At 38.0% G+C, this 144179-nt stretch overlaps 2 long non-coding RNA genes across 4 annotated transcripts; both read left to right on the forward strand.

Moving 5' to 3' along the window:
• Window positions 1–19080: 19080 nt before the first annotated feature.
• LOC126876633 (uncharacterized) lies at window positions 19081–23202 on the forward strand. The gene is made up of 4 exons (XR_007694392.1): window positions 19081–20443; window positions 20517–20919; window positions 22533–22873; window positions 23126–23202. It is a non-coding gene; the product is annotated as an uncharacterized LOC126876633 (long non-coding RNA).
• A 10158-nt stretch (window positions 23203–33360) lies between these two features.
• On the forward strand, window positions 33361–76184 carry LOC126876632 (uncharacterized). 3 transcript variants are annotated; one of them, XR_007694391.1, is made up of 3 exons: window positions 33361–33475; window positions 62714–63532; window positions 63785–63861. It is a non-coding gene; the product is annotated as an uncharacterized LOC126876632 (long non-coding RNA). The 3 variants fall into 3 exon arrangements; XR_007694390.1 differs by lacking the exons at window positions 33361–33475; window positions 63785–63861 and adding exons at window positions 60107–61098; window positions 76108–76184 and having other exon boundaries at window positions 61172–63532; XR_007694389.1 differs by lacking the exon at window positions 33361–33475 and adding an exon at window positions 60107–61098 and having other exon boundaries at window positions 61172–63532.
• Window positions 76185–144179: the final 67995 nt, after the last annotated feature.

A 144179-nucleotide genomic window follows, 5' to 3' on the forward strand; every position in this document is an offset into this window, starting at 1 on the left:
ATCTCGCAAATCGCGAAGATTTCGAAAATTTTAGCGAAAAATAGCCGTCATTTCCTTCCCGTTGGAGATATTTCGACGTTTAAGCACTCGTTGAACTCCATTTCACAGTGCTAATGCAATGCACAACGTTTAAGCGTCGAAACAATCAAAATATCTCGCAAATCGCGAAGATTTCGAAAATTTTAGCGAAAAATAGCCGTCATTTCCTTCCCGTTGGAGATATTTCGACGTTTAAGCACTCGTTGAACTCCATTTCACAGTGCTAACGCAATGCACAACAATTTAAGCGTCGAAACAATCAAAATATCTCGCAAATCGCGTAGATTTCGAAAATTTTAGCGAAAAATAGCCGTCATTTCCTTCCCGTTGTAGATATTTCGACGTTTAAGCACTCGTTGAACTCCATTTCACAGTGCTAATGCAATGCACAACCATTTAAGCGTCGAAACAATCAAAATATCTCGCAAATCGCGAAGATTTCGAAAATTTTAGCGAAAAATAGCCGTCATTTCCTTCCCGTTGGAGATATTTCGACGTTTAAGCACTCGTTGAACTCCATTTCACAGTGCTAATGCAATGCACAATCATTTAAGCGTCGAAACAATCAAAATATCTCGCAAATCGCGAAGATTTCGAAAATTTTAGCGAAAAATAGCCGTCATTTCCTTCCCGTTGGAGATATTTCGACGTTTAAGCACTCGTTGAACTCCATTTCACAGTGCTAATGCAATGCACAACGTTTAAGCGTCGAAACAATCAAAATATCTCGCAAATCGCGAAGATTTCGAAAATTTTAGCGAAAAATAGCCGTCATTTCCTTCCCGTTGGAGATATTTCGACGTTTAAGCACTCGTGGAACTCCATTTCACAGTGCTAATGCAATGCACAACCATTGAAGCGTCGAAACAATCAAAATATCTCGCTAATCGCGAAGATTTCGAAAATTTTAGCGAAAAATAGCCGTCATTTCCTTCCCGTTGGAGATATTTCGACGTTTAAGTACTCGTTGAACTCCATTTCACAGTGCTAATGCAATGCACAACCATTTAAGCGTCGAAACAATCAAAATATCTCGCAAATCGCGAAGATTTCGAAAATTTTAGCGAAAAATAGCCGTCATTTCCTTCCCGTTGGAGATATTTCGACGTTTAAGCACTCGTTGAACTCCATTTCACAGTGCTAATGCAATGCACAACCATTTAAGCGTCGAAACAATCAAAATATCTCGCAAATCGCGAAGATTTCGAAAATTTTAGCCAAAAATAGCCGTCATTTCCTTCCCGTTGGAGATATTTCGACGTTTAAGCACTCGTCGAACTCCATTTCACAGTGCTAATGCAATGCACAACCATTTAAGCGTCGAAACAATCAAAATATCTCGCAAATCGCGAAGATTTCGAAAATTTTAGCGAAAAATAGCCGTCATTTCCTTCCCGTTTTAGATATTTCGACGTTTAAGCACTCGTTGAACTCCATTTCACAGTGCTAATGCAATGCACAGCGTTTGAGCGTCGAAACAATCAAAATATCTCGCAAATCGCGAAGATTTCGAAAATTTTGAGGAAAAATAGCCGTCATTTCCTTCCCGTTGGAGATATTTCGACGTTTAAGCACTCGTTGAACTCCATTTCACAGTGCTAATGCAATGCACAGCGTTCAAGCGTCGAAACAATCAAAATATCTCGCAAATCGCGAAGATTTCGAAAATTTTAGCGAAAAATAGCCGTCATTTCCTTCCCGTTGGAGATATTTCGACGTTTAAGCACTCGTTGAACTCCATTTGACAGTGCTAATGCAATGCACAACCATTTAAGCGTCGAAACAATCAAAATATCTCGCAAATCGCGAAGATTTCGAAAATTTTAGCGAAAAATAGCCGTCATTTCCTTCCCGTTGGAGATATTTCGACGTTTTAGCACTTGTTGAACTCCATTTCACAGTGCTAATGCAATGCACAACGTTTAAGCGTCGAAACAATCAAAATATCTCGCAAATCGCGAAGATTTCGAAAATTTTAGCGAAAAATAGCCGTCATTTCCTTCCCGTTGGAGATATTTCGACGTTTAAGCACTCGTTGAACTCCATTTCACAGTGCTAACGCAATGCACAACAATTTAAGCGTCGAAACAATCAAAATATCTCGCAAATCGCGTAGATTTCGAAAATTTTAGCGAAAAATAGCCGTCATTTCCTTCCCGTTGTAGATATTTCGACGTTTAAGCACTCGTTGAACTCCATTTCACAGTGCTAATGCAATGCACAACCATTTAAGCGTCGAAACAATCAAAATATCTCGCAAATCGCGAAGATTTCGAAAATTTTAGCGAAAAATAGCCGTCATTTCCTTCCCGTTGGAGATATTTCGACGTTTAAGCACTCGTTGAACTCCATTTCACAGTGCTAATGCAATGCACAATCATTTAAGCGTCGAAACAATCAAAATATCTCGCAAATCGCGAAGATTTCGAAAATTTTAGCGAAAAATAGCCGTCATTTCCTTCCCGTTGGAGATATTTCGACGTTTAAGCACTCGTTGAACTCCATTTCACAGTGCTAATGCAATGCACAACGTTTAAGCGTCGAAACAATCAAAATATCTCGCAAATCGCGAAGATTTCGAAAATTTTAGCGAAAAATAGCCGTCATTTCCTTCCCGTTGGAGATATTTCGACGTTTAAGCACTCGTGGAACTCCATTTCACAGTGCTAATGCAATGCACAACCATTGAAGCGTCGAAACAATCAAAATATCTCGCTAATCGCGAAGATTTCGAAAATTTTAGCGAAAAATAGCCGTCATTTCCTTCCCGTTGGAGATATTTCGACGTTTAAGTACTCGTTGAACTCCATTTCACAGTGCTAATGCAATGCACAACCATTTAAGCGTCGAAACAATCAAAATATCTCGCAAATCGCGAAGATTTCGAAAATTTTAGCGAAAAATAGCCGTCATTTCCTTCCCGTTGGAGATATTTCGACGTTTAAGCACTCGTTGAACTCCATTTCACAGTGCTAATGCAATGCACAACCATTTAAGCGTCGAAACAATCAAAATATCTCGCAAATCGCGAAGATTTCGAAAATTTTAGCCAAAAATAGCCGTCATTTCCTTCCCGTTGGAGATATTTCGACGTTTAAGCACTCGTCGAACTCCATTTCACAGTGCTAATGCAATGCACAACCATTTAAGCGTCGAAACAATCAAAATATCTCGCAAATCGCGAAGATTTCGAAAATTTTAGCGAAAAATAGCCGTCATTTCCTTCCCGTTTTAGATATTTCGACGTTTAAGCACTCGTTGAACTCCATTTCACAGTGCTAATGCAATGCACAGCGTTTGAGCGTCGAAACAATCAAAATATCTCGCAAATCGCGAAGATTTCGAAAATTTTGAGGAAAAATAGCCGTCATTTCCTTCCCGTTGGAGATATTTCGACGTTTAAGCACTCGTTGAACTCCATTTCACAGTGCTAATGCAATGCACAGCGTTCAAGCGTCGAAACAATCAAAATATCTCGCAAATCGCGAAGATTTCGAAAATTTTAGCGAAAAATAGCCGTCATTTCCTTCCCGTTGGAGATATTTCGACGTTTAAGCACTCGTTGAACTCCATTTGACAGTGCTAATGCAATGCACAACCATTTAAGCGTCGAAACAATCAAAATATCTCGCAAATCGCGAAGATTTCGAAAATTTTAGCGAAAAATAGCCGTCATTTCCTTCCCGTTGGAGATATTTCGACGTTTTAGCACTTGTTGAACTCCATTTCACAGTGCTAATGCAATGCACAACGTTTAAGCGTCGAAACAATCAAAATATCTCGCAAATCGCGAAGATTTCGAAAATTTTAGCGAAAAATAGCCGTCATTTCCTTCCCGTTGGAGATATTTCGACGTTTAAGCACTCGTTGAACTCCATTTCACAGTGCTAATGCAATGCACAACCATTTAAGCGTCGAAACAATCAAAATATCTCGCAAATCGCGAAGATTTCGAAAATTTTAGCGAAAAATAGCCGTCATTTCCCTCCCGTTGGAGATATTTCGACGTTTAAGTACTCGTTGAACTCCATTTCACAGTGCTAATGCAATGCATAACCATTTAAGCGTCGAAACAATCAAAATATCTCGCAAATCGCGAAGATTTCGAAAATTTTAGCGAAAAATAGCCGTCATTTCCTTCCCGTTGGAGATATTCCGACGTTTAAGCACTCGTTGAACTCCATTTCACAGTGCTAATGCAATGCACAGCGTTTAAGGGACGAAACAATCAAAATATCTCGCAAATCGCGAAGATTTCGAAAATTTTAGCGAACAATAGCCGTCATTTCCTTCCCGTTGGAGATATTTCGACGTTTAAGCACTCGTTGAACTCCATTTCACAGTGCTAATGCAATGCACAACCATTTAAGCGTCGAAACAATCAAAATATCTCGCAAATCGCGAAGATTTCGAAAATTTTAGCGAAAAATAGCCGTCATTTCCTTCCCGTTGGAGATATTTCGACGTTTAAGCACTCGTTGAACTCCATTTCACAGTGCTAATGCAATGCACAACCATTTAAGCGTCGAAACAATCAAAATATCTCGCAAATCGCGAAGATTTCGAAAATTTTGATGAAAAATAGCCGTCATTTCCTTCCCGTTGTAGATATTTCGACGTTCAAGCACTCGTTGAACTCCATTTCACAGTGCTAATGCAATGCACAACCATTTAAGCGTCGGAACAATCAAAATATCTCGCAAATCGCGAAGATTTCGAAAATTTTAGCGAAAAATAGCCGTCATTTCCTTCCCGTTGGAGATATTTCGACGTTTAAGCACTCGTTGAACTCCATTTCACAGTGCTAATGCAATGCACAACCATTTAAGCGTCGAAACAATCAAAATATCTCGCAAATCGCGAAGATTTCGAAAATTTTAGCGAAAAATAGCCGTCATTTCCTTCCCGTTGGAGATATTTCGACGTTCAAGCACTCGTTGAACTCCATTTCACAGTGCTAATGCAATGCACAACCATTTAAGCGTCGGAACAATCAAAATATCTCGCAAATCGCGAAGATTTCGAAAATTTTAGCGAAAAATAGCCGTCATTTCCTTCCCGTTGGAGATATTTCGACGTTTAAGCACTCGTTGAACTCCATTTCACAGTGCTAATGCAATGCACAACCATTTAAGCGTCGAAACAATCAAAATATCTCGCAAATCGCGAAGATTTCGAAAATTTTAGCCAAAAATAGCCGTCATTTCCTTCCCGTTGGAGATATTTCGACGTTTAAGCACTCGTCGAACTCCATTTCACAGTGCTAATGCAATGCACAGCGTTTAAGCGACGAAACAATCAAAATATCTCGCAAATCGCGAAGATTTCGAAAATTTTAGCGAAAAATAGCCGTCATTTCCTTCCCGTTGGAGATATTTCGACGTTTAAGCACTCGTTGAACTCCATTTCACAGTGCTAATGCAATGCACAACCATTTAAGCGTCGAAACAATCAAAATATCTCGCAAATCGCTAAGATTTCGAAAATTTTGATGAAAAATAGCCGTCATTTCCTTCCCGTTGGAGATATTTCGACGTTTAAGCACTCGTTGAACTCCATTTCACAGTGCTAATGCAATGCACAACGTTTAAGCGTCGAAACAATCAAAATATCTCGCAAATCGCGAAGATTTCGAAAATTTTAGCGAAAAATAGCCGTCATTTCCTTCCCGTTGGAGATATTTCGACGTTTAAGCACTCGTTGAACTCCATTTCACAGTGCTAATGCAATGCACAACCATTTAAGCGTCGAAACAATCAAAATATCTCGCAAATCGCGAAGATTTCGAAAATTTTAGCGAAAAATAGCCGTCATTTCCTTCCCGTTGGAGATATTTCCACGTTTAAGCACTCGTTGAACTCCATTTCTCAGTGCTAATGCAATGCACAACCATTTAAGCGTCGAAACAATCAAAATATCTCGCAAATCGCGAAGATTTCGAAAATTTTGATGAAAAATAGCCGTCATTTCCTTCCCGTTGTAGATATTTCGATGTTCAAGCACTCGTTGAACTCCATTTCACAGTGCTAATGCAATGCACAACCATTTAAGCGTCGGAACAATCAAAATATCTCGCAAATCGCGAAGATTTCGAAAATTTTAGCGAAAAATAGCCGTCATTTCCTTCCCGTTGGAGATATTTCGACGTCTAAGCACTCGTTGAACGCCATTTCACAGTGCTAATGCAATGCACAACCATTTAAGCGTCGAAACAATCAAAATATCTCGCAAATCGCGAAGATTTCGAAAATTTTAGCGAAAAATAGCCGTCATTTCCTTCCCGTTGGAGATATTTCGACGTTTAAGCACTCGTTGAACTCCATTTCACAGTGCTAATGTAATGCACAACCATTTAAGCGTCGAAACAATCAAAATATCTCGCAAATCGCGAAGATTTCGGAAATTTTAGCGAAATAGAGCCGTCATTTCCTTCCCGTTGGAGATTTTTCGACGTTTAAGCACTCGTTGAACTCCATTTCACAGTGCTAATGCAATGCACGGCGCTTAAGCGTCGAAACAATCAAAATATCTCGCAAATCGCGAAGATTTCGAAAATTTTGAGGAAAAATAGCCGTCATTTCCTTCCCGTTGGAGATATTTCGACGTTTAAGCACTCGTTGAACTCCATTTCACAGTGCTAATGCAATGCACAACCATTTAAGTGTCGAAACAATCAAAATATCTCGCAAATCGCGAAGATTTCGGAAATTTTAGCGAAATAGAGCCGTCATTTCCTTCCCGTTGGAGATATTTCGACGTTTAAGCACTCGTTGAACTCCATTTCACAGTGCTAATGCAATGCACAGCCCCTTAAGCGTCGAAACAATCAAAATATCTCGCAAATCGCTAAGATTTCGAAAATTTTGATGAAAAATAGCCGTCATTTCCTTCCCGTTGGAGATATTTCGACGTTTAAGCACTCGTTGAACTCCATTTCACAGTGCTAATGCAATGCACAACCATTTAAGCGTCGAAACAATCAAAATATCTCGCAAATCGCGAAGATTTCGAAAATTTTGATGAAAAATAGCCGTCTTTTCCTTCCCGTTGGAGGTATTTCGACGTTTAAGCACTCGTTGCACTCCATTTCACAGTGCTAATGCAATGCACAACCCTTTAAGCGTCGAAACAATCAAAATATCTCGCAAATCGCGAAGATTTCGAAAATTTTAGCGAAAAATAGCCGTCATTTCCTTCCCGTTGGAGATATTTCGACGTTTAAGCATTCGTTGAACTCCATTTCACAGTGCTAATGCAATCCTCAACCATTTAAGCGTCGAAACAATCAAAATATCTCGCAAATCGCGAAGATTTCGAAAATTTTGATGAAAAATAGCCGCCATTTCCTTCCCGTTGGAGATATTTCGACGTTTAAGCACTCGTTGAACTCCATTTCACAGTGCTAATGCAATGCACAACCATATAAGCGTCGAAACAATCAAAATATCTCGCAAATCGCGAAGATTTCGAAAATTTTAGCGAAAAATAGCCGTCATTTCCATCCTGTTGGAGATATTTCGACGTTTAAGCACTCGTTGAACTCCATTTCACAGTGCTAATGCAATGCACAACCATTTAAGCGTCGAAACAATCAAAATATCTCGCAAATCGCGAAGATTTCGAAAATTTCAGAGAAAAATAGCCGTCATTTCCTTCCCGTTGGAGATGTTTCGACGTTTAAGCACTCGTTGAACTCCATTTCACAGTGCTAATGCAATGCACAGCGTTTAAGCGTCGAAACTATCAAAATATCTCGCAAATCGCGAAGATTTCGAAAATTTTGAGGAAAAACAGCCGTCATTTCCTTCCCGTTGGAGATATTTCGACGTTTAAGCACTCGTTGAACTCCATTTCACAGTGCTAATGCAATGCACAACCATTTAAGCGTCGAAACAATCAAAATATCTCGCAAATCGCGAAGATTTCGAAAATTTTAGCGAAAAATAGCCGTCATTTCCTTCCCGTTGGAGATATTTCGACGTTTAAGCACTCGTTGAACTCCATTTCACAGTGCTAATGCAATGCACAACAATTTAAGCGTCGAAACAATCAAAATATCTCGCAAATCGCGAAGATTTCGAAAATTTTAGCGAAAAATAGACGTCATTTCCTTCCCGTTGGAGATATTTCGACGTTTAAGCACTCGTTGAACTCCATTTCACAGTGCTAATGCAATGCACAACCATTTAAGCGTCGAAACAATCAAAATATCTCGCAAATCGCGTAGATTTCGAAAATTTTAGCGAAAAATAGCCGTCATTTCCTTCCCGTTGTAGATATTTCGACGTTTAAGCACTCGTTGAACTCCATTTCACAGTGCTAATGCACTGCACAACCATTTAAGCGTCGAAACAATCAAAATATCTCGCAAATCGCGAAGATTTCGAAAATTTTAGCGAAAAATAGCCGTCATTTCCTTCCCGTTGGAGATATTTCGACGTTTAAGCACTCGTTGAACTCCATTTCACAGTGCTAATGCAATGCACAACGTTTAAGCGTCGAAACAATCAAAATATCTCGCAAATCGCGAAGATTTCGAAAATTTTAGCGAAAAATAGCCGTCATTTCCTTCCCGTTGGAGATATTTCGACGTTTAAGCACTCGTTGAACTCCATTTCACAGTGCTAATGCAATGCACAAAAATTTAAGCGTCGAAACAATCAAAATATCTCGCAAATCGCGAAGATTTCGAAAATTTTTGCGAAAAATAGCCGTCATTTCCTTCCCGTTGGAGATATTTCGACGTTTAAGCACTCGTTGAACTCCATTTCACAGTGCAAATGCAATGCACAACCATTTAAGCGTCGAAACAATCAAAATATCTCGCAAATCGCGAAGATTTCGAAAATTTTAGCGAAAAATAGCCGTCATTTCCTTCCCGTTGGAGATATTTCGACGTTTAAGCACTCGTTGAACTCCATTTCACAGTGCTAATGCAATGCACAACCATTTAAGCGTCGAAACAATCAAAATATCTCGCAAATCGCGAAGATTTCGAAAATTTTAGCGAAAAATAGCCGTCATTTCCTTCCCGTTGGAGATATTTCGACGTTTAAGTACTCGTTGAACTCCATTTCACAGTGCTAATGCAATGCACAACCATTTAAGCGTCGAAACAATCAAAATATCTCGCAAATCGCGAAGATTTCGAAAATTTTAGCCAAAAATAGCCGTCATTTCCTTCCCGTTGGAGATATTTCGACGTTTAAGCACTCGTCGAACTCCATTTCACAGTGCTAATGCAATGCACAGCGTTTAAGCGACGAAACAATCAAAATATCTCGCAAATCGCGAAGATTTCGAAAATTTTAGCGAAAAATAGCCGTCATTTCCTTCCCGTTGGAGATATTTCGACGTTTAAGCACTCGTTGAACTCCATTTCACAGTGCTAATGCAATGCACAACCATTTAAGCGTCGAAACAATCAAAATATCTCGCAAATCGCTAAGATTTCGAAAATTTTGATGAAAAATAGCCGTCATTTCCTTCCCGTTGGAGATATTTCGACGTTTAAGCACTCGTTGAACTCCATTTCACAGTGCTAATGCAATGCACAACGTTTGAGCGTCGAAACAATCAAAATATCTCGCAAATCGCGAAGATTTCGAAAATTTTAGCGAAAAATAGCCGTCATTTCCTTCCCGTTGGAGATATTTCGACGTTTAAGCACTCGTTGAACTCCATTTCACAGTGCTAATGCAATGCACAGCGTTCAAGCGTCGAAACAATCAAAATATCTCGCAAATCGCGAAGATTTCGAAAATTTTAGCGAAAAATAGCCGTCATTTCCTTCCCGTTGGAGATATTTCGACGTTTAAGCACTCGTTGAACTCCATTTGACAGTGCTAATGCAATGCACAACCATTTAAGCGTCGAAACAATCAAAATATCTCGCAAATCGCGAAGATTTCGAAAATTTTAGCGAAAAATAGCCGTCATTTCCTTCCCGTCGGAGATATTTCGACGTTTAAGCACTTGTTGAACTCCATTTCACAGTGCTAATGCAATGCACAACGTTTAAGCGTCGAAACAATCAAAATATCTCGCAAATCGCGAAGATTTCGAAAATTTTAGCGAAATAGAGCCGTCATTTCCTTCCCGTTGGAGATATTTCGACGTTTAAGCACTCGTTGAACTCCATTTCACAGTGCTAATGCAATGCACAACCATTTAAGCGTCGAAACAATCAAAATATCTCGCAAATCGCGAAGATTTCGAAAATTTTGATGAAAAATAGCCGTCATTTCCTTCCCGTTGGAGATATTTCGACGTTTAAGCACTCGTTGAACTCCATTTCACAGTGCTAATGCAATGCACAACCATTTAAGCGTCGAAACAATCAAAATGTCTCGCAAATCGCGAAGATTTCGAAAATTTTAGCGAAAAATAGCCGTCATTTCCTTCCCGTTGGAGATATTTCGACGTTTAAGCACTCGTTGAACTCCATTTCACAGTGCTAATGCAATGCACAACCATTTAAGCGTCGAAACAATCAAAATATCTCGCAAATCGCGAAGATTTCGAAAATTTTAGCGAAAAAATAGCCGTCATTTCCTTCCCGTTGGAGATATTTCGACGTTTAAGCACTCGTTGAACTCCATTTCACAGTGCTAATGCAATGCACAACCATTTAAGCGTCGAAACAATCAAAATATCTCGCAAATCGCGAAGATTTCGAAAATTTTAGCGAAAAATAGCCGTCATTTCCTTCCCGTTGGAGATATTTCGACGTTTAAGCACTCGTTGAACTCCATTTCACAGTGCTAATGCAATGCACAACCATTTAAGCGTCGAAACAATCAAAATATCTCGCAAATCGCGAAGATTTCGAAAATTTTGATGAAAAATAGCCGTCATTTCCTTCCCGTTGTAGATATTTCGACGTTCAAGCACTCGTTGAACTCCATTTCACAGTGCTAATGCAATGCACAACCATTTAAGCGTCGGAACAATCAAAATATCTCGCAAATCGCGAAGATTTCGAAAATTTTAGCGAAAAATAGCCGTCATTTCCTTCCCGTTGGAGATATTTCGACGTTTAAGCACTCGTTGAACTCCATTTCACAGTGCTAATGCAATGCACAACCATTTAAGCGTCGAAACAATCAAAATATCTCGCAAATCGCGAAGATTTCGAAAATTTTAGCGAAAAATAGCCGTCATTTCCTTCCCGTTGGAGATATTTCGACGTTTAAGCACTCGTTGAACTCCATTTGACAGTGCTAATGCAATGCACAACCATTTAAGCGTCGAAACAATCAAAATATCTCGCAAATCGCGAAGATTTCGAAAATTTTAGCGAAAAATAGCCGTCATTTCCTTCCCGTCGGAGATATTTCGACGTTTAAGCACTTGTTGAACTCCATTTCACAGTGCTAATGCAATGCACAACGTTTAAGCGTCGAAACAATCAAAATATCTCGCAAATCGCGAAGATTTCGAAAATTTTAGCGAAAAATAGCCGTCATTTCCTTCCCGTTGGAGATATTTCGACGTTTAAGCACTCGCTGAACTCCATTTCACAGTGCTAATGCAATGCACAGCGTTTAAGCGTCGAAACAATCAAAATATCTCGCAAATCGCGAATATTTCGAAAATTTTGACGAAAAATAGCCGTCATTTCCTTCCCATTGGAGATATTTCGACGTTTAAGCACTCGTTGAACTCCATTTCACAGTGCTAATGCAATGCACAAACAATTAAGCGTCGAAACAATCAAAATATCTCGCAAATCGCGAAGATTTCGAAAATTTTGAGGAAAAACAACCGTCATATCCTTCCCGTTGGAGATATTTCGACGTTTAAGCACTCGTTGAACTCCATTTCACAGTGCTAATCCAATGCACAACAATTTAGGCGTCGAAAGAATCAAAATATCTCGCAAATCGCGAAGATTTCGAAAATTTTAGCGAAAAATAGCCGTCATTTCCATCCTGTTGGAGATATTTCGACGTTTAAGCACTCGTTGAACTCCATTTCACAGTGCTAATGCAATGCACAACCATTTAAGCGTCGAAACAATCAAAATATCTCGCAAATCGCGAAGATTTCGAAAATTTTAGCGAAAAATAGCCGTCATTTCCTTCCCGTTGGAGATATTTCGACGTTTAAGCACTCGTTGAACTCCATTTCACAGTGCTAATGCAATCCTCAACCATTTAAGCGTCGAAACAATCAAAATATCTCGCAAATCGCGAAGATTTCGAAAATTTTGATGAAAAATAGCCGTCATTTCCTTCCCGTTGGAGATATTTCGACGTTTAAGCACTCGTTGAACTCCATTTCACAGTGCTAATGCAATGCACAGAGTTTAAGCGTCGAAACTATCAAAATATCTCGCAAATCGCGAATATTTCAAAAATTTTGAGGAAAAACAACCGTCATATCCTTCCCGTTGGAGATATTTCGACGTTTATGCACTCGTTGAACTCCATTTCACAGTGCTAATGCAATGCACAGCGTTTAAGCGTCGAAACAATCAAAATATCTCGCAAATCGCGAAGATTTCGAAAATTTTGAGGAAAAACAACCGTCATATCCTTCCCGTTGGAGATATTTCGACGTTTAAGCACTCGTTGAACTCCATTTCACAGTGCTAATGCAATGCACAACGTTTAAGCGTCGAAACAATCAAAATATCTCGCAAATCGCGAAGATTTCGAAAATTTTGATGAAAAATAGCCGTCATTTCCTTCCCGTTGGAGATATTTCGACGTTTAAGCACTCGTTGAACTCCATTTCACAGTGCTAATGCAATGCACAACCATTTAAGCGTCGAAACAATCAAAATATCTCGCAAATCGCGAAGATTTCGAAAATTTTAGCGAAAAATAGCCGTCATTTCCTTCCCGTTGGAGATATTTCGACGTTTAAGCACTCGTTGAACTCCATTTCACAGTGCTAATGCAATGCACAACCATTTAAGCGTCGAAACAATCAAAATATCTCGCAAATCGCGAAGATTTCGAAAATTTTAGCGAAAAATAGCCGTCATTTCCTTCCCGTTGGAGATATTTCGACGTTTAAGCACTCGTTGAACTCCATTTCACAGTGCTAATGCAATGCACAGCGTTTAAGCGTCGAAACTAGCAAAATATCTCGCAAATCGCGAATATTTCGAAAATTTTGACGGAAAATAGCCGTCATTTCCTTCCCATTGGAGATATTTCGACGTTTAAAGCACTCGTTGAACTCCATTTCACAGTGCTAATGCAATGCACAAACAATTAAGCGTCGAAACAATCAAAATATCTCGCAAATCGCGAAGATTTCGAAAATATTAGCGAAAAATAGCCGTCATTTCCTTCCCGTTGGAGATATTTCGACGTTTAAGCACTCGTTGAACTCCATTTCACAGTGCTAATGCAATGCACAGCGTTTAAGCGTCGAAACTATCAAAATATCTCGCAAATCGCGAAGTTTTCGAAAATTTTGAGGAAAAACAACCGTCATATCCTTCCCGTTGGAGATATTTCGACGTTTAAGCACTCGTTGAACTCCATTTCACAGTGCTAATGCAATGCACAGCGTTTAAGCGTCGAAACAATCAAAATATCTCGCAAATCGCGAAGATTTCGAAAATTTTGAGGAAAAACAACCGTCATATCCTTCCCGTTGGAGATATTTCGACGTTTAAGCACTCGTTGAACTCCATTTCACAGTGCTAATCCAATGCACAACAATTTAGGCGTCGAAAGAATCAAAATATCTCGCAAATCGCGAAGATTTCGAAAATTTTAGCGAAAAATAGCCGTCATTTCCTTCCCGTTGGAGATATTTCGACGTTTAAGCACTCGTTGAACTCCATTTCACAGTGCTAATGCAATGCACAACCATTTAAGCGTCGAAACAATCAAAATATCTCGCAAATCGCTAAGATTTCGAAAATTTTGACGAAAAATAGCCGTCATTTCCTGCCCGTTGGAGATATTTCGACGTTTAAGCACTCGTTGAACTCCATTTCACAGTGCTAATGCAATGCACAACCATTTAAGCGTCGAAACAATCAAAATATCTCGCAAATCGCGAAGATTTCGAAAATTTTAGCGAAAAATAGCCGTCATTTCCTTCCCGTTGGAGATATTTCGACGTTTAAGCACTCGTTGAACTCCATTTCACAGTGCTAATGCAATGCACAGCGTTTAAGCGTCGAAACTATCAAAATATCTCGCAAATCGCGAAGATTTCGAAAATTTTGAGGAAAAACAACCGTCATATCCTTCCCGTTGGAGATATTTCGACGTTTAAGCACTCGTTGAACTCCATTTCACAGTGCTAATCCAATGCACAACAATTTAGGCGTCGAAAGAATCAAAATATCTCGCAAATCGCGAAGATTTCGAAAATTTTAGCGAAAAATAGCCGTCATTTCCATCCTGTTGGAGATATTTCGACGTTTAAGCACTCGTTGAACTCCATTTCACAGTGCTAATGCAATGCACAACCATTTAAGCGTCGAAACAATCAAACTATCTCGCAAATCGCGAAGATTTCGAAAATTTTAGCGAAAAATAGCCGTCATTTCCTTCCCGTTGGAGATATTTCGACGTTTAAGCACTCGTTGAACTCCATTTCACAGTGCTAATGCAATGCACAGCGTTTAAGCGTCGAAACTAGCAAAATATCTCGCAAATCGCGAATATTTCGAAAATTTTGACGGAAAATAGCCGTCATTTCCTTCCCATTGGAGATATTTCGACGTTTAAGCACTCGTTGAACTCCATTTCACAGTGCTAATGCAATGCACAAACAATTAAGCTTCGAAACAATCAAAATATCTCGCAAATCGCGAAGATTTCGAAAATTTTAGCGAAAAATAGCCGTCATTTCCTTCCCGTTGGAGATATTTCGACGTTTAAGCACTCGTTGAACTCCATTTCACAGTGCTAATGCAATGCACAGCGTTTAAGCGTCGAAACTATCAAAATATCTCGCAAATCGCGAAGATTTCGAAAATTTTGAGGAAAAACAACCGTCATATCCTTCCCGTTGGAGATATTTCGACGTTTAAGCACTCGTTGAACTCCATTTCACAGTGCTAATCCAATGCACAACAATTTAGGCGTCGAAAGAATCAAAATATCTCGCAAATCGCGAAGATTTCGAAAATTTTAGCGAAAAATAGCCGTCATTTCCATCCTGTTGGAGATATTTCGACGTTTAAGCACTCGTTGAACTCCATTTCACAGTGCTAATGCAATGCACAACCATTTAAGCGTCGAAACAATCAAAATATCTCGCAAATCGCTAAGATTTCGAAAATTTTGACGAGAAATAGCCGTCATTTCCTGCCCGTTGGAGATATTTCGACGTTTAAGCACTCGTTGAACTCCATTTCACAGTGCTAATGCAATGCACAGCGTTTAAGCGTCGAAACAATCAAAATATCTCGCAAATCGCGAAGATTTCGAAAATTTTGAGGAAAAACAACCGTCATATCCATCCTGTTGGAGATATTTCGACGTTTAAGCACTCGTTGAACTCCATTTCACAGTGCTAATGCAATGCACAACCATTTAAGCGTCGAAACAATCAAAATATCTCGCAAATCGCGAAGATTTCGAAAATTTTAGCGAAAAATAGCCGTCATTTCCTTCCCGTTGGAGATATTTCGACGTTTAAGCACTCGTTGAACTCCATTTCACAGTGCTAATGCAATCCTCAACCATTTAAGCGTCGAAACAATCAAAATATCTCGCAAATCGCGAAGATTTCGAAAATTTTGATGAAAAATAGCCGTCATTTCCTTCCCGTTGGAGATATTTCGACGTTTAAGCACTCGTTGAACTCCATTTCACAGTGCTAATGCAATGCACAGCGTTTAAGCGTCGAAACAATCAAAATATCTCGCAAATCGCGAATATTTCGAAAATTTTGACGAAAAATAGCCGAAATTTCCTTCCCATTGGAGATATTTCGACGTTTAAGCACTCGTTGAACTCCATTTCACAGTGCTAATGCAATGCACAAACAATTAAGCGTCGAAACAATCAAAATATCTCGCAAATCGCGAAGATTTCGAAAATTTTAGCGAAAAATAGCCGTCATTTCCATCCTGTTGGAGATATTTCGACGTTTAAGCACTCGTTGAACTCCATTTCACAGTGCTAATGCAATGCACAACCATTTAAGCGTCGAAACAATCAAAATATCTCGCAAATCGCGAAGATTTCGAAAATTTTAGCGAAAAATAGCCGTCATTTCCTTCCCGTTGGAGATATTTCGACGTTTAAGCACTCGTTGAACTCCATTTCACAGTGCTAATGCAATCCTCAACCATTTAAGCGTCGAAACAATCAAAATATCTCGCAAATCGCGAAGATTTCGAAAATTTTGATGAAAAATAGCCGTCATTTCCTTCCCGTTGGAGATATTTCGACGCTTAAGCACTCGTTGAACTCCATTTCACAGTGCTAATGCAATGCACAGCGTTTAAGCGTCGAAACAATCAAAATATCTCGCAAATCGCGAATATTTCGAAAATTTTGACGAAAAATAGCCGTCATTTCCTTCCCATTGGAGATATTTCGACGTTTAAGCACTCGTTGAACTCCATTTCACAGTGCTAATGCAATGCACAAACAATTAAGCGTCGAAACAATCAAAATATCTCGCAAATCGCGAAGATTTCGAAAATTTTAGCGAAAAATAGCCGTCATTTCCTTCCCGTTGGAGATATTTCGACGTTTAAGCACTCGTTGAACTCCATTTCACAGTGCTAATGCAATGCACAGCGTTTAAGCGTCGAAACTATCAAAATATCTCGCAAATCGCGAAGATTTCGAAAATTTTGAGGAAAAACAACCGTCATATCCTTCCCGTTGGAGATATTTCGACGTTTAAGCACTCGTTGAACTCCATTTCACAGTGCTAATGCAATGCACAGCGTTTAAGCGTCGAAACAATCAAAATATCTCGCAAATCGCGAAGATTTCGAAAATTTTGACGAAAAATAGCCGTCATTTCCTTCCCGTTGGAGATATTTCGACGTTTAAGCACTCGTTGAACTCCATTTCACAGTGCTAATGCAATGCACAACCATTTAAGCGTCGAAACAATCAAAATATCTCGCAAATCGCGAAGATTTCGAAAATTTTAGCGAAAAATAGCCGTCATTTCCTTCCCGTTGGAGATATTTCGACGTTTAAGCACTCGTTGAACTCCATTTCACAGTGCTAATGCAATCCTCAACCATTTAAGCGTCGAAACAATCAAAATATCTCGCAAATCGCGAAGATTTCGAAAATTTTGATGAAAAATAGCCGTCATTTCCTTCCCGTTGGAGATATTTCGACGTTTAAGCACTCGTTGAACTCCATTTCACAGTGCTAATGCAATGCACAGCGTTTAAGCGTCGAAACAATCAAAATATCTCGCAAATCGCGAATATTTCGAAAATTTTGACGAAAAATAGCCGAAATTTCCTTCCCATTGGAGATATTTCGACGTTTAAGCACTCGTTGAACTCCATTTCACAGTGCTAATGCAATGCACAAACAATTAAGCGTCGAAACAATCAAAATATCTCGCAAATCGCGAAGATTTCGAAAATTTTAGCGAAAAATAGCCGTCATTTCCATCCTGTTGGAGATATTTCGACGTTTAAGCACTCGTTGAACTCCATTTCACAGTGCTAATGCAATGCACAACCATTTAAGCGTCGAAACAATCAAAATATCTCGCAAATCGCGAAGATTTCGAAAATTTTAGCGAAAAATAGCCGTCATTTCCTTCCCGTTGGAGATATTTCGACGTTTAAGCACTCGTTGAACTCCATTTCACAGTGCTAATGCAATCCTCAACCATTTAAGCGTCGAAACAATCAAAATATCTCGCAAATCGCGAAGATTTCGAAAATTTTGATGAAAAATAGCCGTCATTTCCTTCCCGTTGGAGATATTTCGACGCTTAAGCACTCGTTGAACTCCATTTCACAGTGCTAATGCAATGCACAGCGTTTAAGCGTCGAAACAATCAAAATATCTCGCAAATCGCGAATATTTCGAAAATTTTGACGAAAAATAGCCGTCATTTCCTTCCCATTGGAGATATTTCGACGTTTAAGCACTCGTTGAACTCCATTTCACAGTGCTAATGCAATGCACAAACAATTAAGCGTCGAAACAATCAAAATATCTCGCAAATCGCGAAGATTTCGAAAATTTTAGCGAAAAATAGCCGTCATTTCCTTCCCGTTGGAGATATTTCGACGTTTAAGCACTCGTTGAACTCCATTTCACAGTGCTAATGCAATGCACAGCGTTTAAGCGTCGAAACTATCAAAATATCTCGCAAATCGCGAAGATTTCGAAAATTTTGAGGAAAAACAACCGTCATATCCTTCCCGTTGGAGATATTTCGACGTTTAAGCACTCGTTGAACTCCATTTCACAGTGCTAATGCAATGCACAGCGTTTAAGCGTCGAAACAATCAAAATATCTCGCAAATCGCGAAGATTTCGAAAATTTTGACGAAAAATAGCCGTCATTTCCTTCCCGTTGGAGATATTTCGACGTTTAAGCACTCGTTGAACTCCATTTCACAGTGCTAATGCAATGCACAACCATTTAAGCGTCGAAACAAACAAAATATCTCGCAAATCGCGAAGATTTCGTAAATTTTGACGAAAAATAGCCGTCATTTCCTTCCCGTTGGAGATATTTCGACGTTTAAGCACTCGTTGAACTCCATTTCACAGTGCTAATGCAATGCACAACCATTTAAGCGTCGAAACAATCAAAATATCTCGCAAATCGCGAAGATTTCGAAAATTTTAGCGAAAAATAGCCGTCATTTCCTTCCCGTTGGAGATATTTCGACGTTTAAGCACTCGTTGAACTCCATTTCACAGTGCTAATGCAATGCGCAACCGTTTAAGCGTCGAAACAAGCAAAATATCTCGCAAGTCGCGAAGATTTCGTCGATTTTGACGAAAAATAGCCGTCATTTCCTTCCCGTTGGAGATATTTCGACGTTTAAGCACTCGTTGAACTCCATTTCACAGTGCTAATGCAATGCACTACCGTTTAGGCGTCGAAACAAGCAAATATTACGTATTAATTTGTTTGTTTAAATCGATCAAATATAAAGTTAAATTTTACTGAAAAAAATTTTTTTTTATAGTTTGAGTTTTGAATTTAATCGGAAGGGAAATAAATTGAAATGATATTATTGTGTATTTAATACTGATTTAGATTTCTAATTAATACGGTAGTTGCTGCCACCAGATGTAGTCTAAGGACTATTTCAAAATATTTTATTTTTATTATTTTCTTTTACGTTTAATGGGTAGCGTTAACTGACGCCTAATGCAACTGGTAAACGAATTCCATTTTTCGGCTAACCTGCTATGCGCAGGGATGCTAGCACGGGAGAGGATTAAAGCTGGGTACAATAAATATTTTTCCTCGTTGAACAGATTTTCTATTTGAATGTAAAATTGCTTAGGTTATTATATATATATATTTTATTAGCTGGATATATATATTTTAGTGTTGCTGGATTAGATAGGGATGTGAGATTTTTGTTGTTTTATATAAATTTATCTTTACGTTTGTTTAAAGTTAAACAATGATTCTATTCTCAAAACCCTTCACGGAAATAAGACGAGATTGATGATAGGAAGTTCTGGTTTGATTCTCGAAATTATCAGAGAAGACGAAATTTTAAAAAATTTATTTTCTTACCTTGAGGAGAAGGTGCTGTCGGGTGCCATTACTCCAGCTGCTCAGGTGATCGTCGAAGTTTGTTGGGTTTATTATTTAATCTCGAATATAGTTTTCTATCAACCTTTACTTTATTTAGCTATTTCGATACAGATTGAATAACTCGCTAACTGAATTAATACAGCAATGGGGACTTAAAATTCTTCTTTTATTTAATCGCGACTCTCTTGTCTTTACCGAAAAAACTAAAAGACCCCGAAACGCAAAATACTTATACAAATCTTTGAATGCAATAATGAGCGAACGGCAATAACAATGATCACTATAATGATGAACCAAGATTAAAGCCCACGCTCTATGTTGCTACGCTTATTTATAATGCCATCCCCACGGGATGGTGGTCCACTGGGGGTATGCTTCCGTGGGAATCAGGATGTTGCAGTTTGAATTTCTTGAAATCGTACGTGAGAGAATGCGGGTTCCATGCGTCGACTTAGTTCCTATCAGTCCTGTGCTTCTGCTGAGCTAGCATCTAGGAGGCTCGAAGCATTCCATGCTGATCTAGTCCTTCCCGCGAGAATCTTCCACGTGCTGTACCGTGGGAATTATCTGTGTTTCTTCGGTGCGTGCAAGGGTTGGCGGCCGCAGCATCATTATCACTTCGATGCTCGCTCGGGCAACACGCGCGACATCCGCTGCTCTCCCGCTACAAGGACCTCCTTCTTTGAGTTATTTTTGCGTAAGTTTGGATATTCGCATATTATGGTTGTTTTTGAGATTTTAATGTTTTTCCCCTTTTGTTGTTCCTCTAGGCTTTGGTGATCGACGTTCGGACAATGTTTGCGGAGGCATTTCCATCAGAGGTTTCTTATTATATTATTTTTAGATGTATTTTGTTTTTATGTACGAAATATATATATATATATATATATTTCTATGTATCTATTATACGTTTGTTAAATATATTTAATTTTATATTTCCCCCTTTTTAATTAATTATATATATTTTTACATTTGCATTTGACAGTGTAGTCGCTCATAGAGTCTATTAAAGAAAATTGTTAACAATATGCTTTCATGATTTGTTTCTCGCGCCTGTTTTCCATTAATCCCTAATATTCCTGTCGCCATGATGCGTGTAAATCCAACATGGCTGCTCATAAATGTCATCAGTAAAGTTTTAGTAACGGGTCTTTAGTTTTGTTTGATATCGAAGTAATTTTTCGTCTGTCGCTCGTTTTTCCTTATTCTACCGCAATTAGATCATTTATTTATTAATATTGTTTTAAAGTGACAATAGTATAGCTCGTGTGAATATACGTATATACATATATGTTTATGTTGTGTGTTACTTCAATATGGTTAATGTTTTGTAATTCTTCGATTGCGCTATTTATTGTTTTGAGTAGTTTATTTTATAGAGTATTCGATAATATAAAACATATGTACTCACACATACATACATATATATATATATATACGTATTTATATGTATATTTCTCTCGCCCGTGTAGTGTGCATACGAAATGAAATGTTAATTATTTATTTTATATTAATTTCTTTTAATAAGATAGAACACGCACACGCACACATATATATGTATATATTTCTGGCAAGGTGATTTTCATTTAGATTCTTTAGTGATATAGTGTTGTGTACTTGAGGTTATGTGTCAATCATTTGATTTCATATATATATATATATATCTTGTATTGTGACAACATAGTATTGAAGGTTTTGTTTCTAGATTATTGTGCGTTTAATGTGTGTTTACATATTTGTGTTTGATGGTAGAATTTCTGTACCCAATTCCTCAAGTCGTTGCGCTGTTAATTGTTTTGAGCGTTTGGGCTATCGACAGGTTGTCGCTTAGTCCCAAGTGTTGCGTTGTATGTTCTATAGTAGTTTTAGTTTAGAAAATAGATTATTTATATGTTTATGTAGAGACATGCATGTTTCGTAATGTAGTTCTTATTTTATAATTCTTTACCGGAATGCAGGCTAGTTTTAAGTATGTATCTTAGATTATCGATTTGAATCAATAATGTAGAAAGAGCATACATTAATAGTAGTTTAGTTTAGAATATAATTTATATATTTATATATAGACATGCATGCTTCGTAATGTAGTTCTTATTTTATAATTCTTTACCGGAATGTAGACTAGTTTTAAGTATGTATCTGTTTGATAGAATGAGCACACATATATATATGTTTAATACAATATTGTATGTTTTATGTATTCGTTAGACTATTAGTTTTTGACTTCGTATATACTTATATTTCATAAATTATTAATATAGTATTGGAAGCACTGTCTCTAATATTTACTAGTTTATTACATGTCTAGCATATATGTTTATACTTATATGTAACTCTCCAAGTTGATTGATTAAAATATATTTATATATACATGTATTTCTGGCGTTTCAATTATTTCCCCTTTTGTAGTTATTCTTATTTCCCGGTTTATTTGTTTGGTTCGTAACTCGTTCAATCCATTAGCTGGTTTTATCTATTTTATTTTATACTGGTTGGATTTATTAGTCGCCCTCGTTTTGTTAATCCTTCCTTTAGTTTCGTAGCGCCGTGTGTTCGTTCGTGCATTCAAATCCTTATTCGCGCGTTTTGTATAGAATAGTTTACTTGTTCATGTTACGGCGCGTGCGGAGCACGGGACGTGACACCCCCACCCTTGGAGTTCAAATTTACAAAGGAAATTTGACTGATGGCGTCACTGAGTTCGCTCAAGGCGGATGTAGATGTCGTTGGTTGATGAGTGACTACCGGTGTTATGGTCCATCATCCCAGGATGTTTACTGTTCCAGGGACGATTGTTTTTCCTGTCGCTCCTCTGGCCAATGTGTTTAAGACTGCAATATTTCTGCCGGGAACATGACGTGGTCCCGTAGTGCGTCCAGGTCCTCTTGGGTATATATTCCGCTCATGGTCACCGACGATGGTGCTGAATATCGCCACGTTTGGCGCACGTCCGGGCGGAATTTGTGTGGTGCGATTCCCTTGCCAAACGGATAGCTCCGAGTAGCATTTTGTTGTATGTCGTACTTTTACTTGTACCGGAATGTATTTGACTATATGGACCGCTTCTCCTGCGATCAAATCCATGTGTCCTGGGTTTTGGTTATGGTGTATGCAAATTCGTCGGGCGGTAAGTTTGCCAAGCTTAAAGCGTTCTCTATTAGTTTCTTCTGTGTGGTGTATCTTTGTGTCAGTGTATCATGGTATAATGTTTTCGTTTCTCGAGTTTATCAGAAATAGGAATAACCTTTTATAGAAAAAGAAAATTTTATATTTATATATATTATATTTTTTTTCTTTCCTTTTTTTTTCTTCTTTTTTTTTCTTCTTCCCCCTTTTTTTGTTTTTTTTTTTTATTGTTAAAACCTTTGTTTTATTTTAGGTTTTACGTACTTGTTATCAGTGAAAATAAATATTATGAATACTACTTGGATTGTAACTATATACATATATGCGTACAAAATCCACTTCTACATGTTAGATATAATAATATAACAATACTACGTAGATTAATACACAATAAAATATCCTTTTACTCCGGTTATATTTATTACTAACTCTCAATTAATCTATCTTAATTATTTTCTAACCACTTTCTATATTTATCAGCTATTTTATTTCTTTTTGTTAATCTGCGAAATCCATGCATGTACACTTCCTTGTATGGTGATTGATTGTTCACGAGGTAAGTTGCACTTTCACTGTTTTCGTTATTCGTTGAACTAACACGTTTTACATTCAAACAGTAATTGGAACACTCGTAATAAACTTCTTTTCTTTTTCCAAGTTTCCGCTATCTGTGTCATTCGACGAACACTGCCACGCCTCCACAGCACCGTTATAACATTTAGCGATGCTGCTCTTTGCATTGAGGCAATTGAAGTTAATTCGTTCGTTTATTTTCAGCTGGTACATGGTGTCCCGCAAGCAGGGAGCCATATCATATTTTGCATGTAGACCTTCTTGTTTGATGATTACTTGTTTACAAGGTAACTTTCACTTCCCCTCTTTTAATTATTTATTGAATCGACACGTTGTATATTCAAACAATAATTGGAGTACACATAATAATTTTCCCTTTTTCTTTTTAGGTTTTCGCTATCTGTATTATTCGACGGACAGTGTTACACCTCCTTTTGATTTATCCATAATATAGTTATAACATTTAGTAACCTTGTATTTTGCACTGAGACAATTGAAACTAATTTATTCACTTATTTTAGGTAGCTGTCATACATTGTGTTCCACGAACAACGATCCATAACCTATACTTGCACGTACACTTTCTTGTATGTTGATCACTTGTTCACAAGGTAACTTTCACTTTCACTAGTTAATTGTTCATTAAGTTAACACGTTTTATATTTAAGCAATAATTGAAACACGTATAATAATTTTCCTTTTTCCTTTTAGGTGTTCGATATCTGTATTATTCGACGAACAGCACTATAACATATACTACCGCACTACGTTGCCCACTGAAATCGCTTTATTCATTGCTTATTTCGATTATGCGCTAGTTTTAACTTGTTTAAATGCACCGTTCGCGGAATCCCTTTTACTTCGATCTTGACGTTTTGGTTCTGCAAGATTTCTAGCACTTTGTATGGTCCAGTATATTGATCGGAGAATTTTCCTTTACTGGGTTCTTTTAGTAAATATATCGAATCTCCTATTTTAAAATCTTGGGGGTTGATTCGTCGGTCGTAATATTCTTTTGATCTTAGTTTGGATTTTATCAAATTTTCTCTCGCCATTCGTTGTACGGTGTTAATTTTATCGAACAGATCTTCGAGATATTCTGCGTAAGTTGGTTCCATGTTCTCTTCGATTATTACTTCACCAGTAGGTTCTCTGGCTAGATGTCCAAAAACTAATTCGTGCGGGGAGAATTTCGTTCCTTCGTGTACAGAGGTATTATAGGAAAACATAGCTAATTCTACCCATTCGTCCCAATTTTTGGAATTTTCAATGTATAATTTGAGATATTCTATCAGCACGTGGTGAGATCTTTCGATTGAACCGTTACTTTGTGGATAATATGCCGTCGTGGTATATTGTTTGATGCGGAATCTCTTTGCTACTTTCTTCATTAGTGAGGATGTAAAGTTCGTTCCTTGATCAGTGAGAATAGCTCTCGGTGACCCGAAACGACAAATAAATCGCTTTACAAAAACGTCCGCTAAGATAGGCCGAGAGGCTGAAGAGATTCCTCCTAGTGGAATCCCAATTGAGTATTTTGTTAATAAGTCTTGGATAGTTAATATATATTCGTTTCCCTTTTGGGTTTTTGGTAATGGACCTATAATATCCATACTAACCTTATCGAACGCTTTACCTGGTGTGTCTGTAAGTACCATTGGTTGCTTTGCTTTTATTCTTGTGAGTTTCTTCAATTGACATTCCTTACATGTTCTTACGTAATCTTGAATTTCCTTTTTCATATTTTCCCAATAGTAATGTTGTCGTATTCTTTGATAAGTTTTTGTTATTCCTTTGTGTCCTGCTACGCTTGATTCATGTTTTTCTCGTATTATGTTGTTCCGCGCTTCCACAGATGGGGTAATTACTTCCCCAGTGCAAATGGTGATGGTTAAGGTTTTTTCCATAAATATTTCCTTTAATTTTCTGATTGTATATCGCCAGGGTATTGTTTCTCATTTACTGCGTCTAATAGAGATCTTAGCGAGTTTAATAAATTTTCTGGTGTTATTGGAATATTTCTATTTTCCTTTATCGGTAGGAATACAATGTATTTTCCAGAATCGTAATTCAATCTTGCTTTTTCTAACATTAAATCTTCATAACGAGGTAACTTTCCCGTTTCCTTCATTTCTAAGGCTCCTTTATCTATCGGATTGCCATGTATATCTATAAATACTACTTTATGGTCATTTACTCTCGCAATTGAGTCTCGGGTTTCTGAAATTCTTAGTTCCGCAATTATCGTAGGTCTCGTGTCCTTTTCTCGTTGTTGAATTAATTCTGGAATTACAGTGGAGGTCTCTTTTTCGCTTGTTGTATCCGTGCCTTCTTTTTCTCGATTGGTTATTTCTCTATCTGTACTTACATCGATTTCTGCTAATGCTTGGTCTAAATATTTTATGGGGGTTTCTTCTATTGTAAAATGTTTTCGGGTAAAACCCTTTCCTTGATTTTTAGAATCACTGGATTGAGGCAAGACGTGTGGTTTAGCTTCGAATATGGGAGAGTCTTCGGTTGACGTATCTATTTCGAATCTTTTTGAGACAGGATAGCGAATCGGTGAGACTTCCTCTCTCTTTCTGATTGGTAAACAAACTTCCGGAGGTTTCCTAGATAATGCGTCTGCGTTTCCGTTCGCCCTGCCTTCTTTGTATACAATATCAAATTCGAAGTCCGATAACTTTAATTTCCATTTCCAAATTCTTGAAGTAGGATCTTTGATAGAATGCATCCACGCTAAAGGTTTATGATCGGTTACGATGGTAAACTTTCTTCCGTAAAGATACGGTCGGAAGTGCATTGCGCTGTAAACAATTGCCAGACACTCCTTTTCTATGGTAGAGTAGTTTCGTTCGGCGGGATTTAATAGCCTTGAGGCATACGCAATCGGCAAATCCTTTCCGATTGGCCCTTGACTCAGTACACCGCTTATTGCATATCCTGATGCGTCTGTAGTAAGGTTAAAGGGTTTAGAAAAGTCTGGATATTGCAGGATGGGTTTCGTCACTAACGCTGTCTTTAAATTATTGAATGCGTTTTCTTGATTTTCTGTCCATTTAAAGGGAGTATCTTTCTTTAATAGTTGTGTCAATGGTTTCGCGACCTTGGGGAAATCGGGTATAAATCTTCTGTAATATCCTGCTAGTCACAGAAATCGTTTGATATTTTTCGCCCTCTTTGGTCGTGGAAATTTTGATACGGCTTCGACTTTCTTTGGGTCGGGTTTCACGCCATCCTCACTAATTATATGTCCTAAATAATTCACCTCGTGTCGTAAAAATTCGCACTTATCAGGTTGTAATCGTAATTTAGCTTTCCTCAGTCTTTCCATTAATTTATTAAATTTAATTTCGCGTTCTTGGAGAGACGTGGAATAAATCACTATGTCATCCAGATAGACGAATAGTTCTATTCCTTGCAGACCAGATAATATTGAATTCATCAAACGTTGAAATGTTGCTGGGGCATCTTTTAATCCAAAGGGCATTCTTTTGAATTGAAAATGCCCGTATGGTGTCGAAAATGCAGTTTTGTGGGCATCTTCCTGTGACATACGGATCTGGTGAAAGCCCGATGCCAAGTCAAACGTGGAAAAATATTTTGCACTTCCTAATTGATCCAATATTTCTGTAATGTTGGGTAGTGGGAAGGCATCGCCAATCGTTTTATCGTTCAATTTTCTATAATCGATGACTAATCTCCAGCGCTTATTTCCTTGCGAATCGGGTTTTTGAGCACAATCCATAACGGGGAGTTATATGGAGATATTGATGGTTCCACTACGTCCGTATCTAGTAGTTCTTGGACCTGTCGATTTATTTCTTCTCGATGTATTGGTGGATATCGATACTGTTTAGTATTGATGGGTATATTATCCGTTGTAATTATCCTATGTTCCAGAACTTCGGTTGCTTCCAATGTATCTCCTGGAATATGAAACCTATCTTGATTATTACGAATCAATTTTTTAGCATTTTCCTTTTCTTCTTCGTTCAAATGTTCGAGTCGTAGTAACTCATTTATTTTATCGTATCTACTTTCCTCCGATCTTAGAACTGTATTGCACGCTGTCCTAGGAAGCGGGGTGGGGGGCGGGGGGGATTTTCAAATTCTTTAATTACCATCGTTGGTGTTGTAAATACGTAATCTCTCGAAGTAGTATTTATTACTCTTATGTAACCTTTTCCTTTATGATTCCTCACAACTGCATTACCAAAATAGATTCCCTTGTTCGGCTCGATTCTTGGAATAAATCCCTCTTTTATCTCTGGATTAGCGATATTAACTGAACACGTTATTGAACTTCGCTTCGGTATAATTATTTTTTCTTTACTATCGAAGGGAATATAAATATTTCCCCATCTGATATGTTTTCCCTCGTAATCTAAACGAGCCTTACAACCTGCAAAAAATTCGGATCCTAGGATTCCGTCTTGATCGATTAGCAATGAATCATCGACTATGATGAAAACCAACCGGATGGCCCGCAACCTGTATTACCGTCTGCCCTAGGGAGACCAGGCTCGTTGCCGTAATTCCTCGCACTTCGATTGATTCCTTTTCGTCGATGATGGCTGAATCGAGTAAAGCAGGTTTCTTGATAATGTTGATTTCCGATCCAGAGTCTAATAATAAACTCGTCTTAGTCTTTAGATCTGGGGAAACTATTCGTGCAGTTGGGTTCGTTGGGGAATCGTTAAATTTTATTGAAATAATTCGGAGAGGTCGCCTTCCGAATCTGAATTCAACTCCTGATGATTTTCCTTCGCCGGTTGCTTGTGCTTCACTCTTTTCCTTTTGCCTTGAGATTCTGGATTCTCTGTCTGTGACCTCGTTTGGTTGTGGGATGACTCCCCCACAATATTTAGTGGTTGTTCGTTCGATCTTATGGTCGGCATTGCGTTCGCTCTGTCTCTCGTTATGGGTGGTGGAGTCGATCTCGCGGGGGTGGCTGTCCTCGTTCTGTTTGTTGCCGTCGGCGCCGGTCGCCTGGTTGCCGCCTGTACTCTTGGGCGATTCGGCGTATCGTTCCTTCGTGGCTCGCCCCATTCTCCCGAAGGACGTGTTTGGTTTCCCGATGGTCTCGAAGCATAGGGTACGATTAATCCGGCATCTACTCGGGCTTTAAATTTGTAACAGTCTTTCACTAGATGCCCGGGTTTTTTGCAATAGTTACACGTGATATTTTGTCTTGTAGAATTCAAAAAATTCTGCGATGGAGGTAGCGATCTTCGATCTTGGCGGTTGTTCCTGATATTGTTGTTAGTGTTCGAAGGATGTGCGTTGTCGCGTCTATAATAGTTCGAGGGTGTCGGTCGTTGGGGTCGCGTTCTATCGGTTATTTGTTTCAATTCGTGTGTTGCTTTGTCGGCTTGACGATACGCATCTTCTAAAGTATGGTACCCTGCTATTTTTACTCGCACATATACCTCGTTCGGAAGTCCTTTAACGAAAGCTTCTTTCGTTTCCCAATCTATAGTATCTTGGATATCGGGGGATATGATGCCGTAGTCGCCTCTTTCTCCGTCCATTATTGCCAATCTAAGATTTCTAACGCGATCCATATAATCTAATATGTCTTCCCCGGGTCGTTGAAATATCGTTCCTAATTCCCCTTTATATTCGTTAAGAGATTTCTTTGGGCCGAATAGATCCTTCAATTTGTTTCCGAAATCGTTTAGACTCGTTAATTCTGTGTCTTCGATGGCGAGGAGCGCGTGTCCACGGAGCTTATTTACTAACAATTTTACCAATTGAGGTTCTTGATATCTGGAAATCATATTTCGCGCGCGCTCACAAGCTCTTAAAAAGTGGAATACCGATGGTCGATATCCGTCAAACACTGGCACCGATTCGATCGCATCTTTTAGCTTAATTGGCTGGGTATGTCCACTCGGCTGGACCGTCTCTTGTTGCGTTGTCGGCGGCGATACGGGTGTTTTAGGTTCTTGTTTTGTTTTAAGTTCGAATAAGCCGCTTTGTAATTCGGCGAGTTTTGCACTCATATCGCGAAAGTTCGCATCCCATGCTTTAAGCTTTTCCGACAATGTCAAAACCATTTCTTCGTCCAACGATTCCACTACACTCGCCATTGTTTCTTAAATATTTGTTAAATATATATATTAATCAAGATAGACTAACTAAATATTAACGACAAGACATAACTGACCTCGGTGCGAAGGAATAAAGTTATGCTACACGAAATAACTGGTAACACAATACACAAAACATTAACTAAATTAAACGAGACTTACATAAATGCAAGTCACGTATAATCAAAACAATGACTATTGAAATTCGGTAACAATACAATCCATGCTATCACATTAAAGTAGCACACGGTATTGACACACAAAATATCATGAAACACAAAACAATATTACAAAACACTACTGAATAAAATTATAGTGATTAACAATTAATTAGTTATTTCAACAACACGTTACTGTTGACATTAAACCAACGCCATACCAAAGAGACACGCGAGCGACCATGTTGAAAAATTTGTCGCGCGCACATACAAATAACAGCCAATGCAATACAATACAGCATCATAATAGGAATGTTAGGTACTAATAAAAAAAAAAAAAAAAAAAAACAAGGAAAAGGGGGAGAGAGTTAAGGAAAATATATATAATAAATAACAACTAACATAATTATAACATATTATATATATTATATTATATACAGGGATACAGTATTCGTACAAAGGAACAGATCCAAACGAAAATTATATATATAAAAAAAAATAAATAATATATATATGTAATATCGTGATATAATATATTTACAAGGAATGGATGATACAGATGTTAATCGGACAGAAAAAGACGATTGTTGTTCAACCTGAACTATTCACACCAAACGTACAGAAAACAGCACAACTAAATAATTAGATAACGACTCGACTTTCACAAAATGCAATCAACACTCTCTCGGCAACGCCACTCGCAAACTCTGTTTGTTGATTCCTTTTCTCCCGTCCCTTGGCAACCGCTCGTGGCCAAGATCACGTAGGTCTCCTCTTTCCAAAACTACGCGATCAAAAACAAACGCCTCGGCTCTCGCGACATTCCACGCGGATCACCCGCCAACTCCCAGGCCTCTCACTCACGATACTACATATATACATTAACTATTTTTATATGTGTGTACAGAACTGATGGCGAACTCATCAACCATTTTCTGAACGACGGATGGAACAACATGAATAGCAATTCACACAGTGGAACTGTAAAGTATTTGTACGAAACCAAATACTGATGCTATCCACCTGTAAACAAACAATATTTATAACTATGCATATAATTTTCACTTATGTTCACCACTATATATATATATATATATATATATATATATATATATATATATATATATATATATATATATATATATATATATATATATATATATATATATATACTCGAAGACAAGGTACATTTGTGATATTTATTCCTATTGATGATATATACTTATATATTTATAACAATAAAACAAATCTCATTTATACTACTTACCAATACGTACGCATATATGTATGTCGGATCACGATTCGAATTTTGGGCGCGCGACGACTCTTCGTGTGGACTAGCCATCGTTTCACAAAGCCGAGATTTTATTTACACGTATATACAGGTCTATCACTAAGCTTAACAAATAATAAGTACAACTAATAATCAGTCTAACAAACACTAAGCCTAATGAATAATACGATCTACGAATAATTAAATTAAATAATACTATTAGCAATGTTTGAGTTCAAACGAATCCACGGTCACCGGGATAACTCCTTACTAAGCGAAACTAACTTAGACGCAAATGCGATCGTCGAAAATGCTCGATGTATCACTCTCCAAGGCAATCGCAAGAATGCCAGCCTCGTGGTGATTTTTCTCCCTGTACGATTGCATTTTGTTTTCTATACCCGTTTGGAAGCATCGAGAAGGTTCCAAACGCCGTTGCTAGGCACACTCGTTGGAAGCATCGAGAAAGTTCCAAACGCCGTTGCTAGGCAGTTTCTGCCTGGAGTTTTGATTACTAATACAATGTATGTCCCATTGCATCGGCACCTCCGAGGCAACATCACACGTGGCTAGGCCCGCTCTCGAGGCCGCATGCCGCCACAACCACATTTCTCGGAAAACACATACAACCACTCCAGACCTCCGTTAGATAAAACATCCATCCCGTGACCGTGGCTACGTTCAGCGACCGATTGTCACCTCGAACCCAATCTCGCTTATTACAAATCTTAAGCAATTACAACTATAATAAAATCTAGGCTAAGGTACTAGAGGATGTTCCCAAAATTTCCAAGGAAAGGCTTCGGCTTTCCTTTCATCTCCGACATGTATATAATTACAAGCCAAGTAGTATTCATAATATTTATTTTCACTGATAACAAGTACGTAAAACCTAAAATAAATCAAAGGTTTTAACAATAAAAAAAAACAAAAAAAAAAAGAAAGAAAAAGGGGAAGAAGAAAAATAAAGAAGAAAAAAAAGGAAAGAAAAAAAATATAATATTGTTAGGGAAGTGATACATTTACACTGTACATGAGAGTGTGTGTGTAAGGGCCAGAGGGCGTCAAGGCTTAGTGGAGACAAAAGACTGTTGCCAGATGTTAGCAGAATTTAGGATAGTCGGTTGGCGACCAGCGTGCGTGCAAGACGTTCTTCAGAGAGTAATATAGATGTATAACTGTTGTGTGGGAAATATAGGCAATAATTTGTATTCCCAAATCCTCGAATTTCCTTAACAAATATATATAAATATAAAATTTTCTTTTTCTATAAAAGGTTATTACTATTTCTGATAAACTCGAGAAATGAAAACATTATACCATGATACACTGACACAAAGATACACCACACAGAAGAAACTAACAGAGAACGCTTTAAGCTTGGCAAACTTACCGCCCGACGAATTTGCATACACCATAACCAAAACCCAGGACACATGGCTCTGATCGCAGGAGAAGCGATCCATATAGTCAAATGCATTCCGGTACAAGTAAAGGTACGACATACAACAAAATGCTACTCGGAACTACCCGTTTGGCAAAGGAATCGCACCACAGGAACTCCACCCGGACGTGCGCCAAACGTGGCGATATTCAGCACCATCGTCGTTGGCCACGAGCGGAAGCCACGTCATGTTCCCGGCAGAAAATCTGCAGTCTCGAACGCATTAGCGAGAGGAGCAACAGGAAAAACAATCGTCCCTGGAACAGTAAACATCCTGGGAATGATGGACAAAACACATTAACGACAATAGCGAAAAATACCGTATCAAGCTTATGGACTGGTTTTATGGAATTTGGAACTGTCAGTGCAGCAATATTTGGAATACTCGCAATATTTAAACTAATCAAAACAATAATAGATATAGCCGCACACGGATACCAGTTACGTGAAACTTACGAATGTGGAATCGCCCTATTAGGAGCAATATGCGGCTCAGTCACCCACCCGCTACGATACCTCAAAAGAAGACGAAATATCGATGATCAAACAGCACAACCTCAAGGGATATCGATAACACCGGTAGTCACTCAACTACCAACGACATCTACGTCCGCCTTGAGCGAACTCAGAGATACCATCAGTCAAATTTCCTTTGGAAATTTGAACTTCAAGGGCGGGGGTGTCACGTCCCGCGCTCCGCACACGCCGTAACAAGAACAAGAAAACCATTCTATACAAAACACGCGAATAAGGATTTGAATGCACAAACGAACACACGGCACTACGAAACGAAAGGAAGGATTAACAAAACGAGGGCGATTAACGGATCCAACCAATAAACAAAATACATATACACACAATTCAAAATAAACCAGGAAATAAGAATAACTACAAAAGGGGAAAATAATTGAAACGCCAGGAATATATATATATATATATATATATATTAAACTATTAGTTAAACTGTTAGTTTTTGACTTCATGTATACTTTTATTTCATAAATTGATAATATTGTATTTATTGCATAGTATTGGAAGCACTGTCTCTAATATTTACTAGGTTATTACATGTTCGGCATATATGTTTATACTTATATGTAACTGTCCAAATTGATTGATTGAAATATATTTATATATATATATATGCGTCTAAAAAATTTATTGTAGCTGTGTATGTGGACGACATCCTCGTGTTTGGGACGAATGAGTGGATTGAGATATTCAAAACTAGGATTAAGGACAAATTAGATGTTAGAATGCTAGGCGTAGACACTCAATTTCTGTCCATCCACCTGAGTAAGCCAAACAGCACCACTGTAGTATTCGATCAATCTGTACAGATAGGTCAAATGCTGGATCTGTTTGACATTACTCGTGAGGTTGGGGTGGTGGGAGTGTCGACACCGCTAGCTAGAGAATGCGAGGCTGGTTTTGATATTGAACGTGATGAGCCTCTCGACAGTAAATTATATGAACAAGCTGTGGGGCACATAATGTATGTAGCTACTGTAAGTCGTCCTGATGTTGCGTGTGCAATAGGGAAACTAAGCCAAAGATGCGCGAATCCGACTGTATCCGATTGGAAAGCAGCGAAGCGGGTATTCAGATATTTACTAAAGACCAAAGACTTGAAGTTAGTATACCAAAGGACCGGGCAACCTCTGAAGGTGTTTTGCGACTCGGATTTTGCGGGTTGTACGGTAGACAGGAAATCCAGGAGCGGGTATATGTTCATACTCGCTGGTGGTGCGATATCCTGGCTATCCAAAAAACAACCGATTATAGCTCAATCGACGTGCGAAGCGGAATTTGTGGCAATGCAGGAAGCAGCAAGGGAAACAGTGTGGATTTCTTTACTGTTAAAGGAATTGGGTCAACTGTCATATTGCCATCGCCCCTGCAAGATATTCTGCGATAATATCGGAGCTATTTCATGGTCAAAGGACGAAATAGTTGCTGAGAGTTCTAAGCACGTCCAAGTGCGCTACTTTTACGTTAAGAACTGCGTATCGAGGGGGATACTAGATTATACTTATGTACCTAGTCCTGAGAATGTGGCTGACATTCTCACCAAAGGCCTAACTAGGATTAAGACCCAGCAATTTACCAAAGCTATGGGGCTTGTAGAAACTAGCGATCAAAGGGGAGTGTTGAGAAATGTTAAGTTGGTATGATCGCTGCTTACTACAAGCTAAGTTGGTACGACTTCTAACGACGCTCTTTTGTCTTAGAAGTCGACCACGTTGTTCTATTGACTTGGAGATTCCTGTGTGGTAAGACGTGTTATAAGACTGAAATATATTGGAGAAAACGAATCTAAGTGAATCGTTATTTTATAAACCCAAAACCTTATTAAATAACAATCAAAGCCATGTGTCCTGGGTTTTGGTTATGGTGTATGCAAATTCGTCGGGCGGTAAGTTTGCCAAGCTTAAAGCGTTCTCTATTAGTTTCTTCTGTGTGGTGTATCTTTGTGTCAGTGTATCATGGTATAATGTTTTCGTTTCTCGAGTTTATCAGAAATAGGAATAACCTTTTATAGAAAAAGAAAATTTTATATTTATATATATTATATTTTTTTTCTTTCCTTTTTTTTCTTCTTTTTTTTTCTTCTTCCCCCTTTTTTTTGTTTTTTTTTTATTGTTAAAAACTTTGTTTTATTTTAGGTTTTACGTACTTGTTATCAGTGAAAATAAATATTATGAATACTACTTGGATTGTAACTATATACATATATGCGTACAAAATCCACTTCTACATGTTAGATATAATAATATAACAATACTACGTAGATTAATACACAATAAAATATCCTTTTACTCCGGTTATATTTATTACTAACTCTCAATTAATCTATCTTAATTATTTTCTAACCACTTTCTATATTTATCAGCTATTTTATTTCTTTTTGTTAATCTGCGAAATCCATGCATGTACACTTCCTTGTATGGTGATTGATTGTTCACGAGGTAAGTTGCACTTTCACTGTTTTCGTTATTCGTTGAACTAACACGTTTTACATTCAAACAGTAATTGGAACACTCGTAATAAACTTCTTTTCTTTTTCCAAGTTTCCGCTATCTGTGTCATTCGACGAACACTGCCACGCCTCCACAGCACCGTTATAACATTTAGCGATGCTGCTCTTTGCATTAAGGCAATTGAAGTTAATTCGTTCGTTTATTTTCAGCTGGTACATGGTGTCCCGCAAGCAGGGAGCCATATCATATTTTGCATGTAGACCTTCTTGTTTGATGATTACTTGTTTACAAGGTAACTTTCACTTCCCCTCTTTTAATTATTTATTGAATCGACACGTTGTATATTCAAACAATAATTGGAGTACACATAATAATTTTCCCTTTTTCTTTTTAGGTTTTCGCTATCTGTATTATTTGACGGACAGTGTTACACCTCCTTTTGATTTATCCATAATATAGTTATAACATTTAGTAACCTTGTATTTTGCACTGAGACAATTGAAACTAATTTATTCACTTATTTTAGGTAGCTGTCATACATTGTGTTCCACGAACAACGATCCATAACCTATACTTGCACGTACACTTTCTTGTATGTTGATCACTTGTTCACAAGGTAACTTTCACTTTCACTAGTTAATTGTTCATTAAGTTAACACGTTTTATATTTAAGCAATAATTGAAACACGTATAATAATTTTCCTTTTTCCTTTTAGGTGTTCGATATCTGTATTATTCGACGAACAGCACTATAACATATACTACCGCACTACGTTGCCCACTGAAATCGCTTTATTCATTGCTTATTTCGATTATGCGCTAGTTTTAACTTGTTTAAATGCACCGTTCGCGGAATCCCTTTTACTTCGATCTTGACGTTTTGGTTCTGCAAGATTTCTAGCACTTTGTATGGTCCAGTATATTGATCGGAGAATTTTCCTTTACTGGGTTCTTTTAGTAAATATATCGAATCTCCTATTTTAAAATCTTGGGGGTTGATTCGTCGGTCGTAATATTCTTTTGATCTTAGTTTGGATTTTATCAAATTTTCTCTCGCCATTCGTTGTACGGTGTTAATTTTATCGAACAGATCTTCGAGATATTCTGCGTAAGTTGGTTCCATGTTCTCTTCGATTATTACTTCACCAGTAGGTTCTCTGGCTAGATGTCCAAAAACTAATTCGTGCGGGGAGAATTTCGTTCCTTCGTGTACAGAGGTATTATAGGAAAACATAGCTAATTCTACCCATTCGTCCCAATTTTTGGAATTTTCAATGTATAATTTGAGATATTCTATCAGCACGTGGTGAGATCTTTCGATTGAACCGTTACTTTGTGGATGATATGCCGTCGTGGTATATTGTTTGATGCGGAATCTCTTTGCTACTTTCTTCATTAGTGAGGATGTAAAGTTCGTTCCTTGATCAGTGAGAATAGCTCTCGGTGACCCGAAACGACAAATAAATCGCTTTACAAAAACGTCCGCTAAGATAGGCCGAGAGGCTGAAGAGATTCCTCCTAGTGGAATCCCAATTGAGTATTTTGTTAATAAGTCTTGGATAGTTAATATATATTCGTTTCCCTTTTGGGTTTTTGGTAATGGACCTATAATATCCATACTAACCTTATCGAACGCTTTACCTGGTGTGTCTGTAAGTACCATTGGTTGCTTTGCTTTTATTCTTGTGAGTTTCTTCAATTGACATTCCTTACATGTTCTTACGTAATCTTGAATTTCCTTTTTCATATTTTCCCAATAGTAATGTTGTCGTATTCTTTGATAAGTTTTTGTTATTCCTTTGTGTCCTGCTACGCTTGATTCATGTTTTTCTCGTATTATGTTGTTCCGCGCTTCCACAGATGGGGTAATTACTTCCCCAGTGCAAATGGTGATGGTTAAGGTTTTTTCCATAAATATTTCCTTTAATTTTCTGATTGTATATCGCCAGGGTATTGTTTCTCATTTACTGCGTCTAATAGAGATCTTAGCGAGTTTAATAAATTTTCTGGTGTTATTGGAATATTTCTATTTTCCTTTATCGGTAGGAATACAATGTATTTTCCAGAATCGTAATTCAATCTTGCTTTTTCTAACATTAAATCTTCATAACGAGGTAACTTTCCCGTTTCCTTCATTTCTAAGGCTCCTTTATCTATCGGATTGCCATGTATATCTATAAATACTACTTTATGGTCATTTACTCTCGCAATTGAGTCTCGGGTTTCTGAAATTCTTAGTTCCGCAATTATCGTAGGTCTCGTGTCCTTTTCTCGTTGTTGAATTAATTCTGGAATTACAGTGGAGGTCTCTTTTTCGCTTGTTGTATCCGTGCCTTCTTTTTCTCGATTGGTTATTTCTCTATCTGTACTTACATCGATTTCTGCTAATGCTTGGTCTAAATATTTTATGGGGGTTTCTTCTATTGTAAAATGTTTTCGGGTAAAACCCTTTCCTTGATTTTTAGAATCACTGGATTGAGGCAAGACGTGTGGTTTAGCTTCGAATATGGGAGAGTCTTCGGTTGACGTATCTATTTCGAATCTTTTTGAGACAGGATAGCGAATCGGTGAGACTTCCTCTCTCTTTCTGATTGGTAAACAAACTTCCGGAGGTTTCCTAGATAATGCGTCTGCGTTTCCGTTCGCCCTGCCTTCTTTGTATACAATATCAAATTCGAAGTCCGATAACTTTAATTTCCATTTCCAAATTCTTGAAGTAGGATCTTTGATAGAATGCATCCACGCTAAAGGTTTATGATCGGTTACGATGGTAAACTTTCTTCCGTAAAGATACGGTCGGAAGTGCATTGCGCTGTAAACAATTGCCAGACACTCCTTTTCTATGGTAGAGTAGTTTCGTTCGGCGGGATTTAATAGCCTTGAGGCATACGCAATCGGCAAATCCTTTCCGATTGGCCCTTGACTCAGTACACCGCTTATTGCATATCCTGATGCGTCTGTAGTAAGGTTAAAGGGTTTAGAAAAGTCTGGATATTGCAGGATGGGTTTCGTCACTAACGCTGTCTTTAAATTATTGAATGCGTTTTCTTGATTTTCTGTCCATTTAAAGGGAGTATCTTTCTTTAATAGTTGTGTCAATGGTTTCGCGACCTTGGGGAAATCGGGTATAAATCTTCTGTAATATCCTGCTAGTCCCAGAAATCGTTTGATATTTTTCGCCCTCTTTGGTCGTGGAAATTTTGATACGGCTTCGACTTTCTTTGGGTCGGGTTTCACGCCATCCTCACTAATTATATGTCCTAAATAATTCACCTCGTGTCGTAAAAATTCGCACTTATCAGGTTGTAATCGTAATTTAGCTTTCCTCAGTCTTTCCATTAATTTATTAAATTTAATTTCGCGTTCTTGGAGAGACGTGGAATAAATCACTATGTCATCCAGATAGACGAATAGTTCTATTCCTTGCAGACCAGATAATATTGAATTCATCAAACGTTGAAATGTTGCTGGGGCATCTTTTAATCCAAAGGGCATTCTTTTGAATTGAAAATGCCCGTATGGTGTCGAAAATGCAGTTTTGTGGGCATCTTCCTGTGACATACGGATCTGGTGAAAGCCCGATGCCAAGTCAAACGTGGAAAAATATTTTGCACTTCCTAATTGATCCAATATTTCTGTAATGTTGGGTAGTGGGAAGGCATCGCCAATCGTTTTATCGTTCAATTTTCTATAATCGATGACTAATCTCCAGCGCTTATTTCCTTGCGAATCGGGTTTTTGAGCACAATCCATAACGGGGAGTTATATGGAGATATTGATGGTTCCACTACGTCCGTATCTAGTAGTTCTTGGACCTGTCGATTTATTTCTTCTCGATGTATTGGTGGATATCGATACTGTTTAGTATTGATGGGTATATTATCCGTTGTAATTATCCTATGTTCCAGAACTTCGGTTGCTTCCAATGTATCTCCTGGAATATGAAACCTATCTTGATTATTACGAATCAATTTTTTAGCATTTTCCTTTTCTTCTTCGTTCAAATGTTCGAGTCGTAGTAACTCATTTATTTTATCGTATCTACTTTCCTCCGATCTTAGAACTGTATTGCACGCTGTCCTAGGAAGCGGGGCGGGGGGCGGGGGGATTTTCAAATTCTTTAATTACCATCGTTGGTGTTGTAAATACGTAATCTCTCGAAGTAGTATTTATTACTCTTATGTAACCTTTTCCTTTATGATTCCTCACAACTGCATTACCAAAATAGATTCCCTTGTTCGGCTCGATTCTTGGAATAAATCCCTCTTTTATCTCTGGATTAGCGATATTAACTGAACACGTTATTGAACTTCGCTTCGGTATAATTATTTTTTCTTTACTATCGAAGGGAATATAAATATTTCCCCATCTGATATGTTTTCCCTCATAATCTAAACGAGCCTTACAACCTGCAAAAAATTCGGATCCTAGGATTCCGTCTTGATCGATTAGCAATGAATCATCGACTATGATGAAAACCAACCGGATGGCCCGCAACCTGTATTACCGTCTGCCCTAGGGAGACCAGGCTCGTTGCCGTAATTCCTCGCACTTCGATTGATTCCTTTTCGTCGATGATGGCTGAATCGAGTAAAGCAGGTTTCTTGATAATGTTGATTTCCGATCCAGAGTCTAATAATAAACTCGTCTTAGTCTTTAGATCTGGGGAAACTATTCGTGCAGTTGGGTTCGTTGGGGAATCGTTAAATTTTATTGAAATAATTCGGAGAGGTCGCCTTCCGAATCTGAATTCAACTCCTGATGATTTTCCTTCGCCGGTTGCTTGTGCTTCACTCTTTTCCTTTTGCCTTGAGATTCTGGATTCTCTGTCTGTGACCTCGTTTGGTTGTGGGATGACTCCCCCACAATATTTAGTGGTTGTTCGTTCGATCTTATGGTCGGCATTGCGTTCGCTCTGTCTCTCGTTATGGGTGGTGGAGTCGATCTCGCGGGGGTGGCTGTCCTCGTTCTGTTTGTTGCCGTCGGCGCCGGTCGCCTGGTTGCCGCCTGTACTCTTGGGCGATTCGGCGTATCGTTCCTTCGTGGCTCGCCCCATTCTCCCGAAGGACGTGTTTGGTTTCCCGATGGTCTCGAAGCATAGGGTACGATTAATCCGGCATCTACTCGGGCTTTAAATTTGTAACAGTCTTTCACTAGATGCCCGGGTTTTTTGCAATAGTTACACGTGATATTTTGTCTTGTAGAATTCAAAAAATTCTGCGATGGAGGTAGCGATCTTCGATCTTGGCGGTTGTTCCTGATATTGTTGTTAGTGTTCGAAGGATGTGCGTTGTCGCGTCTATAATAGTTCGAGGGTGTCGGTCGTTGGGGTCGCGTTCTATCGGTTATTTGTTTCAATTCGTGTGTTGCTTTGTCGGCTTGACGATACGCATCTTCTAAAGTATGGTACCCTGCTATTTTTACTCGCACATATACCTCGTTCGGAAGTCCTTTAACGAAAGCTTCTTTCGTTTCCCAATCTATAGTATCTTGGATATCGGGGGATATGATGCCGTAGTCGCCTCTTTCTCCGTCCATTATTGCCAATCTAAGATTTCTAACGCGATCCATATAATCTAATATGTCTTCCCCGGGTCGTTGAAATATCGTTCCTAATTCCCCTTTATATTCGTTAAGAGATTTCTTTGGGCCGAATAGATCCTTCAATTTGTTTCCGAAATCGTTTAGACTCGTTAATTCTGTGTCTTCGATGGCGAGGAGCGCGTGTCCACGGAGCTTATTTACTAACAATTTTACCAATTGAGGTTCTTGATATCTGGAAATCATATTTCGCGCGCGCTCACAAGCTCTTAAAAAGTGGAATACCGATGGTCGATATCCGTCAAACACTGGCACCGATTCGATCGCATCTTTTAGCTTAATTGGCTGGGTATGTCCACTCGGCTGGACCGTCTCTTGTTGCGTTGTCGGCGGCGATACGGGTGTTTTAGGTTCTTGTTTTGTTTTAAGTTCGAATAAGCCGCTTTGTAATTCGGCGAGTTTTGCACTCATATCGCGAAAGTTCGCATCCCATGCTTTAAGCTTTTCCGACAATGTCAAAACCATTTCTTCGTCCAACGATTCCACTACACTCGCCATTGTTTCTTAAATATTTGTTAAATATATATATTAATCAAGATAGACTAACTAAATATTAACGACAAGACATAACTGACCTCGGTGCGAAGGAATAAAGTTATGCTACACGAAATAACTGGTAACACAATACACAAAACATTAACTAAATTAAACGAGACTTACATAAATGCAAGTCACGTATAATCAAAACAATGACTATTGAAATTCGGTAACAATACAATCCATGCTATCACATTAAAGTAGCACACGGTATTGACACACAAAATATCATGAAACACAAAACAATATTACAAAACACTACTGAATAAAATTATAGTGATTAACAATTAATTAGTTATTTCAACAACACGTTACTGTTGACATTAAACCAACGCCATACCAAAGAGACACGCGAGCGACCATGTTGAAAAATTTGTCGCGCGCACATACAAATAACAGCCAATGCAATACAATACAGCATCATAATAGGAATGTTAGGTACTAATAAAAAAAAAAAAAAAAAAAAACAAGGAAAAGGGGGAGAGAGTTAAGGAAAATATATATAATAAATAACAACTAACATAATTATAACATATTATATATATTATATTATATACAGGGATACAGTATTCGTACAAAGGAACAGATCCAAACGAAAATTATATATATAAAAAAAAATAAATAATATATATATGTAATATCGTGATATAATATATTTACAAGGAATGGATGATACAGATGTTAATCGGACAGAAAAAGACGATTGTTGTTCAACCTGAACTATTCACACCAAACGTACAGAAAACAGCACAACTAAATAATTAGATAACGACTCGACTTTCACAAAATGCAATCAACACTCTCTCGGCAACGCCACTCGCAAACTCTGTTTGTTGATTCCTTTTCTCCCGTCCCTTGGCAACCGCTCGTGGCCAAGATCACGTAGGTCTCCTCTTTCCAAAACTACGCGATCAAAAACAAACGCCTCGGCTCTCGCGACATTCCACGCGGATCACCCGCCAACTCCCAGGCCTCTCACTCACGATACTACATATATACATTAACTATTTTTATATGTGTGTACAGAACTGATGGCGAACTCATCAACCATTTTCTGAACGACGGATGGAACAACATGAATAGCAATTCACACAGTGGAACTGTAAAGTATTTGTACGAAACCAAATACTGATGCTATCCACCTGTAAACAAACAATATTTATAACTATGCATATAATTTTCACTTATGTTCACCACTATATATATATATATATATATATATATATATATATATATATATATATATATATATATATATATATATATATATATATATATATATATATATACTCGAAGACAAGGTACATTTGTGATATTTATTCCTATTGATGATATATACTTATATATTTATAACAATAAAACAAATCTCATTTATACTACTTACCAATACGTACGCATATATGTATGTCGGATCACGATTCGAATTTTGGGCGCGCGACGACTCTTCGTGTGGACTAGCCATCGTTTCACAAAGCCGAGATTTTATTTACACGTATATACAGGTCTATCACTAAGCTTAACAAATAATAAGTACAACTAATAATCAGTCTAACAAACACTAAGCCTAATGAATAATACGATCTACGAATAATTAAATTAAATAATACTATTAGCAATGTTTGAGTTCAAACGAATCCACGGTCACCGGGATAACTCCTTACTAAGCGAAACTAACTTAGACGCAAATGCGATCGTCGAAAATGCTCGATGTATCACTCTCCAAGGCAATCGCAAGAATGCCAGCCTCGTGGTGATTTTTCTCCCTGTACGATTGCATTTTGTTTTCTATACCCGTTTGGAAGCATCGAGAAGGTTCCAAACGCCGTTGCTAGGCACACTCGTTGGAAGCATCGAGAAAGTTCCAAACGCCGTTGCTAGGCAGTTTCTGCCTGGAGTTTTGATTACTAATACAATGTATGTCCCATTGCATCGGCACCTCCGAGGCAACATCACACGTGGCTAGGCCCGCTCTCGAGGCCGCATGCCGCCACAACCACATTTCTCGGAAAACACATACAACCACTCCAGACCTCCGTTAGATAAAACATCCATCCCGTGACCGTGGCTACGTTCAGCGACCGATTGTCACCTCGAACCCAATCTCGCTTATTACAAATCTTAAGCAATTACAACTATAATAAAATCTAGGCTAAGGTACTAGAGGATGTTCCCAAAATTTCCAAGGAAAGGCTTCGGCTTTCCTTTCATCTCCGACATGTATATAATTACAAGCCAAGTAGTATTCATAATATTTATTTTCACTGATAACAAGTACGTAAAACCTAAAATAAATCAAAGGTTTTAACAATAAAAAAAAACAAAAAAAAAAGAAAGAAAAAGGGGAAGAAGAAAAATAAAGAAGAAAAAAAAGGAAAGAAAAAAAATATAATATTGTTAGGGAAGTGATACATTTACACTGTACATGAGAGTGTGTGTGTAAGGGCCAGAGGGCGTCAAGGCTTAGTGGAGACAAAAGACTGTTGCCAGATGTTAGCAGAATCTAGGATAGTCGGTTGGCGACCAGCGTGCGTGCAAGACGTTCTTCAGAGAGTAATATAGATGTATAACTGTTGTGTGGGAAATATAGGCAATAATTTGTATTCCCAAATCCTCGAATTTCCTTAACAAATATATATAAATATAAAATTTTCTTTTTCTATAAAAGGTTATTACTATTTCTGATAAACTCGAGAAATGAAAACATTATACCATGATACACTGACACAAAGATACACCACACAGAAGAAACTAACAGAGAACGCTTTAAGCTTGGCAAACTTACCGCCCGACGAATTTGCATACACCATAACCAAAACCCAGGACACATGGCTCTGATCGCAGGAGAAGCGATCCATATAGTCAAATGCATTCCGGTACAAGTAAAGGTACGACATACAACAAAATGCTACTCGGAACTACCCGTTTGGCAAAGGAATCGCACCACAGGAACTCCACCCGGACGTGCGCCAAACGTGGCGATATTCAGCACCATCGTCGTTGGCCACGAGCGGAAGCCACGTCATGTTCCCGGCAGAAAATCTGCAGTCTCGAACGCATTGGCGAGAGGAGCAACAGGAAAAACAATCGTCCCTGGAACAGTAAACATCCTGGGAATGATGGACAAAACACATTAACGACAATAGCGAAAAATACCGTATCAAGCTTATGGACTGGTTTTATGGAATTTGGAACTGTCAGTGCAGCAATATTTGGAATACTCGCAATATTTAAACTAATCAAAACAATAATAGATATAGCCGCACACGGATACCAGTTACGTGAAACTTACGAATGTGGAATCGCCCTATTAGGAGCAATATGCGGCTCAGTCACCCACCCGCTACGATACCTCAAAAGAAGACGAAATATCGATGATCAAACAGCACAACCTCAAGGGATATCGATAACACCGGTAGTCACTCAACTACCAACGACATCTACGTCCGCCTTGAGCGAACTCAGAGATACCATCAGTCAAATTTCCTTTGGAAATTTGAACTTCAAGGGCGGGGGTGTCACGTCCCGCGCTCCGCACACGCCGTAACAAGAACAAGAAAACCATTCTATACAAAACACGCGAATAAGGATTTGAATGCACAAACGAACACACGGCACTACGAAACGAAAGGAAGGATTAACAAAACGAGGGCGATTTCACAGTGCTAATGCAATGCACAACGTTTAAGCGTCGAAACAATCAAAATATCTCGCAAATCGCGAAGATTTCGAAAATTTTAGCGAAAAATAGCCGTCATTTCCTTCCCGTTGGAGATATTTCGACGTTTGAGCACTCGTTGAACTCCATTTCACAGTGCTAATGCAATGCACAACCATTTAAGCGTCGAAACAATCAAAATATCTCGCAAATCGCGAAGATTTCGAAAATTTTAGCGAAAAATAGCCGTCATTTCCTTCCCGTTGGAGATATTTCGACGTTTAAGCACTCGTTGAACTCCATTTCACAGTGCTAATGCAATGCACAACGTTTAAGCGTCGAAACAATCAAAATATCTCGCAAATCGCGAAGATTTCGAAAATTTTAGCGAAAAATAGCCGTCATTTCCTTCCCGTTGGAGATATTTCGACGTTTAAGCACTCGTTGAACTCCATTTCACAGTGCTAATGCAATGCACAACCATTTAAGCGTCGAAACAATCAAAATATCTCGCAAATCGCGAAGATTTCGAAAATTTTAGCGAAAAATAGCCGTCATTTCCTTCCCGTTGGAGATATTTCGACGTTTAAGCACTCGTTGAACTCCATTTCACAGTGCTAATGCAATGCACAACGTTTAAGCGTCGAAACAATCAAAATATCTCGCAAATCGCGAAGATTTCGAAAATTTTAGCGAAAAATAGCCGTCATTTCCTTCCCGTTGGAGATATTTCGACGTTTAAGCACTCGTTGAACTCCATTTCACAGTGCAAATGCAATGCACAACCATTTAAGCGTCGAAACAATCAAAATATCTCGCAAATCGCGAAGATTTCGAAAATTTTAGCGAAAAATAGCCGTCATTTCCTTCCCGTTGGAGATATTTCGACGTTTAAGCACTCGTGGAACTCCATTTCACAGTGCTAATGCAATGCACAACCATTTAAGCGTCGAAACAATCAAAATATCTCGCAAATCGCGAAGATTTCGAAAATTTTGATGAAAAATAGCCGTCATTTCCTTCCCGTTGTAGATATTTCGATGTTCAAGCACTCGTTGAACTCCATTTCACAGTGCTAATGCAATGCACAACCATTTAAGCGTCGAAACAATCAAAATATCTCGCAAATCGCGAAGATTTCGAAAATTTTAGCGAAAAATAGCCGTCATTTCCTTCCCGTTGGAGATATTTCGACGTTTAAGCACTCGTTGAACTCCATTTCACAGTGCTAATGCAATGCACTACCATTTAAGCGTCGAAACAATCAAAATATCTCGCAAATCGCGAAGATTTCGAAAATTTTGATGAAAAATAGCCGTCATTTCCTTCCCGTTGTAGATATTTCGACGTTCAAGCACTCGTTGAACTCCATTTCACAGTGCTAATGCAATGCACAACCATTTAAGCGTCGAAACAATCAAAATATCTCACAAATCGCGAAGATTTCGAAAATTTTGATGAAATATAGCCGTCATTTCCTTCCCGTTGGAGATATTCCGACGTTTAAGCACTCGTTGAACTCCATTTCACAGTGCTAATGCAATGCACAGCGTTTAAGCGACGAAACAATCAAAATATCTCGCAAATCGCGAAGATTTCGAAAATTTTAGCGAAAAATAGCCGTCATTTCCTTCCCGTTGGAGATATTTCGACGTTTAAGCACTCGTTGAACTCCATTTCACAGTGCTAATGCAATGCACAACCATTTAAGCGTCGAAACAATCAAAATATCTCGCAAATCGCGAAGATTTCGAAAATTTTAGCGAAAAATAGCCGTCATTTATTTCCCGTTGGAGATATTTCGACGTTTAAGCACTCGTTGAACTCCATTTCACAGTGCTAATGCAATGCACAACCATTTAAGCGTCGAAACAATCAAAATATCTCGCAAATCGCGAAGATTTCGAAAATTTTGATGAAAAATAGCCGTCATTTCCTTCCCGTTGTAGATATTTCGACGTTCAAGCACTCGTTGAACTCCATTTCACAGTGCTAATGCAATGCACAACCATTTAAGCGTCGGAACAATCAAAATATCTCGCAAATCGCGAAGATTTCGAAAATTTTAGCGAAAAATAGCCGTCATTTCCTTCCCGTTGGAGATATTTCGACGTTTAAGCACTCGTTGAACTCCATTTCACAGTGCTAATGCAATGCACAGCGTTTAAGCGTCGAAACTATCAAAATATCTCGCAAATCGCGAAGATTTCGAAAATTTTGAGGAAGAACAACCGTCATATCCTTCCCGTTGGAGATATTTCGACGTTTAAGCACTCGTTGAACTCCATTTCACAGTGCTAATGCAATGCACAGCGTTTAAGCGTCGAAACAATCAAAATATCTCGCAAATCGCGAAGATTTCGAAAATTTTGAGGAAAAACAACCGTCATATCCCTCCCGTTGGAGATATTTCGACGTTTAAGCACTCGTTGAACTCCATTTCACAGTGCTAATCCAATGCACAACAATTTAGGCGTCGAAAGAATCAAAATATCTCGCAAATCGCGAAGATTTCGAAAATTTTAGCGAAAAATAGCCGTCATTTCCATCCTGTTGGAGATATTTCGACGTTTAAGCACTCGTTGAACTCCATTTCACAGTGCTAATGCAATGCACAACCATTTAAGCGTCGAAACAATCAAAATATCTCGCAAATCGCGAAGATTTCGAAAATTTTAGCGAAAAATAGCCGTCATTTCCTTCCCGTTGGAGATATTTCGACGTTTAAGCACTCGTTGAACTCCATTTCACAGTGCTAATGCAATCCTCAACCATTTAAGCGTCGAAACAATCAAAATATCTCGCAAATCGCGAAGATTTCGAAAATTTTGATGAAAAATAGCCGTCATTTCCTTCCCGTTGGAGATATTTCGACGTTTAAGCGCTCGTTGAACTCCATTTCACAGTGCTAATGCAATGCACAGCGTTTAAGCGTCGAAACTATCAAAATATCTCGCAAATCGCGAAGATTTCGAAAATTTTGAGGAAAAACAACCGTCATATCCTTCCCGTTGGAGATATTTCGACGTTTAAGCACTCGTTGAACTCCATTTCACAGTGCTAATGCAATGCACAGCGTTTAAGCGTCGAAACAATCAAAATATCTCGCAAATCGCGAAGATTTCGAAAATTTTGAGGAAAAACAACCGTCATATCCTTCCCGTTGGAGATATTTCGACGTTTAAGCACTCGTTGAACTCCATTTCACAGTGCTAATCCAATGCACAACAATTTAGGCGTCGAAAGAATCAAAATATCTCGCAAATCGCGAAGATTTCGAAAATTTTAGCGAAAAATAGCCGTCATTTCCATCCTGTTGGAGATATTTCGACGTTTAAGCACTCGTTGAACTCCATTTCACAGTGCTAATGCAATGCACAACCATTTAAGCGTCGAAACAATCAAAATATCTCGCAAAACGCGAAGATTTCGAAAATTTTAGCGAAAAATAGCCGTCATTTCCTTCCCGTTGGAGATGTTTCGACGTTTAAGCACTCGTTGAACTCCATTTCACAGTGCTAATGCAATGCACAGCGTTTAAGCGTCGAAACTATCAAAATATCTCGCAAATCGCGAAGATTTCGAAAATTTTGAGGAAAAACAGCCGTCATTTCCTTCCCGTTGGAGATATTTCGACGTTTAAGCACTCGTTGAACTCCATTTCACAGTGCTAATGCAATGCACAACCATTTAAGCGTCGAAACAATCAAAATATCTCGCAAATCGCGAAGATTTCGAAAATTTTAGCGAAAAATAGCCGTCATTTCCTTCCCGTTGGAGATATTTCGACGTTTAAGCACTCGTTGAACTCCATTTCACAGTGCTAATGCAATGCACAACAATTTAAGCGTCGAAACAATCAAAATATCTCGCAAATCGCGAAGATTTCGAAAATTTTGATGAAAAATAGCCGCCATTTCCTTCCCGTTGGAGATATTTCGACGTTTAAGCACTCGTTGAACTCCATTTCACAGTGCTAATGCAATGCACAACCATATAAGCGTCGAAAAAATCAAAATATCTCGCAAATCGCGAAGATTTCGAAAATTTTAGCGAAAAATAGCAGTCATTTCCTTCCCGTTGGAGATATTTCGACGTTTAAGCACTCGTTGAACTCCATTTCACAGTGCTAATGCAATGCACAGCGTTTAAGCGTCGAAACAATCAAAATATCTCGCAAATCGCGAAGATTTCGAAAATTTTGAGGCAAAATAGCCGTCATTTCCTTCCCGTTGGAGATATTTCGACGTTTAAGCACTCGTTGAACTCCATTTCACAGTGCTAATGCAATTCACAACCATTTAAGCATCGAAACAATCAAAATATCTCGCAAATCACGAAGATTTCGAAAATTTTAGCGAAAAATAGACGTCATTTCCTTCCCGTTGGAGATATTTCGACGTTTAAGCACTCGTTGAACTCCATTTCACAGTGCTAATGCAATGCACAACCATTTAAGCGTCGAAACAATCAAAATATCTCGCAAATCGCGTAGATTTCGAAAATTTTAGCGAAAAATAGCCGTCATTTCCTTCCCGTTGTAGATATTTCGACGTTTAAGCACTCGTTGAACTCCATTTCACAGTGCTAATGCAATGCACAACCATTTAAGCGTCGAAACAATCAAAATATCTCGCAAATCGCGAAGATTTCGGAAATTTTAGCGAAATAGAGCCGTCATTTCCTTCCCGTTGGAGATTTTTCGACGTTTAAGCACTCGTTGAACTCCATTTCACAGTGCTAATGCAATGCACAGCGCTTAAGCGTCGAAACAATCAAAATATCTCGCAAATCGCGAAGATTTCGAAAATTTTGAGGAAAAATAGCCGTCATTTCCTTCCCGTTGGAGATATTTCGACGTTTAAGCACTCGTTGAACTCCATTTCACAGTGCTAATGCAATGCACAACCATTTAAGCGTCGAAACAATCAAAATATCTCGCAAATCGCGAAGATTTCGAAAATTTTAGCGAAAAATAGCCGTCATTTCCTTCCCGTTGGAGATATTTCGACGTTTAAGCACTCGTTGAACTCCATTTCACAGTGCTAATGCAATGCACAACGTTTAAGCGTCGAAACAATCAAAATATCTCGCAAATCGCGAAGATTTCGAAAATTTTAGCGAAAAATAGCCGTCATTTCCTTCCCGTTGGAGATATTTCGACGTTTAAGCACTCGTTGAACTCCATTTCACAGTGCTAATGCAATGCACAACCATTTAAGCGTCGAAACAATCAAAATATCTCGCAAATCGCGAAGATTTCGAAAATTTTAGCGAAAAATAGCCGTCATTTCCTTCCCGTTGGAGATATTTCGACGTTTAAGCACTCGTTGAACTCCATTTCACAGTGCTAATGCAATGCACAACCATTTAAGCGTCGAAACAATCAAAATATCTCGCAAATCGCGAAGATTTCGAAAATTTCAGAGAAAAATAGCCGTCATTTGCTTCCCGTTGGAGATGTTTCGACGTTTAAGCACTCGTTGATCTCCATTTCACAGTGCTAATGCAATGCACCGCGTTTAAGCGTCGAAACTATCAAAATATCTCGCAAATCGCGAAGATTTCGAAAATTTTGAGGAAAAACAGCCGTCATTTCCTTCCCGTTGGAGATATTTCGACGTTTAAGCACTCGTTGAACTCCATTTCACAGTGCTAATGCAATGCACAGCGTTTAAGCGCCGAAACAATCAAAATATCTCGCAAATCGCGAAGATTTCTAAAATTTTGAGGAAAAACAACCGTCATATCCTTCCCGTTGGAGATATTTCGACGTTTAAGCACTCGTTGAACTCCATTTCACAGTGCTAATCCAATGCACAACAATTTAGGCGTCGAAAGAATCAAAATATCTCGCAAATCGCGAAGATTTCGAAAATTTTAGCGAAAAATAGCCGTCATTTCCATCCTGTTGGAGATATTTCGACGTTTAAGCACTCGTTGAACTCCATTTCACAGTGCTAATGCAATGCACAACCATTTAAGCGTCGAAACAATCAAAATATCTCGCAAATCGCGAAGATTTCGAAAATTTTGATGAAAAATAGCCGTCATTTCCTTCCCGTTGGAGATATTTCGACGTTTAAGCACTCGTTGAACTCCATTTCACAGTGCTAATGCAATGCACAGCGTTTAAGCGTCGAAACAATCAAAATATCTCGCAAATCGCGAAGATTTCGAAAATTTTGAGGAAAAACAACCGTCATATCCTTCCCGTTGGAGATATTTCGACGTTTAAGCACTCGTTGAACTCCATTTCACAGTGCTAATGCAATGCACAACCGTTTAAGCGTCGAAACAATCAAAGTATCTCGCAAATCGCTAAGATTTCGAAAATTTTGATGAAAAATAGCCGTCATTTCCTTCCCGTTGGAGATATTTCGACGTTTAAGCACTCGTTGAACTCCATTTCACAGTGCTAATGCAATGCACAACCGTTTAAGCGTCGAAACAATCAAAATATCTCGCAAATCGCGAAGATTTCGAAAATTTTAGCGAAAAATAGCCGTCATTTCCTTCCCGTTGGAGATATTTCGACGTTTAAGCACTCGTTGAACTCCATTTCACAGTGCTAATGCAACGCACAACCCTTTAAGCGTCGAAACAATCAAAATATCTCGCAAATCGCGAAGATTTCGAAAATTTTAGCGAAAAATAGCCGTCATTTCCTTCCCGTTGGAGATATTTCGACGTTTAAGCACTCGTTGAACTCCATTTCACAGTGCTAATGCAATCCTCAACCATTTAAGCGTCGAAACAATCAAAATATCTCGCAAATCGCGAAGATTTCGAAAATTTTGATGAAAAATAGCCGTCATTTCCTTCCCGTTGGAGATATTTCGACGTTTAAGCACTCGTTGAACTCCATTTCACAGTGCTCATGCAATGCACAGCGTTTAAGCGTCGAAACAATCAAAATATCTCGCAAATCGCGAAGATTTCGAAAATTTTGAGGAAAAACAACCGTCATTTCCTTCCCGTTGGAGATATTTCGACGTTTAAGCACTCGTTGAACTCCATTTCACAGTGCTAATGCAATGCACAAACAATTAAGCGTCGAAACAATCAAAATATCTCGCAAATCGCGAAGATTTCGAAAATTTTGAGGAAAAACAACCGTCATATCCTTCCCGTTGGAGATATTTCGACGTTTAAGCACTCGTTGAACTCCATTTCACAGTGCTAATCCAATGCACAACAATTTAGGCGTCGAAAGAATCAAAATATCTCGCAAATCGCGAAGATTTCGAAAATTTTAGCGAAAAATAGCCGTCATTTCCTTCCCGTTGGAGATATTTCGACGTTTAAGCACTCGTTGAACTCCATTTCACAGTGCTAATGCAACGCACAACCCTTTAAGCGTCGAAACAATCAAAATATCTCGCAAATCGCGAAGATTTCGAAAATTTTAGCGAAAAATAGCCGTCATTTCCTTCCCGTTGGAGATATTTCGACGTTTAAGCACTCGTTGAACTCCATTTCACAGTGCTAATGCAATGCACAACGTTTAAGCGTCGAAACAATCAAAATATCTCGCAAATCGCGAAGATTTCGAAAATTTTAGCGAAAAATAGCCGTCATTTCCTTCCCGTTGGAGATATTTCGACGTTTAAGCACTCGTTGAACTCCATTTCACAGTGCTAATGCAATGCACAACCATTTAAGCGTCGAAACAATCAAAATATCTCGCAAATCGCGAAGATTTCGAAAATTTTAGCGAAAAATAGCCGTCATTTCCTTCCCGTTGGAGATATTTCGACGTTTAAGCACTCGTTGAACTCCATTTCACAGTGCTAATGCAATGCACAACCATTTAAGCGTCGAAACAATCAAAATATCTCGCAAATCGCGAAGATTTCGAAAATTTCAGAGAAAAATAGCCGTCATTTGCTTCCCGTTGGAGATGTTTCGACGTTTAAGCACTCGTTGAACTCCATTTCACAGTGCTAATGCAATGCACAGCGTTTAAGCGTCGAAACTATCAAAATATCTCGCAAATCGCGAAGATTTCGAAAATTTTGAGGAAAAACAGCCGTCATTTCCTTCCCGTTGGAGATATTTCGACGTTTAAGCACTCGTTGAACTCCATTTCACAGTGCTAATGCAATGCACAGCGTTTAAGCGCCGAAACAATCAAAATATCTCGCAAATCGCGAAGATTTCTAAAATTTTGAGGAAAAACAACCATCATATCCTTCCCGTTGGAGATATTTCGACGTTTAAGCACTCGTTGAACTCCATTTCACAGTGCTAATCCAATGCACAACAATTTAGGCGTCGAAAGAATCAAAATATCTCGCAAATCGCGAAGATTTCGAAAATTTTAGCGAAAAATAGCCGTCATTTCCATCCTGTTGGAGATATTTCGACGTTTAAGCACTCGTTGAACTCCATTTCACAGTGCTAATGCAATGCACAACCATTTAAGCGTCGAAACAATCAAAATATCTCGCAAATCGCGAAGATTTCGAAAATTTTGATGAAAAATAGCCGTCATTTCCTTCCCGTTGGAGATATTTCGACGTTTAAGCACTCGTTGAACTCCATTTCACAGTGCTAATGCAATGCACAGCGTTTAAGCGTCGAAACAATCAAAATATCTCGCAAATCGCGAAGATTTCGAAAATTTTGAGGAAAAACAACCGTCATATCCTTCCCGTTGGAGATATTTCGACGTTTAAGCACTCGTTGAACTCCATTTCACAGTGCTAATGCAATGCACAACCGTTTAAGCGTCGAAACAATCAAAGTATCTCGCAAATCGCTAAGATTTCGAAAATTTTGATGAAAAATAGCCGTCATTTCCTTCCCGTTGGAGATATTTCGACGTTTAAGCACTCGTTGAACTCCATTTCACAGTGCTAATGCAATGCACAACCATTTAAGCGTCGAAACAATCAAAATATCTCGCAAATCGCGAAGATTTCGAAAATTTTAGCGAAAAATAGCCGTCATTTCCTTCCCGTTGGAGATATTTCGACGTTTAAGCACTCGTTGAACTCCATTTCACAGTGCTAATGCAACGCACAACCCTTTAAGCGTCGAAACAATCAAAATATCTCGCAAATCGCGAAGATTTCGAAAATTTTAGCGAAAAATAGCCGTCATTTCCTTCCCGTTGGAGATATTTCGACGTTTAAGCACTCGTTGAACTCCATTTCACAGTGCTAATGCAATCCTCAACCATTTAAGCGTCGAAACAATCAAAATATCTCGCAAATCGCGAAGATTTCGAAAATTTTGATGAAAAATAGCCGTCATTTCCTTCCCGTTGGAGATATTTCGACGTTTAAGCACTCGTTGAACTCCATTTCACAGTGCTAATGCAATGCACAGCGTTTAAGCGTCGAAACAATCAAAATATCTCGCAAATCGCGAATATTTCGAAAATTTTGGCGAAAAATAGCCGTCATTTCCTTCCCATTGGAGATATTTCGACGTTTAAGCACTCGTTGAACTCCATTTCACAGTGCTAATGCAATGCACAAACAATTAAGCGTCGAAACTGTCAAAATATCTCGCAAATCGCGAAGATTTCGAAAATTTTGAGGAAAAACAGCCGTCATTTCCTTCCCGTTGCAGATATTTCGACGTTTAAGCACTCGTTGAACTCCATTTCACAGTGCTCATGCAATGCACAGCGTTTAAGCGTCGAAACAATCAAAATATCTCGCAAATCGCGAAGATTTCGAAAATTTTGAGGAAAAACAACCGTCATTTCCTTCCCGTTGGAGATATTTCGACGTTTAAGCACTCGTTGAACTCCATTTCACAGTGCTAATGCAATGCACAAACAATTAAGCGTCGAAACAATCAAAATATCTCGCAAATCGCGAAGATTTCGAAAATTTTGAGGAAAAACAACCGTCATATCCTTCCCGTTGGAGATATTTCGACGTTTAAGCACTCGTTGAACTCCATTTCACAGTGCTAATCCAATGCACAACAATTTAGGCGTCGAAAGAATCAAAATATCTCGCAAATCGCGAAGATTTCGAAAATTTTAGCGAAAAATAGCCGTCATTTCCATCCTGTTGGAGATATTTCGACGTTTAAGCACTCGTTGAACTCCATTTCACAGTGCTAATGCAATGCACAACCATTTAAGCGTCGAAACAATCAAAATATCTCGCAAATCGCGTAGATTTCGAAAATTTTAGCGAAAAATAGCCGTCATTTCCTTCCCGTTGGAGATATTTCGACGTTTAAGCACTCGTTGAACTCCATTTCACAGTGCTAATGCAATCCTCAACCATTTAAGCGTCGAAACAATCAAAATATCTCGCAAATCGCGAAGATTTCGAAAATTTTGATGAAAAATAGCCGTCATTTCCTTCCCGTTGGAGATATTTCGACGTTTAAGCACTCGTTGAACTCCATTTCACAGTGCTAATGCAATGCACAGAGTTTAAGCGTCGAAACTATCAAAATATCTCGCAAATCGCGAATATTTCGAAAATTTTGAGGAAAAACAACCGTCATATCCTTCCCGTTGGAGATATTTCGACGTTTAAGCACTCGTTGAACTCCATTTCACAGTGCTAATGCAATGCACAACGTTTAAGCGTCGAAACAATCAAAATATCTCGCAAATCGCGAAGATTTCGAAAATTTTGATGAAAAATAGCCGTCATTTCCTTCCCGTTGGAGATATTTCGACGTTTAAGCACTCGTTGAACTCCATTTCACAGTGCTAATGCAATGCACAACCATTTAAGCGTCGAAACAATCAAAATATCTCGCAAATCGCGAAGATTTCGAAAATTTTAGCGAAAAATAGCCGTCATTTCCTTCCCGTTGGAGATATTTCGACGTTTAAGCACTCGTTGAACTCCATTTCACAGTGCTAATGCAATGCACAACCATTTAAGCGTCGAAACAATCAAAATATCTCGCAAATCGCGAAGATTTCGAAAATTTTAGCGAAAAATAGCCGTCATTTCCTTCCCGTTGGAGATATTTCGACGTTTAAGCACTCGTTGAACTCCATTTCACAGTGCTAATGCAATGCACAGCGTTTAAGCGTCGAAACAATCAAAATATCTCGCAAATCGCGAATATTTCGAAAATTTTGACGAAAAATAGCCGTCATTTCCTTCCCATTGGAGATATTTCGACGTTTAAGCACTCGTTGAACTCCATTTCACAGTGCTAATGCAATGCACAAACAATTAAGCGTCGAAACAATCAAAATATCTCGCAAATCGCGAAGATTTCGAAAATTTTAGCGAAAAATAGCCGTCATTTCCTTCCCGTTGGAGATATTTCGACGTTTAAGCACTCGTTGAACTCCATTTCACAGTGCTAATGCAATGCACAGCGTTTAAGCGTCGAAACTATCAAAATATCTCGCAAATCGCGAAGATTTCGAAAATTTTGAGGAAAAACAACCGTCATATCCTTCCCGTTGGAGATATTTCGACGTTTAAGCACTCGTTGAACTCCATTTCACAGTGCTAATGCAATGCACAGCGTTTAAGCGTCGAAACAATCAAAATATCTCGCAAATCGCGAAGATTTCGAAAATTTTGAGGAAAAACAACCGTCATATCCTTCCCGTTGGAGATATTTCGACGTTTAAGCACTCGTTGAACTCCATTTCACAGTGCTAATCCAATGCACAACAATTTAGGCGTCGAAAGAATCAAAATATCTCGCAAATCGCGAAGATTTCGAAAATTTTAGCGAAAAATAGCCGTCATTTCCATCCTGTTGGAGATATTTCGACGTTTAAGCACTCGTTGAACTCCATTTCACAGTGCTAATGCAATGCACAACCATTTAAGCGTCGAAACAATCAAAATATCTCGCAAATCGCGAAGATTTCGAAAATTTTAGCGAAAAATAGCCGTCATTTCCTTCCCGTTGGAGATATTTCGACGTTTAAGCACTCGTTGAACTCCATTTCACAGTGCTAATGCAATGCACAAACAATTAAGCGTCGAAACAATCAAAATATCTCGCAAATCGCGAAGATTTCGAAAATTTTAGCGAAAAATAGCCGTCATTTCCTTCCCGTTGGAGATATTTCGACGTTTAAGCACTCGTTGAACTCCATTTCACAGTGCTAATGCAATGCACAACCATTTAAGCGTCGAAACAAACAAAATATCTCGCAAATCGCGAAGATTTCGTAAATTTTGACGAAAAATAGCCGTCATTTCCTTCCCGTTGGAGATATTTCGACGTTTAAGCACTCGTTGAACTCCATTTCACAGTGCTAATGCAATGCACAACCATTTAAGCGTCGAAACAATCAAAATATCTCGCAAATCGCGAAGATTTCGTAAATTTTGACGAAAAATAGCCGTCATTTCCTTCCCGTTGGAGATATTTCGACGTTTAAGCACTCGTTGAACCCCATTTCACAGTGCTAATGCAATGCACAACCATTTAAGCGTCGAAACAATCAAAATATCTCGCAAATCGCGAAGATTTCGAAAATTTTAGCGAAAAATAGCCGTCATTTCCTTCCCGTTGGAGATATTTCGACGTTTAAGCACTCGTTGAACTCCATTTCACAGTGCTAATGCAATCCTCAACCATTTAAGCGTCGAAACAATCAAAATATCTCGCAAATCGCGAAGATTTCGTAAATTTTGACGAAAAATAGCCGTCATTTCCTTCCCGTTGGAGATATTTCGACGTTTAAGCACTCGTTGAACTCCATTTCACAGTGCTAATGCAATGCACAGCGTTTAAGCGTCGAAACAATCAAAATATCTCGCAAATCGCGAATATTTCGAAAATTTTGACGAAAAATAGCCGTCATTTCCTTCCCATTGGAGATATTTCGACGTTTAAGCACTCGTTGAACTCCATTTCACAGTGCTAATGCAATGCACAAACAATTAAGCGTCCAAACAATCAAAATATCTCGCAAATCGCGAGGATTTCGAAAATTTTGATGAAAAATAGACGTCATTTCCTTCCCGTTGGAGATATTTCGACGTTTAAGCACTCGTTGAACTCCATTTCACAGTGCTAATGCAATGCACAACCGTTTAAGCGTCGAAACAATCAAAATATCTCGCAAATCGCGAAGATTTCGAAAATTTTGAGGAAAAACAACCGTCATATCCTTCCCGTTGGAGATATTTCGACGTTTAAGCACTCGTTGAACTCCATTTCACAGTGCTAACCCAATGCACAACAATTTAGGCGTCGAAAGAATCAAAATATCTCGCAAATCGCGAAGATTTCGAAAATTTTAGCGAAAAATAGCCGTCATTTCCATCCTGTTGGAGATATTTCGACGTTTAAGCACTCGTTGAACTCCATTTCACAGTGATAATGCAATGCACAACCATTTAAGCGTCGAAACAATCAAAATATTTCGCAAATCGCGAAGATTTCGAAAATTTTGATGAAAAATAGCCGTCATTTCCTTCCCGTTGGAGATATTTCGACGTTTAAGCACTCGTTGAACTCCATTTCACAGTGCTAATGCAATGCACAGCGTTTAAGCGTCGAAACAATCAAAATATCTCGCAAATCGCGAATATTTCGAAAATTTTGACGAAAAATAGCCGTCATTTCCTTCCCATTGGAGATATTTCGACGTTTAAGCACTCGTTGAACTCCATTTCACAGTGCTAATGCAATGCACAAACAATTAAGCGTCGAAACAATCAAAATATCTCGCAAATCGCGAAGATTTCGAAAATTTTAGCGAAAAATAGCCGTCATTTCCTTCCCGTTGGAGATATTTCGACGTTTAAGCACTCGTTGAACTCCATTTCACAGTGCTAATGCAATGCACAGCGTTTAAGCGTCGAAACTATCAAAATATCTCGCAAATCGCGAAGATTTCGAAAATTTTGAGGAAAAACAACCGTCATATCCTTCCCGTTGGAGATATTTCGACGTTTAAGCACTCGTTGAACTCCATTTCACAGTGCTAATGCAATGCACAGCGTTTAAGCGTCGAAACAATCAAAATATCTCGCAAATCGCGAAGATTTCGAAAATTTTAGCGAAAAATAGCCGTCATTTCCTTCCCGTTGGAGATATTTCGACGTTTAAGCACTCGTTGAACTCCATTTCACAGTGCTAATGCAATGCACAACCATTTAAGCGTCGAAACAAACAAAATATCTCGCAAATCGCGAAGATTTCGTAAATTTTGACGAAAAATAGCCGTCATTTCCTTCCCGTTGGAGATATTTCGACGTTTAAGCACTCGTTGAACTCCATTTCACAGTGCTAATGCAATGCACAACCATTTAAGCGTCGAAACAATCAAAATATCTCGCAAATCGCGAAGATTTCGAAAATTTTAGCGAAAAATAGCCGTCATTTCCTTCCCGTTGGAGATATTTCGACGTTTAAGCACTCGTTGAACTCCATTTCACAGTGCTAATGCAATGCGCAACCGTTTAAGCGTCGAAACAAGCAAAATATCTCGCAAGTCGCGAAGATTTCGTCGATTTTGACGAAAAATAGCCGTCATTTCCTTCCCGTTGGAGATATTTCGACGTTTAAGCACTCGTTGAACTCCATTTCACAGTGCTAATGCAATGCACTACCGTTTAGGCGTCGAAACAAGCAAATATTACGTATTAATTTGTTTGTTTAAATCGATCAAATATAAAGTTAAATTTTACTGAAAAAAATTTTTTTTTATAGTTTGAGTTTTGAATTTAATCGGAAGGGAAATAAATTGAAATGATATTATTGTGTATTTAATACTGATTTAGATTTCTAATTAATACGGTAGTTGCTGCCACCAGATGTAGTCTAAGGACTATTTCAAAATATTTTATTTTTATTATTTTCTTTTACGTTTAATGGGTAGCGTTAACTGACGCCTAATGCAACTGGTAAACGAATTCCATTTTTCGGCTAACCTGCTATGCGCAGGGATGCTAGCACGGGAGAGGATTAAAGCTGGGTACAATAAATATTTTTGCTCGTTGAACAGATTTTCTATTTGAATGTAAAATTGCTTAGGTTATTATATATATATATTTTATTAGCTGGATATATATATTTTAGTGTTGCTGGATTAGATAGGGATGTGAGATTTTTGTTGTTTTATATAAATTTATCTTTACGTTTGTTTAAAGTTAAACAATGATTCTATTCTCAAAACCCTTCACGGAAATAAGACGAGATTGATGATAGGAAGTTCTGGTTTGATTCTCGAAATTATCAGAGAAGACGAAATTTTAAAAAATTTATTTTCTTACCTTGAGGAGAAGGTGCTGTCGGGTGCCATTACTCCAGCTGCTCAGGTGATCGTCGAAGTTTGTTGGGTTTATTATTTAATCTCGAATATAGTTTTCTATCAACCTTTACTTTATTTAGCTATTTCGATACAGATTGAATAACTCGCTAACTGAATTAATACAGCAATGGGGACTTAAAATTCTTCTTTTATTTAATCGCGACTCTCTTGTCTTTACCGAAAAAACTAAAAGACCCCGAAACGCAAAATACTTATACAAATCTTTGAATGCAATAATGAGCGAACGGCAATAACAATGATCACTATAATGATGAACCAAGATTAAAGCCCACGCTCTATGTTGCTACGCTTATTTATAATGCCATCCCCACGGGATGGTGGTCCACTGGGGGTATGCTTCCGTGGGAATCAGGATGTTGCAGTTTGAATTTCTTGAAATCGTACGTGAGAGAATGCGGGTTCCATGCGTCGACTTAGTTCCTATCAGTCCTGTGCTTCTGCTGAGCTAGCATCTAGGAGGCTCGAAGCATTCCATGCTGATCTAGTCCTTCCCGCGAGAATCTTCCACGTGCTGTACCGTGGGAATTATCTGTGTTTCTTCGGTGCGTGCAAGGGTTGGCGGCCGCAGCATCATTATCACTTCGATGCTCGCTCGGGCAACACGCGCGACATCCGCTGCTCTCCCGCTACAAGGACCTCCTTCTTTGAGTTATTTTTGCGTAAGTTTGGATATTCGCATATTATGGTTGTTTTTGAGATTTTAATGTTTTTCCCCTTTTGTTGTTCCTCTAGGCTTTGGTGATCGACGTTCGGACAATGTTTGCGGAGGCATTTCCATCAGAGGTTTCTTATTATATTATTTTTAGATGTATTTTGTTTTTATGTACGAAATATATATATATATATATATATTTCTATGTATCTATTATACGTTTGTTAAATATATTTAATTTTATATTTCCCCCTTTTTAATTAATTATATATATTTTTACATTTGCATTTGACAGTGTAGTCGCTCATAGAGTCTATTAAAGAAAATTGTTAACAATATGCTTTCATGATTTGTTTCTCGCGCCTGTTTTCCATTAATCCCTAATATTCCTGTCGCCATGATGCGTGTAAATCCAACATGGCTGCTCATAAATGTCATCAGTAAAGTTTTAGTAACGGGTCTTTAGTTTTGTTTGATATCGAAGTAATTTTTCGTCTGTCGCTCGTTTTTCCTTATTCTACCGCAATTAGATCATTTATTTATTAATATTGTTTTAAAGTGACAATAGTATAGCTCGTGTGAATATACGTATATACATATATGTTTATGTTGTGTGTTACTTCAATATGGTTAATGTTTTGTAATTCTTCGATTGCGCTATTTATTGTTTTGAGTAGTTTATTTTATAGAGTATTCGATAATATAAAACATATGTACTCACACATACATACATATATATATATATATACGTATTTATATGTATATTTCTCTCGCCCGTGTAGTGTGCATACGAAATGAAATGTTAATTATTTATTTTATATTAATTTCTTTTAATAAGATAGAACACGCACACGCACACATATATATGTATATATTTCTGGCAAGGTGATTTTCATTTAGATTCTTTAGTGATATAGTGTTGTGTACTTGAGGTTATGTGTCAATCATTTGATTTCATATATATATATATATATATATCTTGTATTGTGACAACATAGTATTGAAGGTTTTGTTTCTAGATTATTGTGCGTTTAATGTGTGTTTACATATTTGTGTTTGATGGTAGAATTTCTGTACCCAATTCCTCAAGTCGTTGCGCTGTTAATTGTTTTGAGCGTTTGGGCTATCGACAGGTTGTCGCTTAGTCCCAAGTGTTGCGTTGTATGTTCTATAGTAGTTTTAGTTTAGAAAATAGATTATTTATATGTTTATGTAGAGACATGCATGTTTCGTAATGTAGTTCTTATTTTATAATTCTTTACCGGAATGCAGGCTAGTTTTAAGTATGTATCTTAGATTATCGATTTGAATCAATAATGTAGAAAGAGCATACATTAATAGTAGTTTAGTTTAGAATATAATTTATATATTTATATATAGACATGCATGCTTCGTAATGTAGTTCTTATTTTATAATTCTTTACCGGAATGTAGACTAGTTTTAAGTATGTATCTGTTTGATAGAATGAGCACACATATATATATGTTTAATACAATATTGTATGTTTTATGTATTCGTTAGACTATTAGTTTTTGACTTCGTATATACTTATATTTCATAAATTATTAATATAGTATTGGAAGCACTGTCTCTAATATTTACTAGTTTATTACATGTCTAGCATATATGTTTATACTTATATGTAACTCTCCAAGTTGATTGATTAAAATATATTTATATATACATGTATTTCTGGCGTTTCAATTATTTCCCCTTTTGTAGTTATTCTTATTTCCCGGTTTATTTGTTTGGTTCGTAACTCGTTCAATCCATTAGCTGGTTTTATCTATTTTATTTTATACTGGTTGGATTTATTAGTCGCCCTCGTTTTGTTAATCCTTCCTTTAGTTTCGTAGCGCCGTGTGTTCGTTCGTGCATTCAAATCCTTATTCGCGCGTTTTGTATAGAATAGTTTACTTGTTCATGTTACGGCGCGTGCGGAGCACGGGACGTGACACCCCCACCCTTGGAGTTCAAATTTACAAAGGAAATTTGACTGATGGCGTCACTGAGTTCGCTCAAGGCGGATGTAGATGTCGTTGGTTGATGAGTGACTACCGGTGTTATGGTCCATCATCCCAGGATGTTTACTGTTCCAGGGACGATTGTTTTTCCTGTCGCTCCTCTGGCCAATGTGTTTAAGACTGCAATATTTCTGCCGGGAACATGACGTGGTCCCGTAGTGCGTCCAGGTCCTCTTGGGTATATATTCCGCTCATGGTCACCGACGATGGTGCTGAATATCGCCACGTTTGGCGCACGTCCGGGCGGAATTTGTGTGGTGCGATTCCCTTGCCAAACGGATAGCTCCGAGTAGCATTTTGTTGTATGTCGTACTTTTACTTGTACCGGAATGTATTTGACTATATGGACCGCTTCTCCTGCGATCAAATCCATGTGTCCTGGGTTTTGGTTATGGTGTATGCAAATTCGTCGGGCGGTAAGTTTGCCAAGCTTAAAGCGTTCTCTATTAGTTTCTTCTGTGTGGTGTATCTTTGTGTCAGTGTATCATGGTATAATGTTTTCGTTTCTCGAGTTTATCAGAAATAGGAATAACCTTTTATAGAAAAAGAAAATTTTATATTTATATATATTATATTTTTTTTCTTTCCTTTTTTTTTCTTCTTTTTTTTTCTTCTTCCCCCTTTTTTTGTTTTTTTTTTTTATTGTTAAAACCTTTGTTTTATTTTAGGTTTTACGTACTTGTTATCAGTGAAAATAAATATTATGAATACTACTTGGATTGTAACTATATACATATATGCGTACAAAATCCACTTCTACATGTTAGATATAATAATATAACAATACTACGTAGATTAATACACAATAAAATATCCTTTTACTCCGGTTATATTTATTACTAACTCTCAATTAATCTATCTTAATTATTTTCTAACCACTTTCTATATTTATCAGCTATTTTATTTCTTTTTGTTAATCTGCGAAATCCATGCATGTACACTTCCTTGTATGGTGATTGATTGTTCACGAGGTAAGTTGCACTTTCACTGTTTTCGTTATTCGTTGAACTAACACGTTTTACATTCAAACAGTAATTGGAACACTCGTAATAAACTTCTTTTCTTTTTCCAAGTTTCCGCTATCTGTGTCATTCGACGAACACTGCCACGCCTCCACAGCACCGTTATAACATTTAGCGATGCTGCTCTTTGCATTGAGGCAATTGAAGTTAATTCGTTCGTTTATTTTCAGCTGGTACATGGTGTCCCGCAAGCAGGGAGCCATATCATATTTTGCATGTAGACCTTCTTGTTTGATGATTACTTGTTTACAAGGTAACTTTCACTTCCCCTCTTTTAATTATTTATTGAATCGACACGTTGTATATTCAAACAATAATTGGAGTACACATAATAATTTTCCCTTTTTCTTTTTAGGTTTTCGCTATCTGTATTATTCGACGGACAGTGTTACACCTCCTTTTGATTTATCCATAATATAGTTATAACATTTAGTAACCTTGTATTTTGCACTGAGACAATTGAAACTAATTTATTCACTTATTTTAGGTAGCTGTCATACATTGTGTTCCACGAACAACGATCCATAACCTATACTTGCACGTACACTTTCTTGTATGTTGATCACTTGTTCACAAGGTAACTTTCACTTTCACTAGTTAATTGTTCATTAAGTTAACACGTTTTATATTTAAGCAATAATTGAAACACGTATAATAATTTTCCTTTTTCCTTTTAGGTGTTCGATATCTGTATTATTCGACGAACAGCACTATAACATATACTACCGCACTACGTTGCCCACTGAAATCGCTTTATTCATTGCTTATTTCGATTATGCGCTAGTTTTAACTTGTTTAAATGCACCGTTCGCGGAATCCCTTTTACTTCGATCTTGACGTTTTGGTTCTGCAAGATTTCTAGCACTTTGTATGGTCCAGTATATTGATCGGAGAATTTTCCTTTACTGGGTTCTTTTAGTAAATATATCGAATCTCCTATTTTAAAATCTTGGGGGTTGATTCGTCGGTCGTAATATTCTTTTGATCTTAGTTTGGATTTTATCAAATTTTCTCTCGCCATTCGTTGTACGGTGTTAATTTTATCGAACAGATCTTCGAGATATTCTGCGTAAGTTGGTTCCATGTTCTCTTCGATTATTACTTCACCAGTAGGTTCTCTGGCTAGATGTCCAAAAACTAATTCGTGCGGGGAGAATTTCGTTCCTTCGTGTACAGAGGTATTATAGGAAAACATAGCTAATTCTACCCATTCGTCCCAATTTTTGGAATTTTCAATGTATAATTTGAGATATTCTATCAGCACGTGGTGAGATCTTTCGATTGAACCGTTACTTTGTGGATGATATGCCGTCGTGGTATATTGTTTGATGCGGAATCTCTTTGCTACTTTCTTCATTAGTGAGGATGTAAAGTTCGTTCCTTGATCAGTGAGAATAGCTCTCGGTGACCCGAAACGACAAATAAATCGCTTTACAAAAACGTCCGCTAAGATAGGCCGAGAGGCTGAAGAGATTCCTCCTAGTGGAATCCCAATTGAGTATTTTGTTAATAAGTCTTGGATAGTTAATATATATTCGTTTCCCTTTTGGGTTTTTGGTAATGGACCTATAATATCCATACTAACCTTATCGAACGCTTTACCTGGTGTGTCTGTAAGTACCATTGGTTGCTTTGCTTTTATTCTTGTGAGTTTCTTCAATTGACATTCCTTACATGTTCTTACGTAATCTTGAATTTCCTTTTTCATATTTTCCCAATAGTAATGTTGTCGTATTCTTTGATAAGTTTTTGTTATTCCTTTGTGTCCTGCTACGCTTGATTCATGTTTTTCTCGTATTATGTTGTTCCGCGCTTCCACAGATGGGGTAATTACTTCCCCAGTGCAAATGGTGATGGTTAAGGTTTTTTCCATAAATATTTCCTTTAATTTTCTGATTGTATATCGCCAGGGTATTGTTTCTCATTTACTGCGTCTAATAGAGATCTTAGCGAGTTTAATAAATTTTCTGGTGTTATTGGAATATTTCTATTTTCCTTTATCGGTAGGAATACAATGTATTTTCCAGAATCGTAATTCAATCTTGCTTTTTCTAACATTAAATCTTCATAACGAGGTAACTTTCCCGTTTCCTTCATTTCTAAGGCTCCTTTATCTATCGGATTGCCATGTATATCTATAAATACTACTTTATGGTCATTTACTCTCGCAATTGAGTCTCGGGTTTCTGAAATTCTTAGTTCCGCAATTATCGTAGGTCTCGTGTCCTTTTCTCGTTGTTGAATTAATTCTGGAATTACAGTGGAGGTCTCTTTTTCGCTTGTTGTATCCGTGCCTTCTTTTTCTCGATTGGTTATTTCTCTATCTGTACTTACATCGATTTCTGCTAATGCTTGGTCTAAATATTTTATGGGGGTTTCTTCTATTGTAAAATGTTTTCGGGTAAAACCCTTTCCTTGATTTTTAGAATCACTGGATTGAGGCAAGACGTGTGGTTTAGCTTCGAATATGGGAGAGTCTTCGGTTGACGTATCTATTTCGAATCTTTTTGAGACAGGATAGCGAATCGGTGAGACTTCCTCTCTCTTTCTGATTGGTAAACAAACTTCCGGAGGTTTCCTAGATAATGCGTCTGCGTTTCCGTTCGCCCTGCCTTCTTTGTATACAATATCAAATTCGAAGTCCGATAACTTTAATTTCCATTTCCAAATTCTTGAAGTAGGATCTTTGATAGAATGCATCCACGCTAAAGGTTTATGATCGGTTACGATGGTAAACTTTCTTCCGTAAAGATACGGTCGGAAGTGCATTGCGCTGTAAACAATTGCCAGACACTCCTTTTCTATGGTAGAGTAGTTTCGTTCGGCGGGATTTAATAGCCTTGAGGCATACGCAATCGGCAAATCCTTTCCGATTGGCCCTTGACTCAGTACACCGCTTATTGCATATCCTGATGCGTCTGTAGTAAGGTTAAAGGGTTTAGAAAAGTCTGGATATTGCAGGATGGGTTTCGTCACTAACGCTGTCTTTAAATTATTGAATGCGTTTTCTTGATTTTCTGTCCATTTAAAGGGAGTATCTTTCTTTAATAGTTGTGTCAATGGTTTCGCGACCTTGGGGAAATCGGGTATAAATCTTCTGTAATATCCTGCTAGTCCCAGAAATCGTTTGATATTTTTCGCCCTCTTTGGTCGTGGAAATTTTGATACGGCTTCGACTTTCTTTGGGTCGGGTTTCACGCCATCCTCACTAATTATATGTCCTAAATAATTCACCTCGTGTCGTAAAAATTCGCACTTATCAGGTTGTAATCGTAATTTAGCTTTCCTCAGTCTTTCCATTAATTTATTAAATTTAATTTCGCGTTCTTGGAGAGACGTGGAATAAATCACTATGTCATCCAGATAGACGAATAGTTCTATTCCTTGCAGACCAGATAATATTGAATTCATCAAACTTTGAAATGTTGCTGGGGCATCTTTTAATCCAAAGGGCATTCTTTTGAATTGAAAATGCCCGTATGGTGTCGAAAATGCAGTTTTGTGGGCATCTTCCTGTGACATACGGATCTGGTGAAAGCCCGATGCCAAGTCAAACGTGGAAAAATATTTTGCACTTCCTAATTGATCCAATATTTCTGTAATGTTGGGTAGTGGGAAGGCATCGCCAATCGTTTTATCGTTCAATTTTCTATAATCGATGACTAATCTCCAGCGCTTATTTCCTTGCGAATCGGGTTTTTGAGCACAATCCATAACGGGGAGTTATATGGAGATATTGATGGTTCCACTACGTCCGTATCTAGTAGTTCTTGGACCTGTCGATTTATTTCTTCTCGATGTATTGGTGGATATCGATACTGTTTAGTATTGATGGGTATATTATCCGTTGTAATTATCCTATGTTCCAGAACTTCGGTTGCTTCCAATGTATCTCCTGGAATATGAAACCTATCTTGATTATTACGAATCAATTTTTTAGCATTTTCCTTTTCTTCTTCGTTCAAATGTTCGAGTCGTAGTAACTCATTTATTTTATCGTATCTACTTTCCTCCGATCTTAGAACTGTATTGCACGCTGTCCTAGGAAGCGGGGTGGGGGGCGGGGGGGATTTTCAAATTCTTTAATTACCATCGTTGGTGTTGTAAATACGTAATCTCTCGAAGTAGTATTTATTACTCTTATGTAACCTTTTCCTTTATGATTCCTCACAACTGCATTACCAAAATAGATTCCCTTGTTCGGCTCGATTCTTGGAATAAATCCCTCTTTTATCTCTGGATTAGCGATATTAACTGAACACGTTATTGAACTTCGCTTCGGTATAATTATTTTTTCTTTACTATCGAAGGGAATATAAATATTTCCCCATCTGATATGTTTTCCCTCGTAATCTAAACGAGCCTTACAACCTGCAAAAAATTCGGATCCTAGGATTCCGTCTTGATCGATTAGCAATGAATCATCGACTATGATGAAAACCAACCGGATGGCCCGCAACCTGTATTACCGTCTGCCCTAGGGAGACCAGGCTCGTTGCCGTAATTCCTCGCACTTCGATTGATTCCTTTTCGTCGATGATGGCTGAATCGAGTAAAGCAGGTTTCTTGATAATGTTGATTTCCGATCCAGAGTCTAATAATAAACTCGTCTTAGTCTTTAGATCTGGGGAAACTATTCGTGCAGTTGGGTTCGTTGGGGAATCGTTAAATTTTATTGAAATAATTCGGAGAGGTCGCCTTCCGAATCTGAATTCAACTCCTGATGATTTTCCTTCGCCGGTTGCTTGTGCTTCACTCTTTTCCTTTTGCCTTGAGATTCTGGATTCTCTGTCTGTGACCTCGTTTGATTGTGGGATGACTCCCCCACAATATTTAGTGGTTGTTCGTTCGATCTTATGGTCGGCATTGCGTTCGCTCTGTCTCTCGTTATGGGTGGTGGAGTCGATCTCGCGGGGGTGGCTGTCCTTGTTCTGTTTGTTGCCGTCGGCGCCGGTCGCCTGGTTGCCGCCTGTACTCTTGGGCGATTCGGCGTATCGTTCCTTCGTGGCTCGCCCCATTCTCCCGAAGGACGTGTTTGGTTTCCCGATGGTCTCGAAGCATAGGGTACGATTAATCCGGCATCTACTCGGGCTTTAAATTTGTAACAGTCTTTCACTAGATGCCCGGGTTTTTTGCAATAGTTACACGTGATATTTTGTCTTGTAGAATTCAAAAAATTCTGCGATGGAGGTAGCGATCTTCGATCTTGGCGGTTGTTCCTGATATTGTTGTTAGTGTTCGAAGGATGTGCGTTGTCGCGTCTATAATAGTTCGAGGGTGTCGGTCGTTGGGGTCGCGTTCTATCGGTTATTTGTTTCAATTCGTGTGTTGCTTTGACGGCTTGACGATACGCATCTTCTAAAGTATGGTACCCTGCTATTTTTACTCGCACATATACCTCGTTCGGAAGTCCTTTAACGAAAGCTTCTTTCGTTTCCCAATCTATAGTATCTTGGATATCGGGGGATATGATGCCGTAGTCGCCTCTTTCTCCGTCCATTATTGCCAATCTAAGATTTCTAACGCGATCCATATAATCTAATATGTCTTCCCCGGGTCGTTGAAATATCGTTCCTAATTCCCCTTTATATTCGTTAAGAGATTTCTTTGGGCCGAATAGATCCTTCAATTTGTTTCCGAAATCGTTTAGACTCGTTAATTCTGTGTCTTCGATGGCGAGGAGCGCGTGTCCACGGAGCTTATTTACTAACAATTTTACCAATTGAGGTTCTTGATATCTGGAAATCATATTTCGCGCGCGCTCACAAGCTCTTAAAAAGTGGAATACCGATGGTCGATATCCGTCAAACACTGGCACCGATTCGATCGCATCTTTTAGCTTAATTGGCTGGGTATGTCCACTCGGCTGGACCGTCTCTTGTTGCGTTGTCGGCGGCGATACGGGTGTTTTAGGTTCTTGTTTTGTTTTAAGTTCGAATAAGCCGCTTTGTAATTCGGCGAGTTTTGCACTCATATCGCGAAAGTTCGCATCCCATGCTTTAAGCTTTTCCGACAATGTCAAAACCATTTCTTCGTCCAACGATTCCACTACACTCGCCATTGTTTCTTAAATATTTGTTAAATATATATATTAATCAAGATAGACTAACTAAATATTAACGACAAGACATAACTGACCTCGGTGCGAAGGAATAAAGTTATGCTACACGAAATAACTGGTAACACAATACACAAAACATTAACTAAATTAAACGAGACTTACATAAATGCAAGTCACGTATAATCAAAACAATGACTATTGAAATTCGGTAACAATACAATCCATGCTATCACATTAAAGTAGCACACGGTATTGACACACAAAATATCATGAAACACAAAACAATATTACAAAACACTACTGAATAAAATTATAGTGATTAACAATTAATTAGTTATTTCAACAACACGTTACTGTTGACATTAAACCAACGCCATACCAAAGAGACACGCGAGCGACCATGTTGAAAAATTTGTCGCGCGCACATACAAATAACAGCCAATGCAATACAATACAGCATCATAATAGGAATGTTAGGTACTAATAAAAAAAAAAAAAAAAAAAAACAAGGAAAAGGGGGAGAGAGTTAAGGAAAATATATATAATAAATAACAACTAACATAATTATAACATATTATATATATTATATTATATACAGGGATACAGTATTCGTACAAAGGAACAGATCCAAACGAAAATTATATATATAAAAAAAAATAAATAATATATATATGTAATATCGTGATATAATATATTTACAAGGAATGGATGATACAGATGTTAATCGGACAGAAAAAGACGATTGTTGTTCAACCTGAACTATTCACACCAAACGTACAGAAAACAGCACAACTAAATAATTAGATAACGACTCGACTTTCACAAAATGCAATCAACACTCTCTCGGCAACGCCACTCGCAAACTCTGTTTGTTGATTCCTTTTCTCCCGTCCCTTGGCAACCGCTCGTGGCCAAGATCACGTAGGTCTCCTCTTTCCAAAACTACGCGATCAAAAACAAACGCCTCGGCTCTCGCGACATTCCACGCGGATCACCCGCCAACTCCCAGGCCTCTCACTCACGATACTACATATATACATTAACTATTTTTATATGTGTGTACAGAACTGATGGCGAACTCATCAACCATTTTCTGAACGACGGATGGAACAACATGAATAGCAATTCACACAGTGGAACTGTAAAGTATTTGTACGAAACCAAATACTGATGCTATCCACCTGTAAACAAACAATATTTATAACTATGCATATAATTTTCACTTATGTTCACCACTATATATATATATATATATATATATATATATATATATACTCGAAGACAAGGTACATTTGTGATATTTATTCCTATTGATGATATATACTTATATATTTATAACAATAAAACAAATCTCATTTATACTACTTACCAATACGTACGCATATATGTATGTCGGATCACGATTCGAATTTTGGGCGCGCGACGACTCTTCGTGTGGACTAGCCATCGTTTCACAAAGCCGAGATTTTATTTACACGTATATACAGGTCTATCACTAAGCTTAACAAATAATAAGTACAACTAATAATCAGTCTAACAAACACTAAGCCTAATGAATAATACGATCTACGAATAATTAAATTAAATAATACTATTAGCAATGTTTGAGTTCAAACGAATCCACGGTCACCGGGATAACTCCTTACTAAGCGAAACTAACTTAGACGCAAATGCGATCGTCGAAAATGCTCGATGTATCACTCTCCAAGGCAATCGCAAGAATGCCAGCCTCGTGGTGATTTTTCTCCCTGTACGATTGCATTTTGTTTTCTATACCCGTTTGGAAGCATCGAGAAGGTTCCAAACGCCGTTGCTAGGCACACTCGTTGGAAGCATCGAGAAAGTTCCAAACGCCGTTGCTAGGCAGTTTCTGCCTGGAGTTTTGATTACTAATACAATGTATGTCCCATTGCATCGGCACCTCCGAGGCAACATCACACGTGGCTAGGCCCGCTCTCGAGGCCGCATGCCGCCACAACCACATTTCTCGGAAAACACATACAACCACTCCAGACCTCCGTTAGATAAAACATCCATCCCGTGACCGTGGCTACGTTCAGCGACCGATTGTCACCTCGAACCCAATCTCGCTTATTACAAATCTTAAGCAATTACAACTATAATAAAATCTAGGCTAAGGTACTAGAGGATGTTCCCAAAATTTCCAAGGAAAGGCTTCGGCTTTCCTTTCATCTCCGACATGTATATAATTACAAGCCAAGTAGTATTCATAATATTTATTTTCACTGATAACAAGTACGTAAAACCTAAAATAAATCAAAGGTTTTAACAATAAAAAAAAACAAAAAAAAAAGAAAGAAAAAGGGGAAGAAGAAAAATAAAGAAGAAAAAAAAGGAAAGAAAAAAAATATAATATTGTTAGGGAAGTGATACATTTACACTGTACATGAGAGTGTGTGTGTAAGGGCCAGAGGGCGTCAAGGCTTAGTGGAGACAAAAGACTGTTGCCAGATGTTAGCAGAATCTAGGATAGTCGGTTGGCGACCAGCGTGCGTGCAAGACGTTCTTCAGAGAGTAATATAGATGTATAACTGTTGTGTGGGAAATATAGGCAATAATTTGTATTCCCAAATCCTCGAATTTCCTTAACAAATATATATAAATATAAAATTTTCTTTTTCTATAAAAGGTTATTACTATTTCTGATAAACTCGAGAAATGAAAACATTATACCATGATACACTGACACAAAGATACACCACACAGAAGAAACTAACAGAGAACGCTTTAAGCTTGGCAAACTTACCGCCCGACGAATTTGCATACACCATAACCAAAACCCAGGACACATGGCTCTGATCGCAGGAGAAGCGATCCATATAGTCAAATGCATTCCGGTACAAGTAAAGGTACGACATACAACAAAATGCTACTCGGAACTACCCGTTTGGCAAAGGAATCGCACCACAGGAACTCCACCCGGACGTGCGCCAAACGTGGCGATATTCAGCACCATCGTCGTTGGCCACGAGCGGAAGCCACGTCATGTTCCCGGCAGAAAATCTGCAGTCTCGAACGCATTGGCGAGAGGAGCAACAGGAAAAACAATCGTCCCTGGAACAGTAAACATCCTGGGAATGATGGACAAAACACATTAACGACAATAGCGAAAAATACCGTATCAAGCTTATGGACTGGTTTTATGGAATTTGGAACTGTCAGTGCAGCAATATTTGGAATACTCGCAATATTTAAACTAATCAAAACAATAATAGATATAGCCGCACACGGATACCAGTTACGTGAAACTTACGAATGTGGAATCGCCCTATTAGGAGCAATATGCGGCTCAGTCACCCACCCGCTACGATACCTCAAAAGAAGACGAAATATCGATGATCAAACAGCACAACCTCAAGGGATATCGATAACACCGGTAGTCACTCAACTACCAACGACATCTACGTCCGCCTTGAGCGAACTCAGAGATACCATCAGTCAAATTTCCTTTGGAAATTTGAACTTCAAGGGCGGGGGTGTCACGTCCCGCGCTCCGCACACGCCGTAACAAGAACAAGAAAACCATTCTATACAAAACACGCGAATAAGGATTTGAATGCACAAACGAACACACGGCACTACGAAACGAAAGGAAGGATTAACAAAACGAGGGCGATTAACGGATCCAACCAATAAACAAAATACATATACACACAATTCAAAATAAACCAGGAAATAAGAATAACTACAAAAGGGGAAAATAATTGAAACGCCAGGAATATATATATATATATATATATATATATATATATATATATATATATATATATATATATATATATATATATATATATATATATATATATATATATATATATATATATATATATGTGTGCGCGTATGTTTTATATTATCGAATACTCTATAAAATAAACTACTCAAAACAATAAATAACGCAATCGAAGAATTACAAAACATTATATATATATATATATATATATATATATATATATATATATATATATATATACGTATTCATATGCATATTTCTCTTGGCAGTGTAGTATTCATACGAAATGAAATGTCAATTATTTATTTATCCTTTACCGGAATGTAGGCTAGTTTTAAGTATGTACCTTAGATTATCGATTTGATAGAATTCGCACACATATATATATTTCTGACAATGTAACCTTCATTTCTTTAATAATACAATATTGTATGTTTTATGTATTCGTTAAACTATTAGTTTTTGACTTCATGTATACTTTTATTTCATAAATTGATAATATTGTATTTATTGCATAGTATTGGAAGCACTGTCTCTAATATTTACTAGGTTATTACATGTTCGGCATATATGTTTATACTTATATGTAACTGTCCAAATTGATTGATTGAAATATATTTATATATATATATATGCGTCTAAAAAATTTATTGTAGCTGTGTATGTGGACGACATCCTCGTGTTTGGGACGAATGAGTGGATTGAGATATTCAAAACTAGGATTAAGGACAAATTAGATGTTAGAATGCTAGGCGTAGACACTCAATTTCTGTCCATCCACCTGAGTAAGCCAAACAGCACCACTGTAGTATTCGATCAATCTGTACAGATAGGTCAAATGCTGGATCTGTTTGACATTACTCGTGAGGTTGGGGTGGTGGGAGTGTCGACACCGCTAGCTAGAGAATGCGAGGCTGGTTTTGATATTGAACGTGATGAGCCTCTCGACAGTAAATTATATGAACAAGCTGTGGGGCACATAATGTATGTAGCTACTGTAAGTCGTCCTGATGTTGCGTGTGCAATAGGGAAACTAAGCCAAAGATGCGCGAATCCGACTGTATCCGATTGGAAAGCAGCGAAGCGGGTATTCAGATATTTACTAAAGACCAAAGACTTGAAGTTAGTATACCAAAGGACCGGGCAACCTCTGAAGGTGTTTTGCGACTCGGATTTTGCGGGTTGTACGGTAGACAGGAAATCCAGGAGCGGGTATATGTTCATACTCGCTGGTGGTGCGATATCCTGGCTATCCAAAAAACAACCGATTATAGCTCAATCGACGTGCGAAGCGGAATTTGTGGCAATGCAGGAAGCAGCAAGGGAAACAGTGTGGATTTCTTTACTGTTAAAGGAATTGGGTCAACTGTCATATTGCCATCGCCCCTGCAAGATATTCTGCGATAATATCGGAGCTATTTCATGGTCAAAGGACGAAATAGTTGCTGAGAGTTCTAAGCACGTCCAAGTGCGCTACTTTTACGTTAAGAACTGCGTATCGAGGGGGATACTAGATTATACTTATGTACCTAGTCCTGAGAATGTGGCTGACATTCTCACCAAAGGCCTAACTAGGATTAAGACCCAGCAATTTACCAAAGCTATGGGGCTTGTAGAAACTAGCGATCAAAGGGGAGTGTTGAGAAATGTTAAGTTGGTATGATCGCTGCTTACTAGAAGCTAAGTTGGTACGACTTCTAACGACGCTCTTTTGTCTTAGAAGTCGACCACGTTGTTCTATTGACTTGGAGATTCCTGTGTGGTAAGACGTGTTATAAGACTGAAATATATTGGAGAAAACGAATCTAAGTGAATCGTTATTTTATAAACCCAAAACCTTATTAAATAACAATCAAAGCCATGTGTCCTGGGTTTTGGTTATGGTGTATGCAAATTCGTCGGGCGGTAAGTTTGCCAAGCTTAAAGCGTTCTCTATTAGTTTCTTCTGTGTGGTGTATCTTTGTGTCAGTGTATCATGGTATAATGTTTTCGTTTCTCGAGTTTATCAGAAATAGGAATAACCTTTTATAGAAAAAGAAAATTTTATATTTATATATATTATATTTTTTTTCTTTCCTTTTTTTTTTCTTCTTTTTTTTTCTTCTTCCCCCTTTTTTTTGTTTTTTTTTTATTGTTAAAACCTTTGTTTTATTTTAGGTTTTACGTACTTGTTATCAGTGAAAATAAATATTATGAATACTACTTGGATTGTAACTATATACATATATGCGTACAAAATCCACTTCTACATGTTAGATATAATAATATAACAATACTACGTAGATTAATACACAATAAAATATCCTTTTACTCCGGTTATATTTATTACTAACTCTCAATTAATCTATCTTAATTATTTTCTAACCACTTTCTATATTTATCAGCTATTTTATTTCTTTTTGTTAATCTGCGAAATCCATGCATGTACACTTCCTTGTATGGTGATTGATTGTTCACGAGGTAAGTTGCACTTTCACTGTTTTCGTTATTCGTTGAACTAACACGTTTTACATTCAAACAGTAATTGGAACACTCGTAATAAACTTCTTTTCTTTTTCCAAGTTTCCGCTATCTGTGTCATTCGACGAACACTGCCACGCCTCCACAGCACCGTTATAACATTTAGCGATGCTGCTCTTTGCATTAAGGCAATTGAAGTTAATTCGTTCGTTTATTTTCAGCTGGTACATGGTGTCCCGCAAGCAGGGAGCCATATCATATTTTGCATGTAGACCTTCTTGTTTGATGATTACTTGTTTACAAGGTAACTTTCACTTCCCCTCTTTTAATTATTTATTGAATCGACACGTTGTATATTCAAACAATAATTGGAGTACACATAATAATTTTCCCTTTTTCTTTTTAGGTTTTCGCTATCTGTATTATTCGACGGACAGTGTTACACCTCCTTTTGATTTATCCATAATATAGTTATAACATTTAGTAACCTTGTATTTTGCACTGAGACAATTGAAACTAATTTATTCACTTATTTTAGGTAGCTGTCATACATTGTGTTCCACGAACAACGATCCATAACCTATACTTGCACGTACACTTTCTTGTATGTTGATCACTTGTTCACAAGGTAACTTTCACTTTCACTAGTTAATTGTTCATTAAGTTAACACGTTTTATATTTAAGCAATAATTGAAACACGTATAATAATTTTCCTTTTTCCTTTTAGGTGTTCGATATCTGTATTATTCGACGAACAGCACTATAACATATACTACCGCACTACGTTGCCCACTGAAATCGCTTTATTCATTGCTTATTTCGATTATGCGCTAGTTTTAACTTGTTTAAATGCACCGTTCGCGGAATCCCTTTTACTTCGATCTTGACGTTTTGGTTCTGCAAGATTTCTAGCACTTTGTATGGTCCAGTATATTGATCGGAGAATTTTCCTTTACTGGGTTCTTTTAGTAAATATATCGAATCTCCTATTTTAAAATCTTGGGGGTTGATTCGTCGGTCGTAATATTCTTTTGATCTTAGTTTGGATTTTATCAAATTTTCTCTCGCCATTCGTTGTACGGTGTTAATTTTATCGAACAGATCTTCGAGATATTCTGCGTAAGTTGGTTCCATGTTCTCTTCGATTATTACTTCACCAGTAGGTTCTCTGGCTAGATGTCCAAAAACTAATTCGTGCGGGGAGAATTTCGTTCCTTCGTGTACAGAGGTATTATAGGAAAACATAGCTAATTCTACCCATTCGTCCCAATTTTTGGAATTTTCAATGTATAATTTGAGATATTCTATCAGCACGTGGTGAGATCTTTCGATTGAACCGTTACTTTGTGGATGATATGCCGTCGTGGTATATTGTTTGATGCGGAATCTCTTTGCTACTTTCTTCATTAGTGAGGATGTAAAGTTCGTTCCTTGATCAGTGAGAATAGCTCTCGGTGACCCGAAACGACAAATAAATCGCTTTACAAAAACGTCCGCTAAGATAGGCCGAGAGGCTGAAGAGATTCCTCCTAGTGGAATCCCAATTGAGTATTTTGTTAATAAGTCTTGGATAGTTAATATATATTCGTTTCCCTTTTGGGTTTTTGGTAATGGACCTATAATATCCATACTAACCTTATCGAACGCTTTACCTGGTGTGTCTGTAAGTACCATTGGTTGCTTTGCTTTTATTCTTGTGAGTTTCTTCAATTGACATTCCTTACATGTTCTTACGTAATCTTGAATTTCCTTTTTCATATTTTCCCAATAGTAATGTTGTCGTATTCTTTGATAAGTTTTTGTTATTCCTTTGTGTCCTGCTACGCTTGATTCATGTTTTTCTCGTATTATGTTGTTCCGCGCTTCCACAGATGGGGTAATTACTTCCCCAGTGCAAATGGTGATGGTTAAGGTTTTTTCCATAAATATTTCCTTTAATTTTCTGATTGTATATCGCCAGGGTATTGTTTCTCATTTACTGCGTCTAATAGAGATCTTAGCGAGTTTAATAAATTTTCTGGTGTTATTGGAATATTTCTATTTTCCTTTATCGGTAGGAATACAATGTATTTTCCAGAATCGTAATTCAATCTTGCTTTTTCTAACATTAAATCTTCATAACGAGGTAACTTTCCCGTTTCCTTCATTTCTAAGGCTCCTTTATCTATCGGATTGCCATGTATATCTATAAATACTACTTTATGGTCATTTACTCTCGCAATTGAGTCTCGGGTTTCTGAAATTCTTAGTTCCGCAATTATCGTAGGTCTCGTGTCCTTTTCTCGTTGTTGAATTAGTTCTGGAATTACAGTGGAGGTCTCTTTTTCGCTTGTTGTATCCGTGCCTTCTTTTTCTCGATTGGTTATTGCTCTATCTGTACTTACATCGATTTCTGCTAATGCTTGGTCTAAATATTTTATGGGGGTTTCTTCTATTGTAAAATGTTTTCGGGTAAAACCCTTTCCTTGATTTTTAGAATCACTGGATTGAGACAAGACGTGTGGTTTAGCTTCGAATATGGGAGAGTCTTCGGTTGACGTATCTATTTCGAATCTTTTTGAGACAGGATAGCGAATCGGTGAGACTTCCTCTCTCTTTCTGATTGGTAAACAAACTTCCGGAGGGTTCCTAGATAATGCGTCTGCGTTTGCGTTCGCCCTGCCTTCTTTGTATACAATATCAAATTCGAAGTCCGATAACTTTAATTTCCATTTCCAAATTCTTGAAGTAGGATCTTTGATAGAATGCATCCAAGCTAAAGGTTTATGATCGGTTACGATGGTAAACTTTCTTCCGTAAAGATACGGTCGGAAGTGCATTGCGCTGTAAACAATTGCCAGACACTCCTTTTCTATGGTAGAGTAGTTTCGTTCGGCGGGATTTAATAGCCTTGAGGCATACGCAATCGGCAAATCCTTTCCGATTGGCCCTTGACTCAGTACACCGCTTATTGCATATCCTGATGCGTCTGTAGTAAGGTTAAAGGGTTTAGAAAAGTCTGGATATTGCAGGATGGGTTTCGTCACTAACGCTGTCTTTAAATTATTGAATGCGTTTTCTTGATTTTCTGTCCATTTAAAGGGAGTATCTTTCTTTAATAGTTGTGTCAATGGTTTCGCGACCTTGGGGAAATCGGGTATAAATCTTCTGTAATATCCTGCTAGTCCCAGAAATCGTTTGATATTTTTCGCCCTCTTTGGTCGTGGAAATTTTGATACGGCTTCGACTTTCTTTGGGTCGGGTTTCACGCCATCCTCACTAATTATATGTCCTAAATAATTCACCTCGTGTCGTAAAAATTCGCACTTATCAGGTTGTAATCGTAATTTAGCTTTCCTCAGTCTTTCCATTAATTTATTAAATTTAATTTCGCGTTCTTGGAGAGACGTGGAATAAATCACTATGTCATCCAGATAGACGAATAGTTCTATTCCTTGCAGACCAGATAATATTGAATTCATCAAACGTTGAAATGTTGCTGGGGCATCTTTTAATCCAAAGGGCATTCTTTTGAATTGAAAATGCCCGTATGGTGTCGAAAATGCAGTTTTGTGGGCATCTTCCTGTGACATACGGATCTGGTGAAAGCCCGATGCCAAGTCAAACGTGGAAAAATATTTTGCACTTCCTAATTGATCCAATATTTCTGTAATGTTGGGTAGTGGGAAGGCATCGCCAATCGTTTTATCGTTCAATTTTCTATAATCGATGACTAATCTCCAGCGCTTATTTCCTTGCGAATCGGGTTTTTGAGCACAATCCATAACGGGGAGTTATATGGAGATATTGATGGTTCCACTACGTCCGTATCTAGTAGTTCTTGGACCTGTCGATTTATTTCTTCTCGATGTATTGGTGGATATCGATACTGTTTAGTATTGATGGGTATATTATCCGTTGTAATTATCCTATGTTCCAGAACTTCGGTTGCTTCCAATGTATCTCCTGGAATATGAAACCTATCTTGATTATTACGAATCAATTTTTTAGCATTTTCCTTTTCTTCTTCGTTCAAATGTTCGAGTCGTAGTAACTCATTTATTTTATCGTATCTACTTTCCTCCGATCTTAGAACTGTATTGCACGCTGTCCTAGGAAGCGGGGTGGGGGGCGGGGGGGATTTTCAAATTCTTTAATTACCATCGTTGGTGTTGTAAATACGTAATCTCTCGAAGTAGTATTTATTACTCTTATGTAACCTTTTCCTTTATGATTCCTCACAACTGCATTACCAAAATAGATTCCCTTGTTCGGCTCGATTCTTGGAATAAATCCCTCTTTTATCTCTGGATTAGCGATATTAACTGAACACGTTATTGAACTTCGCTTCGGTATAATTATTTTTTCTTTACTATCGAAGGGAATATAAATATTTCCCCATCTGATATGTTTTCCCTCATAATCTAAACGAGCCTTACAACCTGCAAAAAATTCGGATCCTAGGATTCCGTCTTGATCGATTAGCAATGAATCATCGACTATGATGAAAACCAACCGGATGGCCCGCAACCTGTATTACCGTCTGCCCTAGGGAGACCAGGCTCGTTGCCGTAATTCCTCGCACTTCGATTGATTCCTTTTCGTCGATGATGGCTGAATCGAGTAAAGCAGGTTTCTTGATAATGTTGATTTCCGATCCAGAGTCTAATAATAAACTCGTCTTAGTCTTTAGATCTGGGGAAACTATTCGTGCAGTTGGGTTCGTTGGGGAATCGTTAAATTTTATTGAAATAATTCGGAGAGGTCGCCTTCCGAATCTGAATTCAACTCCTGATGATTTTCCTTCGCCGGTTGCTTGTGCTTCACTCTTTTCCTTTTGCCTTGAGATTCTGGATTCTCTGTCTGTGACCTCGTTTGATTGTGGGATGACTCCCCCACAATATTTAGTGGTTGTTCGTTCGATCTTATGGTCGGCATTGCGTTCGCTCTGTCTCTCGTTATGGGTGGTGGAGTCGATCTCGCGGGGGTGGCTGTCCTTGTTCTGTTTGTTGCCGTCGGCGCCGGTCGCCTGGTTGCCGCCTGTACTCTTGGGCGATTCGGCGTATCGTTCCTTCGTGGCTCGCCCCATTCTCCCGAAGGACGTGTTTGGTTTCCCGATGGTCTCGAAGCATAGGGTACGATTAATCCGGCATCTACTCGGGCTTTAAATTTGTAACAGTCTTTCACTAGATGCCCGGGTTTTTTGCAATAGTTACACGTGATATTTTGTCTTGTAGAATTCAAAAAATTCTGCGATGGAGGTAGCGATCTTCGATCTTGGCGGTTGTTCCTGATATTGTTGTTAGTGTTCGAAGGATGTGCGTTGTCGCGTCTATAATAGTTCGAGGGTGTCGGTCGTTGGGGTCGCGTTCTATCGGTTATTTGTTTCAATTCGTGTGTTGCTTTGACGGCTTGACGATACGCATCTTCTAAAGTATGGTACCCTGCTATTTTTACTCGCACATATACCTCGTTCGGAAGTCCTTTAACGAAAGCTTCTTTCGTTTCCCAATCTATAGTATCTTGGATATCGGGGGATATGATGCCGTAGTCGCCTCTTTCTCCGTCCATTATTGCCAATCTAAGATTTCTAACGCGATCCATATAATCTAATATGTCTTCCCCGGGTCGTTGAAATATCGTTCCTAATTCCCCTTTATATTCGTTAAGAGATTTCTTTGGGCCGAATAGATCCTTCAATTTGTTTCCGAAATCGTTTAGACTCGTTAATTCTGTGTCTTCGATGGCGAGGAGCGCGTGTCCACGGAGCTTATTTACTAACAATTTTACCAATTGAGGTTCTTGATATCTGGAAATCATATTTCGCGCGCGCTCACAAGCTCTTAAAAAGTGGAATACCGATGGTCGATATCCGTCAAACACTGGCACCGATTCGATCGCATCTTTTAGCTTAATTGGCTGGGTATGTCCACTCGGCTGGACCGTCTCTTGTTGCGTTGTCGGCGGCGATACGGGTGTTTTAGGTTCTTGTTTTGTTTTAAGTTCGAATAAGCCGCTTTGTAATTCGGCGAGTTTTGCACTCATATCGCGAAAGTTCGCATCCCATGCTTTAAGCTTTTCCGACAATGTCAAAACCATTTCTTCGTCCAACGATTCCACTACACTCGCCATTGTTTCTTAAATATTTGTTAAATATATATATTAATCAAGATAGACTAACTAAACATTAACGACAAGACATAACTGACCTCGGTGCGAAGGAATAAAGTTATGCTACACGAAATAACTGGTAACACAATACACAAAACATTAACTAAATTAAACGAGACTTACATAAATGCAAGTCACGTATAATCAAAACAATGACTATTGAAATTCGGTAACAATACAATCCATGCTATCACATTAAAGTAGCACACGGTATTGACACACAAAATATCATGAAACACAAAACAATATTACAAAACACTACTGAATAAAATTATAGTGATTAACAATTAATTAGTTATTTCAACAACACGTTACTGTTGACATTAAACCAACGCCATACCAAAGAGACACGCGAGCGACCATGTTGAAAAATTCGTCGCGCGCACATACAAATAACAGCCAATGCAATACAATACAGCATCATAATAGGAATGTTAGGTACTAATAAAAAAAAAAAAAAAAAAAAAAAAACAAGGAAAAGGGGGAGAGAGTTAAGGAAAATATATATAATAAATAACAACTAACATAATTATAACATATTATATATATTATATTATATACAGGGATACAGTATTCGTACAAAGGAACAGATCCAAACGAAAATTATATATATAAAAAAAAATAAATAATATATATATGTAATATCGTGATATAATATATTTACAAGGAATGGATGATACAGATGTTAATCGGACAGAAAAAGACGATTGTTGTTCAACCTGAACTATTCACACCAAACGTACAGAAAACAGCACAACTAAATAATTAGATAACGACTCGACTTTCACAAAATGCAATCAACACTCTCTCGGCAACGCCACTCGCAAACTCTGTTTGTTGATTCCTTTTCTCCCGTCCCTTGGCAACCGCTCGTGGCCAAGATCACGTAGGTCTCCTCTTTCCAAAACTACGCGATCAAAAACAAACGCCTCGGCTCTCGCGACATTCCACGCGGATCACCCGCCAACTCCCAGGCCTCTCACTCACGATACTACATATATACATTAACTATTTTTATATGTGTGTACAGAACTGATGGCGAACTCATCAACCATTTTCTGAACGACGGATGGAACAACATGAATAGCAATTCACACAGTGGAACTGTAAAGTATTTGTACGAAACCAAATACTGATGCTATCCACCTGTAAACAAACAATATTTATAACTATGCATATAATTTTCACTTATGTTCACCACTATATATATATATATATATATATATATATATATATATATATATATATATATATATATATATATATAGTATATATATATATATATACTATATATATATATATATATATATATATATATATATATATATATATATATATATATATATATATAGTATATATATATATATATATATACTCGAAGACAAGGTACATTTGTGATATTTATTCCTATTGATGATATATACTTATATATTTATAACAATAAAACAAATCTCATTTATACTACTTACCAATACGTACGCATATATGTATGTCGGATCACGATTCGAATTTTGGGCGCGCGACGACTCTTCGTGTGGACTAGCCATCGTTTCACAAAGCCGAGATTTTATTTACACGTATATACAGGTCTATCACTAAGCTTAACAAATAATAAGTACAACTAATAATCAGTCTAACAAACACTAAGCCTAATGAATAATACGATCTACGAATAATTAAATTAAATAATACTATTAGCAATGTTTGAGTTCAAACGAATCCACGGTCACCGGGATAACTCCTTACTAAGCGAAACTAACTTAGACGCAAATGCGATCGTCGAAAATGCTCGATGTATCACTCTCCAAGGCAATCGCAAGAATGCCAGCCTCGTGGTGATTTTTCTCCCTGTACGATTGCATTTTGTTTTCTATACCCGTTTGGAAGCATCGAGAAGGTTCCAAACGCCGTTGCTAGGCACACTCGTTGGAAGCATCGAGAAAGTTCCAAACGCCGTTGCTAGGCAGTTTCTGCCTGGAGTTTTGATTACTAATACAATGTATGTCCCATTGCATCGGCACCTCCGAGGCAACATCACACGTGGCTAGGCCCGCTCTCGAGGCCGCATGCCGCCACAACCACATTTCTCGGAAAACACATACAACCACTCCAGACCTCCGTTAGATAAAACATCCATCCCGTGACCGTGGCTACGTTCAGCGACCGATTGTCACCTCGAACCCAATCTCGCTTATTACAAATCTTAAGCAATTACAACTATAATAAAATCTAGGCTAAGGTACTAGAGGATGTTCCCAAAATTTCCAAGGAAAGGCTTCGGCTTTCCTTTCATCTCCGACATGTATATAATTACAAGCCAAGTAGTATTCATAATATTTATTTTCACTGATAACAAGTACGTAAAACCTAAAATAAATCAAAGGTTTTAACAATAAAAAAAAACAAAAAAAAAAGAAAGAAAAAGGGGAAGAAGAAAAATAAAGAAGAAAAAAAAGGAAAGAAAAAAAATATAATATTGTTAGGGAAGTGATACATTTACACTGTACATGAGAGTGTGTGTGTAAGGGCCAGAGGGCGTCAAGGCTTAGTGGAGACAAAAGACTGTTGCCAGATGTTAGCAGAATCTAGGATAGTCGGTTGGCGACCAGCGTGCGTGCAAGACGTTCTTCAGAGAGTAATATAGATGTATAACTGTTGTGTGGGAAATATAGGCAATAATTTGTATTCCCAAATCCTCGAATTTCCTTAACAAATATATATAAATATAAAATTTTCTTTTTCTATAAAAGGTTATTACTATTTCTGATAAACTCGAGAAATGAAAACATTATACCATGATACACTGACACAAAGATACACCACACAGAAGAAACTAACAGAGAACGCTTTAAGCTTGGCAAACTTACCGCCCGACGAATTTGCATACACCATAACCAAAACCCAGGACACATGGCTCTGATCGCAGGAGAAGCGATCCATATAGTCAAATGCATTCCGGTACAAGTAAAGGTACGACATACAACAAAATGCTACTCGGAACTACCCGTTTGGCAAAGGAATCGCACCACAGGAACTCCACCCGGACGTGCGCCAAACGTGGCGATATTCAGCACCATCGTCGTTGGCCACGAGCGGAAGCCACGTCATGTTCCCGGCAGAAAATCTGCAGTCTCGAACGCATTGGCGAGAGGAGCAACAGGAAAAACAATCGTCCCTGGAACAGTAAACATCCTGGGAATGATGGACAAAACACATTAACGACAATAGCGAAAAATACCGTATCAAGCTTATGGACTGGTTTTATGGAATTTGGAACTGTCAGTGCAGCAATATTTGGAATACTCGCAATATTTAAACTAATCAAAACAATAATAGATATAGCCGCACACGGATACCAGTTACGTGAAACTTACGAATGTGGAATCGCCCTATTAGGAGCAATATGCGGCTCAGTCACCCACCCGCTACGATACCTCAAAAGAAGACGAAATATCGATGATCAAACAGCACAACCTCAAGGGATATCGATAACACCGGTAGTCACTCAACTACCAACGACATCTACGTCCGCCTTGAGCGAACTCAGAGATACCATCAGTCAAATTTCCTTTGGAAATTTGAACTTCAAGGGCGGGGGTGTCACGTCCCGCGCTCCGCACACGCCGTAACAAGAACAAGAAAACCATTCTATACAAAACACGCGAATAAGGATTTGAATGCACAAACGAACACACGGCACTACGAAACGAAAGGAAGGATTAACAAAACGAGGGCGATTAACGGATCCAACCAATAAACAAAATACATATACACACAATTCAAAATAAACCAGGAAATAAGAATAACTACAAAAGGGGAAAATAATTGAAACGCCAGGAATATATATATATATATATATATATTAAACTATTAGTTAAACTGTTAGTTTTTGACTTCATGTATACTTTTATTTCATAAATTGATAATATTGTATTTATTGCATAGTATTGGAAGCACTGTCTCTAATATTTACTAGGTTATTACATGTTCGGCATATATGTTTATACTTATATGTAACTGTCCAAATTGATTGATTGAAATATATTTATATATATATATATATATATATGCGTCTAAAAAATTTATTGTAGCTGTGTATGTGGACGACATCCTCGTGTTTGGGACGAATGAGTGGATTGAGATATTCAAAACTAGGATTAAGGACAAATTAGATGTTAGAATGCTAGGCGTAGACACTCAATTTCTGTCCATCCACCTGAGTAAGCCAAACAGCACCACTGTAGTATTCGATCAATCTGTACAGATAGGTCAAATGCTGGATCTGTTTGACATTACTCGTGAGGTTGGGGTGGTGGGAGTGTCGACACCGCTAGCTAGAGAATGCGAGGCTGGTTTTGATATTGAACGTGATGAGCCTCTCGACAGTAAATTATATGAACAAGCTGTGGGGCACATAATGTATGTAGCTACTGTAAGTCGTCCTGATGTTGCGTGTGCAATAGGGAAACTAAGCCAAAGATGCGCGAATCCGACTGTATCCGATTGGAAAGCAGCGAAGCGGGTATTCAGATATTTACTAAAGACCAAAGACTTGAAGTTAGTATACCAAAGGACCGGGCAACCTCTGAAGGTGTTTTGCGACTCGGATTTTGCGGGTTGTACGGTAGACAGGAAATCCAGGAGCGGGTATATGTTCATACTCGCTGGTGGTGCGATATCCTGGCTATCCAAAAAACAACCGATTATAGCTCAATCGACGTGCGAAGCGGAATTTGTGGCAATGCAGGAAGCAGCAAGGGAAACAGTGTGGATTTCTTTACTGTTAAAGGAATTGGGTCAACTGTCATATTGCCATCGCCCCTGCAAGATATTCTGCGATAATATCGGAGCTATTTCATGGTCAAAGGACGAAATAGTTGCTGAGAGTTCTAAGCACGTCCAAGTGCGCTACTTTTACGTTAAGAACTGCGTATCGAGGGGGATACTAGATTATACTTATGTACCTAGTCCTGAGAATGTGGCTGACATTCTCACCAAAGGCCTAACTAGGATTAAGACCCAGCAATTTACCAAAGCTATGGGGCTTGTAGAAACTAGCGATCAAAGGGGAGTGTTGAGAAATGTTAAGTTGGTATGATCGCTGCTTACTAGAAGCTAAGTTGGTACGACTTCTAACGACGCTCTTTTGTCTTAGAAGTCGACCACGTTGTTCTATTGACTTGGAGATTCCTGTGTGGTAAGACGTGTTATAAGACTGAAATATATTGGAGAAAACGAATCTAAGTGAATCGTTATTTTATAAACCCAAAACCTTATTAAATAACAATCAAAGCCATGTGTCCTGGGTTTTGGTTATGGTGTATGCAAATTCGTCGGGCGGTAAGTTTGCCAAGCTTAAAGCGTTCTCTATTAGTTTCTTCTGTGTGGTGTATCTTTGTGTCAGTGTATCATGGTATAATGTTTTCGTTTCTCGAGTTTATCAGAAATAGGAATAACCTTTTATAGAAAAAGAAAATTTTATATTTATATATATTATATTTTTTTTCTTTCCTTTTTTTTTCTTCTTTTTTTTTCTTCTTCCCCCTTTTTTTGTTTTTTTTTTTTATTGTTAAAACCTTTGTTTTATTTTAGGTTTTACGTACTTGTTATCAGTGAAAATAAATATTATGAATACTACTTGGATTGTAACTATATACATATATGCGTACAAAATCCACTTCTACATGTTAGATATAATAATATAACAATACTACGTAGATTAATACACAATAAAATATCCTTTTACTCCGGTTATATTTATTACTAACTCTCAATTAATCTATCTTAATTATTTTCTAACCACTTTCTATATTTATCAGCTATTTTATTTCTTTTTGTTAATCTGCGAAATCCATGCATGTACACTTCCTTGTATGGTGATTGATTGTTCACGAGGTAAGTTGCACTTTCACTGTTTTCGTTATTCGTTGAACTAACACGTTTTACATTCAAACAGTAATTGGAACACTCGTAATAAACTTCTTTTCTTTTTCCAAGTTTCCGCTATCTGTGTCATTCGACGAACACTGCCACGCCTCCACAGCACCGTTATAACATTTAGCGATGCTGCTCTTTGCATTAAGGCAATTGAAGTTAATTCGTTCGTTTATTTTCAGCTGGTACATGGTGTCCCGCAAGCAGGGAGCCATATCATATTTTGCATGTAGACCTTCTTGTTTGATGATTACTTGTTTACAAGGTAACTTTCACTTCCCCTCTTTTAATTATTTATTGAATCGACACGTTGTATATTCAAACAATAATTGGAGTACACATAATAATTTTCCCTTTTTCTTTTTAGGTTTTCGCTATCTGTATTATTCGACGGACAGTGTTACACCTCCTTTTGATTTATCCATAATATAGTTATAACATTTAGTAACCTTGTATTTTGCACTGAGACAATTGAAACTAATTTATTCACTTATTTTAGGTAGCTGTCATACATTGTGTTCCACGAACAACGATCCATAACCTATACTTGCACGTACACTTTCTTGTATGTTGATCACTTGTTCACAAGGTAACTTTCACTTTCACTAGTTAATTGTTCATTAAGTTAACACGTTTTATATTTAAGCAATAATTGAAACACGTATAATAATTTTCCTTTTTCCTTTTAGGTGTTCGATATCTGTATTATTCGACGAACAGCACTATAACATATACTACCGCACTACGTTGCCCACTGAAATCGCTTTATTCATTGCTTATTTCGATTATGCGCTAGTTTTAACTTGTTTAAATGCACCGTTCGCGGAATCCCTTTTACTTCGATCTTGACGTTTTGGTTCTGCAAGATTTCTAGCACTTTGTATGGTCCAGTATATTGATCGGAGAATTTTCCTTTACTGGGTTCTTTTAGTAAATATATCGAATCTCCTATTTTAAAATCTTGGGGGTTGATTCGTCGGTCGTAATATTCTTTTGATCTTAGTTTGGATTTTATCAAATTTTCTCTCGCCATTCGTTGTACGGTGTTAATTTTATCGAACAGATCTTCGAGATATTCTGCGTAAGTTGGTTCCATGTTCTCTTCGATTATTACTTCACCAGTAGGTTCTCTGGCTAGATGTCCAAAAACTAATTCGTGCGGGGAGAATTTCGTTCCTTCGTGTACAGAGGTATTATAGGAAAACATAGCTAATTCTACCCATTCGTCCCAATTTTTGGAATTTTCAATGTATAATTTGAGATATTCTATCAGCACGTGGTGAGATCTTTCGATTGAACCGTTACTTTGTGGATGATATGCCGTCGTGGTATATTGTTTGATGCGGAATCTCTTTGCTACTTTCTTCATTAGTGAGGATGTAAAGTTCGTTCCTTGATCAGTGAGAATAGCTCTCGGTGACCCGAAACGACAAATAAATCGCTTTACAAAAACGTCCGCTAAGATAGGCCGAGAGGCTGAAGAGATTCCTCCTAGTGGAATCCCAATTGAGTATTTTGTTAATAAGTCTTGGATAGTTAATATATATTCGTTTCCCTTTTGGGTTTTTGGTAATGGACCTATAATATCCATACTAACCTTATCGAACGCTTTACCTGGTGTGTCTGTAAGTACCATTGGTTGCTTTGCTTTTATTCTTGTGAGTTTCTTCAATTGACATTCCTTACATGTTCTTACGTAATCTTGAATTTCCTTTTTCATATTTTCCCAATAGTAATGTTGTCGTATTCTTTGATAAGTTTTTGTTATTCCTTTGTGTCCTGCTACGCTTGATTCATGTTTTTCTCGTATTATGTTGTTCCGCGCTTCCACAGATGGGGTAATTACTTCCCCAGTGCAAATGGTGATGGTTAAGGTTTTTTCCATAAATATTTCCTTTAATTTTCTGATTGTATATCGCCAGGGTATTGTTTCTCATTTACTGCGTCTAATAGAGATCTTAGCGAGTTTAATAAATTTTCTGGTGTTATTGGAATATTTCTATTTTCCTTTATCGGTAGGAATACAATGTATTTTCCAGAATCGTAATTCAATCTTGCTTTTTCTAACATTAAATCTTCATAACGAGGTAACTTTCCCGTTTCCTTCATTTCTAAGGCTCCTTTATCTATCGGATTGCCATGTATATCTATAAATACTACTTTATGGTCATTTACTCTCGCAATTGAGTCTCGGGTTTCTGAAATTCTTAGTTCCGCAATTATCGTAGGTCTCGTGTCCTTTTCTCGTTGTTGAATTAATTCTGGAATTACAGTGGAGGTCTCTTTTTCGCTTGTTGTATCCGTGCCTTCTTTTTCTCGATTGGTTATTTCTCTATCTGTACTTACATCGATTTCTGCTAATGCTTGGTCTAAATATTTTATGGGGGTTTCTTCTATTGTAAAATGTTTTCGGGTAAAACCCTTTCCTTGATTTTTAGAATCACTGGATTGAGGCAAGACGTGTGGTTTAGCTTCGAATATGGGAGAGTCTTCGGTTGACGTATCTATTTCGAATCTTTTTGAGACAGGATAGCGAATCGGTGAGACTTCCTCTCTCTTTCTGATTGGTAAACAAACTTCCGGAGGTTTCCTAGATAATGCGTCTGCGTTTCCGTTCGCCCTGCCTTCTTTGTATACAATATCAAATTCGAAGTCCGATAACTTTAATTTCCATTTCCAAATTCTTGAAGTAGGATCTTTGATAGAATGCATCCACGCTAAAGGTTTATGATCGGTTACGATGGTAAACTTTCTTCCGTAAAGATACGGTCGGAAGTGCATTGCGCTGTAAACAATTGCCAGACACTCCTTTTCTATGGTAGAGTAGTTTCGTTCGGCGGGATTTAATAGCCTTGAGGCATACGCAATCGGCAAATCCTTTCCGATTGGCCCTTGACTCAGTACACCGCTTATTGCATATCCTGATGCGTCTGTAGTAAGGTTAAAGGGTTTAGAAAAGTCTGGATATTGCAGGATGGGTTTCGTCACTAACGCTGTCTTTAAATTATTGAATGCGTTTTCTTGATTTTCTGTCCATTTAAAGGGAGTATCTTTCTTTAATAGTTGTGTCAATGGTTTCGCGACCTTGGGGAAATCGGGTATAAATCTTCTGTAATATCCTGCTAGTCCCAGAAATCGTTTGATATTTTTCGCCCTCTTTGGTCGTGGAAATTTTGATACGGCTTCGACTTTCTTTGGGTCGGGTTTCACGCCATCCTCACTAATTATATGTCCTAAATAATTCACCTCGTGTCGTAAAAATTCGCACTTATCAGGTTGTAATCGTAATTTAGCTTTCCTCAGTCTTTCCATTAATTTATTAAATTTAATTTCGCGTTCTTGGAGAGACGTGGAATAAATCACTATGTCATCCAGATAGACGAATAGTTCTATTCCTTGCAGACCAGATAATATTGAATTCATCAAACGTTGAAATGTTGCTGGGGCATCTTTTAATCCAAAGGGCATTCTTTTGAATTGAAAATGCCCGTATGGTGTCGAAAATGCAGTTTTGTGGGCATCTTCCTGTGACATACGGATCTGGTGAAAGCCCGATGCCAAGTCAAACGTGGAAAAATATTTTGCACTTCCTAATTGATCCAATATTTCTGTAATGTTGGGTAGTGGGAAGGCATCGCCAATCGTTTTATCGTTCAATTTTCTATAATCGATGACTAATCTCCAGCGCTTATTTCCTTGCGAATCGGGTTTTTGAGCACAATCCATAACGGGGAGTTATATGGAGATATTGATGGTTCCACTACGTCCGTATCTAGTAGTTCTTGGACCTGTCGATTTATTTCTTCTCGATGTATTGGTGGATATCGATACTGTTTAGTATTGATGGGTATATTATCCGTTGTAATTATCCTATGTTCCAGAACTTCGGTTGCTTCCAATGTATCTCCTGGAATATGAAACCTATCTTGATTATTACGAATCAATTTTTTAGCATTTTCCTTTTCTTCTTCGTTCAAATGTTCGAGTCGTAGTAACTCATTTATTTTATCGTATCTACTTTCCTCCGATCTTAGAACTGTATTGCACGCTGTCCTAGGAAGCGGGGTGGGGGGCGGGGGGGATTTTCAAATTCTTTAATTACCATCGTTGGTGTTGTAAATACGTAATCTCTCGAAGTAGTATTTATTACTCTTATGTAACCTTTTCCTTTATGATTCCTCACAACTGCATTACCAAAATAGATTCCCTTGTTCGGCTCGATTCTTGGAATAAATCCCTCTTTTATCTCTGGATTAGCGATATTAACTGAACACGTTATTGAACTTCGCTTCGGTATAATTATTTTTTCTTTACTATCGAAGGGAATATAAATATTTCCCCATCTGATATGTTTTCCCTCGTAATCTAAACGAGCCTTACAACCTGCAAAAAATTCGGATCCTAGGATTCCGTCTTGATCGATTAGCAATGAATCATCGACTATGATGAAAACCAACCGGATGGCCCGCAACCTGTATTACCGTCTGCCCTAGGGAGACCAGGCTCGTTGCCGTAATTCCTCGCACTTCGATTGATTCCTTTTCGTCGATGATGGCTGAATCGAGTAAAGCAGGTTTCTTGATAATGTTGATTTCCGATCCAGAGTCTAATAATAAACTCGTCTTAGTCTTTAGATCTGGGGAAACTATTCGTGCAGTTGGGTTCGTTGGGGAATCGTTAAATTTTATTGAAATAATTCGGAGAGGTCGCCTTCCGAATCTGAATTCAACTCCTGATGATTTTCCTTCGCCGGTTGCTTGTGCTTCACTCTTTTCCTTTTGCCTTGAGATGCTGGATTCTCTGTCTGTGACCTCGTTTGGTTGTGGGATGACTCCCCCACAATATTTAGTGGTTGTTCGTTCGATCTTATGGTCGGCATTGCGTTCGCTCTGTCTCTCGTTATGGGTGGTGGAGTCGATCTCGCGGGGGTGGCTGTCCTTGTTCTGTTTGTTGCCGTCGGCGCCGGTCGCCTGGTTGCCGCCTGTACTCTTGGGCGATTCGGCGTATCGTTCCTTCGTGGCTCGCCCCATTCTCCCGAAAGACGTGTTTGGTTTCCCGATGGTCTCGAAGCATAGGGTACGATTAATCCGGCATCTACTCGGGCTTTAAATTTGTAACAGTCTTTCACTAGATGCCCGGGTTTTTTGCAATAGTTACACGTGATATTTTGTCTTGTAGAATTCAAAAAATTCTGCGATGGAGGTAGCGATCTTCGATCTTGGCGGTTGTTCCTGATATTGTTGTTAGTGTTCGAAGGATGTGCGTTGTCGCGTCTATAATAGTTCGAGGGTGTCGGTCGTTGGGGTCGCGTTCTATCGGTTATTTGTTTCAATTCGTGTGTTGCTTTGACGGCTTGACGATACGCATCTTCTAAAGTATGGTACCCTGCTATTTTTACTCGCACATATACCTCGTTCGGAAGTCCTTTAACGAAAGCTTCTTTCGTTTCCCAATCTATAGTATCTTGGATATCGGGGGATATGATGCCGTAGTCGCCTCTTTCTCCGTCCATTATTGCCAATCTAAGATTTCTAACGCGATCCATATAATCTAATATGTCTTCCCCGGGTCGTTGAAATATCGTTCCTAATTCCCCTTTATATTCGTTAAGAGATTTCTTTGGGCCGAATAGATCCTTCAATTTGTTTCCGAAATCGTTTAGACTCGTTAATTCTGTGTCTTCGATGGCGAGGAGCGCGTGTCCACGGAGCTTATTTACTAACAATTTTACCAATTGAGGTTCTTGATATCTGGAAATCATATTTCGCGCGCGCTCACAAGCTCTTAAAAAGTGGAATACCGATGGTCGATATCCGTCAAACACTGGCACCGATTCGATCGCATCTTTTAGCTTAATTGGCTGGGTATGTCCACTCGGCTGGACCGTCTCTTGTTGCGTTATCGGCGGCGATACGGGTGTTTTAGGTTCTTGTTTTGTTTTAAGTTCGAATAAGCCGCTTTGTAATTCGGCGAGTTTTGCACTCATATCGCGAAAGTTCGCATCCCATGCTTTAAGCTTTTCCGACAATGTCAAAACCATTTCTTCGTCCAACGATTCCACTACACTCGCCATTGTTTCTTAAATATTTGTTAAATATATATATTAATCAAGATAGACTAACTAAACATTAACGACAAGACATAACTGACCTCGGTGCGAAGGAATAAAGTTATGCTACACGAAATAACTGGTAACACAATACACAAAACATTAACTAAATTAAACGAGACTTACATAAATGCAAGTCACGTATAATCAAAACAATGACTATTGAAATTCGGTAACAATACAATCCATGCTATCACATTAAAGTAGCACACGGTATTGACACACAAAATATCATGAAACACAAAACAATATTACAAAACACTACTGAATAAAATTATAGTGATTAACAATTAATTAGTTATTTCAACAACACGTTACTGTTGACATTAAACCAACGCCATACCAAAGAAACACGCGAGCGACCATGTTGAAAAATTCGTCGCGCGCACATACAAATAACAGCCAATGCAATACAATACAGCATCATAATAGGAATGTTAGGTACTAATAAAAAAAAAAAAAAAAAAAAAAAAAACAAGGAAAAGGGGGAGAGAGTTAAGGAAAATATATATAATAAATAACAACTAACATAATTATAACATATTATATATATTATATTATATACAGGGATACAGTATTCGTACAAAGGAACAGATCCAAACGAAAATTATATATATAAAAAAAAATAAATAATATATATATGTAATATCGTGATATAATATATTTACAAGGAATGGATGATACAGATGTTAATCGGACAGAAAAAGACGATTGTTGTTCAACCTGAACTATTCACACCAAACGTACAGAAAACAGCACAACTAAATAATTAGATAACGACTCGACTTTCACAAAATGCAATCAACACTCTCTCGGCAACGCCACTCGCAAACTCTGTTTGTTGATTCCTTTTCTCCCGTCCCTTGGCAACCGCTCGTGGCCAAGATCACGTAGGTCTCCTCTTTCCAAAACTACGCGATCAAAAACAAACGCCTCGGCTCTCGCGACATTCCACGCGGATCACCCGCCAACTCCCAGGCCTCTCACTCACGATACTACATATATACATTAACTATTTTTATATGTGTGTACAGAACTGATGGCGAACTCATCAACCATTTTCTGAACGACGGATGGAACAACATGAATAGCAATTCACACAGTGGAACTGTAAAGTATTTGTACGAAACCAAATACTGATGCTATCCACCTGTAAACAAACAATATTTATAACTATGCATATAATTTTCACTTATGTTCACCACTATATATATATATATATATATATATATATATATATATATATATATATATATATATATATATATATATATATATATATAGTATATATATATATATATATATACTCGAAGACAAGGTACATTTGTGATATTTATTCCTATTGATGATATATACTTATATATTTATAACAATAAAACAAATCTCATTTATACTACTTACCAATACGTACGCATATATGTATGTCGGATCACGATTCGAATTTTGGGCGCGCGACGACTCTTCGTGTGGACTAGCCATCGTTTCACAAAGCCGAGATTTTATTTACACGTATATACAGGTCTATCACTAAGCTTAACAAATAATAAGTACAACTAATAATCAGTCTAACAAACACTAAGCCTAATGAATAATACGATCTACGAATAATTAAATTAAATAATACTATTAGCAATGTTTGAGTTCAAACGAATCCACGGTCACCGGGATAACTCCTTACTAAGCGAAACTAACTTAGACGCAAATGCGATCGTCGAAAATGCTCGATGTATCACTCTCCAAGGCAATCGCAAGAATGCCAGCCTCGTGGTGATTTTTCTCCCTGTACGATTGCATTTTGTTTTCTATACCCGTTTGGAAGCATCGAGAAGGTTCCAAACGCCGTTGCTAGGCACACTCGTTGGAAGCATCGAGAAAGTTCCAAACGCCGTTGCTAGGCAGTTTCTGCCTGGAGTTTTGATTACTAATACAATGTATGTCCCATTGCATCGGCACCTCCGAGGCAACATCACACGTGGCTAGGCCCGCTCTCGAGGCCGCATGCCGCCACAACCACATTTCTCGGAAAACACATACAACCACTCCAGACCTCCGTTAGATAAAACATCCATCCCGTGACCGTGGCTACGTTCAGCGACCGATTGTCACCTCGAACCCAATCTCGCTTATTACAAATCTTAAGCAATTACAACTATAATAAAATCTAGGCTAAGGTACTAGAGGATGTTCCCAAAATTTCCAAGGAAAGGCTTCGGCTTTCCTTTCATCTCCGACATGTATATAATTACAAGCCAAGTAGTATTCATAATATTTATTTTCACTGATAACAAGTACGTAAAACCTAAAATAAATCAAAGGTTTTAACAATAAAAAAAAACAAAAAAAAAAGAAAGAAAAAGGGGAAGAAGAAAAATAAAGAAGAAAAAAAAGGAAAGAAAAAAAATATAATATTGTTAGGGAAGTGATACATTTACACTGTACATGAGAGTGTGTGTGTAAGGGCCAGAGGGCGTCAAGGCTTAGTGGAGACAAAAGACTGTTGCCAGATGTTAGCAGAATCTAGGATAGTCGGTTGGCGACCAGCGTGCGTGCAAGACGTTCTTCAGAGAGTAATATAGATGTATAACTGTTGTGTGGGAAATATAGGCAATAATTTGTATTCCCAAATCCTCGAATTTCCTTAACAAATATATATAAATATAAAATTTTCTTTTTCTATAAAAGGTTATTACTATTTCTGATAAACTCGAGAAATGAAAACATTATACCATGATACACTGACACAAAGATACACCACACAGAAGAAACTAACAGAGAACGCTTTAAGCTTGGCAAACTTACCGCCCGACGAATTTGCATACACCATAACCAAAACCCAGGACACATGGCTCTGATCGCAGGAGAAGCGATCCATATAGTCAAATGCATTCCGGTACAAGTAAAGGTACGACATACAACAAAATGCTACTCGGAACTACCCGTTTGGCAAAGGAATCGCACCACAGGAACTCCACCCGGACGTGCGCCAAACGTGGCGATATTCAGCACCATCGTCGTTGGCCACGAGCGGAAGCCACGTCATGTTCCCGGCAGAAAATCTGCAGTCTCGAACGCATTGGCGAGAGGAGCAACAGGAAAAACAATCGTCCCTGGAACAGTAAACATCCTGGGAATGATGGACAAAACACATTAACGACAATAGCGAAAAATACCGTATCAAGCTTATGGACTGGTTTTATGGAATTTGGAACTGTCAGTGCAGCAATATTTGGAATACTCGCAATATTTAAACTAATCAAAACAATAATAGATATAGCCGCACACGGATACCAGTTACGTGAAACTTACGAATGTGGAATCGCCCTATTAGGAGCAATATGCGGCTCAGTCACCCACCCGCTACGATACCTCAAAAGAAGACGAAATATCGATGATCAAACAGCACAACCTCAAGGGATATCGATAACACCGGTAGTCACTCAACTACCAACGACATCTACGTCCGCCTTGAGCGAACTCAGAGATACCATCAGTCAAATTTCCTTTGGAAATTTGAACTTCAAGGGCGGGGGTGTCACGTCCCGCGCTCCGCACACGCCGTAACAAGAACAAGAAAACCATTCTATACAAAACACGCGAATAAGGATTTGAATGCACAAACGAACACACGGCACTACGAAACGAAAGGAAGGATTAACAAAACGAGGGCGATTAACGGATCCAACCAATAAACAAAATACATATACACACAATTCAAAATAAACCAGGAAATAAGAATAACTACAAAAGGGGAAAATAATTGAAACGCCAGGAATATATATATATATATATATATATTAAACTATTAGTTAAACTGTTAGTTTTTGACTTCATGTATACTTTTATTTCATAAATTGATAATATTGTATTTATTGCATAGTATTGGAAGCACTGTCTCTAATATTTACTAGGTTATTACATGTTCGGCATATATGTTTATACTTATATGTAACTGTCCAAATTGATTGATTGAAATATATTTATATATATATATATATATATATGCGTCTAAAAAATTTATTGTAGCTGTGTATGTGGACGACATCCTCGTGTTTGGGACGAATGAGTGGATTGAGATATTCAAAACTAGGATTAAGGACAAATTAGATGTTAGAATGCTAGGCGTAGACACTCAATTTCTGTCCATCCACCTGAGTAAGCCAAACAGCACCACTGTAGTATTCGATCAATCTGTACAGATAGGTCAAATGCTGGATCTGTTTGACATTACTCGTGAGGTTGGGGTGGTGGGAGTGTCGACACCGCTAGCTAGAGAATGCGAGGCTGGTTTTGATATTGAACGTGATGAGCCTCTCGACAGTAAATTATATGAACAAGCTGTGGGGCACATAATGTATGTAGCTACTGTAAGTCGTCCTGATGTTGCGTGTGCAATAGGGAAACTAAGCCAAAGATGCGCGAATCCGACTGTATCCGATTGGAAAGCAGCGAAGCGGGTATTCAGATATTTACTAAAGACCAAAGACTTGAAGTTAGTATACCAAAGGACCGGGCAACCTCTGAAGGTGTTTTGCGACTCGGATTTTGCGGGTTGTACGGTAGACAGGAAATCCAGGAGCGGGTATATGTTCATACTCGCTGGTGGTGCGATATCCTGGCTATCCAAAAAACAACCGATTATAGCTCAATCGACGTGCGAAGCGGAATTTGTGGCAATGCAGGAAGCAGCAAGGGAAACAGTGTGGATTTCTTTACTGTTAAAGGAATTGGGTCAACTGTCATATTGCCATCGCCCCTGCAAGATATTCTGCGATAATATCGGAGCTATTTCATGGTCAAAGGACGAAATAGTTGCTGAGAGTTCTAAGCACGTCCAAGTGCGCTACTTTTACGTTAAGAACTGCGTATCGAGGGGGATACTAGATTATACTTATGTACCTAGTCCTGAGAATGTGGCTGACATTCTCACCAAAGGCCTAACTAGGATTAAGACCCAGCAATTTACCAAAGCTATGGGGCTTGTAGAAACTAGCGATCAAAGGGGAGTGTTGAGAAATGTTAAGTTGGTATGATCGCTGCTTACTAGAAGCTAAGTTGGTACGACTTCTAACGACGCTCTTTTGTCTTAGAAGTCGACCACGTTGTTCTATTGACTTGGAGATTCCTGTGTGGTAAGACGTGTTATAAGACTGAAATATATTGGAGAAAACGAATCTAAGTGAATCGTTATTTTATAAACCCAAAACCTTATTAAATAACAATCAAAGCCATGTGTCCTGGGTTTTGGTTATGGTGTATGCAAATTCGTCGGGCGGTAAGTTTGCCAAGCTTAAAGCGTTCTCTATTAGTTTCTTCTGTGTGGTGTATCTTTGTGTCAGTGTATCATGGTATAATGTTTTCGTTTCTCGAGTTTATCAGAAATAGGAATAACCTTTTATAGAAAAAGAAAATTTTATATTTATATATATTATATTTTTTTTCTTTCCTTTTTTTTTCTTCTTTTTTTTTCTTCTTCCCCCTTTTTTTGTTTTTTTTTTTTATTGTTAAAACCTTTGTTTTATTTTAGGTTTTACGTACTTGTTATCAGTGAAAATAAATATTATGAATACTACTTGGATTGTAACTATATACATATATGCGTACAAAATCCACTTCTACATGTTAGATATAATAATATAACAATACTACGTAGATTAATACACAATAAAATATCCTTTTACTCCGGTTATATTTATTACTAACTCTCAATTAATCTATCTTAATTATTTTCTAACCACTTTCTATATTTATCAGCTATTTTATTTCTTTTTGTTAATCTGCGAAATCCATGCATGTACACTTCCTTGTATGGTGATTGATTGTTCACGAGGTAAGTTGCACTTTCACTGTTTTCGTTATTCGTTGAACTAACACGTTTTACATTCAAACAGTAATTGGAACACTCGTAATAAACTTCTTTTCTTTTTCCAAGTTTCCGCTATCTGTGTCATTCGACGAACACTGCCACGCCTCCACAGCACCGTTATAACATTTAGCGATGCTGCTCTTTGCATTAAGGCAATTGAAGTTAATTCGTTCGTTTATTTTCAGCTGGTACATGGTGTCCCGCAAGCAGGGAGCCATATCATATTTTGCATGTAGACCTTCTTGTTTGATGATTACTTGTTTACAAGGTAACTTTCACTTCCCCTCTTTTAATTATTTATTGAATCGACACGTTGTATATTCAAACAATAATTGGAGTACACATAATAATTTTCCCTTTTTCTTTTTAGGTTTTCGCTATCTGTATTATTCGACGGACAGTGTTACACCTCCTTTTGATTTATCCATAATATAGTTATAACATTTAGTAACCTTGTATTTTGCACTGAGACAATTGAAACTAATTTATTCACTTATTTTAGGTAGCTGTCATACATTGTGTTCCACGAACAACGATCCATAACCTATACTTGCACGTACACTTTCTTGTATGTTGATCACTTGTTCACAAGGTAACTTTCACTTTCACTAGTTAATTGTTCATTAAGTTAACACGTTTTATATTTAAGCAATAATTGAAACACGTATAATAATTTTCCTTTTTCCTTTTAGGTGTTCGATATCTGTATTATTCGACGAACAGCACTATAACATATACTACCGCACTACGTTGCCCACTGAAATCGCTTTATTCATTGCTTATTTCGATTATGCGCTAGTTTTAACTTGTTTAAATGCACCGTTCGCGGAATCCCTTTTACTTCGATCTTGACGTTTTGGTTCTGCAAGATTTCTAGCACTTTGTATGGTCCAGTATATTGATCGGAGAATTTTCCTTTACTGGGTTCTTTTAGTAAATATATCGAATCTCCTATTTTAAAATCTTGGGGGTTGATTCGTCGGTCGTAATATTCTTTTGATCTTAGTTTGGATTTTATCAAATTTTCTCTCGCCATTCGTTGTACGGTGTTAATTTTATCGAACAGATCTTCGAGATATTCTGCGTAAGTTGGTTCCATGTTCTCTTCGATTATTACTTCACCAGTAGGTTCTCTGGCTAGATGTCCAAAAACTAATTCGTGCGGGGAGAATTTCGTTCCTTCGTGTACAGAGGTATTATAGGAAAACATAGCTAATTCTACCCATTCGTCCCAATTTTTGGAATTTTCAATGTATAATTTGAGATATTCTATCAGCACGTGGTGAGATCTTTCGATTGAACCGTTACTTTGTGGATGATATGCCGTCGTGGTATATTGTTTGATGCGGAATCTCTTTGCTACTTTCTTCATTAGTGAGGATGTAAAGTTCGTTCCTTGATCAGTGAGAATAGCTCTCGGTGACCCGAAACGACAAATAAATCGCTTTACAAAAACGTCCGCTAAGATAGGCCGAGAGGCTGAAGAGATTCCTCCTAGTGGAATCCCAATTGAGTATTTTGTTAATAAGTCTTGGATAGTTAATATATATTCGTTTCCCTTTTGGGTTTTTGGTAATGGACCTATAATATCCATACTAACCTTATCGAACGCTTTACCTGGTGTGTCTGTAAGTACCATTGGTTGCTTTGCTTTTATTCTTGTGAGTTTCTTCAATTGACATTCCTTACATGTTCTTACGTAATCTTGAATTTCCTTTTTCATATTTTCCCAATAGTAATGTTGTCGTATTCTTTGATAAGTTTTTGTTATTCCTTTGTGTCCTGCTACGCTTGATTCATGTTTTTCTCGTATTATGTTGTTCCGCGCTTCCACAGATGGGGTAATTACTTCCCCAGTGCAAATGGTGATGGTTAAGGTTTTTTCCATAAATATTTCCTTTAATTTTCTGATTGTATATCGCCAGGGTATTGTTTCTCATTTACTGCGTCTAATAGAGATCTTAGCGAGTTTAATAAATTTTCTGGTGTTATTGGAATATTTCTATTTTCCTTTATCGGTAGGAATACAATGTATTTTCCAGAATCGTAATTCAATCTTGCTTTTTCTAACATTAAATCTTCATAACGAGGTAACTTTCCCGTTTCCTTCATTTCTAAGGCTCCTTTATCTATCGGATTGCCATGTATATCTATAAATACTACTTTATGGTCATTTACTCTCGCAATTGAGTCTCGGGTTTCTGAAATTCTTAGTTCCGCAATTATCGTAGGTCTCGTGTCCTTTTCTCGTTGTTGAATTAATTCTGGAATTACAGTGGAGGTCTCTTTTTCGCTTGTTGTATCCGTGCCTTCTTTTTCTCGATTGGTTATTTCTCTATCTGTACTTACATCGATTTCTGCTAATGCTTGGTCTAAATATTTTATGGGGGTTTCTTCTATTGTAAAATGTTTTCGGGTAAAACCCTTTCCTTGATTTTTAGAATCACTGGATTGAGGCAAGACGTGTGGTTTAGCTTCGAATATGGGAGAGTCTTCGGTTGACGTATCTATTTCGAATCTTTTTGAGACAGGATAGCGAATCGGTGAGACTTCCTCTCTCTTTCTGATTGGTAAACAAACTTCCGGAGGTTTCCTAGATAATGCGTCTGCGTTTCCGTTCGCCCTGCCTTCTTTGTATACAATATCAAATTCGAAGTCCGATAACTTTAATTTCCATTTCCAAATTCTTGAAGTAGGATCTTTGATAGAATGCATCCACGCTAAAGGTTTATGATCGGTTACGATGGTAAACTTTCTTCCGTAAAGATACGGTCGGAAGTGCATTGCGCTGTAAACAATTGCCAGACACTCCTTTTCTATGGTAGAGTAGTTTCGTTCGGCGGGATTTAATAGCCTTGAGGCATACGCAATCGGCAAATCCTTTCCGATTGGCCCTTGACTCAGTACACCGCTTATTGCATATCCTGATGCGTCTGTAGTAAGGTTAAAGGGTTTAGAAAAGTCTGGATATTGCAGGATGGGTTTCGTCACTAACGCTGTCTTTAAATTATTGAATGCGTTTTCTTGATTTTCTGTCCATTTAAAGGGAGTATCTTTCTTTAATAGTTGTGTCAATGGTTTCGCGACCTTGGGGAAATCGGGTATAAATCTTCTGTAATATCCTGCTAGTCCCAGAAATCGTTTGATATTTTTCGCCCTCTTTGGTCGTGGAAATTTTGATACGGCTTCGACTTTCTTTGGGTCGGGTTTCACGCCATCCTCACTAATTATATGTCCTAAATAATTCACCTCGTGTCGTAAAAATTCGCACTTATCAGGTTGTAATCGTAATTTAGCTTTCCTCAGTCTTTCCATTAATTTATTAAATTTAATTTCGCGTTCTTGGAGAGACGTGGAATAAATCACTATGTCATCCAGATAGACGAATAGTTCTATTCCTTGCAGACCAGATAATATTGAATTCATCAAACGTTGAAATGTTGCTGGGGCATCTTTTAATCCAAAGGGCATTCTTTTGAATTGAAAATGCCCGTATGGTGTCGAAAATGCAGTTTTGTGGGCATCTTCCTGTGACATACGGATCTGGTGAAAGCCCGATGCCAAGTCAAACGTGGAAAAATATTTTGCACTTCCTAATTGATCCAATATTTCTGTAATGTTGGGTAGTGGGAAGGCATCGCCAATCGTTTTATCGTTCAATTTTCTATAATCGATGACTAATCTCCAGCGCTTATTTCCTTGCGAATCGGGTTTTTGAGCACAATCCATAACGGGGAGTTATATGGAGATATTGATGGTTCCACTACGTCCGTATCTAGTAGTTCTTGGACCTGTCGATTTATTTCTTCTCGATGTATTGGTGGATATCGATACTGTTTAGTATTGATGGGTATATTATCCGTTGTAATTATCCTATGTTCCAGAACTTCGGTTGCTTCCAATGTATCTCCTGGAATATGAAACCTATCTTGATTATTACGAATCAATTTTTTAGCATTTTCCTTTTCTTCTTCGTTCAAATGTTCGAGTCGTAGTAACTCATTTATTTTATCGTATCTACTTTCCTCCGATCTTAGAACTGTATTGCACGCTGTCCTAGGAAGCGGGGTGGGGGGCGGGGGGGATTTTCAAATTCTTTAATTACCATCGTTGGTGTTGTAAATACGTAATCTCTCGAAGTAGTATTTATTACTCTTATGTAACCTTTTCCTTTATGATTCCTCACAACTGCATTACCAAAATAGATTCCCTTGTTCGGCTCGATTCTTGGAATAAATCCCTCTTTTATCTCTGGATTAGCGATATTAACTGAACACGTTATTGAACTTCGCTTCGGTATAATTATTTTTTCTTTACTATCGAAGGGAATATAAATATTTCCCCATCTGATATGTTTTCCCTCGTAATCTAAACGAGCCTTACAACCTGCAAAAAATTCGGATCCTAGGATTCCGTCTTGATCGATTAGCAATGAATCATCGACTATGATGAAAACCAACCGGATGGCCCGCAACCTGTATTACCGTCTGCCCTAGGGAGACCAGGCTCGTTGCCGTAATTCCTCGCACTTCGATTGATTCCTTTTCGTCGATGATGGCTGAATCGAGTAAAGCAGGTTTCTTGATAATGTTGATTTCCGATCCAGAGTCTAATAATAAACTCGTCTTAGTCTTTAGATCTGGGGAAACTATTCGTGCAGTTGGGTTCGTTGGGGAATCGTTAAATTTTATTGAAATAATTCGGAGAGGTCGCCTTCCGAATCTGAATTCAACTCCTGATGATTTTCCTTCGCCGGTTGCTTGTGCTTCACTCTTTTCCTTTTGCCTTGAGATGCTGGATTCTCTGTCTGTGACCTCGTTTGGTTGTGGGATGACTCCCCCACAATATTTAGTGGTTGTTCGTTCGATCTTATGGTCGGCATTGCGTTCGCTCTGTCTCTCGTTATGGGTGGTGGAGTCGATCTCGCGGGGGTGGCTGTCCTTGTTCTGTTTGTTGCCGTCGGCGCCGGTCGCCTGGTTGCCGCCTGTACTCTTGGGCGATTCGGCGTATCGTTCCTTCGTGGCTCGCCCCATTCTCCCGAAGGACGTGTTTGGTTTCCCGATGGTCTCGAAGCATAGGGTACGATTAATCCGGCATCTACTCGGGCTTTAAATTTGTAACAGTCTTTCACTAGATGCCCGGGTTTTTTGCAATAGTTACACGTGATATTTTGTCTTGTAGAATTCAAAAAATTCTGCGATGGAGGTAGCGATCTTCGATCTTGGCGGTTGTTCCTGATATTGTTGTTAGTGTTCGAAGGATGTGCGTTGTCGCGTCTATAATAGTTCGAGGGTGTCGGTCGTTGGGGTCGCGTTCTATCGGTTATTTGTTTCAATTCGTGTGTTGCTTTGACGGCTTGACGATACGCATCTTCTAAAGTATGGTACCCTGCTATTTTTACTCGCACATATACCTCGTTCGGAAGTCCTTTAACGAAAGCTTCTTTCGTTTCCCAATCTATAGTATCTTGGATATCGGGGGATATGATGCCGTAGTCGCCTCTTTCTCCGTCCATTATTGCCAATCTAAGATTTCTAACGCGATCCATATAATCTAATATGTCTTCCCCGGGTCGTTGAAATATCGTTCCTAATTCCCCTTTATATTCGTTAAGAGATTTCTTTGGGCCGAATAGATCCTTCAATTTGTTTCCGAAATCGTTTAGACTCGTTAATTCTGTGTCTTCGATGGCGAGGAGCGCGTGTCCACGGAGCTTATTTACTAACAATTTTACCAATTGAGGTTCTTGATATCTGGAAATCATATTTCGCGCGCGCTCACAAGCTCTTAAAAAGTGGAATACCGATGGTCGATATCCGTCAAACACTGGCACCGATTCGATCGCATCTTTTAGCTTAATTGGCTGGGTATGTCCACTCGGCTGGACCGTCTCTTGTTGCGTTGTCGGCGGCGATACGGGTGTTTTAGGTTCTTGTTTTGTTTTAAGTTCGAATAAGCCGCTTTGTAATTCGGCGAGTTTTGCACTCATATCGCGAAAGTTCGCATCCCATGCTTTAAGCTTTTCCGACAATGTCAAAACCATTTCTTCGTCCAACGATTCCACTACACTCGCCATTGTTTCTTAAATATTTGTTAAATATATATATTAATCAAGATAGACTAACTAAATATTAACGACAAGACATAACTGACCTCGGTGCGAAGGAATAAAGTTATGCTACACGAAATAACTGGTAACACAATACACAAAACATTAACTAAATTAAACGAGACTTACATAAATGCAAGTCACGTATAATCAAAACAATGACTATTGAAATTCGGTAACAATACAATCCATGCTATCACATTAAAGTAGCACACGGTATTGACACACAAAATATCATGAAACACAAAACAATATTACAAAACACTACTGAATAAAATTATAGTGATTAACAATTAATTAGTTATTTCAACAACACGTTACTGTTGACATTAAACCAACGCCATACCAAAGAGACACGCGAGCGACCATGTTGAAAAATTTGTCGCGCGCACATACAAATAACAGCCAATGCAATACAATACAGCATCATAATAGGAATGTTAGGTACTAATAAAAAAAAAAAAAAAAAAAAACAAGGAAAAGGGGGAGAGAGTTAAGGAAAATATATATAATAAATAACAACTAACATAATTATAACATATTATATATATTATATTATATACAGGGATACAGTATTCGTACAAAGGAACAGATCCAAACGAAAATTATATATATAAAAAAAAATAAATAATATATATATGTAATATCGTGATATAATATATTTACAAGGAATGGATGATACAGATGTTAATCGGACAGAAAAAGACGATTGTTGTTCAACCTGAACTATTCACACCAAACGTACAGAAAACAGCACAACTAAATAATTAGATAACGACTCGACTTTCACAAAATGCAATCAACACTCTCTCGGCAACGCCACTCGCAAACTCTGTTTGTTGATTCCTTTTCTCCCGTCCCTTGGCAACCGCTCGTGGCCAAGATCACGTAGGTCTCCTCTTTCCAAAACTACGCGATCAAAAACAAACGCCTCGGCTCTCGCGACATTCCACGCGGATCACCCGCCAACTCCCAGGCCTCTCACTCACGATACTACATATATACATTAACTATTTTTATATGTGTGTACAGAACTGATGGCGAACTCATCAACCATTTTCTGAACGACGGATGGAACAACATGAATAGCAATTCACACAGTGGAACTGTAAAGTATTTGTACGAAACCAAATACTGATGCTATCCACCTGTAAACAAACAATATTTATAACTATGCATATAATTTTCACTTATGTTCACCACTATATATATATATATATATATATATATATATATATATATATATATATATATATATATATATATATATATATATATATATATAGTATATATATATATATATATATACTCGAAGACAAGGTACATTTGTGATATTTATTCCTATTGATGATATATACTTATATATTTATAACAATAAAACAAATCTCATTTATACTACTTACCAATACGTACGCATATATGTATGTCGGATCACGATTCGAATTTTGGGCGCGCGACGACTCTTCGTGTGGACTAGCCATCGTTTCACAAAGCCGAGATTTTATTTACACGTATATACAGGTCTATCACTAAGCTTAACAAATAATAAGTACAACTAATAATCAGTCTAACAAACACTAAGCCTAATGAATAATACGATCTACGAATAATTAAATTAAATAATACTATTAGCAATGTTTGAGTTCAAACGAATCCACGGTCACCGGGATAACTCCTTACTAAGCGAAACTAACTTAGACGCAAATGCGATCGTCGAAAATGCTCGATGTATCACTCTCCAAGGCAATCGCAAGAATGCCAGCCTCGTGGTGATTTTTCTCCCTGTACGATTGCATTTTGTTTTCTATACCCGTTTGGAAGCATCGAGAAGGTTCCAAACGCCGTTGCTAGGCACACTCGTTGGAAGCATCGAGAAAGTTCCAAACGCCGTTGCTAGGCAGTTTCTGCCTGGAGTTTTGATTACTAATACAATGTATGTCCCATTGCATCGGCACCTCCGAGGCAACATCACACGTGGCTAGGCCCGCTCTCGAGGCCGCATGCCGCCACAACCACATTTCTCGGAAAACACATACAACCACTCCAGACCTCCGTTAGATAAAACATCCATCCCGTGACCGTGGCTACGTTCAGCGACCGATTGTCACCTCGAACCCAATCTCGCTTATTACAAATCTTAAGCAATTACAACTATAATAAAATCTAGGCTAAGGTACTAGAGGATGTTCCCAAAATTTCCAAGGAAAGGCTTCGGCTTTCCTTTCATCTCCGACATGTATATAATTACAAGCCAAGTAGTATTCATAATATTTATTTTCACTGATAACAAGTACGTAAAACCTAAAATAAATCAAAGGTTTTAACAATAAAAAAAAAAAACAAAAAAAAAAGAAAGAAAAAGGGGAAGAAGAAAAAAAAGGAAAGAAAAAAAATATAATATTGTTAGGGAAGTGATACATTTACACTGTACATGAGAGTGTGTGTGTAAGGGCCAGAGGGCGTCAAGGCTTAGTGGAGACAAAAGACTGTTGCCAGATGTTAGCAGAATCTAGGATAGTCGGTTGGCGACCAGCGTGCGTGCAAGACGTTCTTCAGAGAGTAATATAGATGTATAACTGTTGTGTGGGAAATATAGGCAATAATTTGTATTCCCAAATCCTCGAATTTCCTTAACAAATATATATAAATATAAAATTTTCTTTTTCTATAAAAGGTTATTACTATTTCTGATAAACTCGAGAAATGAAAACATTATACCATGATACACTGACACAAAGATACACCACACAGAAGAAACTAACAGAGAACGCTTTAAGCTTGGCAAACTTACCGCCCGACGAATTTGCATACACCATAACCAAAACCCAGGACACATGGCTCTGATCGCAGGAGAAGCGATCCATATAGTCAAATGCATTCCGGTACAAGTAAAGGTACGACATACAACAAAATGCTACTCGGAACTACCCGTTTGGCAAAGGAATCGCACCACAGGAACTCCACCCGGACGTGCGCCAAACGTGGCGATATTCAGCACCATCGTCGTTGGCCACGAGCGGAAGCCACGTCATGTTCCCGGCAGAAAATCTGCAGTCTCGAACGCATTGGCGAGAGGAGCAACAGGAAAAACAATCGTCCCTGGAACAGTAAACATCCTGGGAATGATGGACAAAACACATTAACGACAATAGCGAAAAATACCGTATCAAGCTTATGGACTGGTTTTATGGAATTTGGAACTGTCAGTGCAGCAATATTTGGAATACTCGCAATATTTAAACTAATCAAAACAATAATAGATATAGCCGCACACGGATACCAGTTACGTGAAACTTACGAATGTGGAATCGCCCTATTAGGAGCAATATGCGGCTCAGTCACCCACCCGCTACGATACCTCAAAAGAAGACGAAATATCGATGATCAAACAGCACAACCTCAAGGGATATCGATAACACCGGTAGTCACTCAACTACCAACGACATCTACGTCCGCCTTGAGCGAACTCAGAGATACCATCAGTCAAATTTCCTTTCGAAATTTGAACTTCAAGGGCGGGGGTGTCACGTCCCGCGCTCCGCACACGCCGTAACAAGAACAAGAAAACCATTCTATACAAAACACGCGAATAAGGATTTGAATGCACAAACGAACACACGGCACTACGAAACGAAAGGAAGGATTAACAAAACGAGGGCGATTAACGGATCCAACCAATAAACAAAATACATATACACACAATTCAAAATAAACCAGGAAATAAGAATAACTACAAAAGGGGAAAATAATTGAAACGCCAGGAATATATATATATATATATATATATATATATATATTAAACTATTAGTTAAACTGTTAGTTTTTGACTTCATGTATACTTTTATTTCATAAATTGATAATATTGTATTTATTGCATAGTATTGGAAGCACTGTCTCTAATATTTACTAGGTTATTACATGTTCGGCATATATGTTTATACTTATATGTAACTGTCCAAATTGATTGATTGAAATATATTTATATATATATATATATATATATATGCGTCTAAAAAATTTATTGTAGCTGTGTATGTGGACGACATCCTCGTGTTTGGGACGAATGAGTGGATTGAGATATTCAAAACTAGGATTAAGGACAAATTAGATGTTAGAATGCTAGGCGTAGACACTCAATTTCTGTCCATCCACCTGAGTAAGCCAAACAGCACCACTGTAGTATTCGATCAATCTGTACAGATAGGTCAAATGCTGGATCTGTTTGACATTACTCGTGAGGTTGGGGTGGTGGGAGTGTCGACACCGCTAGCTAGAGAATGCGAGGCTGGTTTTGATATTGAACGTGATGAGCCTCTCGACAGTAAATTATATGAACAAGCTGTGGGGCACATAATGTATGTAGCTACTGTAAGTCGTCCTGATGTTGCGTGTGCAATAGGGAAACTAAGCCAAAGATGCGCGAATCCGACTGTATCCGATTGGAAAGCAGCGAAGCGGGTATTCAGATATTTACTAAAGACCAAAGACTTGAAGTTAGTATACCAAAGGACCGGGCAACCTCTGAAGGTGTTTTGCGACTCGGATTTTGCGGGTTGTACGGTAGACAGGAAATCCAGGAGCGGGTATATGTTCATACTCGCTGGTGGTGCGATATCCTGGCTATCCAAAAAACAACCGATTATAGCTCAATCGACGTGCGAAGCGGAATTTGTGGCAATGCAGGAAGCAGCAAGGGAAACAGTGTGGATTTCTTTACTGTTAAAGGAATTGGGTCAACTGTCATATTGCCATCGCCCCTGCAAGATATTCTGCGATAATATCGGAGCTATTTCATGGTCAAAGGACGAAATAGTTGCTGAGAGTTCTAAGCACGTCCAAGTGCGCTACTTTTACGTTAAGAACTGCGTATCGAGGGGGATACTAGATTATACTTATGTACCTAGTCCTGAGAATGTGGCTGACATTCTCACCAAAGGCCTAACTAGGATTAAGACCCAGCAATTTACCAAAGCTATGGGGCTTGTAGAAACTAGCGATCAAAGGGGAGTGTTGAGAAATGTTAAGTTGGTATGATCGCTGCTTACTAGAAGCTAAGTTGGTACGACTTCTAACGACGCTCTTTTGTCTTAGAAGTCGACCACGTTGTTCTATTGACTTGGAGATTCCTGTGTGGTAAGACGTGTTATAAGACTGAAATATATTGGAGAAAACGAATCTAAGTGAATCGTTATTTTATAAACCCAAAACCTTATTAAATAACAATCAAAGCCATGTGTCCTGGGTTTTGGTTATGGTGTATGCAAATTCGTCGGGCGGTAAGTTTGCCAAGCTTAAAGCGTTCTCTATTAGTTTCTTCTGTGTGGTGTATCTTTGTGTCAGTGTATCATGGTATAATGTTTTCGTTTCTCGAGTTTATCAGAAATAGGAATAACCTTTTATAGAAAAAGAAAATTTTATATTTATATATATTATATTTTTTTTCTTTCCTTTTTTTTTCTTCTTTTTTTTTCTTCTTCCCCCTTTTTTTGTTTTTTTTTTTTATTGTTAAAACCTTTGTTTTATTTTAGGTTTTACGTACTTGTTATCAGTGAAAATAAATATTATGAATACTACTTGGATTGTAACTATATACATATATGCGTACAAAATCCACTTCTACATGTTAGATATAATAATATAACAATACTACGTAGATTAATACACAATAAAATATCCTTTTACTCCGGTTATATTTATTACTAACTCTCAATTAATCTATCTTAATTATTTTCTAACCACTTTCTATATTTATCAGCTATTTTATTTCTTTTTGTTAATCTGCGAAATCCATGCATGTACACTTCCTTGTATGGTGATTGATTGTTCACGAGGTAAGTTGCACTTTCACTGTTTTCGTTATTCGTTGAACTAACACGTTTTACATTCAAACAGTAATTGGAACACTCGTAATAAACTTCTTTTCTTTTTCCAAGTTTCCGCTATCTGTGTCATTCGACGAACACTGCCACGCCTCCACAGCACCGTTATAACATTTAGCGATGCTGCTCTTTGCATTGAGGCAATTGAAGTTAATTCGTTCGTTTATTTTCAGCTGGTACATGGTGTCCCGCAAACAGGGAGCCATATCATATTTTGCATGTAGACCTTCTTGTTTGATGATTACTTGTTTACAAGGTAACTTTCACTTCCCCTCTTTTAATTATTTATTGAATCGACACGTTGTATATTCAAACAATAATTGGAGTACACATAATAATTTTCCCTTTTTCTTTTTAGGTTTTCGCTATCTGTATTATTCGACGGACAGTGTTACACCTCCTTTTGATTTATCCATAATATAGTTATAACATTTAGTAACCTTGTATTTTGCACTGAGACAATTGAAACTAATTTATTCACTTATTTTAGGTAGCTGTCATACATTGTGTTCCACGAACAACGATCCATAACCTATACTTGCACGTACACTTTCTTGTATGTTGATCACTTGTTCACAAGGTAACTTTCACTTTCACTAGTTAATTGTTCATTAAGTTAACACGTTTTATATTTAAGCAATAATTGAAACACGTATAATAATTTTCCTTTTTCCTTTTAGGTGTTCGATATCTGTATTATTCGACGAACAGCACTATAACATATACTACCGCACTACGTTGCCCACTGAAATCGCTTTATTCATTGCTTATTTCGATTATGCGCTAGTTTTAACTTGTTTAAATGCACCGTTCGCGGAATCCCTTTTACTTCGATCTTGACGTTTTGGTTCTGCAAGATTTCTAGCACTTTGTATGGTCCAGTATATTGATCGGAGAATTTTCCTTTACTGGGTTCTTTTAGTAAATATATCGAATCTCCTATTTTAAAATCTTGGGGGTTGATTCGTCGGTCGTAATATTCTTTTGATCTTAGTTTGGATTTTATCAAATTTTCTCTCGCCATTCGTTGTACGGTGTTAATTTTATCGAACAGATCTTCGAGATATTCTGCGTAAGTTGGTTCCATGTTCTCTTCGATTATTACTTCACCAGTAGGTTCTCTGGCTAGATGTCCAAAAACTAATTCGTGCGGGGAGAATTTCGTTCCTTCGTGTACAGAGGTATTATAGGAAAACATAGCTAATTCTACCCATTCGTCCCAATTTTTGGAATTTTCAATGTATAATTTGAGATATTCTATCAGCACGTGGTGAGATCTTTCGATTGAACCGTTACTTTGTGGATGATATGCCGTCGTGGTATATTGTTTGATGCGGAATCTCTTTGCTACTTTCTTCATTAGTGAGGATGTAAAGTTCGTTCCTTGATCAGTGAGAATAGCTCTCGGTGACCCGAAACGACAAATAAATCGCTTTACAAAAACGTCCGCTAAGATAGGCCGAGAGGCTGAAGAGATTCCTCCTAGTGGAATCCCAATTGAGTATTTTGTTAATAAGTCTTGGATAGTTAATATATATTCGTTTCCCTTTTGGGTTTTTGGTAATGGACCTATAATATCCATACTAACCTTATCGAACGCTTTACCTGGTGTGTCTGTAAGTACCATTGGTTGCTTTGCTTTTATTCTTGTGAGTTTCTTCAATTGACATTCCTTACATGTTCTTACGTAATCTTGAATTTCCTTTTTCATATTTTCCCAATAGTAATGTTGTCGTATTCTTTGATAAGTTTTTGTTATTCCTTTGTGTCCTGCTACGCTTGATTCATGTTTTTCTCGTATTATGTTGTTCCGCGCTTCCACAGATGGGGTAATTACTTCCCCAGTGCAAATGGTGATGGTTAAGGTTTTTTCCATAAATATTTCCTTTAATTTTCTGATTGTATATCGCCAGGGTATTGTTTCTCATTTACTGCGTCTAATAGAGATCTTAGCGAGTTTAATAAATTTTCTGGTGTTATTGGAATATTTCTATTTTCCTTTATCGGTAGGAATACAATGTATTTTCCAGAATCGTAATTCAATCTTGCTTTTTCTAACATTAAATCTTCATAACGAGGTAACTTTCCCGTTTCCTTCATTTCTAAGGCTCCTTTATCTATCGGATTGCCATGTATATCTATAAATACTACTTTATGGTCATTTACTCTCGCAATTGAGTCTCGGGTTTCTGAAATTCTTAGTTCCGCAATTATCGTAGGTCTCGTGTCCTTTTCTCGTTGTTGAATTAATTCTGGAATTACAGTGGAGGTCTCTTTTTCGCTTGTTGTATCCGTGCCTTCTTTTTCTCGATTGGTTATTTCTCTATCTGTACTTACATCGATTTCTGCTAATGCTTGGTCTAAATATTTTATGGGGGTTTCTTCTATTGTAAAATGTTTTCGGGTAAAACCCTTTCCTTGATTTTTAGAATCACTGGATTGAGGCAAGACGTGTGGTTTAGCTTCGAATATGGGAGAGTCTTCGGTTGACGTATCTATTTCGAATCTTTTTGAGACAGGATAGCGAATCGGTGAGACTTCCTCTCTCTTTCTGATTGGTAAACAAACTTCCGGAGGTTTCCTAGATAATGCGTCTGCGTTTCCGTTCGCCCTGCCTTCTTTGTATACAATATCAAATTCGAAGTCCGATAACTTTAATTTCCATTTCCAAATTCTTGAAGTAGGATCTTTGATAGAATGCATCCACGCTAAAGGTTTATGATCGGTTACGATGGTAAACTTTCTTCCGTAAAGATACGGTCGGAAGTGCATTGCGCTGTAAACAATTGCCAGACACTCCTTTTCTATGGTAGAGTAGTTTCGTTCGGCGGGATTTAATAGCCTTGAGGCATACGCAATCGGCAAATCCTTTCCGATTGGCCCTTGACTCAGTACACCGCTTATTGCATATCCTGATGCGTCTGTAGTAAGGTTAAAGGGTTTAGAAAAGTCTGGATATTGCAGGATGGGTTTCGTCACTAACGCTGTCTTTAAATTATTGAATGCGTTTTCTTGATTTTCTGTCCATTTAAAGGGAGTATCTTTCTTTAATAGTTGTGTCAATGGTTTCGCGACCTTGGGGAAATCGGGTATAAATCTTCTGTAATATCCTGCTAGTCCCAGAAATCGTTTGATATTTTTCGCCCTCTTTGGTCGTGGAAATTTTGATACGGCTTCGACTTTCTTTGGGTCGGGTTTCACGCCATCCTCACTAATTATATGTCCTAAATAATTCACCTCGTGTCGTAAAAATTCGCACTTATCAGGTTGTAATCGTAATTTAGCTTTCCTCAGTCTTTCCATTAATTTATTAAATTTAATTTCGCGTTCTTGGAGAGACGTGGAATAAATCACTATGTCATCCAGATAGACGAATAGTTCTATTCCTTGCAGACCAGATAATATTGAATTCATCAAACGTTGAAATGTTGCTGGGGCATCTTTTAATCCAAAGGGCATTCTTTTGAATTGAAAATGCCCGTATGGTGTCGAAAATGCAGTTTTGTGGGCATCTTCCTGTGACATACGGATCTGGTGAAAGCCCGATGCCAAGTCAAACGTGGAAAAATATTTTGCACTTCCTAATTGATCCAATATTTCTGTAATGTTGGGTAGTGGGAAGGCATCGCCAATCGTTTTATCGTTCAATTTTCTATAATCGATGACTAATCTCCAGCGCTTATTTCCTTGCGAATCGGGTTTTTGAGCACAATCCATAACGGGGAGTTATATGGAGATATTGATGGTTCCACTACGTCCGTATCTAGTAGTTCTTGGACCTGTCGATTTATTTCTTCTCGATGTATTGGTGGATATCGATACTGTTTAGTATTGATGGGTATATTATCCGTTGTAATTATCCTATGTTCCAGAACTTCGGTTGCTTCCAATGTATCTCCTGGAATATGAAACCTATCTTGATTATTACGAATCAATTTTTTAGCATTTTCCTTTTCTTCTTCGTTCAAATGTTCGAGTCGTAGTAACTCATTTATTTTATCGTATCTACTTTCCTCCGATCTTAGAACTGTATTGCACGCTGTCCTAGGAAGCGGGGTGGGGGGCGGGGGGGATTTTCAAATTCTTTAATTACCATCGTTGGTGTTGTAAATACGTAATCTCTCGAAGTAGTATTTATTACTCTTATGTAACCTTTTCCTTTATGATTCCTCACAACTGCATTACCAAAATAGATTCCCTTGTTCGGCTCGATTCTTGGAATAAATCCCTCTTTTATCTCTGGATTAGCGATATTAACTGAACACGTTATTGAACTTCGCTTCGGTATAATTATTTTTTCTTTACTATCGAAGGGAATATAAATATTTCCCCATCTGATATGTTTTCCCTCGTAATCTAAACGAGCCTTACAACCTGCAAAAAATTCGGATCCTAGGATTCCGTCTTGATCGATTAGCAATGAATCATCGACTATGATGAAAACCAACCGGATGGCCCGCAACCTGTATTACCGTCTGCCCTAGGGAGACCAGGCTCGTTGCCGTAATTCCTCGCACTTCGATTGATTCCTTTTCGTCGATGATGGCTGAATCGAGTAAAGCAGGTTTCTTGATAATGTTGATTTCCGATCCAGAGTCTAATAATAAACTCGTCTTAGTCTTTAGATCTGGGGAAACTATTCGTGCAGTTGGGTTCGTTGGGGAATCGTTAAATTTTATTGAAATAATTCGGAGAGGTCGCCTTCCGAATCTGAATTCAACTCCTGATGATTTTCCTTCGCCGGTTGCTTGTGCTTCACTCTTTTCCTTTTGCCTTGAGATGCTGGATTCTCTGTCTGTGACCTCGTTTGGTTGTGGGATGACTCCCCCACAATATTTAGTGGTTGTTCGTTCGATCTTATGGTCGGCATTGCGTTCGCTCTGTCTCTCGTTATGGGTGGTGGAGTCGATCTCGCGGGGGTGGCTGTCCTTGTTCTGTTTGTTGCCGTCGGCGCCGGTCGCCTGGTTGCCGCCTGTACTCTTGGGCGATTCGGCGTATCGTTCCTTCGTGGCTCGCCCCATTCTCCCGAAAGACGTGTTTGGTTTCCCGATGGTCTCGAAGCATAGGGTACGATTAATCCGGCATCTACTCGGGCTTTAAATTTGTAACAGTCTTTCACTAGATGCCCGGGTTTTTTGCAATAGTTACACGTGATATTTTGTCTTGTAGAATTCAAAAAATTCTGCGATGGAGGTAGCGATCTTCGATCTTGGCGGTTGTTCCTGATATTGTTGTTAGTGTTCGAAGGATGTGCGTTGTCGCGTCTATAATAGTTCGAGGGTGTCGGTCGTTGGGGTCGCGTTCTATCGGTTATTTGTTTCAATTCGTGTGTTGCTTTGACGGCTTGACGATACGCATCTTCTAAAGTATGGTACCCTGCTATTTTTACTCGCACATATACCTCGTTCGGAAGTCCTTTAACGAAAGCTTCTTTCGTTTCCCAATCTATAGTATCTTGGATATCGGGGGATATGATGCCGTAGTCGCCTCTTTCTCCGTCCATTATTGCCAATCTAAGATTTCTAACGCGATCCATATAATCTAATATGTCTTCCCCGGGTCGTTGAAATATCGTTCCTAATTCCCCTTTATATTCGTTAAGAGATTTCTTTGGGCCGAATAGATCCTTCAATTTGTTTCCGAAATCGTTTAGACTCGTTAATTCTGTGTCTTCGATGGCGAGGAGCGCGTGTCCACGGAGCTTATTTACTAACAATTTTACCAATTGAGGTTCTTGATATCTGGAAATCATATTTCGCGCGCGCTCACAAGCTCTTAAAAAGTGGAATACCGATGGTCGATATCCGTCAAACACTGGCACCGATTCGATCGCATCTTTTAGCTTAATTGGCTGGGTATGTCCACTCGGCTGGACCGTCTCTTGTTGCGTTATCGGCGGCGATACGGGTGTTTTAGGTTCTTGTTTTGTTTTAAGTTCGAATAAGCCGCTTTGTAATTCGGCGAGTTTTGCACTCATATCGCGAAAGTTCGCATCCCATGCTTTAAGCTTTTCCGACAATGTCAAAACCATTTCTTCGTCCAACGATTCCACTACACTCGCCATTGTTTCTTAAATATTTGTTAAATATATATATTAATCAAGATAGACTAACTAAACATTAACGACAAGACATAACTGACCTCGGTGCGAAGGAATAAAGTTATGCTACACGAAATAACTGGTAACACAATACACAAAACATTAACTAAATTAAACGAGACTTACATAAATGCAAGTCACGTATAATCAAAACAATGACTATTGAAATTCGGTAACAATACAATCCATGCTATCACATTAAAGTAGCACACGGTATTGACACACAAAATATCATGAAACACAAAACAATATTACAAAACACTACTGAATAAAATTATAGTGATTAACAATTAATTAGTTATTTCAACAACACGTTACTGTTGACATTAAACCAACGCCATACCAAAGAGACACGCGAGCGACCATGTTGAAAAATTCGTCGCGCGCACATACAAATAACAGCCAATGCAATACAATACAGCATCATAATAGGAATGTTAGGTACTAATAAAAAAAAAAAAAAAAAAAAAAAAAAACAAGGAAAAGGGGGAGAGAGTTAAGGAAAATATATATAATAAATAACAACTAACATAATTATAACATATTATATATATTATATTATATACAGGGATACAGTATTCGTACAAAGGAACAGATCCAAACGAAAATTATATATATAAAAAAAAATAAATAATATATATATGTAATATCGTGATATAATATATTTACAAGGAATGGATGATACAGATGTTAATCGGACAGAAAAAGACGATTGTTGTTCAACCTGAACTATTCACACCAAACGTACAGAAAACAGCACAACTAAATAATTAGATAACGACTCGACTTTCACAAAATGCAATCAACACTCTCTCGGCAACGCCACTCGCAAACTCTGTTTGTTGATTCCTTTTCTCCCGTCCCTTGGCAACCGCTCGTGGCCAAGATCACGTAGGTCTCCTCTTTCCAAAACTACGCGATCAAAAACAAACGCCTCGGCTCTCGCGACATTCCACGCGGATCACCCGCCAACTCCCAGGCCTCTCACTCACGATACTACATATATACATTAACTATTTTTATATGTGTGTACAGAACTGATGGCGAACTCATCAACCATTTTCTGAACGACGGATGGAACAACATGAATAGCAATTCACACAGTGGAACTGTAAAGTATTTGTACGAAACCAAATACTGATGCTATCCACCTGTAAACAAACAATATTTATAACTATGCATATAATTTTCACTTATGTTCACCACTATATATATATATATATATATATATATATATATATATATATATATATATATATATATATATATATATATATATATATATATATACTCGAAGACAAGGTACATTTGTGATATTTATTCCTATTGATGATATATACTTATATATTTATAACAATAAAACAAATCTCATTTATACTACTTACCAATACGTACGCATATATGTATGTCGGATCACGATTCGAATTTTGGGCGCGCGACGACTCTTCGTGTGGACTAGCCATCGTTTCACAAAGCCGAGATTTTATTTACACGTATATACAGGTCTATCACTAAGCTTAACAAATAATAAGTACAACTAATAATCAGTCTAACAAACACTAAGCCTAATGAATAATACGATCTACGAATAATTAAATTAAATAATACTATTAGCAATGTTTGAGTTCAAACGAATCCACGGTCACCGGGATAACTCCTTACTAAGCGAAACTAACTTAGACGCAAATGCGATCGTCGAAAATGCTCGATGTATCACTCTCCAAGGCAATCGCAAGAATGCCAGCCTCGTGGTGATTTTTCTCCCTGTACGATTGCATTTTGTTTTCTATACCCGTTTGGAAGCATCGAGAAGGTTCCAAACGCCGTTGCTAGGCACACTCGTTGGAAGCATCGAGAAAGTTCCAAACGCCGTTGCTAGGCAGTTTCTGCCTGGAGTTTTGATTACTAATACAATGTATGTCCCATTGCATCGGCACCTCCGAGGCAACATCACACGTGGCTAGGCCCGCTCTCGAGGCCGCATGCCGCCACAACCACATTTCTCGGAAAACACATACAACCACTCCAGACCTCCGTTAGATAAAACATCCATCCCGTGACCGTGGCTACGTTCAGCGACCGATTGTCACCTCGAACCCAATCTCGCTTATTACAAATCTTAAGCAATTACAACTATAATAAAATCTAGGCTAAGGTACTAGAGGATGTTCCCAAAATTTCCAAGGAAAGGCTTCGGCTTTCCTTTCATCTCCGACATGTATATAATTACAAGCCAAGTAGTATTCATAATATTTATTTTCACTGATAACAAGTACGTAAAACCTAAAATAAATCAAAGGTTTTAACAATAAAAAAAAACAAAAAAAAAAGAAAGAAAAAGGGGAAGAAGAAAAATAAAGAAGAAAAAAAAGGAAAGAAAAAAAATATAATATTGTTAGGGAAGTGATACATTTACACTGTACATGAGAGTGTGTGTGTAAGGGCCAGAGGGCGTCAAGGCTTAGTGGAGACAAAAGACTGTTGCCAGATGTTAGCAGAATCTAGGATAGTCGGTTGGCGACCAGCGTGCGTGCAAGACGTTCTTCAGAGAGTAATATAGATGTATAACTGTTGTGTGGGAAATATAGGCAATAATTTGTATTCCCAAATCCTCGAATTTCCTTAACAAATATATATAAATATAAAATTTTCTTTTTCTATAAAAGGTTATTACTATTTCTGATAAACTCGAGAAATGAAAACATTATACCATGATACACTGACACAAAGATACACCACACAGAAGAAACTAACAGAGAACGCTTTAAGCTTGGCAAACTTACCGCCCGACGAATTTGCATACACCATAACCAAAACCCAGGACACATGGCTCTGATCGCAGGAGAAGCGATCCATATAGTCAAATGCATTCCGGTACAAGTAAAGGTACGACATACAACAAAATGCTACTCGGAACTACCCGTTTGGCAAAGGAATCGCACCACAGGAACTCCACCCGGACGTGCGCCAAACGTGGCGATATTCAGCACCATCGTCGTTGGCCACGAGCGGAAGCCACGTCATGTTCCCGGCAGAAAATCTGCAGTCTCGAACGCATTGGCGAGAGGAGCAACAGGAAAAACAATCGTCCCTGGAACAGTAAACATCCTGGGAATGATGGACAAAACACATTAACGACAATAGCGAAAAATACCGTATCAAGCTTATGGACTGGTTTTATGGAATTTGGAACTGTCAGTGCAGCAATATTTGGAATACTCGCAATATTTAAACTAATCAAAACAATAATAGATATAGCCGCACACGGATACCAGTTACGTGAAACTTACGAATGTGGAATCGCCCTATTAGGAGCAATATGCGGCTCAGTCACCCACCCGCTACGATACCTCAAAAGAAGACGAAATATCGATGATCAAACAGCACAACCTCAAGGGATATCGATAACACCGGTAGTCACTCAACTACCAACGACATCTACGTCCGCCTTGAGCGAACTCAGAGATACCATCAGTCAAATTTCCTTTGGAAATTTGAACTTCAAGGGCGGGGGTGTCACGTCCCGCGCTCCGCACACGCCGTAACAAGAACAAGAAAACCATTCTATACAAAACACGCGAATAAGGATTTGAATGCACAAACGAACACACGGCACTACGAAACGAAAGGAAGGATTAACAAAACGAGGGCGATTAACGGATCCAACCAATAAACAAAATACATATACACACAATTCAAAATAAACCAGGAAATAAGAATAACTACAAAAGGGGAAAATAATTGAAACGCCAGGAATATATATATATATATATATATATATATATATATATATATATATATATATTAAACTATTAGTTAAACTGTTAGTTTTTGACTTCATGTATACTTTTATTTCATAAATTGATAATATTGTATTTATTGCATAGTATTGGAAGCACTGTCTCTAATATTTACTAGGTTATTACATGTTCGGCATATATGTTTATACTTATATGTAACTGTCCAAATTGATTGATTGAAATATATTTATATATATATATATATATATATATATATATATATGCGTCTAAAAAATTTATTGTAGCTGTGTATGTGGACGACATCCTCGTGTTTGGGACGAATGAGTGGATTGAGATATTCAAAACTAGGATTAAGGACAAATTAGATGTTAGAATGCTAGGCGTAGACACTCAATTTCTGTCCATCCACCTGAGTAAGCCAAACAGCACCACTGTAGTATTCGATCAATCTGTACAGATAGGTCAAATGCTGGATCTGTTTGACATTACTCGTGAGGTTGGGGTGGTGGGAGTGTCGACACCGCTAGCTAGAGAATGCGAGGCTGGTTTTGATATTGAACGTGATGAGCCTCTCGACAGTAAATTATATGAACAAGCTGTGGGGCACATAATGTATGTAGCTACTGTAAGTCGTCCTGATGTTGCGTGTGCAATAGGGAAACTAAGCCAAAGATGCGCGAATCCGACTGTATCCGATTGGAAAGCAGCGAAGCGGGTATTCAGATATTTACTAAAGACCAAAGACTTGAAGTTAGTATACCAAAGGACCGGGCAACCTCTGAAGGTGTTTTGCGACTCGGATTTTGCGGGTTGTACGGTAGACAGGAAATCCAGGAGCGGGTATATGTTCATACTCGCTGGTGGTGCGATATCCTGGCTATCCAAAAAACAACCGATTATAGCTCAATCGACGTGCGAAGCGGAATTTGTGGCAATGCAGGAAGCAGCAAGGGAAACAGTGTGGATTTCTTTACTGTTAAAGGAATTGGGTCAACTGTCATATTGCCATCGCCCCTGCAAGATATTCTGCGATAATATCGGAGCTATTTCATGGTCAAAGGACGAAATAGTTGCTGAGAGTTCTAAGCACGTCCAAGTGCGCTACTTTTACGTTAAGAACTGCGTATCGAGGGGGATACTAGATTATACTTATGTACCTAGTCCTGAGAATGTGGCTGACATTCTCACCAAAGGCCTAACTAGGATTAAGACCCAGCAATTTACCAAAGCTATGGGGCTTGTAGAAACTAGCGATCAAAGGGGAGTGTTGAGAAATGTTAAGTTGGTATGATCGCTGCTTACTAGAAGCTAAGTTGGTACGACTTCTAACGACGCTCTTTTGTCTTAGAAGTCGACCACGTTGTTCTATTGACTTGGAGATTCCTGTGTGGTAAGACGTGTTATAAGACTGAAATATATTGGAGAAAACGAATCTAAGTGAATCGTTATTTTATAAACCCAAAACCTTATTAAATAACAATCAAAGCCATGTGTCCTGGGTTTTGGTTATGGTGTATGCAAATTCGTCGGGCGGTAAGTTTGCCAAGCTTAAAGCGTTCTCTATTAGTTTCTTCTGTGTGGTGTATCTTTGTGTCAGTGTATCATGGTATAATGTTTTCGTTTCTCGAGTTTATCAGAAATAGGAATAACCTTTTATAGAAAAAGAAAATTTTATATTTATATATATTATATTTTTTTTCTTTCCTTTTTTTTTCTTCTTTTTTTTTCTTCTTCCCCCTTTTTTTGTTTTTTTTTTTTATTGTTAAAACCTTTGTTTTATTTTAGGTTTTACGTACTTGTTATCAGTGAAAATAAATATTATGAATACTACTTGGATTGTAACTATATACATATATGCGTACAAAATCCACTTCTACATGTTAGATATAATAATATAACAATACTACGTAGATTAATACACAATAAAATATCCTTTTACTCCGGTTATATTTATTACTAACTCTCAATTAATCTATCTTAATTATTTTCTAACCACTTTCTATATTTATCAGCTATTTTATTTCTTTTTGTTAATCTGCGAAATCCATGCATGTACACTTCCTTGTATGGTGATTGATTGTTCACGAGGTAAGTTGCACTTTCACTGTTTTCGTTATTCGTTGAACTAACACGTTTTACATTCAAACAGTAATTGGAACACTCGTAATAAACTTCTTTTCTTTTTCCAAGTTTCCGCTATCTGTGTCATTCGACGAACACTGCCACGCCTCCACAGCACCGTTATAACATTTAGCGATGCTGCTCTTTGCATTAAGGCAATTGAAGTTAATTCGTTCGTTTATTTTCAGCTGGTACATGGTGTCCCGCAAGCAGGGAGCCATATCATATTTTGCATGTAGACCTTCTTGTTTGATGATTACTTGTTTACAAGGTAACTTTCACTTCCCCTCTTTTAATTATTTATTGAATCGACACGTTGTATATTCAAACAATAATTGGAGTACACATAATAATTTTCCCTTTTTCTTTTTAGGTTTTCGCTATCTGTATTATTCGACGGACAGTGTTACACCTCCTTTTGATTTATCCATAATATAGTTATAACATTTAGTAACCTTGTATTTTGCACTGAGACAATTGAAACTAATTTATTCACTTATTTTAGGTAGCTGTCATACATTGTGTTCCACGAACAACGATCCATAACCTATACTTGCACGTACACTTTCTTGTATGTTGATCACTTGTTCACAAGGTAACTTTCACTTTCACTAGTTAATTGTTCATTAAGTTAACACGTTTTATATTTAAGCAATAATTGAAACACGTATAATAATTTTCCTTTTTCCTTTTAGGTGTTCGATATCTGTATTATTCGACGAACAGCACTATAACATATACTACCGCACTACGTTGCCCACTGAAATCGCTTTATTCATTGCTTATTTCGATTATGCGCTAGTTTTAACTTGTTTAAATGCACCGTTCGCGGAATCCCTTTTACTTCGATCTTGACGTTTTGGTTCTGCAAGATTTCTAGCACTTTGTATGGTCCAGTATATTGATCGGAGAATTTTCCTTTACTGGGTTCTTTTAGTAAATATATCGAATCTCCTATTTTAAAATCTTGGGGGTTGATTCGTCGGTCGTAATATTCTTTTGATCTTAGTTTGGATTTTATCAAATTTTCTCTCGCCATTCGTTGTACGGTGTTAATTTTATCGAACAGATCTTCGAGATATTCTGCGTAAGTTGGTTCCATGTTCTCTTCGATTATTACTTCACCAGTAGGTTCTCTGGCTAGATGTCCAAAAACTAATTCGTGCGGGGAGAATTTCGTTCCTTCGTGTACAGAGGTATTATAGGAAAACATAGCTAATTCTACCCATTCGTCCCAATTTTTGGAATTTTCAATGTATAATTTGAGATATTCTATCAGCACGTGGTGAGATCTTTCGATTGAACCGTTACTTTGTGGATGATATGCCGTCGTGGTATATTGTTTGATGCGGAATCTCTTTGCTACTTTCTTCATTAGTGAGGATGTAAAGTTCGTTCCTTGATCAGTGAGAATAGCTCTCGGTGACCCGAAACGACAAATAAATCGCTTTACAAAAACGTCCGCTAAGATAGGCCGAGAGGCTGAAGAGATTCCTCCTAGTGGAATCCCAATTGAGTATTTTGTTAATAAGTCTTGGATAGTTAATATATATTCGTTTCCCTTTTGGGTTTTTGGTAATGGACCTATAATATCCATACTAACCTTATCGAACGCTTTACCTGGTGTGTCTGTAAGTACCATTGGTTGCTTTGCTTTTATTCTTGTGAGTTTCTTCAATTGACATTCCTTACATGTTCTTACGTAATCTTGAATTTCCTTTTTCATATTTTCCCAATAGTAATGTTGTCGTATTCTTTGATAAGTTTTTGTTATTCCTTTGTGTCCTGCTACGCTTGATTCATGTTTTTCTCGTATTATGTTGTTCCGCGCTTCCACAGATGGGGTAATTACTTCCCCAGTGCAAATGGTGATGGTTAAGGTTTTTTCCATAAATATTTCCTTTAATTTTCTGATTGTATATCGCCAGGGTATTGTTTCTCATTTACTGCGTCTAATAGAGATCTTAGCGAGTTTAATAAATTTTCTGGTGTTATTGGAATATTTCTATTTTCCTTTATCGGTAGGAATACAATGTATTTTCCAGAATCGTAATTCAATCTTGCTTTTTCTAACATTAAATCTTCATAACGAGGTAACTTTCCCGTTTCCTTCATTTCTAAGGCTCCTTTATCTATCGGATTGCCATGTATATCTATAAATACTACTTTATGGTCATTTACTCTCGCAATTGAGTCTCGGGTTTCTGAAATTCTTAGTTCCGCAATTATCGTAGGTCTCGTGTCCTTTTCTCGTTGTTGAATTAATTCTGGAATTACAGTGGAGGTCTCTTTTTCGCTTGTTGTATCCGTGCCTTCTTTTTCTCGATTGGTTATTTCTCTATCTGTACTTACATCGATTTCTGCTAATGCTTGGTCTAAATATTTTATGGGGGTTTCTTCTATTGTAAAATGTTTTCGGGTAAAACCCTTTCCTTGATTTTTAGAATCACTGGATTGAGGCAAGACGTGTGGTTTAGCTTCGAATATGGGAGAGTCTTCGGTTGACGTATCTATTTCGAATCTTTTTGAGACAGGATAGCGAATCGGTGAGACTTCCTCTCTCTTTCTGATTGGTAAACAAACTTCCGGAGGTTTCCTAGATAATGCGTCTGCGTTTCCGTTCGCCCTGCCTTCTTTGTATACAATATCAAATTCGAAGTCCGATAACTTTAATTTCCATTTCCAAATTCTTGAAGTAGGATCTTTGATAGAATGCATCCACGCTAAAGGTTTATGATCGGTTACGATGGTAAACTTTCTTCCGTAAAGATACGGTCGGAAGTGCATTGCGCTGTAAACAATTGCCAGACACTCCTTTTCTATGGTAGAGTAGTTTCGTTCGGCGGGATTTAATAGCCTTGAGGCATACGCAATCGGCAAATCCTTTCCGATTGGCCCTTGACTCAGTACACCGCTTATTGCATATCCTGATGCGTCTGTAGTAAGGTTAAAGGGTTTAGAAAAGTCTGGATATTGCAGGATGGGTTTCGTCACTAACGCTGTCTTTAAATTATTGAATGCGTTTTCTTGATTTTCTGTCCATTTAAAGGGAGTATCTTTCTTTAATAGTTGTGTCAATGGTTTCGCGACCTTGGGGAAATCGGGTATAAATCTTCTGTAATATCCTGCTAGTCCCAGAAATCGTTTGATATTTTTCGCCCTCTTTGGTCGTGGAAATTTTGATACGGCTTCGACTTTCTTTGGGTCGGGTTTCACGCCATCCTCACTAATTATATGTCCTAAATAATTCACCTCGTGTCGTAAAAATTCGCACTTATCAGGTTGTAATCGTAATTTAGCTTTCCTCAGTCTTTCCATTAATTTATTAAATTTAATTTCGCGTTCTTGGAGAGACGTGGAATAAATCACTATGTCATCCAGATAGACGAATAGTTCTATTCCTTGCAGACCAGATAATATTGAATTCATCAAACGTTGAAATGTTGCTGGGGCATCTTTTAATCCAAAGGGCATTCTTTTGAATTGAAAATGCCCGTATGGTGTCGAAAATGCAGTTTTGTGGGCATCTTCCTGTGACATACGGATCTGGTGAAAGCCCGATGCCAAGTCAAACGTGGAAAAATATTTTGCACTTCCTAATTGATCCAATATTTCTGTAATGTTGGGTAGTGGGAAGGCATCGCCAATCGTTTTATCGTTCAATTTTCTATAATCGATGACTAATCTCCAGCGCTTATTTCCTTGCGAATCGGGTTTTTGAGCACAATCCATAACGGGGAGTTATATGGAGATATTGATGGTTCCACTACGTCCGTATCTAGTAGTTCTTGGACCTGTCGATTTATTTCTTCTCGATGTATTGGTGGATATCGATACTGTTTAGTATTGATGGGTATATTATCCGTTGTAATTATCCTATGTTCCAGAACTTCGGTTGCTTCCAATGTATCTCCTGGAATATGAAACCTATCTTGATTATTACGAATCAATTTTTTAGCATTTTCCTTTTCTTCTTCGTTCAAATGTTCGAGTCGTAGTAACTCATTTATTTTATCGTATCTACTTTCCTCCGATCTTAGAACTGTATTGCACGCTGTCCTAGGAAGCGGGGTGGGGGGCGGGGGGGATTTTCAAATTCTTTAATTACCATCGTTGGTGTTGTAAATACGTAATCTCTCGAAGTAGTATTTATTACTCTTATGTAACCTTTTCCTTTATGATTCCTCACAACTGCATTACCAAAATAGATTCCCTTGTTCGGCTCGATTCTTGGAATAAATCCCTCTTTTATCTCTGGATTAGCGATATTAACTGAACACGTTATTGAACTTCGCTTCGGTATAATTATTTTTTCTTTACTATCGAAGGGAATATAAATATTTCCCCATCTGATATGTTTTCCCTCGTAATCTAAACGAGCCTTACAACCTGCAAAAAATTCGGATCCTAGGATTCCGTCTTGATCGATTAGCAATGAATCATCGACTATGATGAAAACCAACCGGATGGCCCGCAACCTGTATTACCGTCTGCCCTAGGGAGACCAGGCTCGTTGCCGTAATTCCTCGCACTTCGATTGATTCCTTTTCGTCGATGATGGCTGAATCGAGTAAAGCAGGTTTCTTGATAATGTTGATTTCCGATCCAGAGTCTAATAATAAACTCGTCTTAGTCTTTAGATCTGGGGAAACTATTCGTGCAGTTGGGTTCGTTGGGGAATCGTTAAATTTTATTGAAATAATTCGGAGAGGTCGCCTTCCGAATCTGAATTCAACTCCTGATGATTTTCCTTCGCCGGTTGCTTGTGCTTCACTCTTTTCCTTTTGCCTTGAGATGCTGGATTCTCTGTCTGTGACCTCGTTTGGTTGTGGGATGACTCCCCCACAATATTTAGTGGTTGTTCGTTCGATCTTATGGTCGGCATTGCGTTCGCTCTGTCTCTCGTTATGGGTGGTGGAGTCGATCTCGCGGGGGTGGCTGTCCTTGTTCTGTTTGTTGCCGTCGGCGCCGGTCGCCTGGTTGCCGCCTGTACTCTTGGGCGATTCGGCGTATCGTTCCTTCGTGGCTCGCCCCATTCTCCCGAAAGACGTGTTTGGTTTCCCGATGGTCTCGAAGCATAGGGTACGATTAATCCGGCATCTACTCGGGCTTTAAATTTGTAACAGTCTTTCACTAGATGCCCGGGTTTTTTGCAATAGTTACACGTGATATTTTGTCTTGTAGAATTCAAAAAATTCTGCGATGGAGGTAGCGATCTTCGATCTTGGCGGTTGTTCCTGATATTGTTGTTAGTGTTCGAAGGATGTGCGTTGTCGCGTCTATAATAGTTCGAGGGTGTCGGTCGTTGGGGTCGCGTTCTATCGGTTATTTGTTTCAATTCGTGTGTTGCTTTGACGGCTTGACGATACGCATCTTCTAAAGTATGGTACCCTGCTATTTTTACTCGCACATATACCTCGTTCGGAAGTCCTTTAACGAAAGCTTCTTTCGTTTCCCAATCTATAGTATCTTGGATATCGGGGGATATGATGCCGTAGTCGCCTCTTTCTCCGTCCATTATTGCCAATCTAAGATTTCTAACGCGATCCATATAATCTAATATGTCTTCCCCGGGTCGTTGAAATATCGTTCCTAATTCCCCTTTATATTCGTTAAGAGATTTCTTTGGGCCGAATAGATCCTTCAATTTGTTTCCGAAATCGTTTAGACTCGTTAATTCTGTGTCTTCGATGGCGAGGAGCGCGTGTCCACGGAGCTTATTTACTAACAATTTTACCAATTGAGGTTCTTGATATCTGGAAATCATATTTCGCGCGCGCTCACAAGCTCTTAAAAAGTGGAATACCGATGGTCGATATCCGTCAAACACTGGCACCGATTCGATCGCATCTTTTAGCTTAATTGGCTGGGTATGTCCACTCGGCTGGACCGTCTCTTGTTGCGTTATCGGCGGCGATACGGGTGTTTTAGGTTCTTGTTTTGTTTTAAGTTCGAATAAGCCGCTTTGTAATTCGGCGAGTTTTGCACTCATATCGCGAAAGTTCGCATCCCATGCTTTAAGCTTTTCCGACAATGTCAAAACCATTTCTTCGTCCAACGATTCCACTACACTCGCCATTGTTTCTTAAATATTTGTTAAATATATATATTAATCAAGATAGACTAACTAAACATTAACGACAAGACATAACTGACCTCGGTGCGAAGGAATAAAGTTATGCTACACGAAATAACTGGTAACACAATACACAAAACATTAACTAAATTAAACGAGACTTACATAAATGCAAGTCACGTATAATCAAAACAATGACTATTGAAATTCGGTAACAATACAATCCATGCTATCACATTAAAGTAGCACACGGTATTGACACACAAAATATCATGAAACACAAAACAATATTACAAAACACTACTGAATAAAATTATAGTGATTAACAATTAATTAGTTATTTCAACAACACGTTACTGTTGACATTAAACCAACGCCATACCAAAGAGACACGCGAGCGACCATGTTGAAAAATTCGTCGCGCGCACATACAAATAACAGCCAATGCAATACAATACAGCATCATAATAGGAATGTTAGGTACTAATAAAAAAAAAAAAAAAAAAAAAAAAACAAGGAAAAGGGGGAGAGAGTTAAGGAAAATATATATAATAAATAACAACTAACATAATTATAACATATTATATATATTATATTATATACAGGGATACAGTATTCGTACAAAGGAACAGATCCAAACGAAAATTATATATATAAAAAAAAATAAATAATATATATATGTAATATCGTGATATAATATATTTACAAGGAATGGATGATACAGATGTTAATCGGACAGAAAAAGACGATTGTTGTTCAACCTGAACTATTCACACCAAACGTACAGAAAACAGCACAACTAAATAATTAGATAACGACTCGACTTTCACAAAATGCAATCAACACTCTCTCGGCAACGCCACTCGCAAACTCTGTTTGTTGATTCCTTTTCTCCCGTCCCTTGGCAACCGCTCGTGGCCAAGATCACGTAGGTCTCCTCTTTCCAAAACTACGCGATCAAAAACAAACGCCTCGGCTCTCGCGACATTCCACGCGGATCACCCGCCAACTCCCAGGCCTCTCACTCACGATACTACATATATACATTAACTATTTTTATATGTGTGTACAGAACTGATGGCGAACTCATCAACCATTTTCTGAACGACGGATGGAACAACATGAATAGCAATTCACACAGTGGAACTGTAAAGTATTTGTACGAAACCAAATACTGATGCTATCCACCTGTAAACAAACAATATTTATAACTATGCATATAATTTTCACTTATGTTCACCACTATATATATATATATATATATATATATATATATATATACTCGAAGACAAGGTACATTTGTGATATTTATTCCTATTGATGATATATACTTATATATTTATAACAATAAAACAAATCTCATTTATACTACTTACCAATACGTACGCATATATGTATGTCGGATCACGATTCGAATTTTGGGCGCGCGACGACTCTTCGTGTGGACTAGCCATCGTTTCACAAAGCCGAGATTTTATTTACACGTATATACAGGTCTATCACTAAGCTTAACAAATAATAAGTACAACTAATAATCAGTCTAACAAACACTAAGCCTAATGAATAATACGATCTACGAATAATTAAATTAAATAATACTATTAGCAATGTTTGAGTTCAAACGAATCCACGGTCACCGGGATAACTCCTTACTAAGCGAAACTAACTTAGACGCAAATGCGATCGTCGAAAATGCTCGATGTATCACTCTCCAAGGCAATCGCAAGAATGCCAGCCTCGTGGTGATTTTTCTCCCTGTACGATTGCATTTTGTTTTCTATACCCGTTTGGAAGCATCGAGAAGGTTCCAAACGCCGTTGCTAGGCACACTCGTTGGAAGCATCGAGAAAGTTCCAAACGCCGTTGCTAGGCAGTTTCTGCCTGGAGTTTTGATTACTAATACAATGTATGTCCCATTGCATCGGCACCTCCGAGGCAACATCACACGTGGCTAGGCCCGCTCTCGAGGCCGCATGCCGCCACAACCACATTTCTCGGAAAACACATACAACCACTCCAGACCTCCGTTAGATAAAACATCCATCCCGTGACCGTGGCTACGTTCAGCGACCGATTGTCACCTCGAACCCAATCTCGCTTATTACAAATCTTAAGCAATTACAACTATAATAAAATCTAGGCTAAGGTACTAGAGGATGTTCCCAAAATTTCCAAGGAAAGGCTTCGGCTTTCCTTTCATCTCCGACATGTATATAATTACAAGCCAAGTAGTATTCATAATATTTATTTTCACTGATAACAAGTACGTAAAACCTAAAATAAATCAAAGGTTTTAACAATAAAAAAAAACAAAAAAAAAAAAAGAAAGAAAAAGGGGAAGAAGAAAAATAAAGAAGAAAAAAAAGGAAAGAAAAAAAATATAATATTGTTAGGGAAGTGATACATTTACACTGTACATGAGAGTGTGTGTGTAAGGGCCAGAGGGCGTCAAGGCTTAGTGGAGACAAAAGACTGTTGCCAGATGTTAGCAGAATCTAGGATAGTCGGTTGGCGACCAGCGTGCGTGCAAGACGTTCTTCAGAGAGTAATATAGATGTATAACTGTTGTGTGGGAAATATAGGCAATAATTTGTATTCCCAAATCCTCGAATTTCCTTAACAAATATATATAAATATAAAATTTTCTTTTTCTATAAAAGGTTATTACTATTTCTGATAAACTCGAGAAATGAAAACATTATACCATGATACACTGACACAAAGATACACCACACAGAAGAAACTAACAGAGAACGCTTTAAGCTTGGCAAACTTACCGCCCGACGAATTTGCATACACCATAACCAAAACCCAGGACACATGGCTCTGATCGCAGGAGAAGCGATCCATATAGTCAAATGCATTCCGGTACAAGTAAAGGTACGACATACAACAAAATGCTACTCGGAACTACCCGTTTGGCAAAGGAATCGCACCACAGGAACTCCACCCGGACGTGCGCCAAACGTGGCGATATTCAGCACCATCGTCGTTGGCCACGAGCGGAAGCCACGTCATGTTCCCGGCAGAAAATCTGCAGTCTCGAACGCATTGGCGAGAGGAGCAACAGGAAAAACAATCGTCCCTGGAACAGTAAACATCCTGGGAATGATGGACAAAACACATTAACGACAATAGCGAAAAATACCGTATCAAGCTTATGGACTGGTTTTATGGAATTTGGAACTGTCAGTGCAGCAATATTTGGAATACTCGCAATATTTAAACTAATCAAAACAATAATAGATATAGCCGCACACGGATACCAGTTACGTGAAACTTACGAATGTGGAATCGCCCTATTAGGAGCAATATGCGGCTCAGTCACCCACCCGCTACGATACCTCAAAAGAAGACGAAATATCGATGATCAAACAGCACAACCTCAAGGGATATCGATAACACCGGTAGTCACTCAACTACCAACGACATCTACGTCCGCCTTGAGCGAACTCAGAGATACCATCAGTCAAATTTCCTTTGGAAATTTGAACTTCAAGGGCGGGGGTGTCACGTCCCGCGCTCCGCACACGCCGTAACAAGAACAAGAAAACCATTCTATACAAAACACGCGAATAAGGATTTGAATGCACAAACGAACACACGGCACTACGAAACGAAAGGAAGGATTAACAAAACGAGGGCGATTAACGGATCCAACCAATAAACAAAATACATATACACACAATTCAAAATAAACCAGGAAATAAGAATAACTACAAAAGGGGAAAATAATTGAAACACCAGGAATATATATATATATATATATATATATATATATATATGTGTGTGTGTGTGTGTGCGCGTATGTTTTATATTATCGAATACTCTATAAAATAAACTACTCAAAACAATAAATAACGCAATCGAAGAATTACAAAACATTATATATATATATATATATATATATATACGTATTCATATGCATATTTCTCTTGGCAGTGTAGTATTCATACGAAATGAAATGTCAATTATTTATTTATCCTTTACCGGAATGTAGGCTAGTTTTAAGTATGTACCTTAGATTATCGATTTGATAGAATTCGCACACATATATATATTTCTGACAATGTAACCTTCATTTCTTTAATAATACAATATTGTATGTTTTATGTATTCGTTAAACTATTAGTTTTTGACTTCATGTATACTTTTATTTCATAAATTGATAATATTGTATTTATTGCATAGTATTGGAAGCACTGTCTCTAATATTTACTAGGTTATTACATGTTCGGCATATATGTTTATACTTATATGTAACTGTCCAAATTGATTGATTGAAATATATTTATATATATATATATGCGTCTAAAAAATTTATTGTAGCTGTGTATGTGGACGACATCCTCGTGTTTGGGACGAATGAGTGGATTGAGATATTCAAAACTAGGATTAAGGACAAATTAGATGTTAGAATGCTAGGCGTAGACACTCAATTTCTGTCCATCCACCTGAGTAAGCCAAACAGCACCACTGTAGTATTCGATCAATCTGTACAGATAGGTCAAATGCTGGATCTGTTTGACATTACTCGTGAGGTTGGGGTGGTGGGAGTGTCGACACCGCTAGCTAGAGAATGCGAGGCTGGTTTTGATATTGAACGTGATGAGCCTCTCGACAGTAAATTATATGAACAAGCTGTGGGGCACATAATGTATGTAGCTACTGTAAGTCGTCCTGATGTTGCGTGTGCAATAGGGAAACTAAGCCAAAGATGCGCGAATCCGACTGTATCCGATTGGAAAGCAGCGAAGCGGGTATTCAGATATTTACTAAAGACCAAAGACTTGAAGTTAGTATACCAAAGGACCGGGCAACCTCTGAAGGTGTTTTGCGACTCGGATTTTGCGGGTTGTACGGTAGACAGGAAATCCAGGAGCGGGTATATGTTCATACTCGCTGGTGGTGCGATATCCTGGCTATCCAAAAAACAACCGATTATAGCTCAATCGACGTGCGAAGCGGAATTTGTGGCAATGCAGGAAGCAGCAAGGGAAACAGTGTGGATTTCTTTACTGTTAAAGGAATTGGGTCAACTGTCATATTGCCATCGCCCCTGCAAGATATTCTGCGATAATATCGGAGCTATTTCATGGTCAAAGGACGAAATAGTTGCTGAGAGTTCTAAGCACGTCCAAGTGCGCTACTTTTACGTTAAGAACTGCGTATCGAGGGGGATACTAGATTATACTTATGTACCTAGTCCTGAGAATGTGGCTGACATTCTCACCAAAGGCCTAACTAGGATTAAGACCCAGCAATTTACCAAAGCTATGGGGCTTGTAGAAACTAGCGATCAAAGGGGAGTGTTGAGAAATGTTAAGTTGGTATGATCGCTGCTTACTACAAGCTAAGTTGGTACGACTTCTAACGACGCTCTTTTGTCTTAGAAGTCGACCACGTTGTTCTATTGACTTGGAGATTCCTGTGTGGTAAGACGTGTTATAAGACTGAAATATATTGTAGAAAACGAATCTAAGTGAATCGTTATTTTATAAACCCGAAACCTTATTAAATAACAATCAAAGCCATGTGTCCTGGGTTTTGGTGATGGTGTATGCAAATTCGTCGGGCGGTAAGTTTGCCAAGCTTAAAGCGTTCTCTATTAGTTTCTTCTGTGTGGTGTATCTTTGTGTCAGTGTATCATGGTATAATGTTTTCGTTTCTCGAGTTTATCAGAAATAGGAATAACCTTTTATAGAAAAAGAAAATTTTATATTTATATATATTATATTTTTTTTCTTTCCTTTTTTTTTCTTCTTTTTTTTTCTTCTTCCCCCTTTTTTTTATTTTTTTTTTTATTGTTAAAACCTTTGTTTTATTTTAGGTTTTACGTACTTGTTATCAGTGAAAATAAATATTATGAATACTACTTGGATTGTAACTATATACATATATGCGTACAAAATCCACTTCTACATGTTAGATATAATAATATAACAATACTACGTAGATTAATACACAATAAAATATCCTTTTACTCCGGTTATATTTATTACTAACTCTCAATTAATCTATCTTAATTATTTTCTAACCACTTTCTATATTTATCAGCTATTTTATTTCTTTTTGTTAATCTGCGAAATCCATGCATGTACACTTCCTTGTATGGTGATTGATTGTTCACGAGGTAAGTTGCACTTTCACTGTTTTCGTTATTCGTTGAACTAACACGTTTTACATTCAAACAGTAATTGGAACACTCGTAATAAACTTCTTTTCTTTTTCCAAGTTTCTGCTATCTGTGTCATTCGACGAACACTGCCACGCCTCCACAGCACCGTTATAACATTTAGCGATGCTGCTCTTTGCATTAAGGCAATTGAAGTTAATTCGTTCGTTTATTTTCAGCTGGTACATGGTGTCCCGCAAGCAGGGAGCCATATCATATTTTGCATGTAGACCTTCTTGTTTGATGATTACTTGTTTACAAGGTAACTTTCACTTCCCCTCTTTTAATTATTTATTGAATCGACACGTTGTATATTCAAACAATAATTGGAGTACACATAATAATTTTCCCTTTTTCTTTTTAGGTTTTCGCTATCTGTATTATTCGACGGTCAGTGTTACACCTCCTTTTGATTTATCCATAATATAGTTATAACATTTAGTAACCTTGTATTTTGCACTGAGACAATTGAAACTAATTTATTCACTTATTTTAGGTAGCTGTCATACATTGTGTTCCACGAACAACGATCCATAACCTATACTTGCACGTACACTTTCTTGTATGTTGATCACTTGTTCACAAGGTAACTTTCACTTTCACTAGTTAATTGTTCATTAAGTTAACACGTTTTATATTTAAGCAATAATTGAAACACGTATAATAATTTTCCTTTTTCCTTTTAGGTGTTCGATATCTGTATTATTCGACGAACAGCACTATAACATATACTACCGCACTACGTTGCCCACTGAAATCGCTTTATTCATTGCTTATTTCGATTATGCGCTAGTTTTAACTTGTTTAAATGCACCGTTCGCGGAATCCCTTTTACTTCGATCTTGACGTTTTGGTTCTGCAAGATTTCTAGCACTTTGTATGGTCCAGTATATTGATCGGAGAATTTTCCTTTACTGGGTTCTTTTAGTAAATATATCGAATCTCCTATTTTAAAATCTTGGGGGTTGATTCGTCGGTCGTAATATTCTTTTGATCTTAGTTTGGATTTTATCAAATTTTCTCTCGCCATTCGTTGTACGGTGTTAATTTTATCGAACAGATCTTCGAGATATTCTGCGTAAGTTGGTTCCATGTTCTCTTCGATTATTACTTCACCAGTAGGTTCTCTGGCTAGATGTCCAAAAACTAATTCGTGCGGGGAGAATTTCGTTCCTTCGTGTACAGAGGTATTATAGGAAAACATAGCTAATTCTACCCATTCGTCCCAATTTTTGGAATTTTCAATGTATAATTTGAGATATTCTATCAGCACGTGGTGAGATCTTTCGATTGAACCGTTACTTTGTGGATGATATGCCGTCGTGGTATATTGTTTGATGCGGAATCTCTTTGCTACTTTCTTCATTAGTGAGGATGTAAAGTTCGTTCCTTGATCAGTGAGAATAGCTCTCGGTGACCCGAAACGACAAATAAATCGCTTTACAAAAACGTCCGCTAAGATAGGCCGAGAGGCTGAAGAGATTCCTCCTAGTGGAATCCCAATTGAGTATTTTGTTAATAAGTCTTGGATAGTTAATATATATTCGTTTCCCTTTTGGGTTTTTGGTAATGGACCTATAATATCCATACTAACCTTATCGAACGCTTTACCTGGTGTGTCTGTAAGTACCATTGGTTGCTTTGCTTTTATTCTTGTGAGTTTCTTCAATTGACATTCCTTACATGTTCTTACGTAATCTTGAATTTCCTTTTTCATATTTTCCCAATAGTAATGTTGTCGTATTCTTTGATAAGTTTTTGTTATTCCTTTGTGTCCTGCTACGCTTGATTCATGTTTTTCTCGTATTATGTTGTTCCGCGCTTCCACAGATGGGGTAATTACTTCCCCAGTGCAAATGGTGATGGTTAAGGTTTTTTCCATAAATATTTCCTTTAATTTTCTGATTGTATATCGCCAGGGTATTGTTTCTCATTTACTGCGTCTAATAGAGATCTTAGCGAGTTTAATAAATTTTCTGGTGTTATTGGAATATTTCTATTTTCCTTTATCGGTAGGAATACAATGTATTTTCCAGAATCGTAATTCAATCTTGCTTTTTCTAACATTAAATCTTCATAACGAGGTAACTTTCCCGTTTCCTTCATTTCTAAGGCTCCTTTATCTATCGGATTGCCATGTATATCTATAAATACTACTTTATGGTCATTTACTCTCGCAATTGAGTCTCGGGTTTCTGAAATTCTTAGTTCCGCAATTATCGTAGGTCTCGTGTCCTTTTCTCGTTGTTGAATTAATTCTGGAATTACAGTGGAGGTCTCTTTTTCGCTTGTTGTATCCGTGCCTTCTTTTTCTCGATTGGTTATTTCTCTATCTGTACTTACATCGATTTCTGCTAATGCTTGGTCTAAATATTTTATGGGGGTTTCTTCTATTGTAAAATGTTTTCGGGTAAAACCCTTTCCTTGATTTTTAGAATCACTGGATTGAGGCAAGACGTGTGGTTTAGCTTCGAATATGGGAGAGTCTTCGGTTGACGTATCTATTTCGAATCTTTTTGAGACAGGATAGCGAATCGGTGAGACTTCCTCTCTCTTTCTGATTGGTAAACAAACTTCCGGAGGTTTCCTAGATAATGCGTCTGCGTTTCCGTTCGCCCTGCCTTCTTTGTATACAATATCAAATTCGAAGTCCGATAACTTTAATTTCCATTTCCAAATTCTTGAAGTAGGATCTTTGATAGAATGCATCCACGCTAAAGGTTTATGATCGGTTACGATGGTAAACTTTCTTCCGTAAAGATACGGTCGGAAGTGCATTGCGCTGTAAACAATTGCCAGACACTCCTTTTCTATGGTAGAGTAGTTTCGTTCGGCGGGATTTAATAGCCTTGAGGCATACGCAATCGGCAAATCCTTTCCGATTGGCCCTTGACTCAGTACACCGCTTATTGCATATCCTGATGCGTCTGTAGTAAGGTTAAAGGGTTTAGAAAAGTCTGGATATTGCAGGATGGGTTTCGTCACTAACGCTGTCTTTAAATTATTGAATGCGTTTTCTTGATTTTCTGTCCATTTAAAGGGAGTATCTTTCTTTAATAGTTGTGTCAATGGTTTCGCGACCTTGGGGAAATCGGGTATAAATCTTCTGTAATATCCTGCTAGTCCCAGAAATCGTTTGATATTTTTCGCCCTCTTTGGTCGTGGAAATTTTGATACGGCTTCGACTTTCTTTGGGTCGGGTTTCACGCCATCCTCACTAATTATATGTCCTAAATAATTCACCTCGTGTCGTAAAAATTCGCACTTATCAGGTTGTAATCGTAATTTAGCTTTCCTCAGTCTTTCCATTAATTTATTAAATTTAATTTCGCGTTCTTGGAGAGACGTGGAATAAATCACTATGTCATCCAGATAGACGAATAGTTCTATTCCTTGCAGACCAGATAATATTGAATTCATCAAACGTTGAAATGTTGCTGGGGCATCTTTTAATCCAAAGGGCATTCTTTTGAATTGAAAATGCCCGTATGGTGTCGAAAATGCAGTTTTGTGGGCATCTTCCTGTGACATACGGATCTGGTGAAAGCCCGATGCCAAGTCAAACGTGGAAAAATATTTTGCACTTCCTAATTGATCCAATATTTCTGTAATGTTGGGTAGTGGGAAGGCATCGCCAATCGTTTTATCGTTCAATTTTCTATAATCGATGACTAATCTCCAGCGCTTATTTCCTTGCGAATCGGGTTTTTGAGCACAATCCATAACGGGGAGTTATATGGAGATATTGATGGTTCCACTACGTCCGTATCTAGTAGTTCTTGGACCTGTCGATTTATTTCTTCTCGATGTATTGGTGGATATCGATACTGTTTAGTATTGATGGGTATATTATCCGTTGTAATTATCCTATGTTCCAGAACTTCGGTTGCTTCCAATGTATCTCCTGGAATATGAAACCTATCTTGATTATTACGAATCAATTTTTTAGCATTTTCCTTTTCTTCTTCGTTCAAATGTTCGAGTCGTAGTAACTCATTTATTTTATCGTATCTACTTTCCTCCGATCTTAGAACTGTATTGCACGCTGTCCTAGGAAGCGGGGTGGGGGGCGGGGGGGATTTTCAAATTCTTTAATTACCATCGTTGGTGTTGTAAATACGTAATCTCTCGAAGTAGTATTTATTACTCTTATGTAACCTTTTCCTTTATGATTCCTCACAACTGCATTACCAAAATAGATTCCCTTGTTCGGCTCGATTCTTGGAATAAATCCCTCTTTTATCTCTGGATTAGCGATATTAACTGAACACGTTATTGAACTTCGCTTCGGTATAATTATTTTTTCTTTACTATCGAAGGGAATATAAATATTTCCCCATCTGATATGTTTTCCCTCGTAATCTAAACGAGCCTTACAACCTGCAAAAAATTCGGATCCTAGGATTCCGTCTTGATCGATTAGCAATGAATCATCGACTATGATGAAAACCAACCGGATGGCCCGCAACCTGTATTACCGTCTGCCCTAGGGAGACCAGGCTCGTTGCCGTAATTCCTCGCACTTCGATTGATTCCTTTTCGTCGATGATGGCTGAATCGAGTAAAGCAGGTTTCTTGATAATGTTGATTTCCGATCCAGAGTCTAATAATAAACTCGTCTTAGTCTTTAGATCTGGGGAAACTATTCGTGCAGTTGGGTTCGTTGGGGAATCGTTAAATTTTATTGAAATAATTCGGAGAGGTCGCCTTCCGAATCTGAATTCAACTCCTGATGATTTTCCTTCGCCGGTTGCTTGTGCTTCACTCTTTTCCTTTTGCCTTGAGATGCTGGATTCTCTGTCTGTGACCTCGTTTGGTTGTGGGATGACTCCCCCACAATATTTAGTGGTTGTTCGTTCGATCTTATGGTCGGCATTGCGTTCGCTCTGTCTCTCGTTATGGGTGGTGGAGTCGATCTCGCGGGGGTGGCTGTCCTTGTTCTGTTTGTTGCCGTCGGCGCCGGTCGCCTGGTTGCCGCCTGTACTCTTGGGCGATTCGGCGTATCGTTCCTTCGTGGCTCGCCCCATTCTCCCGAAGGACGTGTTTGGTTTCCCGATGGTCTCGAAGCATAGGGTACGATTAATCCGGCATCTACTCGGGCTTTAAATTTGTAACAGTCTTTCACTAGATGCCCGGGTTTTTTGCAATAGTTACACGTGATATTTTGTCTTGTAGAATTCAAAAAATTCTGCGATGGAGGTAGCGATCTTCGATCTTGGCGGTTGTTCCTGATATTGTTGTTAGTGTTCGAAGGATGTGCGTTGTCGCGTCTATAATAGTTCGAGGGTGTCGGTCGTTGGGGTCGCGTTCTATCGGTTATTTGTTTCAATTCGTGTGTTGCTTTGACGGCTTGACGATACGCATCTTCTAAAGTATGGTACCCTGCTATTTTTACTCGCACATATACCTCGTTCGGAAGTCCTTTAACGAAAGCTTCTTTCGTTTCCCAATCTATAGTATCTTGGATATCGGGGGATATGATGCCGTAGTCGCCTCTTTCTCCGTCCATTATTGCCAATCTAAGATTTCTAACGCGATCCATATAATCTAATATGTCTTCCCCGGGTCGTTGAAATATCGTTCCTAATTCCCCTTTATATTCGTTAAGAGATTTCTTTGGGCCGAATAGATCCTTCAATTTGTTTCCGAAATCGTTTAGACTCGTTAATTCTGTGTCTTCGATGGCGAGGAGCGCGTGTCCACGGAGCTTATTTACTAACAATTTTACCAATTGAGGTTCTTGATATCTGGAAATCATATTTCGCGCGCGCTCACAAGCTCTTAAAAAGTGGAATACCGATGGTCGATATCCGTCAAACACTGGCACCGATTCGATCGCATCTTTTAGCTTAATTGGCTGGGTATGTCCACTCGGCTGGACCGTCTCTTGTTGCGTTGTCGGCGGCGATACGGGTGTTTTAGGTTCTTGTTTTGTTTTAAGTTCGAATAAGCCGCTTTGTAATTCGGCGAGTTTTGCACTCATATCGCGAAAGTTCGCATCCCATGCTTTAAGCTTTTCCGACAATGTCAAAACCATTTCTTCGTCCAACGATTCCACTACACTCGCCATTGTTTCTTAAATATTTGTTAAATATATATATTAATCAAGATAGACTAACTAAATATTAACGACAAGACATAACTGACCTCGGTGCGAAGGAATAAAGTTATGCTACACGAAATAACTGGTAACACAATACACAAAACATTAACTAAATTAAACGAGACTTACATAAATGCAAGTCACGTATAATCAAAACAATGACTATTGAAATTCGGTAACAATACAATCCATGCTATCACATTAAAGTAGCACACGGTATTGACACACACAATATCATGAAACACAAAACAATATTACAAAACACTACTGAATAAAATTATAGTGATTAACAATTAATTAGTTATTTCAACAACACGTTACTGTTGACATTAAACCAACGCCATACCAAAGAGACACGCGAGCGACCATGTTGAAAAATTCGTCGCGCGCACATACAAATAACAGCCAATGCAATACAATACAGCATCATAATAGGAATGTTAGGTACTAATAAAAAAAAAAAAAAAAAAAAAAAAAAAAAAAAACAAGGAAAAGGGGGAGAGAGTTAAGGAAAATATATATAATAAATAACAACTAACATAATTATAACATATTATATATATTATATTATATACAGGGATACAGTATTCGTACAAAGGAACAGATCCAAACGAAAATTATATATATAAAAAAAAATAAATAATATATATATGTAATATCGTGATATAATATATTTACAAGGAATGGATGATACAGATGTTAATCGGACAGAAAAAGACGATTGTTGTTCAACCTGAACTATTCACACCAAACGTACAGAAAACAGCACAACTAAATAATTAGATAACGACTCGACTTTCACAAAATGCAATCAACACTCTCTCGGCAACGCCACTCGCAAACTCTGTTTGTTGATTCCTTTTCTCCCGTCCCTTGGCAACCGCTCGTGGCCAAGATCACGTAGGTCTCCTCTTTCCAAAACTACGCGATCAAAAACAAACGCCTCGGCTCTCGCGACATTCCACGCGGATCACCCGCCAACTCCCAGGCCTCTCACTCACGATACTACATATATACATTAACTATTTTTATATGTGTGTACAGAACTGATGGCGAACTCATCAACCATTTTCTGAACGACGGATGGAACAACATGAATAGCAATTCACACAGTGGAACTGTAAAGTATTTGTACGAAACCAAATACTGATGCTATCCACCTGTAAACAAACAATATTTATAACTATGCATATAATTTTCACTTATGTTCACCACTATATATATATATACTCGAAGACAAGGTACATTTGTGATATTTATTCCTATTGATGATATATACTTATATATTTATAACAATAAAACAAATCTCATTTATACTACTTACCAATACGTACGCATATATGTATGTCGGATCACGATTCGAATTTTGGGCGCGCGACGACTCTTTG

The sequence above is a fragment of the Bombus huntii genome, unplaced genomic scaffold, assembly GCF_024542735.1.
Source record: "Bombus huntii isolate Logan2020A unplaced genomic scaffold, iyBomHunt1.1 ctg00000087.1, whole genome shotgun sequence".
Taxonomy (NCBI): domain Eukaryota; kingdom Metazoa; phylum Arthropoda; class Insecta; order Hymenoptera; family Apidae; genus Bombus; species Bombus huntii.